This window comes from Dipodomys merriami, unplaced genomic scaffold (assembly GCF_024711535.1).
Source record: "Dipodomys merriami isolate MVZ:Mamm:240054 unplaced genomic scaffold, mDipMer1.0.p SCAF_3, whole genome shotgun sequence".
Classification (NCBI taxonomy): domain Eukaryota; kingdom Metazoa; phylum Chordata; class Mammalia; order Rodentia; family Heteromyidae; genus Dipodomys; species Dipodomys merriami.
The window spans coordinates 101,076,221-101,220,399 of record NW_027204492.1 but is presented as its reverse complement, the minus strand read 5'-3'; the positions used below and the strand labels follow the sequence as shown (position 1 = coordinate 101,220,399).

General features: G+C 39.6%; 1 protein-coding gene across 8 annotated transcripts; it reads left to right on the top strand.

Annotated features, from left to right (window-relative positions):
• The first annotated feature begins 35,787 nt into the window (after positions 1 to 35,787).
• Positions 35,788 to 124,053, top strand: Gk (glycerol kinase). Of its 8 annotated transcripts, none has more exons than XM_070040678.1 (22): positions 35,788 to 35,991; positions 50,688 to 50,761; positions 52,944 to 53,050; positions 63,317 to 63,394; positions 72,436 to 72,519; positions 76,403 to 76,479; positions 81,094 to 81,231; positions 83,526 to 83,635; positions 84,609 to 84,675; positions 85,642 to 85,659; positions 87,546 to 87,581; positions 88,491 to 88,558; positions 94,535 to 94,577; positions 95,022 to 95,102; positions 109,221 to 109,299; positions 110,547 to 110,643; positions 111,722 to 111,806; positions 112,261 to 112,381; positions 112,491 to 112,634; positions 115,738 to 115,818; positions 119,666 to 119,752; positions 121,467 to 124,053. In XM_070040678.1, the coding sequence occupies exons 1-22, from the start codon at positions 35,914 to 35,916 to the stop codon at positions 121,475 to 121,477; spliced, it is 1,764 nt and encodes a 587-aa protein (XP_069896779.1). In that variant the 5' UTR covers positions 35,788 to 35,913; the 3' UTR covers positions 121,478 to 124,053. The 8 variants fall into 8 exon arrangements, with proteins under 8 accessions (XP_069896779.1, XP_069896780.1, XP_069896785.1 ...); XM_070040680.1 differs by lacking the exon at positions 35,788 to 35,991 and adding an exon at positions 39,542 to 39,579; XM_070040679.1 differs by lacking the exon at positions 85,642 to 85,659 and having other exon boundaries at positions 35,789 to 35,991.
• Positions 124,054 to 144,179: the final 20,126 nt, after the last annotated feature.

The following is a 144,179-nucleotide window of genomic DNA, read 5'->3' as shown; positions in this document are numbered from 1 at the left end:
AAGATCAGTGATGACTAAGTAAAAGTAGATTCTCAGCCATGTACATTAGATGTCACTACATACTAAATGAGTACAATTCACATCACGTTCTGAACTTTGGATATTTCTTCTTCTATGATCAATGCAGGCAAGACTGATGGCCATATTACTGTATGCTTATTTCATATGCAATTGATAAAACACAGAAACCAAGAGGTGTCATTGCTATCAAAATCCTCACCATAGGGCTGGGAAGGTGGCTCAGTGGTAGAGTGCTTGCCTTACATGCATGAGACCCTGGGTTTGATTCCTCAGTACCACATAAGCAGAAAAAGCCAGAAGTGGCTCTGTGGCTCAAGTGGTAGAGCGCTTGCCTTGAGCTGAAGAGCTGAGGGACAGTGCCCAGGCCCAGAGTTCAGGCCCCACAACCTACCAAAAAAAAATCCACACTGTAGATAGTTGTGTTATCCTCATATATTCATATGGATCTAAGTGTGCCACATAGAAGTAGAGTTATTCCATGTGTGGTTGGATGCATTATATAACTCAAGGAGGTGCCATTTATATCTGCCTATGCATTGAATTTTTTTCCAGTCCTGAGGCTTGAACTCAGTACCTGAACACTGTCCCTGAGCCTTTTCTGCTCAAGGCTAGCACTCTACTACTTGAGCCACAGCTCTGCTTCCAACTCGTTTTGGTGCTTAATTGGAGATAAGAGTGTCATAGACTTTCCTGGCTGGGCTGGCTTCAAACCACAATCCTCAGATCTCAGCTTCCTAAGTAGCTAGGATTACAAGTATGAGATACCAGGACCTGGCAACCTTGATTTTTTTTTACCTTTATATTCTTCATGTGTAAGTAATTCATGGCCATGGAAATGTGAACATTACATGTATGGTTAGATGTGCTACATAAGTAATTTCTCCCACTCAGATCATAACACATACCATTCATGGATCATTCTGTAATTCTCATATGTTCATTGTCAAGAAAATTGATAGCCTTATGTAGGCAGATGTATTTCATACATATTTGGACATATTATAGGGGCCAGTTACTATTAAGACTCTTCCACAGATCTCTCAGGACCCTTCATTTAGTGTGAAAGATATGTGGTTTCTACATAATAGTAGATTTATTTCAATATATAATTGAATATACTGCCCAACTCAAATGGTGCTAATCACATTAGTCTACACCATGAGACTGTCTGAACTTGTCATATGCTAAAAGTAGAGTCAACTGATAGCCAACTTAAAATAGATTCCATGTACTGTTGAACACTCTTCATAATGTATCAGGAGACATTTAAATGACAATCTACTTACGGAGCTTTTGAAATACTTCATATATTTAATGGGGAAGTAAGTGATGGCCACATTGAATGTGATTCATTTGTGGATGACATTATACAATATAACTCATGGTTTGCAAATGATATCCTGTCCATGCTATGGTTTTGTGTAAAATCCTTGTGTGCTCAATATGGAGCAAATTATGAACATTTTAAAGTAGATTATTCCATCAATGATTTGGTTATTGTACAAATGATATGTATGCTACCATTTACTGCCTTTTCTCATTTATGGATATTTCTGGTGTCCCTCGTTCTTGCTGTGTAGGTATATAATGGCCATAATAAACTAGACTTATTCTGCATACTGATTATTACATTCCACACTCAATTAGTGTCATTGAACCTTGTGCCTTTCAGTACACTCTATATGCAACTATAAAGATAAATGTGACATAAATGTAACAATTAAATCCTTCCCTTCACATAACTAATGTAAAGCTAATTAAAAATATAGGTACGAGACACCAAAAAAACAGACTTATTCTATATGTAGCAAGGTATCTCCTTGAGTACTTACCATGTCTTCCTGTATTCAAGATGTGGTCACTGTGGAAGAAAGTGGTGGTCACATGAATCTACAATGATTTCACGGTGTCTTACATTTTCAAGAAATACCATTGGGAGCCAGGCACGGATGGCTCATGCTGGTAATTCTAGCTACCCAGGCGGCTGAGATTTGATGATGGTTCAAAGCCAGCCCAAGCAGGAAAGTCCATGAGACTCTTATCTCTAATAGACTACCCAGAAATGGCTGGAAGTGGCGCTGTGGCTCAAGTGGTAGAGCCCTAGCCTTGAAAACAGAGTTTCAGGGACAGCACCCAGGCCCTGAGTTCAAGCCCTAGAACCAACAAAAAGAAAATGTTGCTGGTATCAGAGTCCTCTTGAGTTCTCATATATTCAATTTATTCCATTCATAGCTGTTTATATATAATTCATTGGATGATAGTCCCATTACAGTTTATATGATGATCTCTTTGGACCCCACAACAAATTTTTTGTCAGTCTTGGGCCTGAGTTCAGGGCATGGACACTGAGTGAGCTTTTTGTTCAAGGCTACTCTACCACTTGAGCCACAGAACCACTTCTGGCTTTTTCTGTGTGTGTGTGGGGAATTGAACCCAGGGCTTCATTGCATGCTAGGCAAGCACTTTACCACTGAGCCACATTCCCAGCAACAATCTATCATTTGTCACTAGGCAGTGGTCACTAGGGTCAGGAATCTTCTGGTGTCATGTGAAAGCCAAACTTTAAATAGATAATTGCAAGTCTAGTATAACAAATGTGAGAAAGAAATACAAATGATATGGAAATGAGCAGTAGGAGGGAAATGACTTTGCACTTGAGACTTGAATGAGAAGCAATGTCCCAAGCTAAGGCAAAGGAGTAAAGAAACTAAGCAGGAATAACCACATGCTTACAGGCTCACAGTTGAAAGAAAGTACAGAATGAAAAAATGCCTGGAGGGCTGAAAGTATGGCTTACATGGTAAAAAGCCAGCATTGAATGGAAAAAAATAAAACTATCAAGAGCTCAAGGTCCTGAGTTCTGTGCACGAAGCAGATGTTTCTCCTTCCTTTACCTATTTCTCCTACTTTATCTGGTTTTGTTAAACAAAATCCTTGTTAAAGATCCCCAAGCTGAATGAACCCCTTTTTATTCCTTTTTCTCCAGTCACACTATGAGATAGATACTAGTCAGTCACATTATATTTTTTTAAATAGGAAAACTGAAGCACAGTTATACAACTGGTAAGTAATGAATCCAATACTTAAATGTAGGACATTCTGAAACCAGAACTTAAAGAATTCCTATCTGGTTAATTCGTCCTCAAACCATATAATTTTTGAGCAGAGAAGTTGATCTGCTCCATAAATGCTCATTTTGAAAAAAGAATGAAAATCTACTGAAGACAAACGTAAGACAGCGTATATAGGACCGGCATAATTTACTGTCATGTGTACCAATTAATGTACTCTGGTAGTTGAGATTTCATTCCATTCCAAGGAGATAAAATTTAAGATTTGAAAAACCATTATTGTAGCCTACACTCAGGTCTGTTCCCAATAAAATAGTCAAGAATGACTAAAGCAAGATCTCACACAACTGTTTTGTGATTTATGGGTTACTCAGAGGAAGTACAGTCCATACCCTGAAATAAATTGTTACAGAGATGAAAGAAGGTAGGTCCAAAGACTGGAAGTGTTTTTATGCTTTCTCCACCTGAGCTTTCAAGCACATCTTGAGACAGTATATCAAGATCTTTTTCAAAGCACCATTATGCAAATTAACAAATAAATCTTGAAAACTAAAACTAAACTAAATTAATATTTGGGGGAAAGAAAATCAATACAACAGTGACTGCATAGTTCAATTAGACTGACATAATTATTCAAGTTCTCACTTTTAGGATACTTTAGTTGCTTTACCAATTCAGTGTTGAATTGCTGAAAAACAAGGGAAACATATTCTCTACCCGAAAAAGATGCCGTTTACAAACACTAAAGTTTCTGGAATCACCATTTCTGCTAAGAAGGCTAAATTCTCTGTTGTGATCCAAAAGAAATAAGAAGTACAATAATTGAAATATATTCTCAGAGCTGACCTAGAAAATTACCATTTGTTTTCAAAAACTGTGTTTCTCTATCTCCAACTACCTATAAAATATATCATACTTGGAATATTAAAAATAATGGCCTGCCTCCAAGGTCCCTGGCATCAGGAGTAAAGCAACTGTGTTTCAAAGACTGGGACTCACAACTCAATCTACATATGCCTATTACCTACCCTTTGTTGCATTCTTTCTGTAAATGTTAACACATATAGGGAAGGAGACAGATTTAGCATGGCTCTCTGCTTAGTTTTGACTAAAACTCCAAATAAAATCATTTTCATATATATACATACATATAAAAATGTGTAACGTTTTATGCGTAATATGGAATATAGTCATTTTCTCTTGTGTTGGTTTGCTGTCGTTTTGTCTCATTTTTTTTAGATGGTAGAGAGTACCAGGGTTTAAACTCAGGGCCCTGTGCTTACTTGGCAGCCTGGCTACCACTTTGTGTCCTGCCCTCAAGCTTGTTTTTGCTTTCATTATGTTTTGCATTTATGTCTGGGCTGGGCTGGGCCGTGAGCCTTCTGATTCCCACATCGTGGAGATGACAGTGTGTCATTGTGCCAAGCTTTTATTTGTTGTGATGAGGTCTGACTAATATTTTGCCTATATGCAGATAATGGACTTTGATCAAATTCACCCCTTCTACTACTTTTTCTTAACCACTCTCCCTCATCTCTCATTCCTTTTTGTAACTTTTCAGTGGGTTTCATTGTTATTTTCATACATGTATAGTAACTTTGAAATGAAAAAATTCTTCTTCTGCTTTGTTTCTTCTCTCTTTAGACCTTCTCTCTCTAATACCAGCCTCAAACATATCAAATCTGGAAATTCACCCACTAGGCAAAATAAAGGGATGGGTAATGGTGATGATCAGAGAAAAGAGATGGATTATGTGGCACTGGTACACTGTGTGGGAAAGGCATGTAAGTATTTCATCCCATCTCTGGGATACAGACAGGAGCCTTAGTTTAAAAACAAGAATTGGTGCAGGAAATAAATAAATAAATACATAGTATGCATAAATGGTCCCAGTCACAGGTGTGGTCCAGTGGTCAGAGGTGTGGTTCTGTGGATCATTATCTCAAGATTGGTCAGGCTGAGCCTGGTCATGATAAGAAAGTCACTAATGCCTCAAGGTACTTTGGACTCTTGTCTCCGATGTTGTCAATCAGTACTGTCCTTGGAACCCAGGGTGGTTTGCAAGGTGGCTGCAGGAAAGAATAGGTCAGAGCAAACACATATAAAGTGGAGACTGGGATGGCAAATCTTTTAACTTTGTTCAGTTAACTCATCAGTCCAACCATGGAGTCGGTGCTTTTCAGTGAAAGTAGTTTAAGCACCTGGTACAAGAACATACATACCCCTTAGTTTGACTTACAATCAGAAGAAACAATTTTTAGAGCTGGCTGCTAGTGGCTCATGCCTGTAATTCTAGCTACTCAGAAGGCTGAGATCTGAGCATCATGGTTTAAAGCTAGACCAGGCTGACAAATCCAAGAAACTCTAATTTCCAGTTAGCCAGCAAAAGTCCACAAGTGGAGCTTGGCTCAGAGCTCTATCCTTGAGCAAAACATCTCAGGGACAGTACTCGATCCCTGAGTTCAAACCCCAGGACCTGCACACACACACACACAAAAAGGAAACATGTATTGCATTAATAAATGTCTTTATGAGGTCACAATTGTGTGATTGTATATAAGACAATCTAAATAAATTAATCATGTCTAAAATTGTCCTCTTTAGGCATAAAAACCCTCACTGAGAGCTGATTTTGCAGTTAGCATTCCTTCAGTTCAAATTCAGATTCAGATAGTTCAGATCAGAGAGATGATTTGTCCAAGGTCATTCAGTGAATAAATTATAGCTTTAGAACTGTAGCAGACTTGAGCCTGGTAGTACTCTCTTGAATCCCAGAACTCAGGAGTCTGAAGCAGGAAGATTATGACTTTGAGCTCAGCCTGGGTTTAGACTTAAATGTCAGGCAGGCTTGAGCCACATAACTTTACCTTTTAAAAAGGAATTTAAAACCTGTAACAGAGCAGGCAGAAATGGTTCCTTTTTCTTTTCTTCCATAATCCTTTCCTTAATCATTTAATACCCATCCTTTTGGTACTTCCCATGGTATTCTACATTCTAAAGTGCGCCTCTGTAATGCCCCCTCTTCTATAAATCAAAGGAATTGACCTATAGATAAGTCTCTGAAAAGAAAATGCTGAGACTGGCTGGATCCAGGAGGTCAAGGTCCCAGTTCCTGATGACTGTGGCAGAAGAGGAGAAAGAGAAAGCATTCGGGAAAGACTCTGATGACAAGAGGGTTTCTGGATCATATTTTAAGTGTAACCTCTTTGTGTCCCTAAAAGCCTTTCACATCTCTTACCTAAACCCCTACCTACATCCCTTCATAGTCCCTACACCCAAGATGGTGATTTTGAAATAGAAAAGTCTCTATTTTCCTTCAAGGTTGGGCTTGAATAAATCTATTTCCTTTCATTATTTTTTTTATCGGTCATGGAGCTTGAACTCTGGACCTGGGCTCTGTCCCTCAGCTCTTCAACTAAGGCAAGTGCTTTACTGCTTGAGCCACAGCACCACTTCCGGTTTTTCTAAAGGTTTATTGGAGATAAGTGTCTCATGGACTTTCCTGCCCAGGCTGGCTTTGAACCGTGATCCTCAGATCTCAGCCTCCTGAGTAGCTAGGATTACAGGCATGAGCCACTGGCTTAATTCTTTTTTGTTTTTTGGGGGTTTTTTTGTATCATCTTTACATAATTGTAAAAGGAGTTTCAAGATATCAGTTTGTAAATACAATGTATCTTGATCATTATCACCCCTTTCATCATTGTCTTACATTTTTCCCAACCCTTCTCAACCCCTCAAGTTATATGTTTCCATTTTTGCATATGTACATTGAATACTATGACTACATTCACCTCCCTTACCTCTCTCCAACTTTCTGGCCTTCCGTCCCCTTGACCTCACTCTGCTATAACACCTATTCCAGCTTCCTGGTATTCATTTTGTTAAACTGTAAGTTCGTTCTTTTTGCTTTTGTTTTTGTTTCCTTGCCAGTCCTGGGGCCTGAACTTGGGGCCTAGGCACTGTCCCTGAGCCTCTCTGTGCTCAAGGCTAGCGCCCTACCACTTGAGCCACAGCACCACTTTCAGCTTTTTTTCTGCGTATGTGGTGCTGAGGAATCGAACCCAGGGCCTTACGCATGCAAGGCAAGCACTCTACCACTGAGCCACTTCCCAGCCCCCACCTCTTAATTTCAAAGAACAAATGAGAAATTCAGTAAATATTGCCCAATAAAGAAAAAACTTAAAACCACACACACACACACACACACACACACACACACACACACACACACACACACACACACACACACACAGACCACACGCTAGTTCTTTATTAACTTTAAGGTCTGCAAGTCATAGCATGGGCCGAACTTTGAGTTCCCCTACAAAACACAAAATGAGAAAGATAGGGTTTTCATTTTCACATGCCTTTGAAGTATATTCTCTAAATGACCTTTCTGGAGATGTGGCTGAAACTAATAATCTTTTACTTTAAACAAATATTTAATGCTTGTAATAGAAATGTAAACAGAGTGATGATTTGTGATTTCTCAATATGTCATTCTTTACTGAAGGACATCTAGCTAGCTTTGCTGTACACTCAGGATAAACGTAGTACAAACAAAATTTTCAATAGTAAGAACAGTCAGGAAAAATAAACCATGTAATAATCCTTATTTGGAAAAGAAAAAAGCAGGGTACCATGAAATTTCTAATAAAAATTTTCCTCATAGCTCAGGAAATATGGCTATATACAATCATTGACATGAAGCTGTGGGAATGTGTGCTTTCTTTAGATTTTTTTTTCTTTTGTGCTGGTCCTGGGGCATTTCTTTTGCTCAAGTCTAGCACTCTACCAGTTGAGCCACAGCACCACTTCCAGCTTTTTCTGAGTATTGGAGATATAAGTCTCACAGACTTTCCTGCTTCAGGTAGCTTAGAAAGCATGATCATCAGATCTCAGCAGCTGAGTAGCTACAATTAAATTTCTTTGGATTTTAATGGATTAAAAACTTTACCAATGGCTCATGCCTGTAATCCTAGCTACTCAGGAGGCTGAAATCTGAGAACTGACATTCAAAGCCAGCCTGGGCAGGTTATCTCCAGTTAACCACCAAAAAGCCAAATGTGAGGTGTGGCTCAACTAGGAGAGTGCTAGCCTTGTGCACAAAAGCTCAGGGACAGTACCCAGGCCCTGAGTTCATGCCCTAGGTCTGGCGTGCACACACACACACACACACACACACACACACACACACACACACACACACACACACACACACACACTTTTCAGTCTTTCAGATAAAGTGATCTTTTACCTGAATTCCAAAGCTAATGGGCAAGTTCATATGTACTTTTGAGGAAAGAAATAAAAGTTAGATGTACAATTTAAGAAATTATATGTCAATGAAGATCCTGCCTTTCTTTGTTGTACATTTCACAACCTTTTCAGACTATGCCAACATATTTAAATAACATATGCAAAACACACAGGATACTTAGCTGTTAAGTTAGTGTGGTTTGAAGTGAGTATTGTTCCTTCCTGTCTTTCCTCCTGGTGAGTACAATGGGAAGATGAGGGAGAGGAGGGAGGGGTGACAAGAATGTGCTTATAAATCTGCTGGGGAAATGTCATGAATGCACTCACTATTCATCCCCCCCCCAACCTAACACCCACACCCACATTACATATGGAGCCCAATGCAGATGAAAGAAGCTCTTTATATTGCCTTGAATAATGACACAATAATTGTGTGTTTCTCAGCTGTCTTTCCTTGTATTTCCATGTCCAAAGCCATGGGTAATTTCCACTCCTTACCTACAACTCTTCCTCATCCCACATTTATACTGTCTTGATACCATTTCCTTGGGAACCAAACATTGTGAATACTGTAGCTTGGTTTCTGATACCCATCACATTTAAATGAGGTGAAAAGTATATACTGGGCTGGGAATGTGGCTTAGTGGCTGAGTGCTTGCCTAGCATGCATGAAACCCGTGTTCGATTCCTCATTACCACATAAACAGAAAAGGCCAGATGTGGCACTGTGGCTCAAGTGGTAGAGAGATAGCCTTGATCAAAAGAAGCTCAGGGACAGTGCCAGGCCCAGAGTTCAAGCCCCACGATTGGCAAAAAAAAGTGTATTACCCTGAAGAATAAATGTGTCAAGCAGCCAATATATATTTGCTGAGAACCTGCTTTGGGCAGCCACCTTTACTTAATGTCAGTTGGATGAGATACAAGAAGTGTCTTTTTAAACAGAAGTTAAGAAACTCCTTCTTTGCTGACATAACAATGAAGGATTATCTGGACAGTCACTTTAGCTTTGAAATTTCCTTCCTTCTAAGATACAACACAACAGAATTGTATTTGTAATTTACAAAGTAAATCTTCTGGAAATGGAAGTTCAAAAACCTACACTTAAGTTCTGGCTTAGTTCTCTAATAACTCAAACAAAGTCTCCAGGTAAGACAATATTGTTAATGATTATTTGCCCCTATTTTTATTCTGTTTAGCTCCATTTCATATGATTTTTTTCTGACTTCATTTTCAAATTCTAGCTTGTAAACTACTAATGCCATAAAACTGAGAGTGAAGATAAAGCTTGAAGAAAACTACAAAATTGTTCAGTAAAAATGTGCATGTGGGACCTTAGGAAAGAATGGATTCTATAAAACAGTATGATTTTGCTTAACAAAGGAAGTAATCTCTCTTATTCTCAAAATTAATATTTGCTCTTGAATTTTGCATTGGATTTGTATTTTTTTGTCAGTCATGGGGCCTGAACTCTGGGCCTGGGTGCTTATCCCTCAGTTCTTCAGCTCAGGGCTAGTGCTCTACCGCTTGAGCCACAGCCTCTCTTCCAGCTTTTTCTGCTTATGTGGTGCTGATGAATTAAACCCAGGGTCTCATGCATGCAAGGCAAGCACTCTTCCACTGAGCCACCTTCCCAGACCCTGGGTTTCTATTTTGAGCAAAAATGTATCCTACTTTCTTTCTTAAACCTCCAGATTAAAAGTTTGAGTTTGTGAGCCAGGTATTAGTGGCTTACACCTGTAATCCTAGCTACTCAGGAGGCTACAATTTGAGGATCATGATTCAAAGCTAGCCTGGGCGGAAAAGTTCATGAGACTCCAATTAACCACCAAAACACCAGAACCAGAACTGTGGCTCAAGTGGTAGAGTACTACTAGCAAGCTCATGGACAGTGACTAGATCCTGAGTTCAAACCCTGGCATAAAAACAGTTTGAGTATGTGTATCAGTATATATACCACATGTATAAAATTTAGATAAATACTGCAACTCTATGCATTCTGTCAACGAAGAATAATGAGAAGAGTGTAACAACAGGAATGGTAGAGCCATTCTCTCTAGGGAATGGTAGAAAATTCTCAAAAGACGTGTCAAGGAGAGAGCACTTGGCCTCCAAAAGAAGACTCCCATTTGTCTACAAATATGTTGGTGGATAAAGACCTCCACAAAAGGGGGAAACGATGATAATTACATCACATCTCAAAACAAACACAGGAGATAAAAGAATTAAGCAATTAATGGGCTGGGAAGGTGGCTCAGCAGCAGAGTGCTTGCCTCGCGTGCATGAGGCCCTGGGTTCGATTCCTCAGCACCACATAAACAGAAAAGGCCAAAGGTGGCACTGTTGCTCAAGTGGTAGAGCACTAGCTTTGAGCTGAATTGCTGAGAGACAGCACCCAGGCCCAGAGTTCAGCACTCCCCCCCCCCCAAAAAAAATAGCATAGCAAGTTTTCCTTAGTACTATTCTAGATTGAGGTACAACCACAGTGACATTATGAAAGTATCTTGGATCTCTCTAGATAAGTTACCAGCAGTCTAACCACTCTCATTTACATGGGAAGCATCCTCATATAGTCACGGAACTGACCATTATCCTTAGGTCCTGTTATAGGCAGAATAATTGACACCTCCTCTCAAATATCCATATTCTAAACACTGGAAACGGCAAGTTGTATGCTTAAATGGCTGCAGGAAAGTAAGGTTGTAAACTGCCTGGATATGTGGTACATGCCTTTAATCCTAGCACTTTGGAGGCTGGTGCAGAAGGATCTTTTGAGTGTCAGGCTAGAATGGGCTATCTAAGGAGACTCTGCTTCAGAGAAACAAGCATCTGGGCTGGGAATGTGGCTTAGAGGTAGGGTGCTTGCCTAGCATTCATGAAGCCCTCAGTACCATATAAACAGAAAAAGTGGGAAGTGGCACTGTGGCTCAAGTGGTTGAGTGCTAGCCTTAAGCAAAAGAAGCTCAGGGACAGTGCCCAGGCCCTAAGTTCAAGCCCCAGGACTGGCAAAAGAAACAAAAAGCATCTACAAAATGTCAAGTTTAATGCTGATAATTGGATAACTATGATAGGGAAATTATCTTGGCTCATCATGATCTTGAAAGTGAAAGACAATTCCAGTTATTTGTGAGGCAGAGATTGGGTGAGTGGAGGGGGTTAAGAATTTCAACCAATAGTTGAGCATAGTGGAGCATGCCTGACATTCCAGCTACTTGGGAAGCATAAAAACAAGGATTTCACTCCAGGCCAGCCTGGAGAGTAAACTCAGAACCTTATTTGAAAAATAAATAAAAGGAAATAATGGTTGGGAGCATAGCTCAAAGCACCTGCCTAGAAAGTATAGGATCTGGGCATCAAAAATAGTAGAAAACAGTGTCAAGTGGAACATGATATGAGAAAGAAAAGACTGATCATTGCTAACAAAAAGAATGCAAGCAACCTCTACAGCTGAATAAGACAAGCAAGCACAGGACCCTGAGTTCAATCCCCAGTAGTGCAAAAAATAGAAGAAAGGTTCTAAAGGCATAGCTCAAGAGGTAGAGTGCTTGCCTAATGTGTTCAAGAGACTTCTTCAATTCCCAGTACTGGAAATGAAGAAAAAGGCAAAATACCATTCAAAGTTTCTTGTGTCTTCATCTAGAGACCACACATGATAGACCAACACACACACACACACACACACACACACACACACACACACACACACACACACACACACACGAAACACACACTACAGTTTGTATGTTTGCTTTTCTAAAACTCACGTTGCAATTCTATTCCCACTCTAACATTAAGAAGTAGTATCTTAAATAGGTGATTAAGCCTTTATAAAAGGCTTGAGTTTGGCCCCTTCTTGCCCTCTCTTACCATCTTGCTTCAACTATGGGATTATGTAACTATAAGGCCCTTGGAAGATGCCAGCACTTTGATATTAGGTTTCCCAGCCTCCAGAAGTATGAGCCCAGGAATGTTTATTATTAATTTCCTAATCTTAAGTATTCTACTATAGTAGCCAAAATGGACTAAGACAGATATATGAACACATCAAAAGGAATTCATTCATAAGGATCAAGGGTTCAAAGCAAGCCTGGGCTACATAATGAGACTCCATCTCAAAAAAAGCCCATAAATCAATAAAGCAGTATTTAGAACACTGATACACATGGCGGATGGGACAGAAAGATTGTAAGTTCAAGATCACCGTGGGCTGGGAAAATAATGAGACCTAGTCTAAATAAATAAATAAATAAAATTTATTTTTAACAATTCTTTCGATCTTGCTCTTTATACGATAAAAACTTTGAAATTGGGGTCTGGGAAGGTGGCTCAGTGGTAGAGTGCCCAGGCCAGAGTCCAAGCCCCATGACTGACAAAAAAAAAAAAAAAAGATAGTTCCAGAAAAGTTGAGACTATTTAAAAGTTTGGCCATGTAAATCTAACCCAGTTATTTTCTTAAAAAAATAGTTTGATGGTGTACTTTTCCATTAAAAATTGAGAACAGGCTGGGATTATGGTTTAGTGGTAGAGTACTTGCCTAGCATGCATGAAGCCCACGGTTCGATTCCTCAGTACCACATAAGCAGAAAAAGCTGGAAATGGCACTGTGGCACAAGTGAGAGAGTGCTAGACTTTCACAAAAGAAGTTCAGGGACAGTGTCCAGACCATGAGTTCAAGCCCCAGGACTGGTAAAAAAGAGAAAGAGGAAAATGAGAGAAAGAAATAAGGAGGGAGGTAGAGACAAAAAGAAAGAAGGAAGGAAGGAAGGAAGGAGGGAAGGAAGGAAGAAAGGAAGGAAGGAAGGAAGGAAGGAAGGAAGAAAGGAAGGAAGGAAGGAAGGAAGAAAGAAAGGAAGAAAAGAAGGAAGGAAGGAAGGAAGGGAGGGAGGGAGGGAAATAAGAAATAAGGAGGGAGGTAGAGACAGAAAGAAAGAAGGAAGGAAGGAAGGAAGAAAGGAAGGAAGGAAGGAAGAAAGGAAGGAAGGAAGGAAGGGAGGGAGGGAGGGAGGGAGGGAGGGAGGGAAAGAGAAAGAAAGAAAAAGAAAGAAAGAAAGGAAAGAAAAGATAATTTAGAAGGGAAGACTGTGATCATATGTGGAGTATCACCATGAAATGTCTTTGTATAATTAATATATGCTAATAAAAAGAAGAGATAGATAACTCACTGAAATGCCAATTTTTTGCCAGTCTAAGGGCTTGAACTCAAGGCCTCGGCACTGTCCCTGAGCTGCTTTTTTGCTCAAGGCTGGCACTCTACCACTTGAGCCACATTGCCACTTCTGGCTTTTTCTGTTTATGTGGTACTGTGGAATCGAACCCACGGCTTTGTGCATGCTAGGCAAGCACTCTACCACTAAGCCACATTAGCCACCCAAATGCCAACTTTTTATATTATTCCTTATTATAATTTCCTTCATATTAATAAAAACTGAAGGATCACATGATACAGTAAAAAGCACACAACCTAGAATAATTATTTATTTACTCTCATGTTAATAAGCCAGGCTTTTGCTCTTTGGACTTTGGTTTCTTTAATTTGAATAACACTAGCCATGTATACTTTGAAGGTTACAAAGATATGTACAATGAAATATCCCAAATATATTACTTAGAAAAGACACCAAATTCAAGCCTGGCACCAGTGGCTCACACCTGTAATCCTAGCTACTAAGGAGGCTGAGATCTGAGGATTGCAGTTCAAAGCCAGCCCAAGCAGGAAAGTCCATGAGACTCTTATCTCCAATAAACCACTCAGAAAACCGGAAGTGGTGCAGTGGCTCAAGTGGTAGAGCAATAGCCTTGAGCTGAAGAGCTGAGGGACAGCATTTAGTCCCCAGAGTTCAAGCTCAATGACAGAAGAAGAAAGAAGAAGAAGAAGAAAGAAGAAGAAGAAGAAGAAGAAGAAGAAGAAGAAGAAGAAGAAGAAGAAGAAGAAGAAGAAGAAGAAGAAGAAGAAGAAGAAGAAGAAGAAGAAGAAGAAGAAGAAGACAGGAGAAGGAAGAAGAAAAGACACCAAATTCAATCTATTTTGAGACAGAGAGGGTCTCTATGAAGCTCTGATTCACCTCAGATCAGCCTGAATAACTCGGCTTCTTGAGTACTGGGACTAATGCTATTTGCCACCATACCTTAATCTACTTTAATCTACCACACACTTAATCTACTTTAATGCAGAAAATGAAATGTTATCCCCAGCATCTCTTCCAACAAGTATTCTGTCATTTAACTCTGTTAATTGGAAAGTAATTTACATTTTTTATTGGGGCTTAAATTCAGGGCCTGGGTGCTATCCTTCAGCCTTTTTGTACTCAAGGCCAGTGCTCTACCAATTGAGCCACAGCACCACTTCTGGCTATTTGAGGGTGGCTGGTTAGAGATAAGAGTCTCACAGGGACTTTTCTGCCTGGACTGGTTTTGAACTGCGATCCTCATATTTCAGCCTCCTGAGTAACTAAGATTACAGCTTGGGTCATAGGTGCCCAGCAATTTACATTTTAAGACACATTTGTACTTAATAATTGCAATTTCCCCCTCTTACTGAAGGTGGCAGTGCTGGTCTCCACAGAGACCAGGATTCCTGTAAACAGAACCTTATTGTTTGTTTGTTGTTGTTATTGTTTTGTTCTTTATTGGTTTTTGGTTGTTGTTCATGGAACTTGATCTCAGGGCCTGAGCACTGTCACGGAAGCTCTTTGTGCTCAAGGTTACTGCTCTAGCCCTTTGAGCCACAGTGCCACTTTCGGTTTTCTAGTGATTTATTGGAGATAAGAGTCTCACAGACTTTCCTGCCCAGGCTGGCTTTGAACCATGATCCTCAGATCTCAGCCTCCTGAGTAGTTAGGATTATAGGCATGAGGCCCAGCCCATAGCTGTTATTGTTTTAAACATCTTGAAATACAGCTCAGGCTGGCCTTGAACTCACTATCTTCCTGCTTCAGCCTTCTTGGTGCTGGGAGTACAGGTGTTCATCACTAAGCCCAGCTATTTCTTCAATTTTACAAAAAAAATCTTGCTTAAATGTTTTTTATGACACCAGTATATATATATATATATATGGATACCAATGGTATCAAGGTTAAAATATCAGGCAAGTCATTTATGAAACTCCTCCATGCTACTTCTTTATATTTATTTTCATGTAATGACATTCTTGTTATGACATACTATTGCTGCATCCACACTGGTTCTTTAAGTAGGTTAGAAGTCATCCTGATTCCTGCCTCTCTTTTTATTACCTATGTGATGGCAATGTCAGGCAATGAAAGCAGAAAAGTTAGTGGGAAGAGAATAAGACATTGGTATACCTACAAAATGTTGGACCTTATATAGCTTATTAAGCAGGATTAGCCTCTGCACAAAAGTGTAGCATTTTTCCCTTCAGCCCCTAACTTTTCTCTTGGAGATACTTCTTGACCCTTTGCCCAGTTTTCTATCAGAGGGAACTAGATTGGAGAGGCAGAATGTAGAGGAAAGAGCATTTCTTTGGCATAAGAACAACTATGTTGTCATCTTTACTATGCCACTCTGAATTTACCTTACTCTAATAATTTAAACCTAGAACTTTGTGTTTCCCATTTGTAAACTGAAATTAATAATGGCTAATTGAAAGTGGCCAGGAAATACAACAAATAGGAAAGTCTTTATGTAATTTATCCATTTAGAGTATCGATTTACCAAGAGTTAAACATGAATATCTAATGTATACCCACATAAAGCAACTTTTAAGTAACATCAGAGCATTTGCAAATGATGCCAGTTCTGATAAAAATGACATGTCCTTTATTCTTAGAATTCTAAATCTAAAAGATTGATTAGGTCTGGAAACATGGCTTAATGGTAGAGTGCTTGCCTAGCATGCATGAAGCCCTGGGTTCAATTCCTCAGTACCACATAAACAGAAAAAGCCTGAAGTGGTGCTGTGGCTGAAGTGGTAGAATGCTAGCCTTGAGCAGAAGAAACTCAGGGATGGTGCCAAAGCCCTGAGTTCAAGCCCCAAGACTGGCAAAAAAAAAAAATAAAATAAAATGAAAATGAAAAATAAAAGACAGATTAGAGTTCCCTTCTTTGGGTCTCCAGAACACCTTTGCTTAATTTTGTTTTACCTTTACCACGTTACTGGTTGTATCTCTCTCTATAAAGCAACCCAGAGTTTTCGTTTTTGACTTTTGTGTGTGTGTGTGTGAGTCCTGGGGCTTGAACTCAGGACCTGGTCGCTGTCCTTGAGCTTTTTTCCTCAACACTGGTACTCTACCACTTGAGTCACAGTGCCACTTTCAGCTTTTTGGTGGTTCCAATTGGAGAAAATCCTGATGGAGTTTCCTGTTCTGATTGGCTTTGAACTGTACCTCGTAGCTAAGATTACAGCCATAAGGCACACATACTCAGCAACAAGTCTTTTGAGAGCAGAAACTTCGAGAATTGCAGCCTTAGTAGACCCTGATAAAATACAGGATGCCTTTTGGATAGTAAATACCGAGCAAAAAAGGAAAGAAAAACATGGACCAAACAAGTACTAGGAAAATAGTGCAAAAAGATCCTGTGATGGGGCCTGAGACCAAAGGCCTGGAACAGAAAAAGAGCAGGATGTCTTTGGAGAGTGGAAATCCCTCTCATTGGCAGGGGTTAGAGTACACATGGGGAAGTTGTGGGAGATGAGGCTGGAAAGGTAAACAGCAGCTTACTCTGAATTCTGAAATGAGGAAGTTTAAAGAGTTCTCACACCAGCTTGGCCTAAATCAACTTCTTCCCCTAAGTGCTAGGAGTGAGCTCCTCCCCTATTTCTCCTGACTCACAGTCAGGGCACCACCTCCTCTCCTCCCTCAGTCTGTCAGGGGACTATCAGAATAAACCTCTACTTATGGTTTCCTTTTTTTGTCTCTTCCTTCTACTACCAGTTTACACTTCCTAATTCTTCAGACTTAGGACTGCTTTTACAAAACCCCTTTAAATAATTGAGATCAGCCATACAGACACGAGCCTATTTTGAATTTGATTTTTTTAAAAAAAGAGTTACCTAATTTGTCACATAATCCACATGTGATAAACTAAAAGAACAGGTAAGGTGAAATAGGATAATTTTGCAACTGAGTCATTCAGACAATAGCATAGTGAGGTCGAGTGGGGGGCATGGGTAACAAGTTTACAAGACAGAAGAAGCACTGTCACCTAGCAGGATCTGTTGTTTGTTTGCTGGCAGGCGCTAAGGACCTTTAATAACCTTGAATCTGGCCCAAGTTAATTCTGGTCAAAGCAAACCTTCAAGATGAGGACTCTGAAGTAGTTGTGCCCTCTTGGACTAGTGCTCACTGACAGGCTGCTACCTCAGCTCTGACCTTTGCTATGTTGGCCTGATATATGGTATCTATCTATATTGCTTCCCTGAGGTGCACTGCAATTTTCTTCCTTCCTTTGTCTGTTTCACTCAGGGTATGGTGTGGGGGAGGGGACTGGCCCCATGACCAACAGAAAAAGCAAGGAGGAGGAGGAGGAGGAGGAGGAGGAGGAGGAGGAGGAGGAGGAGGAGGAGGAGGAGGAGGAGGAGGAGGAGGAGGAGGAGGAGGAGGAGGAGGAGGAGGAGGAGGAGGAGGAGGGGGGGGAGAAGGAGGGGAAGGAGGGTACAGGAGGAGGAGGAGGAGGAGGAGGGGGGGGGAAGGAGGGGAAGGAGGGTACAGTCTTGACTGCATTACCTGGCTCACTCAGGGGCTATGCCATGCAACCTTTTTTTGCCAGTCCACTTGAACTCAGGGCACTGTCCCTGAGCTTCTTTTGCTCAAGGCTAGCACTCTACCACTTGAGCCACAGTGCCACTTCTGACTTTTTCTGTTTATGTGGTACTGAGGAATTGAACCCAGGGCTTCATGCATGTAGGCAAGCACTCTACCAGTAAGCCACATTCCCAGCCGATGTGACAGTTTTAAGCCTAAGCTTTAATGGGCTTACATGTTTTACACCTGCCCCTGCAGACTTTTGCCATCATTATGAAAACTGCCTCACTGGCCCAAAGAAGAGAAGATTACACATACACCTGAGCCACTCAACCCAATATACCAACTGCAGTGATCAGAAAAGGTCAGTTTTGCTGCTGGAGTCTGCAGAAGGAACATCCAACTGAACTCAGCCTAGAGCACAGAACCCTAGCCAAAGAACAGATGAACAAGATCTTCTGGCCTCTACAGTACTATCTGTTCTATGTCACTACAGTTGACCAGACAGGAATTCTTACTTAGCTATACGCTCTAGGCAAATGATTTGAACCAATCAAATCTTCTCTCTGAAGGTCTGTATTTGTGAACAGATTGAAATCGGTTAAGAATGGCCAATGCTGCCATGGAAGAATGAGGAATGACTTGGATCCTAGTGCAATGCACCAAATTGTTGAGAAAACCTGATTTCAGAGGGAACTAGGAAAACAGAATACATGTTGAAAGAGCTTAAGGAGTGTGAAAGACACAGAAAATGGGTAGACTTCGGTTCTCTAAGTTTTCTCAGAAGTAGCAAACATGAAGTCTATCTGAGATGTAGGTCATGTGTCTTAAAAGTTGTCTGGTCATCAAAAACTTCCTTTACAGCGGCACTGTGGCTCAAGTGGAAGAGTGTTTGCCTTGAGCTGAAGAGCTGAGGGACAGTGCCCAGACCCAGAGTTCAAGCAACACGACCAACAACAACATCAACATCAACAATAACAACAACAACAACAACCAACAACAAAAAGGCCTTTACCTCAGTCAGGCTTGTAATCCCAGCATTCCCTGGGCCACAGCAGAAATATCATATGTTCAAGGATTGCCTGGGCTACACAGCAACTTCAAGGCCAGCCTAAATAACTTACTAAGATCCTATCTCAAAGTAAAAACAAGAAAGTAAAGTTAGAGCTATATCTTTCTTAGTGGTAGAGCATGTGCAAAGCCTCCAGGTTCAATTCTCAGTACTTTAAAAACAAATATACTAAAACCTTTCTGCTTAGCCCAATTCCATAATTGCACCCGTGTATATGCATGAACATTGAAAAACTGATCTTGAATGGCTACTGTAAGGGTGAATGTTCTAGGATGGCCTCACTCACTTGTCTAGTAATTGTTACTCCAATGGTGTATATTACACTGGTGGTGCAGTGTTGATGACTTCTATCTCTTTGGGAGGTCTTGAACATCCTTGGACAGATTAACCTGGGCTTCTTCACATGATGGTTTGAGAATTCACAAAGAAGAAGCAAAGAAGGTCTAGACTCATTTAAGTAGATCTTTTTAGGTTTTTGCTCATACCAAATTTACTATTGTCTCTCTTTTTTTGCCAGTCATGAGGCTTGAACTCAGGGCCTCGGCACTGTCCCTGAGCTTCTTTTGCTCAAGGCTAACATTCTACCAAGTAAGCCACAGTGCCACTTCTGGCTGTTTATCTGGTACTAAGGAATGGAACCCAGGGCTTCATGCATGCTAGGCAAGTACTCTACCACTGAGCCACATTCCCAGCCCACTAATGTCTGTTTAATCAAAGCAAATCAGCTAGTTAAGCCTTGGCTTAACTAAGAGGGACTAAACAATGGCTCAGTATAACACATTTAAAACTTTACTGTTAGAATAAGCCACCAGCTACAGTGAACAAGTATGGAAGGGACTACTGCTCAAGAAATGAGTGGCTTTTTTGTTAACAGAGGAGGTCTAAGGAAACTACAAGCTCGCTTCGACTTTATCTTACATACTTCGGGGAAGTAGAATATTAAATAGTGGACGTATTATTTTAAAGTCATAGAAAGGGCTGAGGGATGTAGCTAAATGTTTGCACATTTAACTAGCATGGTTAAGCCCTGGTTTCCACTTCCAGCACAAAGAATGAATAAAAGGTTGGGAATGTGGCTTAGTGGTAGAGTGCTTGCCTAACATGCATGAAGCCCTGGGTTCGATTCCTCAGTACCACATAAACAGAGAAAGCTAGAAATGGTGCTGTGGCTTAAGTGGTAGAGTGGTAGCCTTGAGCAAAAGAAGCTCAGGAACAGTGCCCAGGCCCTGAATTGAAGCCCTAAGACTGACGAAAGAAAGCATGAATAAAAATAATAAAGCCTGGCAGGAATGTGGCTTAGCAGTAGAGTGCTGCCTAGCATGCATGAAGCCCTGGGTTCGATTCCTCAGCACCACATAAACAGAAAAAGCCAGAAGTTGCAATGTGGCTCAAGTGCTGGAGTGCTAGTCTTGAGCAAAAGAAGCTCAAGGACAGTGCCCAGGCCCTGAGTTCAAGCCCCAGGACTGGCAAAATAATAATAATAATAATAATAATAATAATAATAATAATAATAATAATAATAATAATAATAATAAAAAGAGGAGGAGAAGGAAGAAGAAGAAGAAGAAGAAGAAGAAGAAGAAGAAGAAGAAGAAGAAGAAGAAGAAGAAGAAGAAGAAGGAAGAAGAAGAAGAAGAAGAAGAAGAAGAAGAAGAAGAAGAAGAAGAAGAAGAAGAAGAAGAAGAAGAAGAAGAAGAAGAAAGCAGCCATGGAAATTCTGGTCTAAATAGTTTATTAAATAACAAGGTTGAAGATGTAGCTAAAAGGGTAGTGTGCTTGTATAGCATGTACATGGGCCCCAGCTTTGCTATACAGTACCACAAAAAATATTATAAAATATCCAATCATTACGCCATGCGCTGGTGGCTCATGCTTATAATCTCCCAGCTACGTGGGAGGCTAAGATCTAAGGATCACTATTCAAAGCCAGCCCAGGCAGGAAAGTCCATGACACTTTATTTTTCTGGTCTTTCAACTTGAACTCAGGGCCTGGGCACTGCCTCGAGCCTCTTGTGCCCAAAGCTAGACATCTACCACTTGAGCTACAGTGCCACTTCTGCCTTTTTCTGAGTAGTTTATTGGAGATAAGAGTCTCACGCACTTTTCTACCCAGTCTGCCTTCCAACCTCAATCCTCAGCTCTGCCTCTTGAGTAGCTAAGATAACAAGTAAGCATGAGCCACTGGCATCCAGCTCCACGAGACTCTGATCTGCAATTAACCACCAGAAAACCAAAAGTGGTACTGTGGATTAAAGTTGCAGAGCACTAGCCTTGAACAAAAGAACTCAGGGACACTACCCATGCCCCAGTTTCAAGCCCCACGACCAACAACAACAACAAAAAATCACACGAATAGCTTTAGACTTTTAGCTCTCATTGATTACATAATCTGTCTCTATTCTCTTTTTCTTTTTTTGTTGGTTGTGGGGCTTGAACTCTGAGCCTGGGTGCTGTCCCTCAGCTCTTCAGCTCAAGGCTAGTGCTCTACCACTTGAGCCACAGTACCACTTCTAGCTTCTGAGTGGTTTATTGGAGATAAGAGTCTCAAGGACTTTCCTGCCCAGGCTGGCTTGGAACCATGATCCTCAGATCTCAGCCTCCTGAGTAGCTAGGATTACAGGAGTGAGCCACCAGTGCCCAGCTCTGTCTTTATTCTTGCAAAAACATACAGTTATAGCAGAAATAACAAGGAGAAATATCAAGCAAATAAGAAGAAAAGTCTTTCCTAAATACAGCCCATATCACAAGATCTTATACTTGATAAAAGGCTCCCGACTAATAAACACAATTTCAGGAGAAAAACTTATTCTGCTCTAAAATGTTTCACCAAGGGATGCCACAAAGTGCACTAAGCCCTTGCTTGAAATAGAGCTTTTCCTTTAAGCATCAGAATCACATAGTGGTAAATTGAAAAGTTAAAAGTGCTCACTATAACCAGGCAGCAGTGGTTCATGCCTATAATGCTAGCTATTCAGGAAGTTGAGCTCTTGATGATCACAATTCAAAGCCACCCAGGTTAAAAGGCCTGTGAGACTCTTATCTCCAAGTAAATAGCAAAAAAGCCAGAAGGAGTGCTGTGCTTCAAGTGGTAGAGGGAGCCTTGAGCAGTAAAGCTAATGGGACAGCACCCATGCCCTGAGTTCGAGTTCCATAACCAACACACACACAAACACACACACCTGTGCAGGCATGTGTGTGTGTGTGTGTGTGTGTGTGTGTGTGTGTGTGTGTGTGTGTGTGTGTGCTCACTCTCCTATCCCTAAATTCACATGATAATATTCACATCAGCGTAAGAATGGCACACTAGTGATTTTCATCAGTTGAAACAATATGGGCTCTGTCCCCATAGAATATGTAGACATGCAAAATATCTGAACATTCACACTGTCAAAACTAAGCCTACTTTACAATGCTTGATAGGAGATGTACTCATTATCTTGCCCATGTAATTGTAACCCCTCTGTACAGTATGTTCACAATAAAAAATAAAAATAAAAATAAAGAAATGTACTCATTACCTTGCTCATGTAATTGTAACCCCTCTGTACAGTATTTTCACAATAAGAAAAAAAAACTAAGCCTACTTAATGGGCAGTAGTATCACATTATCCCATCCAGAAGAAGAGAATCAGGAGACAAGTCACAGCTTAGGGTTTCCATGTTGCATAAATACTAATTTACAAATAACAGTCATTTCCCCTTTAGTCAGGTTCCTCTTATGTTGCTTAACTTCAAACCAAAGATTGTGACATCACCTTCAATTCCTGGCAAAACTACAAAAGAGAAAATTTCCATTTGTTGACTATAGTGTCAATAATCAGCAATAAGAGGAAGGGACATAAGGAGGGAGAAAGTTAAAGTATGTTTGAAAATGTAAACGGAGAATGTGCTTGAAATTTTCCTAAATACCAGGGATTTGGGAATCAACTGTGTGTGGGGTGTGGGGGAAGGAAGAGTGCCAGTAATGGGGCTTGAGCTCAAGGACTTGTGCTCTTGTTTGGCTTTTTGTTGTTGGGGGGGCGGGGCTTGAACTGTGGGCCTGGGTGCTGTCCCTCAGTTCTTCAGTTCAAGGTGAGTGCTCAACCACTTGAGCTACCATGCCATTTCCAGTTTTCTGGTGGTTAATTGAAGATAAGAGTCTCACGGACTTTCCTGCCTGTGCTGGCTTTGAACCATGATCCTCCTATCACAGCCTCTTGAGTAGCTAGGATTACAGGTGTGAGCCACTGGCACCCGGCTTGCTTGGCTTTTTACCTCTCCCTTAACTTTGTCTCCAGACTGACACTTTATCACTGGAGCCACACTTTCACTGCCAGAATTTTTCTGGTTAATTGAAGGTAAGAGTCTCCTGATTTGTCCGCCAGGATGGCTTTGAATGTTGATCCTCAGATCTCAGCCTCCAGAGTTGGATTACAGGCATGAATCACTGGTGCCTGGCACAACCTACAGCACCGGATATTCCTAAGCAGCCTCCCTATCTAAGTACTAAGCAGGCTGAGCCTGCTCAGTTTCCTAGAGCCGATGAAGATCAAGCACGTTAAATGTAGTATGGCCAAAGGCCAACTGTTTGTTTTTTTAATTGTTATTAGAAAGGTGATGTACAGAGGGGTTACAGTTATGTAAGTCAAGTAAAAATACATTTCTTTTTGGACAATGTCACCCTTCCCCTCACTTTCTGCCAGTTTTCCCTCGCAACCCTCCCACACAAGTTGTATATGTCAGGGAGTACCACTGCTGCATTTGTTCACCCTTTGTCCCTCCATTTCTGTGTCCCCACAACAAGTGTTTTTGAGAGAAGAAAAGTAGTTCTATTCTGTTTCATGGTATGCTATCTAGTTGCTAATGTTGCTATTTTTGTTTCCTTTTCCTTTTGTCTTGTTTGTTTGTATTGAGGAGGGTAAGGGAAGGCACAGAAAAGGTGGAACAAGGGTGAACAAATACAACAGTGGTACTCACTAGATACTACGTGCAAAACGAACTGGATATCTTATGGGTAGGGATGGGAGGGAAAGAATGGGAGAGAACATCAGAGGGGGAGACATGGTTCAAAAAGAATTCTACTCAATGCTCATTACCTGATTCGTGTAACTGTAACCCCTCTGTATATCAACTCTACAATAACAATTAAAAAGATCTTTTTTAAAGCTTTTTTAGGGCTGGAAAGGTGGCTCAGTGGTTGAGTGCTTGTTTTGTGTACATGAGGCCCTGGGTTCCATTCCTCAGTACCACATTATACAGAAAAAGCCTTAAGTGGTGCTGTGGCTGAAGTGGTAGTGTGCTAGCCTTGAGCAAAAGAAGCTCAGGGACGCTGGGTGCTGGTGGCTCACGCCTGTAATCCTAGCTACTCAGGAGGCTGAGTTCTGAAGATTGCAGTTCAAAGCCAGCCCAGGCAGGAAAGGCCGTGAGACTCTTATCTCCAATTAACCACCAGAAAACTGGAAGTGGCGCTGTGGCTCAAGTCTTAGAGCACTCACCTTGAGGTGAAGTGCTGAGGAAAAGCACTCAGACCCAGTCTAAGCCCCACGACTGACAAAAAAAAAAAAAGAAGCTCAGGGATAGTACCCAGGCCCTGAGTTCAAGCCCTAGGATTGGCAAAAACAAACAAACAAACAAAATATTTTTTAATTGGCATACATTACATGTAGAAGGAGGATTAAGTTGTGACATTTCAATGCATGCATATAATATAGCCCAACTTACAAATATGTTAAATAGTCTTACCCTAAAAATTATTTACTGAGCTTAATTAAATATAATAACCAAGGTATTCTAATAAAATCAATATGCCGTGCGTGTTGTTATTATTTTTGTAGTTCTTGGTGCTAGTCCTGGCACTTGAACTGAGGGCCTGGGTGCTTTCCTTGACCTTTTGTGTTCAAGGCTAGTGTTCTACCACTTTGAACTACAGCGCCACATCTGGCTTTTTGGGTAGTTATTAGAAATAAGAGTCTCACTGACTTTCCTATGCAGGCTAGCTTTGAACTCAGATCTCAGCCTCTTGAGAAGCTAGGATTATTCTTTTTTTGTTTTTGATTTTGTCAGTCATGGGGCTGAACTCTGGGCCTGAGCACTGTCCCTCAGCTCTTCAGCTCAAGGTGAGCACTCTACCACATGAGGCCACTGCACCACTTCTGATGATTAATTAGAGATAAGGGTCTTACAGACTTTCCTCCCCGGGCTGGCTTTGAACCGTGATCCTCAGATCTCAGCCTCCTGAGTAGCTAGGATTACAGGCATGAGCCACAGGCACCGGGTTAAAACCAACATTCTTATAAGCAAGGAAATATAGCGGTGCAGATAATGTGGCCAACTAGGAGGTCCCATTTGTAGAACGGAACTGGTAGCAGGAGGAAAAGCATAGTGATTCCTTAACCAATGTAAAGAACACCTAGTAACATGAAGTCAAGTGAAAAGCATGAACAGGCCACAGAATGTTCAAATCTGTCAATACCATCTGTACAGTTTATTTTTTAGATGCATTCAAACATCACAGCAAAATGGAGTAGAACACTCTGAAATTTCCTATTTGCCCCCTGCCTTCCCATGCATACCCTACCCCGTTATCAACATCCTACCCCAGAATGGTTACAATCAATAAACCTATATTGACAAATCATTATCCAAAGTCCATAAGGTCACTGTTGGAGTTGTACATTTTGTGGGTTTGAGCAAACATATAATAACATGCATCCACTATTATTGTATGATGCTGAGGAGTTTTACTCCTTTAAATATCTCCTGAGGTCCACCTACTTATCACTCCCCTCCTCCTCCCCCCCCCACCGCCCAGCCTTGGACTCTATAGTTTTGCCTTTTGCCAAATATCACATAGTTGGAATCAGCTTTTTCAGGCTGACTTTTTGCACTTAGTAATATGTTTCCTCTATGTATTTTCATAGTTCAGTAGCTGATTTATTTTATTTTATTTTATTTTATTTTAATTGGCAGTCATGAGGCTTGAATTCAGGGCCTGGGCCCTGTCCCTGAGCTCCTTTTTGTTCAAGGCTAGCCCTCTACCACTTTAAGCCATAGCTCCAACTTCTGGGTTTTTGAGTGTTTGACTGGAGATAAGAGTCTCACCAGGACTTTTCTGCCTGTGCTGGCTTCAAACAGTGATCCTCACTGGACGTCAGTGGCACATGCCTGTAATCCTAGCTACTCAGAAGGCTGAGATCTGAGGATCACAGTTCAAAGCCAGCCCGGGCAGGAAAGTCCTTGAGACTCTTATCTCCAGTTAACCACCAGAAAACTGGAAGTGGTGCTGTGACTCAAGTGGTAGAATGCTCACCTTGAGCTGAAAAGCTGAGGGATAGCACCCAGGCCCAGAGTTCAAGCCCCATGGGGACCGACAAAAGAAAAAAACAACCAAACAACAACAACAAAAAAAAACCCAGTGATCTTCAGATCTCAGCCTCTGGAGTACCTAGGATTAAAAGTGTGAGCCACCAGCACCTGGCTGATTTCTTATATATAGCTAATATATTTTTGCACTGAATAATAGTAGGGTGTACTTACTGAAAGACATCTTGGTTGCTTCCAAATTTGGGAAATTATGGAGAAACCAACTTCCAAAGTGGTTGTACCATTTTGTATCCCCACCAGCAATGAATGACAGTGATTATTCTACATACTTTCTAACAATCTCTATTTCTCTAGAGTTTTTAATCCGTCAGCCAATAATGTTGAGAGATATTAGATGATAGAACCACATGATCAATGCTAGATAAACAGGCAACACCAAATAAATAACAAGGCAAAACTCAAAACCCAAAATTTTCTGACAACAAACGATATGTTTAGACATCTTTGTTAACACTTAGGATAAAAGGATGAAAAAGAATTCGATTTTGTGTGTAGTAGTTGTAATTGTGTTCTCAATGAGAAAACAGTGCACAGAAGATGTAAGAGAAAAGATCATTGAAAAAGTCACTGTTGAAGACTGGGAATGTGGCTTAGTGGTAGAGTGCTTGCCTAGCATGCATGAAGCCCTAGGTTCAATTCCTCAGTACCACATACACAGAAAAAGCCAGAAGTGGTGGTGTGGCTCAAGTGGTAGAGTGCTAGCCTAGCATGCATGAAGCCCTAGGTTCAATTCCTCAGTACCACATACACAGAAAAAGCCAGAAGTGGTGGTGTGGCTCAAGTGGTAGAGTGCTAGCCTTGAGCGAAAAGAAGCTCAGGGACAGTGCCTAGGCCCTGAGTTCAAGCCCCAGTACTGGGGGAAAAAAACAATGATTATTATTTCTCAAGATTCTATGGACTGCTTTGCCTCAGCTGTGATTCTTTGTTGTTGTTCTAGGTAGAATTGACTTACGCCATTCATTCAAGTGGATCACTTATTCAGCAACTGCAGTCAGCTGGGAGCTTGGCTGGGACTAAAACACCCAGGATGGAAATCATATATCTCAAAGTTGGACTTGGTAACTAGCGATCCTTAGTTCTTTTCCACATAGCCTCATTGACAGGTTAAATTGACTTTCTTGCCTCCGGACAGCTAGATTACAAGAGGGAAAACTTCACTTCTGTTGCTTTTTAATTATTTGACAGTACTGGGATTTGAACTCAGGGCCTCATGCTTACTTGGCAGGCACCATACCACTTGAGCCATTCACTCTGCCCTAGGCTCTTTAGTACAAGACACTTTAGGTCTCAGCTCCTGTCTTCTTTGTTACTAAATATCCCATTGTCTATACAAGCCAAGGTCATCATAGGAGGGCACAACAAAAAAGCATTATTACTAGAAGGCATGAGTCATATAATCTTATTCATTCACTCAATAATCACATATTATGGAACACTCAGGCCCTAAGGATGCCACAGTGATCAGAACAAAATTCCTGGTATCAAGGAGCCTCCCTGGTTGCATTTATGGGGATGGAGTAAAACAAGATAGCATAAATCTACACGGTCAACAAGTGTTCCAGGTGATTCTGCCATAAATTAAGGTTTGAGAACCTTCTTCCATAAGCCTTTACTTGATTCTTAGCAAACACCTAAGGCTTGGGTGAAAGGAACACTAACAACTTGTAAAAAAGACTTCTTAATGGCTTTGCCAGAGTTTTGTCCAACTCCAGCCCAACAGTCACAAAGCCTCACCTGGGAACAAGTTAGCAATGAAAATTCTCAGACCTCACCTAGAAAACAAGAAACTCTGGAGTTGAGGCTTATGTATTTTCTACAACTAAGCTACATCCAGCAACCTGGGTTTTAACAAGTTCTTGGAGCATTACAAATTGTTTTTGGTGTTTTGAGACAGTCTTGCTATGTAGTCCAGGCTGGCCTAGAACTCAAGATCCTCCTGCCTCAGCCCCCTGATTATAGACATGTACCACCATGACTAGTTTCTATGTGGTTGTGGCTGATATATTTAGTACTACTAAGTTATATCCATCAACCTGGGTTTTAACAAATTCATTAGGTATTTAAATTTTTTTGCCAATCCTGGTGCTTGAACTCAAGGCTTGGGCACTGTCCCTGAGTGTCTTATTTTGCTCAAGGCTAGCACTCTATCACTTGAGTCACAGCACCACTTCTGGCCTTTTCTGTTTATGTGGTACTGAGGAATCAAACCCAGAGCTTCATGCATGCTGGGCAAGTACTCTACCAGTAGGCCACATTCCCAGCCCTTAAATATTTTCTTTGATATTCTTTTCCCCAGTCCTGGAGCGTGAACTCAGAGCCTGGGAATTGTCCCTGAGCTTCTTTTGCTCAAGGATAGCACTTTATCACTTGAGCCACAGCACCACTTTTGGCTTTTTCTGTTTATGTGGTACTGAGGAATCCAATCCAGAGCTTCATGCATGCTAGGCAAGCACTCTTCCACTAAGACATTCCCAGCCCCTTTTTTGGTATTTTGAGACAGAGTCATGCTATATAGTCTAGGCTACCCTAGAACTCAAGACTCCTGCCTCAGCCTCCTGATTCTAGGCATTTACCACCACAGCCATCTTCCAGGTGGTTCTGATATAAGTAAATTTGAGAGCCAATGCCATATCCTCACTCAGTACACAAGCAACACTGCATAAAGCAATACACACTTTTAGATACTTTTTTTCAGTCCAGTCCTAGGGCTTGAACTCAGGGCCTAGGCACTGTCCCTGAGCTACTTTTGCTCAAGGCTAGCAATCTACCACTTGAGCCACAGCACCATTTTCAGCTTTTTCTGTTTCTGTGATACTGAGGAATCTAACCCAGGGCTTCATGCATGGTAGACAAGCACTGTACCACTAAGCCACATTCCCAGCCCTAGGTACTCACATTTAAATTATTAATATGCACACTAGTGGATATCCCAGTTTGTAAGTGATGGCAAGAGGCTTTAAATTCCTAATTTGTTTTCAATACCCAATGCTACCTTAATACAACACACTTAGTGTATCTACTTGAATCATCCCAGCTCCTTAAAATTAGGAAGGGTCTGGGCTCTTTACTATATCCAATTCCAGCACTAACTTATCCATATCAATATTAGAGTCAACATTAGAATAGCAGGAAAACATTAAGACAAGGCTAGCATTTCATACAGGCTGCACTACAAAAATAAAGTGTTACTTCTTAGGCAAATATGAGAGGATCTGAAATGTTACCAGGAAAAAAGAAAGATTCATTCAGGTGTCAGTGGCCCATGCCTGTAATCCTCGCTTCTCAGAGGCTGAGATCTGAGGATCAAAGTTTGAAGCCAGCCAGGGAAAGTCTTTGTGACTCTTATCTCCAATTATCCACCAAAAGCTGGAAGTGGAGTTGTGATTGCACATTAGCTTTGAGCAAGAAAGCCCAGGAATAGTGCCCTGGCCCTGATTTCAAGCTCTAGGACTGGCACACACACAAAAGTAAGATTCTCTAGGGAAATGTAGACTTTCTATTTATATAACTTCTGTGTACATTAAGCATGCGTGCGCGCACACACACACAAACACACACACACACACACACACACACACACACACACACACACACACACACACACACACACGAATGCTAAATAAAATACCCAGTGAGTCTTCAACTGAGGTTAGCATAGATTTCCTGCTGTACCAATCAGAAGTCATCCAAGTGAGCTTTAGTTGACTCAAGATTGTTAGGAAAATGGAGGGGCTGGGAATGTGGCTTAGTGGTAGAGTGCTTCCCTAGCATGAATGAAACCCTGGGTTCGATTCCTCTGAACTACATATACAGAAAAGGCCATAAATGTTGCTGTGGCTCAAGTGGTAGAGTGCTAGCCTTGAGCAAAATAAGCTGAAGGACAGAGTCCAGGCCCTGAGTTCAAGCCGAAGGACTAGCAAGTAAAAAAAGATTGTTAGGAAAATGGAGGAGAAAGGAAGGAAACAGGCTGGATTCTTCCACAGGTGAGGACTGTTTATTGAGATATGGCAGCCAGGGTACAGCCTTCCTGTGTGCTTGGAGACTGTGTAAGGAGATCAGACAGGAGTTGGGTTTTTATGAGCAAGGAGGCAGAGGTTAATGTAAAAGCCCTTATAGGTCTAGGGAGGTGGGGGCTTTTTGGTTGGGCTCACAATGGAATGTTTACAGCCAGCCTTAGGTAGATTGCCCTGACTGCAGCAGGCAATCTGCACATATCTTTGGTAGCTTGCTTGATGTCTGTATGCACCTGGGAAAACAGGATGGGGGTCAAGCCTTCATATTCCATCTTTGGACATAGAAAGAATGGGCCAAGAAGGGAGAGGAAAGTCCTTCATATAGGGTCTTTGGATACATAAAAAGAATAGGGATACAGGTTGACCCATTGCAACAAAGAGATGTACAAGACACTGTGTTGAAAAATACAATTTAGGAGGGGAGGTGTGGCGGGGGGGAGTGTAGTTGTGGAGGTGGGAGAGAAGGGATGGTAGGGGAAAAACAAAGGAGGAGGCAACAATGCTTGATAAGAAATGTATTCATTACCTTGCTCATGTAACTGTAACCTCTCTGTATGGTATTTTCACAATAAAAAAAAACTTACTCTTGTAACTGTAACCTCTCTGTATAGTATTTTCACAATAAAAAAAAAACTTATTAAAAAAAAAGAATGGACTGAGAGGGGACCAACGTGGAATTAGGAGAACAAAGCAGATATCCATCAAAGATACTTCAGTAATTTGCAAGAAGGACCTTGGTTTCAGCCTTCACTTCTGCTGTGTTGTGTTTGGTTGGGGCAGGGGGGCCGGGAGGGGAGGGAGGTTTAACTCAGGGTTTTGGTTTTTTCCTCTCATGGCTGGTGCTCTACCACTGACTTTTTGTTGGTAATTGGACATAAAAATCTCTCAAATTTGTCTTCCCAGGATGGGGTTTGAACATTGATCCTCACATTTCCACTTCTTGAGTACTTATGATTAGCAATTCCTCCTTCTTTTCTTTTCTTTCTCTTTTCTTTCTTTCTTTCTTTCTTTTTCTCTTCCTCCATTATAACAATAAACATTAATATAATAACATTAGAATAACTAGAATAAACATAATAAACAATAATATAATAACATAATATATATAATATAATGTAATAATAAATATTAACATACTTATTGGAGGATATTTCTACAATATTCATGAACTAAAACTAGAACTGACTTGGTGTTTGTACTTAGCATGAGAAACATTCATTTATTAAATAAGGTTCATTTTCATTTTTCTCTCTCCTTCCTCCTTCCTTCCCTCTCTGCCTTCCTTCTTTCCTCCTTCCCTTACTCCTTCCTGTTAGGTCTGCCCAGGAAAACAGCCCTCTCTCCCCTTCCTCTTTAATGCAATGTAATAAGCCTTTGAAATATTTGGTAATGGCCATGGGTGTGTACCTAGGCAGACCTAATGTTTCCCTCCCTCCCTCCCTCCCTTCCTTCCTTCCTTCCTTGACTTCTTTTTTTTTCTTTCTCTCTCTTTTTTCTAATTTTTGTCTGTCATGAGGCCCGAACTCAGGGCCTTGGCACTGTCCTCTGAGCTTTTTCCATCAAAGCTAGCACTCCATCACTTTGAGCCACAGCCCTACTTCTAGTTTTCTGGTGGTGAAGTGGAAATATCAGGGGGCTGGGAATGTGGCTTAGTGGTAGAGTGCTTGCCTAGCATGCATGAAACCCTGAGTTCAATAGAAAAATCCAGAAAAAGCTCAAATGGTAGAGTGCTAGCTTTGAGCAAAAAAAGCTCTTGGATAGTACCCAGGCCCTGGGTTCAAGCTCCAGGACTGGAAAAAAAAAAGAGTATAAAGGACTTTCCACTCAGGCTGGCTTTGAACCATGAACCTCAGATCTCAGTCTCCTATGTGCCTAGGATTACAGACATGAGCCACCAGCACCAGCTCTAAAACTGCATTTTTAAGGGGAAGAGGTCTACTAGGGTTTGAACTCCAGGACTCGCACTTTCTAGGCAAGCAACTTCACCACCTGAGCCACAGTTCCAACCCCAAACTGCATCTTTATTCCCTGATTAACTGTGCCACTTGGACAGTGGACATGGGCATTGTACCAATTAAGTCTCATGTTAACCCGACCACGTCAGTGTCAGTGACATTTTCCCTATTTTCCAAATGAGCAGAAGCAAACCATGGGAAGAATGAGTAAACTTAAGGTCACAAATATTACGTGTTAAATGGCAGAGCCAAGATCAGACCAAGATTCCTACATTTCCAGTCTAGTGTTTCTTCTAGTGCTTTGCCTTCCGATCTGACATGGGTGGTATGGACATTGAGGTGTACCAGCATCCTATCTTCTTCCTTTTCATCTGTTTTTATTTCTTATCTTTTTTTTTTTTTTGTCAATCATGGGGCTTGAACTCTGGGTCTGGGCGCTGTCCCTCAGCTCTTCAGCTCAAGGCTAAAGCTCTACCATTTGAGCCACAACCCCACTTCTGGCCTTTTCTGTTTATGTGGTACTGAGGAATCGAACCTAGGGCTTCATGCATGCTAGGCAAGCAATCTATCACTAAGTCACATTTCCAGCACATCATCTCTTTTTATTTTTAAATCCCTTCCGCTTCTGTTCATTCAGGCTGCTGTACACAGCACTAGATGTCAGAAAACTGAAATTCTATTCCTGGTTCTTCCACAAGAGTTTGGCTGGTCTCAAAACTATGTATCATATATTTCCTGTAACTCATTGTTACTTGCAACTCTGTCTCATTAGTAGCATGAAAAACGGAAAGAGTATCTATTATTCATTTTTACATTTAGTTTTTTTTACATTTAGTTTTCCACTGGGGATTTAAAAGGATGAGAAAGGGTACGCCAAAGACATTAATTCTAAAAGGAAAAGAAGCTGGGCACCTGTGGCTTATGCCTGTAATCCTCGCTACTCAGGAGTCTGAGAGCTGAGGATCGCAGTTCAAAGCCAGCCCTGGCAGGAACGTCTGAGTGACTCTTTTTTTCTTTGGTCTGTTATGGGGCTTGAACTCTGGGCCTGGGTGTTGTCCCTCAGCTCTTCAGCTCAAGGCTAGCACTCTACCACTTGAGCCACAGCACCACTTCCAGCTTTCTCTCCTTATGTGGTGCTGAGGAATCAAAGCCAGGGCTTTCTGCATGCAAGGCAAGCACTCTACCACTGAGCCACCTTCCCAGCACCTTGAGACTCTTATCTTCAATTAATTTGAAGTGGCACTGTGGCTCAAGTGGTAGAGCGCTCATTTGGAGCTGAAGATCTCAGGGACAGTGCCCAGGCTCAGAGTTCAAACCCCATGACCAACAAAAAAAAAAAAGGAAAAATAGATCTATTGATCTATTGTATATTAAGGTAATAGGAAGCCTTTGGAACAGAGTTAGGCTGACTAGCCTCATCCACATAGGATCCTTCCTGAATATTTAAATCATATTTCAGCTTTTCAGTTTTGTCTTGGTGAAAGGAGTGGGGATGTAGGATACACACTGTTGTAGGAATCACATGATCAATAAATTCAAGGATTTCTTTTGTACTTATTCTGAAATAAATGAATTCTGATCTCCACTGTGCTGCTAACAAATAATTTGCTGCCCTGTTAGAATCTGATACAAAAGTATGTCAAAGTTCAAACATGGTCAGGATTAAAAAAAAAATGTTTCTATGTGCTAAGTTCGGTTCGTTTGTTTTACTGACTTCTAGAACCAGGAAAATCTTTATTTATGTCATTCATCAATTAATGCCTTTCATAGTTTTTACAGGTAAGTTGGCCTAATTCCTTAATTTTGCCTACTATATATGTCTATCTGCCTCTCTTGTGCTTCCAGGAACTTCACTAGCACTGACTCATATCCCTTATCTTAAAGCAAGCCAATTTAGCCATAGTTACAGAATCAGTATCTCCACAAGCAGACCTTATTTTAAATACCAAGACCTGATAGGTACGTAGACTATGCCTTCCTAACAAATGTAGTAAAACTATGTATGTACTGTAAACAAAGAGTGGACAAAGTGAGGGCTGAGGTCTAAATTCCAAAACACTGTGAGATGTGGGAAAGTGATGACAAATTAAGAGTGGGAATAAGGAAATGTACTCATTATCTTACTCATGTACTATAACCCATCTGTACAGCATGTTTACAATAAAATTATTTTTTTTAAAAAAGAGGGAATAATGGAGTGCTTTGGAAAGTGGCAAGTAATGAAATACATTCAGTGAGTTTTTAATTAGCAATTAAAAATTATATGCTTTAGAATAACAACCCAGACTGCATAGCATGGAAATATATATGATGATTCCTGTATATGAACATATATTAACATGTTTATAGGCATTGAATATGAAATAAACTGGCACGCATACCTATACATTAAAAAGCCATAATTTTGAAAGCTATTTTGCCCTGTAGGTCTAAAGTTTACAAGCCTGCAGAACTCGTGACTGAAAAGGATCTTCACAAGGTAAATTCAAGGTCAAGGAAGAATCTCTTTTTTCTCTGCAGGTCACAGCAGTTAATAAAGCGAGCGGAAATTGCGTGAGGGGGTGGGGACACCCGAGGAAAGCCAAGCCCCGAGCTGGGGTGCGTCAGCCTGGGAGGTGCCTGACGCCTTCTGCCTGGTTGGTCAATTGAGGGATTTGGGGAGGTTGATTTTTTTTCCAGTGTTTTCCTTGAATGCTAAAGAACTTCCGCATACCTTGTCCCTGAAAAACCTGCAAAGGTGAGGGGTTCGCGTGTTACTTCAATTGGTCTCACCTGGGATCAGTCCCTGTAAAAGAGATTATTACTATTATTAACTGGGGCCTAACGCGGGGAGTTGGGCGGGGCGTGGGAAGCGCGGGAAGGCCGGGCTCGGGTGGCTTCACGCTGTCACTCACGTTGGGCTCTGCCAAACCTACCGGACAGAACAAACAGTTCTGCGTTTGGGGACTCACCCACAGGCGTGAGCCCCAGGGTGCGGGTGTACGGGACTTTTTTTTCCTAAGGGCCAGAGGCGCTTAAGGCTAATATGCAGATACAGCTCCACTGAGCCAGAGCCGCAGCCCAGCAAAGGCTTTCCGCACCCTAGCCTCCTCCACGTGACCTACTGCGCCGGGCACATCCTCCACTGCGCCCCAGACCCGCCCTCGTAGCGTCTCACCGCCCTCTGAATGTCCGAACTGTGGGCCTTTTCTTTTTTCCGCTTTTGCTTATTGGGCAGCCTGGAAGACAGCGCCCCCCCTCGCCACGCCCCCAAAGCCCTAGGGAACGCGGGAGGGGCGGGGTCTGGGCTGGAGGGGCGGGGTGAGAAGGCTCCGCGCGGGTAAAGGGGCTGCCTGAAACGCGGTCAGAGCCTTCAGCCTCCCCGCTCAGCCTCGCCCTCGTGTTTGACTGCTTGCAGTTTCCCAGCCGGCCACGGTCATCCAGGAGACCGGCCAAATTGTACATCGACCTAAAGGTGGTTTCATGGCAGCCGCGAAGAAAGCAGTTTTGGGGCCGTTGGTGGGGGCAGTGGACCAGGGTACCAGCTCGACACGTTTTTTGGTGAGCCTGGGTGACATATAAGGAGGCGCAGAGTCTGCACCGGGAGATCGGGTTCAGAAGGGCTGGCTGTCGTGTTCTCACCCCGCCCCTCTTACGGTCCCTGGCTGCTGGGTAAGGAAAGGAAGAAGGCCACAGAGGGATTTGCAATGCTAGGGCCACCCTGCCGGGGGTTGGGGCAATTTTGGCCTTCCAAGACCCCTGCAGCCCAGTTCAGCAGTCGCCGCAGCCTGGGTTGGGGAGGCAGACCACGTGCTAATGGAGAGGATTTTTGTTGTCCCCCGCCCCCCCAAACAGATTGGGGATTCTCCGAGCATCCACGCAGAGCGGTCCGCGTGCAGCAGGGGACAGGTGGTCACACTGACCGCTACCGCCGGCTTCCCCACAAGCGTTTGGCCTGTGAGACACAGGACGTCCTTGGATGGAGGGAAAGCTGTGTCACGGCTGTGGTAGCCCAACACAGCGTCCTTTTAAGCACTAGAAAGAACTAAGTCTTGGCGTGATGCTGCATTGTCATGCTCGCTCACAGAAACTGCAGAGGGGAGAAGGCTGAGGGGGTGGCAGAAATGACTTAGGAGCCCTGCTTCTTTTTTTCTCCTCCAGAATGATTCGTTTAGAAGAGTCGACAATCTCAGTTTGGGTACTTTGTCCTTTACAAATACTGTGCCTCTCCGTTTGTTTCCAAGCATACCGAGACAGGGGAATTATATGTCTGTTTTTATTTACCGTGCATGACAGTGGGGTTTTACTAGAAAACAGTGCCATTTAAGCAATTCGCTGCCGGTTACTTTTGTATAATTAGGAAACTTGTGCTTAAAGTGATAGATCATTGCGTTTATGATGTTTATTTAAGTCCAACACCTTAGAACCACCGTGTCATCCTGGTGTGGGCAGTAAGAGCATTTAAAAGTAGATTTAAATGAAGATTGGTAAAAGTTGATGGAAGTATTTAGTGATTATTTAGCTCCTTTTTCTTTATCTCACGTGTTTTTTTCCCCTTGTTTTACCTGTTTTGTGGTGCTGGGCAGGCACTCTACCACTGAACTATGAGCTTAGCCCACCTTTACAGTCTGTATGCATATATGTATTGCATATGTATTGTATTTTATTTTTGGTCGGTTGTGGGGCCTGAATTTAAGCCTGGGTGCTGTCCCTCAGCTCTATAGCTCAAGGCTAGCACTCTACCACTTGAGCCACAGTGCCACTTCTGGCTTTTTTTCTGTTTATGTGGTGCTGAGGAATCGAACCCAGGGCCTCATGCATGCAAAGCAAGCACTCTCCCACTGAGCCACCTTCCCAGCCCATATATATTGCATTTTATATGTTTAGCTGGCATTTGCCTAAAACTTCATTTGTGGTTTGATCCAGATACCTATCTTCCATGTCTAAACCGAGACACTTTCAGTACATTTATATACTTTCAGTACATTTATAGTTTTCATTTCAGTGATTTAATCCTGGTTTGAGCTGCCAAGACATAGTTCCACACATCTTAAATTGTTATAATTATTTTTGTTGGTCCTGGGGCTTGAACTCCAGGCCTGGGCTCTGTCCCAAAGCTTCTTTGCTCAAGGCTAGCACTCTACCCCTTGATCTACAGCACCACTTCTGTCTTTTTCTGAATAGATTATTGGAGATGCAAGTCTCAGGAACTTTCTTGCCCAAGCTGGCTTTGAACTGTGATCCTCATATCTCAGTAGCCTGAATAGCTAGGGTTACTGGCATGAGCCACTGGGCCTGGCTCTCAATTGTTTATGTTTTAATCCCTTAAGGTAGATTTCATTTTGCCTTATATTCATGTATCAGTGGTTATAAAGCAATCCTAAATTATAAGAAAGTCCACCCAACTGGATTTGTTTGGTACATAAAATATATTACCATTGTCATCGTCCCAACTGTGGTTGAATTTTTTTGAGATAGGGTCTTCATATGAACCATTCTGGCCTGGAACTTGCAGTATTGATCTAAATCTTGTGAGCCTCCTGATTACCAGGCATGAGCCATGTGCATTGATTTTTAAAACCATATTCAGGAACTGCCCACACAAATGGAGGAGCTGAGTAGACTGGAGAGTAGTATATAATAGGAGAGAATGATAGTAGCTGTTAATCTGGAAGACAAGCCCAGGGATAGCAGATCTTTTTATTCTTTTAAGTAAGGAAAGCTGATAGCAGCTCACAACTATAATAATATGTACTCAGGAAGCAGATGGGGATGATAGTACTTGGAAGCGACAATAAGTCCTTAGGGCAATCTCAACCAAGGAAAGCTCATGCAACCATGGTACATGCTTGTCACCTCAGCTATAAGAAGTATAAATAAGGCAGGTGCCGGTGGCTCACACCTGTAATCCTAGCTACTCAGGAGGCTGAGATCTGAGGATCGAGTTTCAAAGCCAGCCCAGGCAAGGAAGTCCATGAGACTCTTATCTCCAATTAACCACCAGAAGACCGGAAGTGGCACTGTGGCTCAAGTGGTAGAGCCCTCTGAGCTGAAGAGCTCAGAGACAGCTCCCAGGCCCAGAGTTCAAGCCCCACGACCAGATAAAAAAGTATAAATAAGAGATTTGTGGTTCATTCAAGCCAGCCTGAGCAAAAAGTGAGATCCTATTAGAAAAATAATGAAAACAAAAGGAGCTAGGGATGTGGCTCTCAAGTGATTGGCGAGCCAGAGGCCCTAAATTCAAACCCCAGTACTGCTAATTCTCTGGTAATTTAGAAGTTGGAATGAAAGCTTTCAGCTCTTAAGCTGTGGAAGCTAATTCATAAAGCACTGTGGGGGTCAAACCAAGAATGACGTTCTCAAGTTTTTATATCCTTTGCCCTATATAAAAGTAGGTAAAATAGTTTATAACTTTTTAGGAGCCACCTGAAAGTGCTTGCTTTTTCTTGTAGTTTCTTTATTATTGCTGTCTATTGTCCGGTAATCTTTATCCACTACAGGTTGCTCCTGGCCTCTCAGATTCTGGCAACTGAAGGCAATCACCTTTCTTGATAGAGAAGGAATTGCTCAGCTTCACAATGCCACAATCTTTTGTTTAAACACTGGATTCTGTTTGCTGGTCTGTAGGGCATGATCTCAGTGAGTAAGCTGAAGTTCTAGTTCAAAAGATTCCTATCGTACTGAGAATAGTGTGTAAAAAGTTATAAGTTGTCTGCTTCTTGAGAAACCACTATGAAATTGTGTCTTCATAAGTAGATAAAAGACTGACATCCTTGCAGGGTTCTGCTGGCTCAAGCCTGTAATCCTGGCTTCTCAAGAGGCTACATCTGGGAATAACATTTCTAAGGTGGGAAAGTCCTGGAGACTTTTTATGTTCAATTAATCAGAAAAAAAATCAAACTGGATCTGTGGCTCAAGTAGTAGAATGGCAGCTTGGACCAAACAAAATTAAGGAACAGCCTAGGCCCTTAGTTCAAGACCCAATACAGGCACAAACACCAAAAAGACTTTGAGATCCTTTGGGAAGTAGAAAAAAGTAGAAAAAAGCTTGGGAATTGTTTAGTGAGGGTTATTTTTGTTTTTGTTTTTGTTTTTTTGGCCTTTGGTTATAAGGAAAGAAGTTGCTACACCACTCTGCATGAAATGCAGGTAAGACATTTGCTGAATAAGTAATTCCATTGCAAGGTGATTGCTATCAAGAGATACACTTGTACCTTAGGAAAGGAAACAGTGTAAATAGGAAGCTTATGAAGGTAAAAGTAGTCACATGATTTCAGGAAATAATTCATTCAGTTTGCATATTTACCTTACACCAAGCCAATAACCTGTCCAAGCTTTTTGTCTCCCTTTTTCTCTGTTAGCAGTAATAGTTTCCTTTATAAGGAGAAAATGAATTACTCTTTCTTCTGAGGGGAATGCCTCCTCCCTTCCTATTTCCCAGTACTGTTCTGTCCCTAAGAGTAGTTTGACTGTCATCTATTAGTAGTTTTCCTCAGACCTTTTGCCACATTTCTATCCTTTCTAATACCACTGTTTTTTTTTGTTTTGTTTTGTTTTGTTTTGCTGGTCCTGTGGCTTGAACTCAGGGCCTGGGCACTGTTCCTGAGCCTCTTTGTGTTCAAGGCTAGCACTCTATCATTTGAGCCACAGTGCCATTTCTGGCCTATTCTAAATAGTTTATTGAAAAAAAAAAAGAGTCTCACAGACTTTCCTGCAGGACTGGCTTCAAATCATGATCCTTAGATCTCAGCCTTTTGAGTAGCTAGGATTACAGGCATGAGCCACCAGTGCCCAGCCTGATACCACTTTTTATACCATGATTATTGCTATTCATAGCTCTAATCACCTTTTCCCTGCATTATAATTGTATGTCTACTATATATGAGAGCCAGGACCTCCTTTTAGACCTATTTATGTCTTTGTAATTTCCTGGATATTGTGTTTATTCAGGCAACAGCTTTTTTTTTTTTTGTCGGTCATGGGGCTTGAACTCTGTGCCTGGGCCTTGTCCCTTAGCTCTTCAGCTCAAGGAGAGTGCTCTACCACTTGAGCCACAGTACCATTTCCCATTTTCTGATGGTTAATTGGAGATGAATCTCATGGACTTTGCTGCCCAGGCTGGCTTTGAAGCACGATCCTCAGATCTCAGACTCCTGAGTAGCTAGGATTACAGGCATGAGCCACCAATGCCTGGCGCTTTATACTTCTTTATCGATTAGATTGTTTCGTTAATAGGTCAACTGATTTTTAATTCTGGTTTTCTCTTACCTTGCCAAGAAAAATCAGAGAACCTCCTGACTTGAGTGTACATAACTAATTTCTTTGCTTTAAGTGGTAAAACTGCAATTTAGAGCACATTTTTTTCTTCACTGAGTTGTTAAGTTTCAGGACCCTATGCATGTGTTTTGTACTAGAGGAAAACGTCCAACTTGTCTGATAGGAAAGTGAACTGGGGTTGGCACATAATTACTCATACTGCAGAGTAGGAACTTCTTGGAAAGAGAATTAGTGTAACAGGTTTTAAGGAGGGGACATTCCTTTATGAAACAAAACTTTCAGCTTCAACTGTGAATTTCCTCCTTGTATTTAGTAACTTAATTTTCTTCCATTAAGTTGGGTGTTAACAATGAGGCTGGGTATATGTTGGGACTTGAAATGTGTCAGGTATTGTTTTGGGACTTGAAATGTGTCAGGTATTGTTTTGAGAGCTTTTTCAGCATTATTCCATTTAATGTGATGTAGATGGCATTAGTGCTATTGGTAGACTTTACTTTTTTACACAAATGATGAGACTGAGTGGGGACTGGGCCTAAGGTCAGAGTAACTGGTGGAACTGAAGTCTAGGTCTGTCCTCCTCTGAAACCAGTCCCCCTAAGTACTGCCTCTGGCTATTCAGCTGCCTGAAGTTCAGTGAAAAGAAGAGAAATTGTGGGAGGGATGTCTTCCAGCCTATCAAGAGTCAGCTCTGATTATGGGATTATGGTCACAAATGATTGTTTGCCAAGAAAAACAGACTTACAAATTGGTTTCAACCAGATAGGAAAAATGTTGCTTTGAATAAGTACTGCAGGTTATGATCACCTTATGACTCAGATTCAGTGGCTCTTGGGTAGGACTCAGGTGTGTCACCATGAATAATGGTTGCATAATCAGTTTGTTCCGACAACTAGTGTATATGAAGAATGAGCAGAATTGTAGTTCTGTGCTTGTGTTGGCAAGAAACACTGCCGTGGCCCTGGTTGTCTCATCATACTTAGAGATCTCATAAAGCTTATGGATAGATTTCCTCTTCTTCCTTCCTTTCTTGCTTTCTTTCATTTATTCAACACACATTTATTTAGCACCCATTATGGGTCAGGGAAAAAGGAGCAGCAAATTTGTTTTTGGGTTTTTTTTTTGTTTGTTTTTGCCAGTCCTGAGGCTTGAACTCAGGGCCTTGGCACTGCCCCTGAGCTTCTTTTGCTCAAGGCTAGTGCTCTACCACTTGAGCCACAGCTCCACTTCTGGCTTTGTCTGTGTATGTGGTACTGAGGAATTGAACCCAGGGCTTCATGCATGCTAGGCAAGCACTCTACCACTAAACCACATTCCCAGCCTATGGAACAGCAAATTTGGTCAAAACTCATTTGGCTCATAGGTAGAGTGAGGCCACTCTTCTGATAACTATAAAGTTGGGATCATTTTGTGGTTTATTTTCTCCCTACTATACTGGCTTGTTTTCTTGCCCATTTCATTTTTCAACATGGTATGAATACATTCTCATCAGAGAATTGCCATCTGCTCTTCATTTTATCATAAGCTTATAAGTTAAGAGCTTTCAATTTTGAGCTTGAGGGGCAGGGCAGTGTCTACTTCCCCACAATCATATACTGGGTACTTATTACATGACTCCCTCTCAGCATTAAGGAGCCCAGGGGACTCTGGGGTAATAACTTAAATTGGGAGACCTGGAGGGTCTGAGAAAATGTGGAGTTTACAACCATAACTATATTAGATGCATATGCTATTTAATACAACTTCTTTTTTGTAAGACAAAAACAGGCCATTTGCTATGTCTTCTTTTATGACTTGTTGAAAGATATAATTAAGCTGTTTCTGGTCCAACTGGCAATGCAATGAATTTGTGGGAAGTATTTTTATTCTTGGTCATGCATATTTTTATGTAGTATCATGGTGTTCTAAAGGCAGAGTTTACATTCCTGAATTATGTCTTATCTCATAGTGAATTTTAGTGTACCATAAAAGAGTTGGCCATTGGGGAAATCACATGGGTAGGGAAGTGAATGTGCATGTTTATCAGGGCCTGGCTAAATTAGTCATAAGATGAGTGAGACAAACTTACGGACATGTAGTAAGGAGAATATTTATATCTCTCCTTGACTCCTTATAAAACAGAATGCATACATTGAAATATTTCAGCAGTGTTTTAAAAACTTTTTTGCTTATTCCAGGGCTTGTACTCAGGGCCTAGGCACTGTCCCTGAGCCTTTTTGGGCTCAGTGCTAGAGCCCTACCACTTGAGCCACAGCACTGCTTCTGGCTTTTTCTGAGTAGTTTATTGAAGATAATTCTCACAGACTTTCCTGCCCTGAATGGCATGATCCGCAGATAGATCTCAAACTCCTGAGTAGCTAGGATTACAGGCATGAGCCACTAGCGCCCGCTTAAAACATTTTTGACTTGGGGTTTAATTTTCTTTTTACTATTCTTTTTTTTTTTTTTTGGCCATACTAGGTTTTGAACTCAGAGTTTCATGCTTATTAGGTAATTGCTCTACCACTTGAGCCATACCTCTGGTCCAGCCTCACTTTTCTATTCTGTACACATCATTCACATATGTCTAAAGCGTGCCTTGTCCAAAATGAAGCCATAAGAGAAAAGAGCTCCCTTCAGTGCAATTATTGTGGCAGCAGGATATCAGAGAAGCCAGCCTTGAGTCCTCTCATTGTGTTTGAGGACATTAGCACTAACTTGGAATTCAGAAAGTAAGGATCTTTTTTTTTTGGCCAGGCCTGGGGCCTGGGCTCTGTCCCTGAGCCTCTCTGTGCTCAAGGCTAGTGCTCTACCACTTGAGCCACAGCACCACTTCCGGCTTTTTCTGTTTTTGTGGTACTAAGGAATCAAATCCAGGGCTTCGTGCATGCTAGGCAAGCACTACCACTAAGCCACATTCCCAGCCCAGCAAGGATCTTATCTAATACCCTTCCTTCTCTCCCTCTGTCCCTCCCTCCCCCCTCTCTTTTTCTTCCTTCCTTCCTTCCTTCTTTCTTTCTTTCTTTCTTTCTTTCTTTCTTTCTTTTCTTTCTTTCTTTCTTTCTTTCTTTCTCTTTCTCTCTCTCCCTCTCTCTCTCCCTCCCTCCCTCCCCCCTCCCTCCCCCTCTCTCTCCCTCTCTCTCTCCCTCTTTCTCTCCCTCTCTCCCTCTCTCTCTCCCTCTCTTTCTTTCTTTCTTTCTTTCTTTCTTTCTTTCTTTCTTTCTTTCTTTCTTTCTTTCTTTCTTTCTTTCTTTCTTTCTTTCTTTCTTTCTTTCTTTTTTCTGTATTAGGGCTTAAAATCAGGGCCTGGGTACTGTCCTTTAGCTTTTTTTGCTCAAGGCTAGCATTCTACCACTTGAACCAAAGCTCCATTTCTGGCTTTTTAGCCATTAATTGGAAATAAGAGTCTCATAGAATTTTCTGTCTGGTCTGGCTTGGAACTGCCAGCCTCAAATCTCAGCTTCTGGAGTAGTTTGGATTATAGGCATGAGCCACCAGCATTCGGCTCCCTTTTTTCTAGTTAGCATGCATTAGTTGCATTAGTTGTATGCTAGAGTAGTTTCATTGTGACATTTAAATACATGTATACAATGTATCCCATTCAATCTGACCTTATCTACCAGTGTCCCTTAGCCCTTACTTCCCTTCTTAATAAATTTCAACAGGTTTTTTTTTCATACATGCCAACAAACTATGTAGACCATATTCATCATCTTTTTGCCAGTCCTGGGGCTTGAACTCAGGGCCAGGGCACTGTACCTGAGCTACCTTTACTCAAGGCTAGCACTCTACCACTTGAACCACAGGGCCATTTCTGGCTTTTTCTGTTTATGTGGTACTGAGGAATGGAACCCAGGGCTTCATGCATGCTAAGCAAGTACTTTACTATTGAGCCATATTCCCCAGGCTTCATCTTTATTAGACATTCTTGCCAGTCTCACTGGTAACTACCTCCCCAAAGAGGCTGTTTTGAAGGCTTATTTCAGTAAAATTCCAGGGATACCAACTAGATTAGAATTAGGGGCCTCACAGAGTAACTGCTCCTAGCAGTGGGTTCAGAATACATGATGGTTACATTTGGCCCAGCCTAGTCTCCTTCGAATCCTATTTTAGCAGCTGTAGCTACCAGTGTGCACCTTTGCTTGCCTCTACACCATATACATGTACCCTTGTCATTCGTGAACTCACTTCTGCCCTACTTACTCTTAGTTTAAAAGTTAACTTTCCTGAGAGTCCTTTTCACGCGTGCCTGTGTTAGATATCTTTTCTCCTCTTCATTGTCCTGTTAACTATTATATAAGATTTTTTTCTGCATCTGCTACATTTAATGGATTAAAAAAATCATGATTGGTATTAGTATGATTTTTGAGCTGAAAAGCACTGAGTTGACAGTCTGTAAACCTGGATCTTTGTTTGTCAGTATTGTCTGATCTCTTGCTTTTTGATTTACACATATGAGAATACTACTTATGTTAGGGCCCTGGGTTTCAGTTGGTGGTGTCATTTTGTTTTCATCTTTGTTAATCTCTTTTCTGGAAGAATTTAAATCTGGAAGCTGACCTGGTAAACTCTGTAGAAATTGGGTCCTGATCTCAGCTGGAGGTGTCTCTTCCTCTTTCTTAGCTTCTGAAGAGTCCTAAAGATGTAGGAAGCATGTTTTGAAAATGTTGGACCACAATATCTCAAGCATCTAGCTCATTTTGTCTTTTTTGTTTATTTCTTTTGGGACAGGCTCTCACTATGTACTCTAGGCTGGCCTTGAACTCACCGATCTCCTGCTTTAGCTTCCTGAGTGCTGTGATTACAGGTGCATTATAATACCCCGCTTGACAATGGCATTTAATATCTACTTGATAAAAATAACTAGCATTCTTGCTCTTGCTACTTGGTAATGTGGTTTTATGTGGGGTCAATTACCCTCTATTATAAAACCTTGTAGAAACATCATTAATGTTTGTTGTTGACAATGTTGAGAATCAAATCCAGAGCCTCAGGCCTATGAGAGAGGCCCTTCTATGAGCTACCATCCCAACCCCACTGGACTCTTTTGTGCTTTTGTCCATCTGTAGGTAGAATTCACGAGACTTAACATGCAGAAGACCTCAGTTTCATTGTTTAGGTGTACTCTAGAACTTTGCTCACCAATACAATAGCCACTAGCTATTTGAATGTGGCTAGTCCAGGAGTAGAGCCAGGACTAGAGGAATGGCTAAAGTGGTAGAGTGCCACAGGAAAAAGCAAACTGAGCAAGCACAGGCCCTGAGTTCAAACCACGGAAGGAAGTTAGGAAGGAAGGAAGGGAAGGAGGGAAGAAGGGAGGGAGGGAGGGAGGGAGGGAGGGAGGGAGGAAGGAAGGAAGGAAGGAAGGAAGGAAGGAAGGAAGGAAGGAAGGAAGGAATGAGAGGGAGAAAAAGGAGGGAGGGAGACAGAGAAGGAGGAGGTAGACTGTAATTGTACCAAATGGTACTACCAGCTGAAACCCATTGTTGTACTCCAAAAAATTGAGGTAGACTGTGTGTACATACTAGATTTCAAAAAGTTAATATTTTATAGGTGAAAGATCTCAAATGGGTGTATATATACAGGTACAATAATGATTGTTACATCATTATTTCTGGTATTGTTAAACATTTGTTCCACATATGACAAGAAAAAAGTAAATGATCTTATTAATGTTATATAATATTTAATCACTCGTTGAAATGATTATTTGTATTTGAATCAAATGTGTTATCAAACTTGATTTTTACCAGTTTCTTTTTATTAGCTTATAAAATTATATATTTGGCTTGTACCATATTTCTGTTGGACAGTGCTACAGATGGAAAGTTGTGAACTCTAAGCATATCATACCATATAAGCTGTCCCACAAACTTCGGAGTGGTACTTAGGCCAGATCTCAAATACCTAAAATTGGTAGCCATCTTCTCCTAAGTGTCAGAGCTCTAAGGAAACAAGGAGATCTAGGCCTCTCCATTCTGGTAGGTCCAAATACTATGTGATTGTATGCCTTCATGTTGTAAGTACAAATATAGAATTTTCCTGAATTCTTTTTCTTTTGTGTGCCTGTACCAAAGGCCTATGGATTCCTGTTGAGTATGAGGATCCTGAAGTTCGCCTTGTTAAAATAGGAAGTGATGGAAGAGGGACTTAACCTGTGCATATAGACTCACATGGGTTTACTATTGAGGTATTCGAGAATCTAGTTAGCAAGCAGGTATACTTCATTTCTTAACTCTTAGAGAACTGAAACCATGGGGAAATAGTAACACAATAATATAGCAATAGTAATATAAAATGATATAACTGGCCAGTGCTGGTGGCTCACACCTATAATCCTGGCTACTCAGAAAGCTGATTTGAGGATCGCAGTTCAGAGCCAGCCCAGGCAGGAAAGTCTGTGAGACTCTTATCTCCATTTAGCCTCTAGAAAACCGGAAGTGGTGCTGTGGTTCAAGTGGTAGAGTGCTTGCCATGAGCTTAAGAACTGAGGGACAGCACCCAGGCCCAGAGTTCAAGCCCCACGACCTACAAAAAAAATTGATATAACTGTATCAGAGTTTATCTGCCACCTGTTGCCGTTGCTTATTTTATTTGATAATGCTTCTCCTAATAAGTGCTGGTAGTGGACCATATGTTTTAGACCTTCAACAAGTATTTATTTGAGTACCAATTCAAAACACACTTCTGGAAATAAGACAGTACTTGAATGCTAAGTTGTCATCAGTGTATGACATGGTGTTCTGCCAGACACCTTTTTTGGGTGTGTGTATGCCAGCCGGTCCTAGGGCTTGAACTCAGGACATGGGTGTTGTCTCTTAAGTATTTTTGCTGGTGCTCTACCACTTGAGCCACAGCTTTACTTACTTGGAATTTTTGGTGGTTAACTGGAGATAAGAGTCTCCTGGATTTCTTGCCTGGGCTGGCTTTTAGTCACAATCCTCAAATGTTAGCCTCCTGAGTAACTAGGATTGTAGGCACCAGACATCTATCTACCCAGCTCTGCCAGGTACTTATAATTCATGTGTCAACTTTGCGTTGTAAGATAAATACTTTATCTTCTCAGAGGATGTCAGAATTTTTCCTTTTGGTTTCATTATTTTTTTTTGCCAGTCCCGGGACTTGAACTCAAGGCTAGCACTCTACCACTTGAGCCACAACACCACTTCTGGCTTTTTCTGTGTATGTAGTACTGAGGAATTAAACCCAGGGCTGCATGCATGCTAGTCAAGCACTCTACCACTGAGCCACATCCCAGCCTCTCATTATTTTTTATTTTATTTAGGAAAGGAAATATGTATAGTGAGGACAAAAGAAAGGCAACATTTCAGTGTTTTCTATTCTTGGTTTGCGTTCAAAGTGATTTTTTCCTCATATGAAATCTAGGCATGGAAATACTTTCTCAACTAATTGGAAATGACATTACTGCTATAATTACAATGATTTGGAGAGTTAATTTTAACTAAAATAGGCATTGGCACTAAAGTGTAGATACTATCTCATATATAGAAATTGTTGCTAATTTAAAAAAAAGTATTAGTAGAATTTAAAATATGGGACATTGTATAGCACTTAACTAATTTTCTAGTTTTCATCCTTTGATTTTGAGTTTTACATTGAGGGTCAGCCTTTGTGACAAAGGTTTCACAGAGAGGGCCTGGAGAGAGCTGGATGGGGCCTGTGTACCTCTCTCCCTGCTGACAGGGCTCTATTTTCCTTTTATAAGAGCTAGAAGCATCACTGGATTTCCCTTCAAAGGAATGCACACACTGTGCATCCCTGCCTGAGCATCATATGACCCTGTCTGTGCATCTAAGATGAATGGAAAATGGAACCTCTGCCATCACCATTAGTATAATGTCAGCTTTCTTTGTTATTCCTGTTCCGGAAATGTACTGCTAATTGCTTGAGTATTTGCCTGCAACTAGACAGTCTGTTTGGTTTATTTAGAAATAAGGATTTAGCCGGGTGCTGGTGGCTCACTCCTGTAATCCTAGCTACTTGAGAGGCTGAGATCAGCTCAAAGCCAGCCAGGGCAGAAAAGTCCCCTTGAGAATCTTTTTTTTTTTCTCCGTCGTAGGGCTTGAACTCAGGGCCTGGACGCTGTCCCTCAGCTCTTCAGCTCAAGACAAGCGCTCTACCACTTGAGCCATAGTGCCACTTCCAGTTTTCTGGTGGTTAATTGGAGATAAGAGTCTCACACACTTTCCTGCCCCAGATGGCTTTGAACCTCAATCCTCAGAAAGCCTCAGATCTCAGCCTCCTGAGTAGCTAGGATTACAGGTGTGAGCTCTAGGCACCCAACCCCATGAGAATCTTATCTTCAATTAACCACTCAAAAACCAGAACTGGCACTGTGGTTCAAGTGGTAGAGTGCTAGCCTTGAGCACAAAGGCTCAGGGACAGGGTTTAGGCCCTGAGTTCAAGCCCCACAACTGGAAAAAAAAGAAGGATTTTCCTCTTAATGTGCATAAGTTTGTTTTTATTTAAAAATAAATTGAGTTGGGCGCCAGTGGCTCACGCCAGTAATCCTAGCGACTCAGGAGGCTGAGATCTGAGGTTCATGGTTCAAAGCCAGCCCAGGCTGGAAAGTCCGTGAAACTCTTATCTCCAATAAACCACCAGAAAACCGGAAGTGGCGCTGTGGCTCAAGTGGTAGAGTGCTCGCCTTGAGCTGAAGAGCTGAGGGACAGCGCGCAGGCCCAGAGTTCAAGTCCCATGACTGACAAAAAGTTGTTTGCACTGGTGGCTCAGACCTGTAATCCTAGCTACTCAGAACCCTGAGATCTGAGGATTGCTGTTCAAAGCCAGCCAGGGCAGGAAAATTTGTGAGACTATTTTTTTGTCAGTTTTGGAGCCTGACCTCTAGGACTGGGCACTGTCCCTCAGCTCTTCAGCTCAAGGCTAGTGCTCTACCACTTGAGTCACAGCTCCACTTCCAGCTTTTTACCTACTGTTTTATGTGGAGGTGAGGAATTGAACCCAGGGCCTCATGCATGTAAGGCACTCACTCCACCATTGAGCCACCTTCCCAGCCCCCTGTGAGACTCTTGTCTCCAATTCACCACCAGAAAAATGGAAGTGGAGCTGTGGCTCAAAGTGGTTGAATGCTAGCTTTGAGCAAAGGAGCTCAGGGACAGCACCCATGCCCTGAGTTCATGTTCTACTACCTGCAAAAGAAGATGATTGATGTAAGCAAAAATAATTTCTCAGCTGGGTGCCAGTGGCTCACGCCTGTAATCCTAGCTACTCAGGAGGCTGAGATCTGAGGATCATGGTTCAAAGCCAGCCAGGACAGAAAAGTCTGTGAAACTCTTACATCCAATAAACCACTAGAAAACTGGAAGTGGCACTGTGGCCTAAGCGGTAGAGAGCTCGCCTTGAGCTGAAGAGCGTAAAGACAGCATCCAGGCCCAGAGTTCAAGCCCCACAACTGACAAAAAAATAAAAAATAATAATTTCTCCTTTTTTTTGAGCCTTTTTGCTCAAGGCTAGCACTCTGGCACTTGAGCCACAGCTCCAGGTCTTTGCTTTTTTTGAGTAGGTAATTGTTAGTAAGAGTTCTTATGAACCTTTCTGTCTAGGCTGGTCTTGTATAGCAATAGCAATGGTCAGATCTCTGCCTCCTCATAGCTAGGATTACAGGTTAGAGCCACCCTGTGCCTAGCATTTTGTTTTTATTGTTTGAGATTAAAGTCTGAAATCTGTCTCCCCAGTGATGTGATGGTAGGTATGCGCCACAGTCATGGGGCTTTTTGCCTGGGTGCTGTCCTTCAGCTCTTCAGCTCAAGGCTAGTGTTCTTCCACTTGAATCACAGCACCACTTCCAGTTTTTTGGTGGTTTATGGGACATGAGTCTCATGGGCTTTCCTGCCAGGGCTGGCTTTGAACCATGATCCTCAGATCTCAGCCTCCTGAGTAGCTAGGATTACAGGCGTGAGCCACTAGCGCCACTCTACCTACATTTTAAATGTAATATTAAATGTGTTTTCCCCCTCTCCCAGGTTTTCAATTCAAAAACAGCTGAACTTCTTAGTCATCATCAAGTGGAAATAAAACAGGAATTCCCAAGAGAAGGGTATGTTGCCTAATTTAATATGTAAAGACACGTCAGGCTTATTGATTCATTTTACCCACATGCTCTGTGGATTTGTGAAGTAAATTTGGCCACTCTCTTGAGAAGACTTGAGGGACTCGGACTGGTCAAGAAAAGAAGCAATAACTCAGTAGTTCAGCAAAAATATGTGGGTAATTGATGACTTGAGAATTCAGTAACAGAACAGGATAGTAATGGATAAAGGATCGCAAAAGAATATTAAGTATCCAAAGTTCTTTGTTAACTTTGAAGTCATTAATATTTGCATCCCCATTATTGCCAAAGTGATGTTTTACTCGAGTCTAAATTTTTTAAATGAAAGGATTTATTGAAGAAATTTACATATCTAATACAAAAATAACCATCCCTTTTGAGAATAGTGTTCATGTGTAGTAATAGCAATTAAATACGATTTTGAGCATATTGGTTTAAAATTTAAAGATATTTCTGATAAAACACCTTGAAAACTATATGGTACTTTTGTATAAAAATTAAACACACACCTGCAGCAGCAGAAATTTATCCCAAAGAAATTGAATAGAGATAGTCATTGAAAGGCTTTCATATGAATGTTTATAGCTATTTTACTTATAATAGCTCCAAACTGAAAACCACTCATGTCTATCATTATGGAACAGGTTATAGGGGAATACTATTCAGCATTTTTAAAAAGTGAGTGGATACAGTATGAATAAATCTCATTGCTTTGATAGATAATGGAAAACGTACACAGCAGTACATACTCTGTGGCTCCATTTATCTGAAATTTAAGAATAGAGTAAGCTAATCTAGAACAGTAGAAATCAATAAAGTGATTTCCTACGGCATTTGTGACTGACCTGAAAGGAACATGAAAAAGCCTTCTGGATTGATAGAAATACTCTTCTAAGTTCTAAGTTGTTTGTTGGATAGGTGTATTCATATGATTCATTATCTTTTCATGAAAACAGTTCTCTTGAGTTTTTGTTGTTGTTGTTGGTTGTGGGGCTTGAAATCTGGGCCAACTCTTCAGCTCAAGGCTAGCTCTACCACTTGAGCCACAGTACCACTTCTAGTTTTCTGGTGGTTTATTGGAGATGAATCTCACGAACTTTCCTGCCTGGGCTGGCTTTGAACCATGATCCTCAGATCTCAGCCTCCTGAGTAGCTAGGATTACAGGCATGAGACACTGGTGCCTGACTTTAGTTCTCTGATTTTTAATTGTTTTTTTTAATTGTCTTTTCTTTTTTTGGTACTGGAGAATGAACCCAGGACATTGGACTTGCTAGGTAATGGCTTTGCCATTGAGCTACATCCCAGCCTAGTTCTCTGATTTTTAAATAGAGTCCCTATAAGCTTTTTATATGTTAGTAGCATTCAAATGACATCATAGGCCTGAGTCCTCTATTTAGAACAAGGATAACTAAGACTTGTGTGGATTAGAAATAGGAGATTGGGGTTTGAAAAGAGAATTTAGTGATAGAACTTATTAAGGAAAAGGAAACATTTAGCCAGGCTTGAGGAAGACAGGGAAGAAAGACACTTGAATTTTCATTGCGGTTTCCAGATCTTTGAGTAGAATTTTTTAGTTTGGGTTGCTTCTACTTTTGGGTTTCCTTAAATCAGTTTAATTCTCCAAGACAGCTCGTCTCATTTATTATTAGCCTTTATGCTTCTGAGTTGCTAATACCTTACCAAAATTGCTCTGAGACTCAGTCTGAAAATTTAGATCAATCACTTACCTAGAGAAATAGTTATTAGAAGGAGGTTAAAATGTTTCCTAAATTTTAATAAAACATTTAAAAAAGGCTTTTATTGACATATATTAGTTATACAGGGAGGGTTTTTTGTGACATTTCCATACATATATACAATGTACCCTATCAAATTCATCTCCACCTCTCCTTTATCATCCTTCCTTTTTTTATATGGGTCCTGGGGCTTGAACTCAGGGCCTGGGCACTGTTCCTTAGCATTTGTCCTCAAGGCTAGTACTGTACCACTTGAACTACAGCTCTACTTTAACCAAATTCTTCCTAATTCACCTTCTTTGTTAGACTACCCTTTCCTGCTGGTATCTACCATCCTTCCAAGAGAGCCTATATAAGTGAAAATTTCTATAGAATTAAGTTACTTTTGTATTGATTTCTTGTAGACTAATGCTATACATTCTTTTGTTCAAAGATGGGTAGAACAAGACCCAAAGGAAATTCTTCAGTCTGTCTATGAGTGTATAGAGAAAACATGCGAGAAACTTGGACAGCTCAATATCGATATTTCCAACATAAAAGGTATTTTTAAGAGCCTATCTTTTGCTTATCTGGTATGACTCTCCATCACATTCACTAATTTATTCTTTCAGTTCATAACCAAGTGCTTAGTCCATGCCAGCCATTTTAGTCCATGCCAGCCATTGCTGAGAGAACTTAAGGAATCAATAGTGAACACGAATAGGTCTCTGTTCTTATGAATATTTAATCTTGATGAGGGTGAGACGAGCTAAAATGTGACAAATACAAGCTAATTTCAGATACTCACAAGTTCCATGCGGAAATCATTTTAAAAAACTGAATGGAGTGCTTAGAGGCAGTTACTTCACATTCAGTGGTCTGGAAATGCCTCTCTCAGGAGATGACATTTGCTGAGATTTAAAGGCCAAAAGGCATCAGCTAGGCAGCTATGGAGGGGAAGAGATGGAAGAAAAGGAAGCAGCACAGGCAACAGCCCTGATTTGAGAATATAAATTGGGTCAGTTTTGGATCAGAAAGAAGGGCAGCATGTCAAAAGTTTAGTAAAAGAAGGTTAAGGTGCAAGTGGGAGTGGGTACAAAGTTTTCAACAGGAGCTGAAATTGGAGAAGTAGATAGGTGTAGGGGCTTGTCAGCTATGATTATGCGTTTGGCTGTTAGTATCACAGGGAGCCATGAGAAGGTTCTAAGCCAGGCAGCAGAACTTGACTTGCAGTTTAAGTAGAACTCCCTAACTGCTAAGTTGAAAATGGACTGTAATGGCCTAAGTGTGGACACTGGGAGACCAGTGGCTACTGTGGAAGCCCCTACCAACAATTGCATGAAGGAGGGGAAGAAGTACCACTGCTCATGGTAATAGATCAGTGAGGTGAGAAGAGATGCCCTCTATTTTTTACTGGCACTGGAATAGATGAGGATGCCTTAATTAAGGGAAGAATTGGAATGAGGTAGGGGAAGGGAGTTTGAAATCCAAATGCTACAATTGTAAACTTTCCTCAAAATACTTACTTGAAAGTATACAATTGTTACAGAGCTCTCTATATTCTTAGTAGTTTTAATGGGGGTATTTATGTACATTTTTTTTTCATCATTTAAATGGGAAGATAAAATATTCCAGTCACCCAATATTGATATAACAGAATAAAGACTGCCTAGAGAGGCAGCTGCTCTCTCTTTATAGCTTATTGTTATAGCTTGTTTTCATTATTATTTGAAACAGTGGGTCACTGTGATTCATATTGTCATAGCTATATGACTTACCAGAGACTTCCTTGTATTTGTATAAGTAAAAATGTATTTAAGCTTAAACAGAAACTTTCATATAATCAATATTTCATTTCAGCAAATCCACAGAAGAAGGAATAGTAATAATAAGAATCCACTGATCACAAATAAATGGAAAATCAGCAATAATGTAGTTATTTCTGTTATTACAGATTTTTTAAGATTTTTATTAGCATGCATTAATTGTATAACTTTTCCATTGTGACATCTCTATGCATGCGTACCATGTACTCACTCACGATCATTCTCACTATCACTCTCTCATCCCAATTTCACCCTTTTAAAGCAATTTCAGCAGATTTCATTATTCTGCTTTCATATATGCATATAAAGTACTTTGAACATATTCACCATTACTTACCCTCTCCATTCTGTTCTCCCAACCCCAGCTGATACTGCCTCCTCATAGAGCCTGTTTTACTTTCCTGTCATTCCTTTTTTGGCATATATTGTACAAAAGCATTTCACCACACTTTCTCACATATGCATATAATACCCCCCCCCATTGTTCTCTCCTTGTTTCCCCACAATCCTTATCCTTCAGGAACTATTAGTGAGATTCCTTATGCTATCTTCATACATAGTTACATTTTAATATTATTTACCCCCATTTATTATTACAGATTTTTAAAAAAGAAAACACCTAGGAACAGTTTGTCAATTTATTGATTGTTGTGGTGATCATGGGGTCAAACTCAGGGTTTCATACTCTTGCTTAGCTTTTTTCTCTCAAGACTAATGGTCTACCACTTGAATTTCACCTCCACTTTCAGCCTTTTGGTAGTTAGCTGGATGTAAGAGTCTTTCAAGTTTGTCTTCTAAGGCTGACTAAAAACAATGATCTTTAAATCTCAGTCTCCTGAATAGCTAGGATTACAATCATGAGTCCTTGGCTCCCATCCTCTTTTGTTAATTCTTAATATCATATGCATATTAATCCTGCCTTTCAAACTTCTTTTAGTATTGCAGTTACTAAAATTTAGAAGACTTGTATACCCCATTTCTTTGAGCTATTGTCTTTCTGGACCTACTTGGGCACCATATTTTTTTTTCATTTTTTATTATCACACATTAGCTATACAAGGGAGGAAAATTCATTGTGGCATTTCAACACATGTATATGAGGTATTCTAATCAATCTCTTCCTATTTCTCCAATGTGTCTGTCTCTCCGTGTGTGTGTGTGTGTGTGTGTGTGTGTGTGTGTGTGTGTGTGTGTGTGTGTGTGTGTGTGTGTGTGTGTGTGTGTGTGTGTGTGTGTGTGTGTGTGTGTGATCTGTGAGGAGGACATACAACTCCTACCTAAGTGACTTCTTTTTGGTTTGCACTAACTGGTTGCCAAGAATTCACACATAGCTCTCTTTAGGTTGGCCAGTATAAAACCCATATGTGAGCCAAAGTGACCAAGTACCTCTTTTTCTACAGCTACCAGCCTATGGCCAAGGGTGAAAACATCTTACAAGTCCTTCTGTACCAGGCCAGTTGCACTAATTTTTCCTCAGTAATTTATTAAATTTGCATTGCCAATTTCCTAAATAGAATGCTAGATCCCAAACAGTTAAAGCTGTAAAGGATCTTCCCATCATCTGAAGTAACTAACTCTCTTTAGGAGTTGTAATGAGGGAAGGAGACTTACTGCAGGTCATAAAACTGTTTACTGGCAGAGCTGTTCAAGTACAGTTCCTGAATTCTTAGACCTGTGCCTCCTTTTTTTTTTTTTTGAGACACACTGATGATAATATCCGAAAGTATTTTAGTTTATAATTCCTACATTTCAAATATTTCCTTTGCTAATTGAAAAGTAGTATCATTTACACTCTTACCTGATATTCATTAATAGTTTTTGACATCCTTAGGGTTATATTTCTGTAACAAATTCCTGATTCATTGGTTTTTGTTGGTTTCATCTGTTAAAAGTTCCTTGATTTCAGATCACCAGGAGCAATGCTTCTAAAATTAAAACACACCAGGCATCAGTGGCTCAAGTCTATAATCCTGGCTCTATAATTTTCACTTTGCTGTGTACTTTTAAGGTTTTTCTTTTTTCTAAAATGTGTTTTCACTGTGATCAATGGACTTATGTCAATACTAGGGATCAAACCGAGTGCCCTTAGCATGCTAAGTGCCTTACCCACTGAGCTCTGTGCCCAGTCTAATTTTCTTTCTTTCCTTTTTTTGGGTGGGGGTGGGGAAGTGGGCTGGTCCTAGGATTTTAACAACACTGGGCCTGGGGCATTGTCCCTGAGCTTTTGTGCTTAAAGCTAGAGTTCTACAACTTGAGCTACAGCTCCACTTCCAGCTTTTTGGGGAGTTTTGTTTTGTTGTTGTTGTTGTTGTTGTTTTTGTAGTTTAGTGGAGATAGGAGTCTCATGGACTTTCCTGCTTGGGCTAAAGTGGAACCAGAATCCTCTCAGCCTCCTCAGTAGCTAAGAATACAGGCATGAGCCACCAGCACCCAGCCCTTATTTTTATTTTTAAAAGGATTCACATAATGCTACCAACACAATAATTATTAGTGTCTTACAAGTCTTCTTTTTTTTGTGTCATTTGTAGGGCTTGAACTCAGGGCCTGGGTGCTGTTCCTGTGCATTTGTGCTCAAGGCTAGTGCTCTACCACTTGAGCCACAGCACCACTTCTGCTTTTTCAGTGGTTAATTGGAGAAAAAAGTGTCATGGAGACTTTTCTGCCCTGGCTGGCTTTGAACCATGATCTTCAGATCTCAGCCTCCAGAGTAGCTAGGATATCGATAGGTATGAGCCATTGGCACCTAGCCAGTTCTATGTATATTATTTTTTAACTGTTGTAATAATTTTTGTGAGATTTTTATTTAATTTGAGTCAGAGTCTGGCTTTGTAGCCCAAGACTGGCCTTGAACTCAGTAATCTTCCTGCCTCAGTCTCCTGAGTACTGGGATCTCAATGTGTGCTGCTGTGCCTAGCTGATTATAACCTTTTTTTTTTAAGTCCATTTTGGGGTTTGAACTCAGGGCCTGCTCAAGGCTAGCACTCTACCACTTTGAGCCACCATACCACTTCTAGCTTTTGAATGGTTATTTGGAAATAAGAGTGGACTTTGCTACCCAAGCTGGCTAGAACCATGATCCTCAGATCTCAGCCTCTGGAGTAGCTAGGGTTACAAGTGTGAATCACTGGCACCCAGCTGATTATAAGCTTTTACAAGCACTTTTAACAAAATTTAACCAGAGGTTTTAGATGTTAGTTTTTACTAGTTTAATTTTATTACTGAATATGTAGGTACAGTATGGGCTTGGTAGCTACAAGAACAATTTGTAATGGTGTTGGTGGCTTATGCCTGTAATCCTAGCTCAGGAGGTTGAAATCTGTGGATTGAGGTTCAAAACCCAGCTGAACATAGTGAGACTTATCCCTATAACCAGCAAAAATTCAGAAGTAGGGGTATAGCTCAAGTGGTAGATCCTCATCCTTGAGGGAAAAAAGCCAAGAGATTGAGAGTTGCTGAGTTTAGGTCCCAGTACTGGTATACACAGAAAAGCAACAATTCATATTGATTGTGAAATCTGTTAATGAAAGACTATGGACAATGAAATGTGTGTTTTTTATACATTTAACATTCATATGCCTCTAAATGAATGAACCAGAGAGGAGAATTTGAAAACCCAAAAATATTATTTTGTTTATTTATTTATTTATTTTTGTTTTTTTTGGGTCGTGGGGCCTGAACTCTGGGCCTGGGCGGTGTCCCTCAGCTCTTCAGCTCAAGGCTAGCGCTCTACCACTTGAGCCACAGCGCCACTTCCGGCTTTTTTCTTTTTGCTTATGTGGTGCTGAGGAATCGAACCCAGGGCCTCAGGCATGCAAGGCAAGCGCTCTACCACTGAGCCACCTTCCCAGCCCTATTTTGTTTATTTTTATTTTTAAAATTATTATGAAGGTGATGTGCAGAGGGGTTACAGGTATATAAGTCAGATAATGAGTATATTTCTTTTTGGACAATGTCACTCCTTCCCTCACTCTCTGTTTTTCCCTCCCAGCCCTACCCACAAGTTGTATAGTTCATTTTCAACATAGTGTCTAGTGAGTACCACAGCTGCATTTGTTCACCTTTGTCCCTCCATTGCTGTGCCCTCTTGACCCTCCCAAAGATAGATAAATAAATGAACAAATAAGGCAGAAAGTAAAACAAAAACAATAATAAAGAAAACACCTCTTGTTTCCATTTTCTGCGGTTCGTTTTGATAAATGTTTTATATGATCAGAGGCTCATAGGCATTGTGCCTTTTTTTTCCCTAAGAATATCCTCCTTTGGTCTCATTCTGTGTGGATGCCTAGAGTGAATGTTAATTTTAGAAAGGGATTAAAATTAAGAGTCAAGGGCTGGGAAGGTGGCTCAGGGGTAAGAGTGCTTGCCTTGCATGCATGAGGCCCTGAGTTCGATTCCTCAGCACCACATAAGCAGAGAAAGCTGGAAGTGATACTGTGGCTCAAGTGGTAGAGCGCTAGTCTTGAGCTGAAGAGCTGAGGGACAGTGTCCAGGCCCAGACTTCAGGCCCCATGACTGACAAAAAAATAAATAAAAAATTAAGAGTCATGAAAGGCACATGTACTGTAATTAACAGGTTTGCTTTAAAAGCATACAGGATTTTAGGGTGCAATGACAAGAGGCTAGAACATTGGAAAAGCTCAGAGGCATTGCATAAAACTTGGTTGTGCTGAAGGTACTAAAATGTGTTTGTTATTGGAAGAAAATCCTGAGAAGCTACTTTAATGGACTTTGATTGTCTGCAAGAATAGCAATTTCACTTGACATGAAGGAATGGAATTAAAATAGAGGAGAAAGAAGGAGTGGTCAGGGAACAACCAATGGCCAAAGGATCAGATGAAAGTAACTGTAGATTAGAGTCTGGATACAAGCCAGAAGGAGCCAATAAAAAGTAGCATGACAGGCATTTAATTCAAGGATTATAGGTAAGAAAGCAGCTAACTGATTTGCTGGAAAACTAGTGAAAAGTGGAGAGTTTAATTGATCATGAATTCATTATGTTTTCACATTAAAGTTGTTACTAAGAAAAGTATCATTTTCATAATACTATACTGTAGCAACCCATTGCCCAGGTCCTGCTCTTATACTTGTAGAGCTTCTGGAGAATTCCTTTGTGTTCTGCTTAGCTCAGTCTCATTCTCTGCAACTCTGACTCCACTCTCCTCAGTAATAATGACAATGTCATCAGCAATAAGTAGCATTTTTGATGCATATGATATATATTGGCTCATCATTGTAAGGGTGGGAACTTTAGTTTTTTGTTTTTGTGCTGTTAATGTAGCTTGAACTCAGGCTTTCATGTTCTACTTTCTTGGTCATGCTAGCATAAGCAAGAAGTAGTCCTCCAGCATTTTGCTGATTCATTAGACATGGATTCTCACTGACTTTTCTGCTTGGGCTGCTTTGGTCTCAGATTCCCAAATAGCAAGGATTACAGGCATGAGCCACTGACACCCAGCTAACAAAGGTGATACCTTTTTTCTGCCAGTCCTGGGGCTTGAACTCAGGGCCTAGGTGCTTTCCCTGAGTTTCTTTTTTCTAACGGCTAGCATTCTACCACTTGAGCCACAGCTCTACTTCCAGCTATTTAATTGGAAATAAGAGTCTCAAAGACTTTCCTGCTCAGGTTAGCTCTGAACCACAATCTTCAGGTCTCAACCTCCTGAGCAACTAGGTTTATAGGCAAGAGCCTCTGGTGCCTCTCAAAAAGTTATACTTTTTTTTTGCGTATTTACATTTTTTTTATTGTGAAAATACCATACAGTGGGGTTACAATTACATGGGCAAGGTAATGAGTACATTTCTTATCAAGCATTGTTACCTCCTCCTTTGTTTCCCCTTCCCATCCCTTCCCATCTCTTCCCATCTCCCCTACTTTTTTTTGTAAAGTGAGAACTCTCTTTTGCCAGTCCTGGGGCTTGAATTCAGGGCCTAGGCATATTCCTGAGTTTGTTTGGCTTAGGGCTAGCACCGTACCACTTGAGCCACAGCGCCACTTCTGGATTTTTCTGTGTATGTGGTACTGAGGAATTGAACCCAGAGCTTCATGCATGCTGGCAAGCACTCTACCACTAAACCACATTCCCAGCTCAAGTGAGAACTTTTCATTCTCTTCATTTTATAAGAGAAGAAACTATTAAACAGGAGACCCAGAATTGTAATTTGGACCTCAGCTATTTAGGCTTTGTAGCATTAGCCATACAGAATTGTTCCCATTATTATTATTATACACTTTTTGTGACAATCTTTGTTATAAACAGAATGGCCTGCAGCTTGTTACGTAGGCCAAATTGGCCTCAAACTTAAATTTTCCTGAGTGCTATCATTACAGCTACCACCTAGATTTCAATTCTACTTTTTCGCGGCCCTATCTGTTTGAGCATATAATGTCACCTATGACTTTACAGAGAAAGTGGATGCTCATGGCCTCTAATTTTTCCATTTCCAATCTCTGTACTTACTGTGTGGATTTCCTCCCTCCTTTCCTTCACCAGAAGGGAAGCAATCTACTTCTGTCATTATATATCAGGACCATGTCTCTTTATGTCCACCCTCACCTATCTTATCTTTATTTCTTTTTCCAACTTTTTTTTTTTTTTTTTGGTGTTCGTCATTACAAATAACCAAGAATCCCTTCAATTTACCCTATTTCTCTAAGTTAATTTACAGCACTTTATTCCCCTGAACTTCTTGGGAGCAGTATTTCAATTGTTTTTGAACACCTTTTCACTGGAAAGTGTTAAATTATATATATATATATATATATATATATATATATATATATATTTGCATTGCATGAGTAGTAGTGGAGCAAGGGAGATCTGATAGTTCCCTTTGTTCTGGGCCAGTCAGAGCATTGCCATAATATTATTCCATTCATTTTTTTTTTTTTTTGCCAGGCCTGGGGTTTGAACTCAAGGCCTGGGCAACATCCCTGAGCTGCTTCTGCTCAAGGCTAGCATTCTTCCACTTTAGCCACAGTGCCACTTCTGGCTTTTCTGTTTATGTGGTACTGAGGAATTGAAACCAGGGCTTCCATTCTGAGGGAAGAGTTTAAATGTGTGGACAGATCATTGCATATTCTTAGAATTGTTGAAGGGACTTTATGCTATACCATATTGAAACAGAAGCAGTTGAACAAAATTGAAAAATTTGAAGGACAAGTCTTCAAGTTTAGGTACTGAAATATAAAAGGAGGATTAACCTTATTTTTATATTTCCAAAAAAATGACTGTGAAGTATAGGTGGTAGCTGTAAGGAAAAGGATTTTTGAGGACCTAGGGATCATCAAATTCAAGTCATCACATATGCTAGACAATTGCTGTACCATTGAGTTATATAACCTAGCCCTAGGATTTGTCTTTGGCTGTAGTGCTTTTTGGCCCAAAGCCTAGTAATTGCTTGCTTACTCTGCTGTCATTCTACAACTTAAACCATGACTCTAGCCCTGCTTTTTGCTGATTATTTTTAGAGAGAGAATCTCAGAGATTTTTCTGGTTAGCTTCAAATTGGGGTTCTCCAGGTCCTAGACTCCTGAACTTTTCCTGGCTGCTTCATTCTCCTCCACCTAATCCTCCGTCCCTCCATCTCCTCCTCTTCCTCCTCTACACATCTTCTTCCTCTTCTTCCTTCTTCTGTCCCAGTAGAGATCTGCTTTGAGAAACTGGAAGTGTTGTCTTGGTGGTCATTTGACAGAATTCTCAAGGAGACTTAGTTTGGGCTGTTGAAGTCAGGGTCTTACTATGTAGACCATGCTTGTCTTGAAATCAAGATCCTCATGCCCAGATTCTCAAGGAGATTTGAGCATCAAAAGTGTTGATTAGCTGGGTGCCGGTCACTCAGTCCTATAATCCTAGCTACTCTGGAGGCTGAGATTTGAGGATCAAGGTTCATAGCCAGCCAAGTGGTGCTGTGGCTCACGTGGGATGGATGTACACTAGCATCACCTAGGGAGTTTTAAGAACCAGTACTGGTGTTCTGATCCCACCCCATGTCAGCTAATTTGAAATGTTTTGACCAGGGTTTGGGCATTGGTATTTTAGAACGTTTGAGAATCTTGACTTAGCGGATCCCTGCTGATCTGAAAAATATGGTACCAATCAATATTTTTACTCATTATAACATTATAGTCCCTGAGTTACATGTAGGTTGGGCCCATGACATACTGTATGTATGCCTGATTTAAACTTTCATATATTGTGACATATTAAAATATAGGAATAAGCTGGGTGCCTGTGGCTCATGCCGGTAACCCTTGCTACTCAGGATGCTGAGATCTGAGGATCATGGTTCAAAGCCAGCCTGGGCAGGAAAGTCCATGAGACGTTTTATCTCCAATTAACCACCCAGAAGCTGTAAGTGGAACTAAGGCTCAAGTGGTAGACTGCTAACGTTGAACAAAAACACTTAGGGACATCACCTAGTCACTGAGTTCAAGTCTCAGGACACACACACACACACATACACACACACACACACACACACACACATACACACACACACACACACACACACACACGAGTAAAACTGAATTTGCAAATAACCAGGAGGTTGCTCAGCATGTAAGTTTTTTTTTTCTATGGTTATTTTTGTAAAATGTAGAACATACTTTGTATGAACATATGCACAGCCATAGGAAGGAAAATTTCTTGTAGCAATTAGTAAACAAATGAATAAGGTGATTGTTGGTCTGCTCACAATAGTAAATTGAATATTGTGAACTTGGAAAGTTATTGTATTCCTTAAGGCAACCTTGGAGCTTTTCCTTTAGATATTAATCTGGTTTCATATCATTGTGTGCTGGTGGTGAAGTGGGAGGAGTATGTAGAAGTAAAAACAAATCTGATATCATGTGTTCACTTCTCTCAGGGATGCTCCAAGAAAATAAACTACAAATGCTTTTGTATTTCCCTCCAAAATTGGTGTTTAAATGACCTATTCCCTTGAAGTAGTTTTCTGCTTGTTTTAATTTTCTACTTTCTTGTGTTTAATTTTCTCTTTAAAGCTATTGGTGTTAGCAACCAGAGGGAAACCACCGTAGTCTGGGACAAATTAACTGGAGAACCTCTCTACAATGCTGTGGGTAAGCTATCATGAACAGGGCACCAGTACAAGGCCTTTTTCCACCTGACACATGTGGTCACGCTAAGGTGTCTAGCTAAAAACAGCATGTATTCATGTTTTCTATAATCTGATGGAAAGGGCCAAAGAGTCTAAGCAAGTAGCTGTTACAAATTTTATTTTCGATCACATTTATTCACATATTAAATTAACTATCTCCTACACTCACTATTTACTATTATTTGTACTATATATATGGGTGAATGTTGCCAGAACTGTTTTGTAGTCCTTGTGCTTTTGACATCTAAAAGATCTCATTTCCTCCTGCCCTCACAGAAATTCAGAGTAACAAATGCTCACTGTTATCTATTTGTAAAGTATTTCCATGCTTCCTCTTTCCATTCAATAATTCAATTACTGGACCTCTTGGGTTATAAAAATGAAATACAAGTCTCTCATTTGCTTCTGTTATAAATGTGGCTGTTTCAGCAGGCATTAAAAGAAATTCAAAGATGTCATAATTTGGGGTATGACATCTCAGATATAAATGACCATAGGTTATTTTACAGCATCATTTTGAACATATGATGCTTGATGAGCACTAAAAGAAATTGCCACTTCCTATAAGGAAAATTGTGTTGTTTAAAAAAAATCTGTCATAAATAGGAAATCACAATGTTTATTAATCAAATTCTAGGTTGTGGTAGGGGGATAGGAAATGAAGGTAGAACTTGTCAGATAGGAGAATTTTTTTTTGACATGGGATTTCCTTTTATTGCTTACATTGGTGTCAGATACCTGGGCTCAAGTAATCCTTTTGCTTACTTCAGCTTCCCAAGTGCTGGGACAATGGTCATGCCACTTCCCAGCCATAGTGAATTGATTGAGTTAATTTTACTATATGTTTAATTCAGTAATACATATATATATATATATATATACACATATACACATTCATATCCATACACATATATAGATATATGTATGTGTTTGTATATATAATATATATGTATTTATACTTGTATTGGGATTGCAGGTGTATACTACAACATGAGGATTGTTACTTTACTGTGTGAAAGAAAATAAGTGAGCTTGATGCTAGGTCTCATGCCTGTCATCCTCGCTATTTAGAGGGGTGAGATCTGAGGATCTAGGTTCAAAGCCAGCTTGGGCAGATACATCTGAGAGACTCATGTTTAATTAACCAGTAAAAAGCTGGAAGTGGAGATGTGGCTCAAGTGGTAGAGCACCAGCTTTGAGTGAAAAAGCCTAGCAGGACCACAAGACCTGAGTTCAAAATCTATTACTGTCATAAAAAATGATTTAAAATGAAATAGAAAATAAGTGAACAATGTGCATTGTAAAAATATTTGAATTCATTGGAGTAGTTATTAAAAAGATAAGGTATTTTACTGTTACTGTCTTATAAGAAAACATGTTTTTCAAGCATTGCAATCATGTATCTTTTTCAAGCCATGTAGAATGTTATTGTAAAGGTGATGAACAGAGATAACCACATATCTTTAAAAAAAAAACTTTAGTTAACATTTTTTTCCTATAATTTTAGTGACCAGGAAAATAACTACAAATTTATCTTCAACTTTTACTACTTAATAATTCTCTATTAAACATATAGATGTATACATTTTAACATAGCTTCAGTAATCAACTTTGTGGACAGTGAATATGTCTCTTACATTAGCCAAAATTTTTCTACGAAAGAATTTTAAAATGTTAAACAAGCTGGGCACCAGTGGCTCACGCCTGTAATCCTAGCTACTCAGGAAGCTGAGATCTGAGGATCACGGTTCAAAGCCAGCCCTGGCAGGAAAATCCACGAGACTCTTTATCTCCAATAAACCACTAGAAAACTGGAAGTGGTGCTGTGGCTCAAGTGGTAGAGTACTCGCCTTGAGCTGAAGAGCACAGGAACAGCGCCAAAGCCCAGAGTTCAAGTCCCATGACCGACAAAAAAAAAAGTTAAACAATTTAACCAGGATTGAGTGCCATATTTCCCTTTTTACATGTGAAAATATCCTTCACTTTAAGTTTGTATTTTTCTGCAAGCAAATATCTTACTACACACATTGCATAGAAATACATGTTTTTAAACTTCAGTTTGACATTCTTATGACCATTTAACTGTGAATATAAGTAAGGCAAATTATTACAATTAATGATTACTACTAGGAGAATATTTTTGGAAGTTATTATTAGCTTACTTTTCAATTATATGGGTTTTGTTGTATTTAGGGTAAAGAACATTGCAGCACTCCTTCATTAGTGATGATGTCTACAAGATTAATTTGTTTTTGTTTCAGGCCATTGGGACATACAGAGAAAGATCAGATAGCTCAGGGAGGGAGGGATAGAGATGGAGGCAGGAGGAAAAAGAGAAGGAGAAGCAGGAAAAGAGAAGACAGGCAGGCAGGTATGGCCAAAAACCTTACTGTGTTCAAGTCATGATCCAAACAAATATCCTTCCGAGAATTATTCTATTTGCTGTGTTTAAACACAAGTTTCTAGAGGTCATTTTAAATCTACTCAGTCCATGTAGGATATGAGAGTCAAAAAGCTAATCCAGTAGCCTATAGGTAGCTGGTACTTAGGGGAGGTATCACCAGGGTGAACTGCTTTATGGAGGAACTGGAACTTATATCAAGGGTGACTGAGTTCTGCTTGTGATTTGACAAAGTTAAGCCTCTGTTTAAAAGTGGATGATTAAGTAGCATACAGTTATAAGAATCCACAACAGGGTTTTACTTTAATCCTTCCCCTAGCAAATTGAAAAGATGGAAGCCAGAAAGTTGCCTTTCTTTTCTTTTCTGCTTTTCTTTTTCTTTCTTTACTTTTTTTTTTCTTTTTTGGTAGGTCATAAAGCTTGAACTCAGGGTCAGGACACTGTCCCGAACTCCTTTTTGCTCAAGGCTAGTATTCTACCACTTCCCAGAAAGTTCCTTTTAAAATTTCTACTTTGAATTGTAAAAATGAAACTTTGGACTTTGACTACTCATTCTAAAGTAATGTAACTAGATTAGTCAAAGTTATACTTGCAGTGAAAAAATTAGTAAATAATTTACCTGAAAATCTTTCTGTGATGTGCTTACTCTTAACTTATTTTGCTTCTCTTCTATCTGTGTCCTTCTGTACCTATCCTAATGAAGAGCCTTTTTTTTTCTATATTGGCCATGTTTGATTTGAGAACCTTTTAATGTATTTTGATATTATTCTAGGTATTAAAGAATATAAATTATGTTAGGGTTTTATTTTGTTTTGTTTTGTTTGGTTATGGGGCTTGAACTCTGGGCCTGAGTGCTCTCCCTGAGCTCTTCAGCTCAAGGCGAGTGCCCTACCACTTGAGCCACAGTGCCACTTCTGGTTTTCTGGTGGTTTATTAGAGATAAGCGTTTCACAGACTTTCCTGCCCTGGCTGGTTTATAGTCTCACAGACTTTCCTGCCCTGGCTGGCTTTGAACTGTGATCCTCAGATCTCAGCCTCCTAAGTAGCTAGGACTACAGGTGTGAGCCACCGGTGCCCGGCTTGTTAGTTATTTTTATAAAGCACTTTGTAGTCTAGTTTTAGAGAGAGACTAACAAGAAATTAGGGAATAGTTAATCATTGTCTGCTGCTAAATTGTATAGGACAGCTTAGTGGTAGAGTGCTTGCCGAGCATGCATGAAGCTCTGGGTTCAAATCCTCAGTATCACATAAACAGAAAAAGCCAGAAATGGCGCTGTGGCTCAAGTGGTAGAGTACTAGACTTGAGTAAAAGAAGCTCAGGGACGGTTCCCAGGCCCTGAGTTCAAGCCCCAAGACTGGCAAAGAATAAAAATAAAAATAAATTGAATAGGAATTAAAACAAGCCCATGTCAGTATGGATTTTAAGTTTGTGGCATACTTTTCATGGTATAGGTCATACTTCATTTGGGCCTTGATGCATGTGTTAAGTCCAATTAATGGAGGGAAGAATTAAGCAATAGTGTACATAAGCTATAAAGGTGAAAACATATACACATTTCACAGAAGAGTAAAGAGATGGATTACATTTGAGTATAAGGTTGACTCCCTGTTAGTAGAACCAAGGGCTACTATTCCTGTGGTATCATGTTATCTATTTTACCCAGATTATTTAATTTCAGTGATCCTCTAAATAGGCTTTGCTGGCCTTATTTTATAAATTAACTATAGAAAAGCACTGTAGCTTAATTCAATGTTGTATAGCATAAAGCCACAGTTTGAACATAAACAGTCTCCAACCCTAAAGTATGTGCTCCTATTTGGATATACAGGATTGCTGATTATATAGAAAGCATTTCACAATAGTGTAGACTTGATACAACTGGCAGCTTGGGATGAAAGTCATGATAAAGGAAAGTTTATCATTGTACATTGGTGGAATGTATTTCAAACATACCACTCTGCTGAAAGCATCTATGAAAATGAATTCACTGTATAAATTCATGTAAATTTAGCCACCAAAAGTTTAGGTTACCTTTCTATGTTCGAGGTTCTGTAGTGAACCCTAGCCATATAGTGATTAAGCAGGCTGGGTACTTTCAAATGTACCCTAATGTATCCTAAGGATAGGATTTAGGAAGCTGGAAGGAGAAAGTGGAATTGAACTGAATGGAAGAGAACACAAGTAGTTAAGAAGACAAGGCACTAAATAATTACAAAGAATAGATTGTACATCTAACTTTAAGAAAGACACTAAAATGTCATTATCTGCATGTAGGATGTAGGTCTTCTATTGAAGCTATCACAATAATATTAAGATGGGCGCTGGTGGTTCACACCTGTAATCCTAGCTACGCAGGAGGCTGAGATCAGTGGATTGTGGTTCAAAGCCAGCTCAGGCAGGAACATCTGTGAGACTCTTAATCTCCAATAAGCCATGAGAAAACCGGAAGTGACACTCTGGCTCAGGTAGAGAGCTAGCCTTGAGCTGAAGAGCTGAGGGACAGCGCCCAGGCCCATAGTTCAAGCCCCACAACCAACAAAAAAAAATAAAGTTTTAGCAGCCTTTTCCTACAGCAACATCAGACATGATTAATAGAAAAATTTGGTGTTGGTACAGGAGCTTGACCTCAGGAATTGGGCATTTTCTTTTAGTTCTTTTTTCACTCAAGACTGGCAATCTACCACTTGAGCAACATTTTCACTTCTAACATTTTGCTTGTTATTCACAGATAAGAGTCTCATAGACTTTTTGAAGATATTTGCCTTCTGAGTAGCTAGTATGGCAGGCATGAGCTAGTATTTATACTTTTTATTCCCTCAGTATTAGTTCAGACTAAGAACACAAAGACTATAGACTAAGTGGTTTCTACCATAGGAATGTATTTACTACAGTTCTAGAAGCTAGAAGTTTGAGGTCAATCAAGGTGTCAGCAGATTCAGTATCAGTTTGCAGATGACTGTCATATTCATATGACAGAGAGTAGAGTGTAAGAAATCAATCTCCTTCCTGTCTCTTTTTAGGAGCAATAATCCCATTCATGAGGGTATCTCTCAAAATCTTCATTTCCTCATACCTTCGAATTTGGTGTTAGGATTGGGGGGAATGAATTTTGAGGCAATCCAGAACATTCACTTCATAGCTCTCTTTGTATGCTTTCTTCCTTCTTTTTTTTCCTTCTTGTAACAGTCTCTTGGCTTTCCTTGCCTTCATTTTCCTCTGTTTTTACTTATTGAATTACATAACTGATGAGTAATAATACTACATGAGCAAATGAGAGGAGCTCTTTTTAGTCTTATTTTTAGATTTTTTTTTTTTTTTGGTCAGTTGTGGGACCTGACTCTGTGTCTGGGCACTATCCCTCAGCTCTTCAGCACAAGGCTAGCGCTCTACCACTTGAACCACAGTGCCACTTCTGGCTTTTTCTGCTTATGTGGTGCTGAGGAATTGAACCCAGGGCCTCATGTATGCAAGGCAAGCGCTCTACCACTGAGCCACTTTCCCAGCCCATATTTTTAGATTTTTCTTATGTGTATATGGGCATTTTTATGGCTCAGGTATACTTGGTAAGGAATAAATTCACACATTCCCAGTATAGTAATAAAGAAACCAAGATAGGAGGATTTGAAGACCTCATTGGTGGCCATGGCATGGGTTTAATGGAGAAGCTGAATACTGAGAAATGCTAAATTCTTAGAAAGGCTGTTGGTACTTGCAACAAAGGCATGCTTGTTTATTGTTTTCTGACAGATAGCATTATAAGCATAGGGAAAAGTTCCAATAGTCCATGGATATACAGATGGCCTTTTTTAGAAGTTACTTGTTAATTTTGAGACTAATAAGGTAAACTGTAATGTGGTATCTAAAATGGCAGAAAGTCACTTGATATCACTGTTTCTCCTATGCCATGATACAAAGCTTTACTAAGATGATGTCATTAGTGGATTTGGAGAGAGCTTTAGAGCCCTGGATCTGAAACAGACCCTTGGCTTCTCTCACTTTCTTCAGTTATCCTTGTCTCCCTGCTACTTTTCTCTTCTCCTTTTAGCATTAATTATTTTGGCAAATAATCTTTGCTAAAGAGCCCCCCCCCCACACACACCATTTATAGCTCATTCCTTTCAAAACTAACCCTTCTAAGTAATTACTGTAATTTATTGTTACTAAGAGGTTTGGTTTTAAACTACAAACAACTCTACTTTTGTAGAGTAAGGGAAAGCTTAAATAAGTGACATTTAGACAGGTGTTAGTGCCTCAAGCCTAGCTTCTCATGAGGTGAAATCTGAGGATCAAGGTTCAAAGCCAGCCAAGGCAGGAAAGTCCATGGGCCACATTTTTTTTTGGTTGGTTGTGGGTCTTGAACTCTGGGCCTGGCACTGTCCCTCAGCTCTTCTGGCCAAGGTTTGTGCTCTACCACTTAAGCCATGGTGCCACTTCCGGTTTTCTGGTGGTTTATTTGGAGGTAAGATACTCATGGACATTCCTGCCCTGGCTGGCTTTGAGCCGAGATCCTCAGATCTCAGCCTCCTGAGTATCTAGGATTATAGGCCTGAGTAACCAAAGCCTTGCCATGGGCCTCCTATCTCCAAATAATAACCAAAAAAAAAAAAAACCCAGAAGGAGAGCTCTGGTCCAAGTGGTAGAGCACCAGGCTTGAGGACAAAAGCACAGGGACAGCACCCAAGCCCAGAGTTAAAGCCACAGGATCAGAAAAAAAAAGGCCACATGTAGTGTGTCCACACCCTTTTTTCATTAATGCTACTGTAACCAACCTAGGCAGGATGCTCACTTTTCCCATTATTGGCTGTGTTAGATGACTCAGTTGACTGTGTCCATGGCAGTCAATTCAAACCCTCATTCTGATTGCTTTCAGTAGAACATAATCTATGAATTAACATAAAATACCATCCATAACTGGGACTAATATACAGTGAGGCAAAATTACTGGTTCAAGATTTCTGATATACTAAAGAAAGTAATCCACAACAAAACCATTTCTTTGTCTTAACTTTTTTCTTATGTAAAGTGCATTACAAATGCTTTTCCCAAGCAGTTTGTTGGATTTAAAAGTTCCCTGTAACACAACTACGCAGTTACACTTTTAGATATTGACCATCTCTGTCCTTTCAAAAACCATGTTTAACTGTGGGGCAGGGATTATATACCTATGTTAGCATCTTTGGAAAGACCTGAAAATAGCTTGAGCTCATTTGTTTTATTTATTATTATTTTTTTCTGTTTGTAGAACTGAGGTTTGTTTCAAAGAATCAAGAAAGAAACCCATACATGAGAAACCGCGAAAGTCCCTAAGCAAGTTGGCCTTTCACAATAACAGTGTGTAGTGTTTGTTTTTAAATTTTTCTTTGAAAAGGAGCAGAATTTTTTTTGAGAGAGTCTAGCTACGCATAACCAAGGTTGGACAGGGATTTCATCCTCCTGCCTTAGTCTGCCAAGTGCTGGGATTATAAGCACATCCCAGTAGAAGGAAGTTATTATTACTTTTGTGTAATATAGGCTATTCATAGTTATGTAACATTGTTATTTTTTTCTTTTATTACACATTTCTGTGTTTTGGTGCTAGTCGTGGGCTTGAACTCAGGGCCTATGTGCTGTCCTTGAGCTTTGTTTGTTCATTTGTTTTTGTTTTTGCTCAAGGCTAGCATTCTACCACTTGAACCACACCTCCATTTTTGTCCTTTTTTGTGTGTTGTTAATTAGAGCTGGCATCGAGCTTCGATCGTCAGAACTCAGCCTCCTGAGTAGCTAGGATAACAGGCTTGAGCTACTGATACCCTGATATAGATCTTTTGAAAAGTCTTATAGCTCTGGAATCCTGGGTAAAGATGTACGGTTATATTTTGCAATAACTTAATAATACTGGGTAGTTTATATTTAAACTTAACTGATATTTTACATTTGAGTCTTCTAATCACTTAATATCTCTTTTATACCATTTAATTCTAATTTACTTGGTCTAGATAAAGGATATAACTTCTAGAAGCAAGGATGTATTGTGTTCTGAATTCCCAGGCATCTATTTTCCTCTTTTTGCCCTAATCACTTTGGGAATTAGCAATTCCCTGTTTGCTCTAAACATATGCTATTCCTTTCTGGGGAGGTGGCCTTTACTTCCAGTTGCCCTACTGGGAAAGTGATTTCTTGGGACTGTGCTTGCCCAAAATACCCCTTTCATTTCCTACAGCAGATGGCTATAACACAGATGGTAACATGTTCCTTATTCCTTTCTAACATCCCACTGTGTGCTCCCTAAATACATGATGATTCCAATCCAGTCCATGATGCATCATTTCAGTTCACTTGTTTTTCTAACTAGGATGCATTTTCATTGTCATTCATCCTGAATCAGAAACATCCAAAAAGGAGTACTATTGGAACTAGACATTCAGACTGGACTTTTCTTCATTCCCTTTCCACTCCATGTCTCTTTGTTTTCCTTTTCTACACTCAAATGTGTAGAAAAACGTTCATTCTGATGAACTTAACCCAAGTGGTCTGCTCCCTCCTATGTGGTCAGTAAGAGTACACTGATCTTGAACCTGGCCATCTCTAGCATGAATTGCCATTATTTCTTCTAATGCTCCAGCTGCTCCAGTTTCTCCTGATTCTTCAGTTCCAGTTGCCGTTGTTCCCTCTGGCTCTTCAGTTCCAGCTGCTGGTACTTCCTCAGGTATTGGTGCTCTGGCTGTTGCTCACTTCCCAACCTTCCAACTCAGACATGTTGGGGAAAATTGACTGCTGCTGCCAGATCTGGTTCTGTCACTTCTTTTGATTGTTCTCAGAAATTAGCTACACAGGGGGCTTAGTTTTCCAGCTTGGGCTCTTCTCTTTGGTGTTTGGTCTTCTGCAAATCTAATGTTGCCATCTTAGCTTCTTTAATGAGTTCTCTAATGTTTTTGTTCTTAATTTCATTAATTGGGAGCATTGGTGAATTGCTTGGTAGTATGTCAACCACTGACATCTTTCTCTTTGGCAGTTTTACTAATTCAGTCCATGTATTCTAATTCCCTTAAAGTCTTTGGCTGTTAAAACAACATAAATATCATGAGACTGTTTAGCCCAGCCTCCTTTCATATTTAGAAAATCCAGGCCAAAAAGAAGATTTGCTTAGTCACAAAGCTTGTTAGTAGAAAAGCCAAATGTAGAACTTTGGGTTCATGAGTCTACCTCCAGTGTTTGAGCCTTTGCAATAAGGATCATTAAACTCCTCAGTGAATGTCCAAGCTATTAAAATAGGAGAAACACTAGTGTTAGAAAGCTAATGTTATTTTTTTTAAGTCCAATGGGCCGGGTGCCAGTGGCTCACACCTGTTATCCTAGCTACTCAGAAGGCTGAGATCTGAGTATGGTTCAAAGCCAGCCCAATCAGGAAAGTCCATGAGACTCTTATCTCCATTCAGCCACTCAGAAAACCAGAAGTGGCACTGTGGTTCAAGTGGTAGAGTGCTTGCCTTGAGCTGAATTGCTGAGAGACAGCACCCAGGCCCAGAGTTCAAGCCCCATGACGAACAAAAACAAAACAAAACAAAATGTCCAATGGCTGAGCTTTCATGGTTCATATCTGTAATCCTAGCTGTTCATGAGGCTGGGATGTGAGGATCATGGTTCAAAGCTAGCCCAGGCAGTAAAGTCCATGAGAGTCTTACCTTGAATTAACTACTGAAAAAGCTGGAAATTGCACTGTGGCTCAAAGTGGTAGAACACTATCCCTGAGCACAAAAAGGTCAGGGACAATGCCCCAGCCCTGAGTTTAAACACCAGGATGAGCACAAAATAATGCCCAAGGTAGTAGCTTTCAAATTTATTTATCTATGTTCCTTGGCAAGAGATACATTTTATATTATGATATAGCAAACCCACATAAGGAAAACTGAAGTACCACAAGTTACTAGTAATCTTAACAAATGCAGAAAATTCTGATATTTATCATTCAAATCCTATTTTTATTTCAATATATTAATAGTATGGGGGGTTTCATTGAAATTTATCCTGTTTCAATTTTTGAAGTAGGTAATCAAAATGCACTAAATTGATTTCTGAATGCATAGCTGTTAATAGTTAAAAATACTGAGGATTGATATGTACTTGTTAAAACTCTACTTTTTTCACTCTTTCCAATTACTCCTGTTAATTCAATAACACCTGGTAAGGTTGCTTGATTGTGAGGAAGATCCACTTTTGTCACAGTTATACAGTGCCACCACTGTGTAAAAAGCAGACTTCCCTGGTTACCTGGCAACAGAAAATCCTGCTGCCTCCATGGTAATGTCACTGTTGGCTTGAATCAATCATAGTGTGAAATGCTAGAATACTCAATTCCAACTAAATGAGGTGAAAAAAAATGGTTCTTTTGCTAGGGGAACCAGCCATCTAAGGGTAACTTTGTTTAAGTGCCATTTGATTCTGAACTCAGATAATGTTACTTGGATACCCCACAAGTCTTGTCTTTTCTGGGATAGCTCCTAATGTGGCAGATTCAGATCTCCCTTCATAAGATAGCAGTCCCATGTTAGACACTCCCATACATGGACTGAACGAAATCTAGCTTGAGCTGTTTGATAAACCACTGAAGTCTGAACCAAACACTGGGTCTAGACCCAATACTGGCAATCAAGATAGCGTCAAATCTCAGACAAGACATATGGCCACAGGTGAAGGAGAGCTGACTTCCGAAAGAGAATGTGTGATACTGCTCCTGGATGAAGGAAGAAGGGAGGCTGGTCAGAAAACTGCAGATTTAATCTATAGGCCACCTATTTTCATGTTTTGTTTTTCCTCCTATTTTCGTGGTTTTGATGGCTCTTTTTATTGCAGCTTGTTTTTGTTCATTTGGGTTTATTTTGGTTGGTCATGGGGTTTGAACTCAGGGCCCAGGGCACTGTCCCTGAGCTTTTTAACCTCAAGGCTAGTGTTCTACCACATTGAGCCACAGCACCACTTTTCTGTTGGTTAATTTGAGATAAGAGTCTCACAGGGACTTTTCTGCCCAGGCTGGCTTTGAACCATGATCATCAGATCTCAGCCTCCTGAGTAGGTAGGATTACATTTGTGAACCCCCAGCAGCACCTGGCTAATATAGCAGCTTTTTATATCTGCCATATCCTGAAATCCCCAATTTAAATCTCATGGGAAGTAGCCACAGTCAAAATTAAGCATAGGTTCCTCAAGAGAAATGACAGCTTAAGTAATTAGAAAAAAATGATTAAAATTCACTATAAGAAATGAATGATTTTAAATGAAGAAAACCGAATAATACAGGTAAAGCAAAAATCAAACAAAGCAACATCTGTGTCAGATGTATGTCATGGTCAAGCTACTTTTATCTTCTGTGGAGTCCTTTAAATAGATTATGGGCCTGAATGTTTTCAGAAGGCATCTGAGTATAGTCAGTGTCCTAAACATAACCAAGGAGGATGGGCTCTGAGGATCACAGTTCAAAGCCAACCTGGGCAGGAAAGTTCATGAGATTCTTATCTCCAATTAACCACCAGAAAGCCAGAAGTGGAGCTGTGGGTCAAGTAGTACAGTGTTAGCCTTGAGCAAAAGCAGCTCAGGGACAGCACCCTGGCCTTGAGTTCAGGCCCCAGGACCAACACACACATACACACACACACACACACACACACACACACACACACACACACACACACACACACAGCACCCTGGCCTTGAGTTCAGGCCCCAGGACCCCCCCCCCCCACACACACACACTAAGGTTTAGTGAACAACGTAAGTTCACTTTGACAAATAAAGCCCCCCCACACACACACACACTAAGGTTTAGTGAACAACGTAAGTTCACTTTGACAAATAAAGCCCAGCTAATTCCATTGGTTACCTCTCAAAATTGGGTATTGTACTATTTAGTGGTTTCTTTTGCCCAAGCCTTCTGTCATGAAACAAAACAATTTCTACTTGGGGATTAGAAAATGAATGCTAACTATTATAGTAAAGATCATTTTGATCTGTTAGAACAGGTTTTTCTCCATACAGTCCAGAATAGGAAAGTGTGACATTTACATTTTTAAATGATATCAGATCTAGTATAGTTTGAAGTTTTTAAATGTAAATACGCAATTTCTACATTAATGATGGATTTTTTTTTCTTTAGTAACAAGATCAGGTCTCTGCTATCTTCGTCAAAGATTGTTTCCAAGTTATACACTTTACATTGAGCTGTTTAAATTTTCTTCTCCCAACCAGCCTGCCTTCCTCTTAAGTCTTTGGTTCACTCATGTGTGTTTAGATAAATACATATTTCAAACATTTTTGTAAGGTTTTTCCATAAGAAGAATATGAAATGAAAGCTATAAGGTTTGTATTGTTCTCATAATTTGGTCTGTAATTTTGCATAGAACCTTTAAATTTTCCCTCATAAATTTGTTCTTTTCTAACAATTTTTCCCACTCATTTCTAATTTCTAATTTCTCTCTTAAGAGCTATAGCATTTTAATTGTGTATGGAAACTAATCAATCTCTTATCGTTGACAGTGATTTCATTAAGTTTTTATTGTTATGACTTTTTTTCATATGTGTTATATTTTGATCTATAGTGTGGCTTGATCTAAGAACCCAGTCTACTGTTGAGAATCTTAGTAAAAGAATTCCAGGAAATAATAACTTTGTCAAGGTAAGAGATCACTTCAATAATATATTGTCAAAATTTTATTTTTAAAAATCCAATGTTAACAGATTTCACAAACAAACCTCCTATTGGGCCTTACATCTAATGGTAAAGTAGTTGTGTAATAGATTTATAGAATATAAACTGAGGCCCAGGTTGATGGATTGACAGGAATGGTAATTCAAGCATTCTTTCAGTATTTATTCCTATTGTGTCCTGTTGCCCAGCGAAGAAAGTTCTGGGTGCCTTGAGGTTTTATGCATCTGGATTTGGGAAGAGGGAGAAAAAGTAGAAGATAATCTAGTCCTTTACTGAAGACTTCTACTTCGTATAAGCAAAAATATTTTTTAAAAATTCTTGGGCTGGGAATGTGGCTTAGTGGTAGAGTACTTGCCTAGCATGCATGAAGCCCTGGGTTCAATTCCTCAGTACCACATGAACAGAAAAAGCCATAAGTGGTGCTGTAGCTCAAGTGGTAGAGTGCTAGCCTTGAACTAGCACTGAGCCTTGAGTTCAGGGACAGTGCCCAGGCCCTGAGTTCAAGTCCCAGGATTGAAAAAAGAATTCCTAATTTTCAGCCTTCATATATATCCTTCTCTTCATAGCAATGAAGGAAGAATTTCTAAACATCAAAGCCAAGTTCTAGAATTCAAAAAGAACTTTTCATGTCCTGTATTTTTTGTTGATATGTTTATTTGCTTGGCTTTTGGTTTTTGGATTATTCTCTTTCATTTGCTAATAAGATGCTTATATCATTTTCCTTTGGTCCTTGGATCTGAAAACCAGTGTGCAAATCCCATTAATAATAACTGTCCAGCCAACTATTCTTTGCCCTTCTCCCTGTCTAAACAGTTTCAGCTTTACCTTGAATGAACCCTTGCCTGTTTTCCTGATCCATTCTTTTTGTCACACTGCCTGACCTCTCATGGTCACATCCAGCTGAACTGGGCTTCTGGAGACACATGTTTTTTTTCCCAGTGATACTTAAGGCAACATTTTTTTGCCAGTCCTGGGGCTTGAACTCAGCCTGGGCACTGTCCCTGAGCTTCTCTGTGCTCAAGACTAGGACTCTACCACTTGAGCCACAGCGCCACTTCCAGGTTTTTATGTTTATATGGTGCTGAGGAATTAAACCCAGGTCCTCATGCATGTAAGGCAAGCACTCTACCACTGAGCCGCCTTCCCAGCCTAAAAGGCAACTTTTAAACTTTCTACCCATATCATAAAAATCAAGTAATAAAGCTGGGCACCAGTGGTTCACGCCTGTAATCCTAGCTACTCAGGAGGCTGAGCTCTGAGGATCGCAGTTCAAAGCCAGCTTGGGCAGGAAAGTCCACGAGACTCTTATCTCCAATAAACCACCAGAAAACAAAGTGGCACTGTGGCTCAAGTGGTAGAGTGCTCACCTTGAGCTGAAGAGCTGAGGGACAGCTCCCAGGCCCAGAGTTCAAGCCCCACGACCGGGGGGAAATAAATCAAGTAATATGTACTACCTCACTGCCAGGTTTGTGGGATCTTCAAAAATCATCCTATGAGATAATTCTTGGTCTTCCAAGTCAAATAATATTTCCATAAGAAGATGTTGCAGATGCTGGAGGGGATGTGGACAGAAAGGAACCTTACTGCATTGTTGGTGGGAATGTAAACTTGTTCAGCCACTTTGGAAAGCAGTATGGAGGTTCCTCAAAAGACTCCACATAGAACTCCCCTATGACCCAGCAATCCCACTTTGGGGCATTTACCCAAATGTTTACAAACAAGACCACACTAAAGCTACCAGCACAACAATGTTTATTGCAGCATTATTTACCATAGCTAAGATATGGAACCAACCCAGATGCCCCTCAGTAGATGAATGGATCAAGAAAATGTGATATATATGCACAATGAAATTCTATGCCTCCATCAGAAAGAATGACATTGCCCCATTTGGTAGAAAATGGAAAGACTTGGAAAAAATTATATTAAGTGAAGTAAGCCAGGCCCAAAGAAACATAGGTCCCATGGTTTCCCTTATTTGCAATATCTAGTATATGTATGAGTCAAGGGGAAAAGGTCAGATAATGTGATGTCAGGAAAATGAACCCTTAGATATGTATTTTAATTTTTTTTCTTTCATGCATGTGTTTCTAACGCATTTATAAGATTATATCTTTGTTGCTTTGTATGTCCCTTCCCCACAGTATAACCCCTGCTTTCACTATATTTGATGTCAGTATAACTTGTGGAGGAGATGGGGAAAAACCAGTTGTTTAAGGATACAGGTGGACCTGTTGCAACAATGAGAAGTACAAGTTGTCATGTCCAAAACGAGCTTTACAACGTCGGTGCGGGTGGGGGGGGGGGAAGGAGAAGGATTGGGATTGGGGGGGGAGGGGGTAGGCTGGGAAGGGATGTGAAGGGTAAACCAAAGGAGGAGGCTGCAATGCTTGGTAAGAAATGTATGCATTATCCTGCCCATGTAATTGTAACCCCTCTGTACAGTATGTTCACAAATAAAATTAAATTAAATTAAAAAAAAGATGTTGCATTAAGTAATGGGTTTTGTTGTGGTGGTGTGGTTGTTTTGCCACTCCTAGAGTGTGGACTCAAGGCCTAGACACTGTCCCTGAGCTTCTTTATTTGAGGCTAGTGCTCTACTACTTGAACCACATCTCCATTTCTACCTTTTTTTTTTTTGTCGGTCATGGGCCTTGAACTCTGGGCCTGAACACTGTCCCTCAGCTCTTCAGCTCAAGGTGAGCACTCTACCACTTGAACCACTGCACCACTTCCAGTTTCTGAGTGGTTTATTGGAGATAAGAGTCTCAGGGACTTTCCTGCCTCGCTGGATTTGAACGGATTTGAACCGTGATCCTCAGTTCTCAGCTTCCTGAGTAGCTAGGATTATAGGCATGAGCTACCAGCACCTGGCCAATTTCTAGCTTTTTGTTAGTTAATTTGAGATAAAAGTCTCATGGACTTTCTAGGTTGGCTTTGAACCATGATCCCTAGATCTCAGGCTCCTGAGTAGTTAGGATTACAGGAGTGAGCCACTGGCACCTGGCTGCATTGATTTTTTTTTTAAGTTCTAGGAATTTTATTTTATTTTTTATTGTGAAAATACTGTACAGAGGGGTTACAATTACATGGGCAAGATAATGAGTACATTTCTTATCAAGCATTGTAGCCTCCTCCTTTGTTTCCCCTTCCCATCCCTTTCCATCCTCCCCCCGCCCCCCTACCCAATCCTCCTCCCCCCCCCCCCCCCGCACCAAAGTTGTAAAGTTCATTTTCAACATAACGACTTGTACATCTCATTGTTGCAATGGGTCCACCTGTATCCCCATTTAAACAGTTTGTTTTTTCCCTTCCCCTCCACAAATTATACCGATATCAAATACAGTGAAAGCAGGCGTTATACCGTGGGGGAGGGACATACAAAGCAACAAAGAAATAACCTTATAAATGTATTAGAAACAATTGCATGAAAGAAAAAAAACCATTTGAATACATACTTTAGGGTTCATTTCCCTAACATCAACTTATCTGACCTTTTCTGCTTGACTCAGACATATACTAGTTATTGCAAATAAGGGAAACCATGGGACCTATGTTTCTTTGGGCCTGACTTACTTCACTTAATATAATTTTTTCCAAGTCTTTCTATTAAGATTCTTAATTTACAGATTGCTATAAATAAAGGCCAACTTTTATATTTAAATTTTTATTTAATGCCTTAACAAGTGAAGTTGGATCTGACTCTTGTCAAGGAAGATTGATAAGTACATGTGTTTCATTTTTACCCTTTAGTCTTTATTCAGTCCTTGCTCCTGTTCATTGTATTTGGTGACTTTAGTCAGTGGACTATTTATGTAGAATAATTTTGTTTTGCTTTATTCTGGAATGTCTATGTTCTACTTTACTTTTCACTCTTTATATTACTGTGTTATTTGAATATTATATATGTGTATAAACACAAAAATGTTATTGTTAAAAAATCATGTGTTTGAAAACACCTTTTTTTTTGCCAGTCCTGGGGCTTGAATTTAGGGCCTGGGAACTGTCCCTGAGCTTCTTTTTTTGCTCAAGGCTAGCACTCTACCACTTGTGCCACAGTGCCACTTCTGGCTTTTTCTGTGCATGTGGTATTGAGGAATTGAATCCAGGGCTTCATGCATGCTAGGCGAGCACTCTACCACTAGGCCACCTTCCCAGCCCTGAAAACAACCTTCTCATTATGGTCATTAGATATATACTCTGGTTTTCAGTAGTGTACTACTTTGATGACATAAAATATAATCTTCAGACTTTAGGGTTAGGTTCTATTTATACTGGTAATTTATTGCAAAACACCATCTACAGTAACACTATCTAATTACAGGATGTTGTGTCACTTAATTTTCTCTTTACTTTGCTTGCTACGTGGATGCTCTTTGAACTGCAAACATAATTGTTCTGATCTTTGTTTCTTGACCATGCTTTCCTGTGCCATCATGAGATAGGAAAAGTGTTTTCATTCCTAGTTCTAGTGATTATGCTTTAGGACATTTAACTATTTTCTGATTTCTTGAGTTCTTTGACATGGAGGTTTTTGTTTAGAACTGTTATAAATTTATTTTGCTGAATTTCCTGTTTTAGTCCAAGACAGGACTTCCACTTAGCACTTACTTCAGTGCAGTGAAACTTCGTTGGCTCCTTGACAATGTGAAAAAAGTGCAAAAGGCTGTGGAAGAAAATAGAGCTCTTTTTGGAACCATTGATTCATGGCTTATTTGGGTATGTTTAAATACAATGTATATATGGAAAAGTTGTCGAGTTTTTTTTAGAATGACTTGCCTATCATTTTCTACCAACATTTTGAACTTTCAGTTAGCATTGTTATTGAAAAAAAACACTCAAGGAGTAGCAGAATATTTCAGCTTTCATTTGTGAAGCATGTTGTCTGCTTCCTCTTTTTTCTCTTGCCTTTCTTGCTTTGAACTTGGAGGATAATGACCAAAGACATAAATCTAATATATTTAGAATAAGTAACTGAGTCTTTCTCTCACCTGTCATATGCTTTTTTTTTCCTTCCAAGGAATTCCTCAGAAAACAATCTATTTAACATGACAAAATACATAAGGTACTTTTTTCATTCACTTTCAACATTTCATACCTGTCTTTTGTGTAATCAAGCCATAATAGAAAACTAAATAAGAGTGGAAATTTTTTAAAGTAAGGTAACAAGGAGTTTATTTAACAAAGAGACAGTAAAGGCTGCTCAGAAGAGTACTGAGAAGCAGCAGGACTCAGAAACTGGTTGTTCCAGAAATTTCTTTTATATAGTCTCTTTTTGCTTAAGCTGAACAGAAATTTTAGACATTTCCAAGATATATCTTAAAAGTACATTTCCCTTGTGGTTTGTTCTCCCACTTCATTCTCCATTATTTTCATCATGAGTGTTTTCCAGTGTTCTTAAGAGTAGAGGAAATAGTCTAATGAGCATCTCTAACAATAAGCCAGCTGCAACAATTATCGACCTACGGGCCAATCTTTTTTCAAGAATTGTATATACCTATTCTTTCTCTCCACAGATGAATTTTTTCCCTAGTATTGGGGGTTTAAATCCAAGGCCTCGAGCACTTACTTGCTTAACTTGGCTTGCTTGGCCCACAGTCTACCATTTGAGTCATGCCTCCCCCCTAGCTTTTTACTCTTTATTTTAAAGTTAAGTCTCCAAGATAACCAGACTGGCGTTAAATGGTGATCCTCCAGCTGTTAGCCTCCTGAGTAGCTGGGATTATAGGTGTGAACCATTGGTACCTAGCCTCTGACAGATCATTTTAACACAAACCCAAGCATATCATTGCATTTTTAAGTAGTATGTGAACATTTTTCGACACTTGAGGAAACACAAGTGAATATTGTCTTGTTTCTCATTTGCCAGATCCACAAAGCAGGTCTTTCAGAATCATTTCCTGGATGAAATGCCTTATCCATCCCCTCCCTGTGCTTAGAACAGGGCAGTTGTGCTTTGTGCTCCAAAGGACCAGCTGTTTATTATGTGCCAGTCATAGTTGAATGAGTAGCTATTACAACTGCCTTCAACCAGAGAGACAGGATGTGGGAACTGTGAGCTGGAGACTGAAGGGAGTCATTTTTCTACCTTCATTCCTTTTATAAATACGGGCACCACTGAATGTACTTCCTGGTTGTAGGTGTTAATATGGAATTTTAAATTCTTCACGATATATGTGAATTGTTATTAGGAAAGAAAAAAATTGAGAATACATGTCTCTAAAGCCCTTAGGTAGGCAAACTTTTCCATTTATTTCACATAGTCAAATTGAGTAAGACTGAATTTTCCAAAGATAAGATAAAAACAAAACTGATTTCTTTCCGTTTGTTTAACCACCCACTAACTAAGATTACACTAACTCTGTGGCCACAAGCCCCATGTGTCTATGGATACTTGAAATACAGTCACTTTGAACTATGATGCACTATGACTATAAAGTACATAGACTGTACCAAAAGAAGGCCAATTGTTTGGTAATTTTTAATATCGGTTAAATATTCAAATTATATTTGGAAAGCTGGCCACTATTGGTTCACACATGTAATCTTAGCTGCTCAGGAGGCTGAGATCTGAGAGTTAAGGTTTAAAGACAGCCTGTATAGAAAAGTCCTGGAGATTGATATTTTCAATTAACCAACAAATTGCCTGAACTGGAGGTCTGACTCAAGCAGTAGATAGCCAGCCATGAGGGGAAAAAGCCAAGCAAGGGCATAAGGCCTTGAGTTCAAGCCCCAATACTGGCACAAAAATTATATTGAGTTTAATAAAATAGTGTTATTAAAATTAATTTCACCTGCTTCTTTCTGTGTTTTTAAAATCATGGCTACAATGCTTATAATTATGGATGTAGCTCACATTTTATTTCTATTAAACATTGCTGAAAACTAGAAAACTCAGTAACTGGAATGTTGTGCTTTTTGTGCTCTGCTGCTGATTGTGGCCCTTAACAATAGCAATGTAAATTAAATTGCAAATATTACAAATTTAATCTTGTCTGTTATATTCTGTCTAGAGTCTGACAGGAGGAGTTAATGGCGGTGTCCACTGTACTGACGTAACGAATGCAAGTAGGACAATGCTTTTCAACATTCATTCTTTAGAATGGGATAAAGAGCTCTGCGAGTAAGTTGTGTATTACACTAAGTATAGCTTTCCCAGTGTGTTACTTATTTATAACCCAAGCTTCACTATTATCACTTTAGTGGATCACCACAATTTAACTATTGACAACTGCAATATGAAAGTGTATGTTATACTCTTTTTTTTTTTTTTTTTTTTTGTCGGTCATGGGGCTTAAACTCTGGGCCTGGGCGCGGTCCCTCAGCTCTTCAGCTCAAGGCTAGCGCTCTCTCACTTGAGACACAGTGCCTCTTCCAACTTTTTCCGCTTATGTGGTGCTGAGTTATCGAACCCAGGGCCTTATGCATGCAAGGCAAGCACTCTACCACTGAGTTACCTTCCCAGTCCCTGTTATATTCTTTTTTAAGGGAGACTTACTACTGCATATAATAAACAGGTGCAACTAATTATTCTGAATACATTAAGAGTCCTTTAGAAAAGTACTTTGGTTTCTTAGTGTACTTTTAATTTTTATTGAATTGATTACACAAAGGTAGAGTGTTAAGTGCCCAAATATAGGGCTGGGTAGTGGCTCAAGCGGTAGATTGCTTGCCTAGAAACCCCTAGTACTGCCAAAAAAATCACTTGGGTGCCAGTGCCTTATAATCTTAGCAACTCAGAAGGCTGAGATCAGAGGGTCAGGGCTCAAAACCAACCTAGGCAGGAAAGTCTATGAGATTCTTACCTCCAAATAAACTGCAAAAAGCTGGCAGTTAAGCTATGGCTTTAGTGGTAGAGTGCCAGCCTTAAACAAAAAGGCTCAGGGACAGCTCCTGGGCCCTGAATTAAATCCCTAGGACTGGCATACACAAAAACATTTTAAACATATAACTATAGTCTGATGGTTTATATACCTATTACTTTAACTATGTTTCAATGCATTTTCTAATTATTTATATTTTTCCTTTGAGTGCATATAAAATTTTCTAGGTGTTTATTCAAATGGTGTTATATACCCAAACATGATATTTTTCAGATTTTTTGGAATTCCAATGGAAATTCTTCCAAATGTCCGGAGTTCTTCTGAGATCTATGGCTTAATGGTAAAAATATTAAAAGGGGGAAGGGGAGACTTAAAAAATTACTATTAAAAATTCAATAGTCAATTTTACTGTGTTTTATAGTTTGGGATATGGACCTTTTCTGTGAATGTTGGTACTATGTAAAAAGTTGTTTAAATAGTCTTATAACTAAAAATAGTACAAATTGTCTTCATAAACTTATAAACCTTAATTGATTTTTCTTAGGATAACCTAACTTCAAACAGTGGTGTGGGAATGTTTGAGCCAGTTTATTATTTTCAATCAAAATAACTAGTAGCTACGATAATCTGCTTTTAATTTTGAGCAGGTACTATTCATAGATTATTCAAGTTCTTTTTCTTAAAGAATGTTTCCTAATGGCTCTTGTTATCCTGAGAAAGATCTAGCCAAGAAACTGAAATTAAAGAGTCTGTTTCTGAATTGAGATTGCTAATTAAACTGATTTCCATAATATTTTTATTATTGCTTGCATTGAAACCTCACAAAAAGTAGTTTCAGCACAAAGTATGTTGCATCATTGAGAATCTGTGGTCAGACATATGTAATGAGAACCTCTAGGAGAATTGGAATTTGTATTTGAGTATGAAAGTGGAGAATTTGTGATAAAAATTGATAAGTTTAAGACAACTTACCAGAAGATTAGAAAGAAATTCCTTTATAGAGTTCATTAGAATAGAGTTGAAGCCCAAGTGCTCTGGATGAACCTTGAGATTTCACTGTTTAATTTTTAATAAAGCTTTTTTAAGGCGACATGGAATTTCTTAAGGCAGGGGTCGCCACCACAGTATCTATAATAAAAGTGCTTCGACACCTTCACACTTACCACAAACTGAGTTGTCTCAGAGAAAAGAAACTATTCTTGAGAAATAGTTTCAGTGATTGAAAGAAAACAGTTAACTGGCCTAGTTTTCTCTTGCATTTAAAATGTTATGCTTCTGTCCCCCTTTTTCCTCTTGCTGACTATAGAAAATCTCTCATAGCCTGGTGAGTAGGTTACCCACCAATTATGCTGCCCATTCATTTGGAAAAGATACAGTGCATTTCCATTTATTTTTAGACAAGCAGAAGTTCATTTACCAAACAGACTTACCTAGAATTTCCATTATCCTCCAAAATATAAGCTCAGTTTAGTTTGTTTTTTTTTAAAAAAATTAATCCTATTCATTTCTCAAGACCAAGAGTAATGCTTCCCAAAATAAAAGAGCTAGGTTCCTGGAATGAGTGATGATGATGTTACCTATTACAAAGTACAGTTATAATGTACTTTGAGCTTTAGAATAATAGGGAATTTAGATATCATTTAAAAATATTCAAAACATTTATCTTAAATGTTATCTTCATCGATTTTTCAGACTAGTTAGTTGGAAATGCACTGTCACTTTTTCTGCATGCTTCATCAGAGGATGCTCCAGGAATCCTCCAGAAGCCTCCCCACCCCCACTTGAAGAAAAAAGGAGCGCTTCATGTGCCTGAAGTAGATTCTGCTAGGTTTCATAATTTCAAAAGTATAAGCAGACGTACAGCATTTAAATAAGTCAAGATGAAGCCTCTAGGTTCCCTATCGTTTCACTTTAAGTCCTTTAAGCAATTTATTTAGCCTTTGCAATCTAGGTTTAGGTTTTTGAAGAAAATATATAGTAAATAAAAACAGCAGGTCTTGGGCTATGGGTGTCATTTAGTGATAGAGAACTTGCATAGTAGTTGTACAAGTCCTTGTGTTAGATCTCTAGCACTGGGAAAAGAAAATAACTTGAAATATAGCAGTTCTTAAAGAAATAAAATAATTCCAGCTATTTAGAGGGGATTTAAAAAAAAAATTTTGTAAATGTTTCTCACATATATGTTATTAGTTCCTCAGCATCATAGATACATGAGGAAGATTCGATTCTTCCCTTCACTTTGATAGCCAGGGTACTAAAGGGCTCCCAGTAGCCATTAGCACCCAGGGCCATTTGCTCATGAACAACAGGCAAAGGAGTCACTCCAAAGCCTTTATTTGGTGCTCTTTCTGGCATATCACCCTTAATTAAGGGATCCCTTTTATTATTTCCCCTAATGTTTTGATATCAGCAAAAATAGCTTTGTGTTCTTTTTTTTAAATTTAATTTTAGTGGTCCTAAGGATCAAACTCAGATCCTCTCGTATGCTAGGCAATACCTGTACCATTGAGATACATCCCCCAACCCTATTATGTTTTTATTTTACCTAAGTGATAACCTGCCAACAATCATTCACTTAAAACTCATGTTTCTTTCAAGAATGTTGACCACATTGATCCAAATAAAACCGCATTATTCATGCCACATTTCAACTGTTGCCTGCCTAGATTTGAAGAGTGATGTTTACTATGAGCAGAAAAATCTAATGACTGAACACTTTTCTTTCTTCCTTAAGAGCAGTTTAAGTAAAAAGAACTGTCAATAAAAAATGGCTTTCTCAAAAACAATTATGTTCCATGCTCATTCCATAGCTATCCTAAAGCATATGCTAGACAAGTCATAATAATAGCAGCAGTAATGGGCTTCAGTAATCACCTAGCCAGGTACTCATTTTGTAAATAAGTAAGTTGTAGTCTAGAGAAATTTCAGCAGCCTGCTTGTGGCCTAACACTAACTAACTAGGAATAGAGCTGATGTCTCCTGATTCCCAGTCCATGTTTTATGTTCATTTTCCAATACCACGTCTCTTCTTGTTATTCTAGAAATATTTCTAGTGTCTTGTCTCTGTACCACTCATAGAGTTGAAACACTTGCTTTGTCTTGTCGCCCACATCCTCTGGCACGTTGCTCTTCATGTTCATTCCTATTGAGTTCTATTTGTAGAGCCAAAAATTTTTGACTGTTTCTAATTTCTTTTTTAAACTTTATTAGAAAGCTGGGGCTTTGGAAGGTGTGCCAATATCTGGGGTAAGTTTAATCACTAAACACCAAGTTGTTAGCTCCCCATTCCCACCCTGTTATATTGTCAGTTTCCTCCTCTATCTTAGTCAGTATGTCCTTTGTTTTTGTTGTTGTTGTTGTTGTTTGGTTGGTCGTGAGGCTTGAACTTGGCCTGGGCACTATCGCTGAGCTCTTCAGCTCAAGGCAAGTGCTCTACCACTTGAGCCACAGTGCCACTTCTGGTTTCCTAGTGTTTAATTGGAGATAAGAGTCTCACAGACTTTCCTGCCCAGACTGGCTTTTAATCATGATCCTCAGATCTCAGGCACCTGAGTAGTTAGGATTACAGGCGTGAGCCACCTGCGCCCGGCAGTAAGCCCCTTCTTAAACTAAGGAGAAACAAGTAAGATCAGCAAAATTGGTCAGTTATTATTTTTATTATTTTTTTTGTCGGTCATGGGGCTTGAACTCTGGGCCTGGGCGCGGTCCCTCAGCTCTTCAGCTAGCACTCTTCAAGGCTAGCACTCTACCACTTGAGCTACAGCACTACTTCTGGTTTCCTGGTGGTTTATTGGAGATAAGAGTCTCATGGACATTCCTGTCTGGGCTGGCTTTGAACCTTGATCCTCAGATCTCAGCCTCCTGAGTAGCTAGGATTACAGGTGTGAGCCACCGGCACCTAGCCAGTTCTTATTTTTATGTGACATGGATGAGCCATTGGAAATTTTGGCAAAATTAATTTTGATTCTCCTTTCCCATGACTATTATCTTGTAGGGTTATTACAAATGAGAAAAATTGGCTAAATGGTGGAAAGAGAAATGAAAAACATTCCACTCCTTGATAGATAACACGAAAAAGTAAACCTTCTGGCTCTTCTAAAAAAGAAAATTAGAAATAGTGTTATAATGTTTTTTTATTGTCATTTATACTTTCAGTGTTTGGGAGACCAATCTGCTGCTTTAGTAGGACAAATGTGTTTCCAGGATGGACAAGCTAAAAACACGTGAGTTCAAGATATATACATTAAAAATACTGTTGTTTTAAGTGTTTGTTTTCCCATTGGTGTTTTGGAGGAGAAAGCTTTCTGACTTTCTATTAGTATCTTTATTTTTAAATTTTTAAAAATTTCCTTCAAATAAAATATGTTATACCATATAACATCCCAATTTGTAAAGACTTCACTTTATTGAAGTATATTACCTTTTTTATCACAGGAAATAAATTTCAGTTCTGAATATTCTTGCCTTTATTGAAGGGAAAGAGGAGGTACTATGTAACCCAGACTGGCCTTGAATTTATAATCTTTCTGCCTCAGCCTCTTGAGGGTCAGGCATGTTCCAACTCTGTTTTGTCCCCACAAGGCCCTATTCTTGCTGCTTTTTTAGGACAATGAGATTGGTGGGGGAAGAGAGAAAGCTGGGAGGAGATGAAGAAGGACCATAATGTGAAATAATAATTTTCACCCAGGTGCCAGTGGCTCACTCCTGTCAGCCTAGCTACTCAGGAGGCTGAGATCTGAGGTTCGTGGTTTGGAGCCAGCCTGGGCAGGAAAGTCTATGAGACTCTTATCTCCAATAAACTACTAAGACAAAGCAAGAAGTGATGCTATGCCTCAAGGTATGGTGCCAGCCTTGAGCACAAAGAAGCTCAGGGACAATGCTCAGACCCTGAGTTCAAACCCCAGGACCAGGCAGAAATAATATTAATAATAATATAATTTTCAGTATATTATTCTTTTTGTTGTTGTTGTTGGTCGTGGGGCTTGAACTTTGGGCCTGGGTGCTGTCCCTCAGCTCTTCAGCTCAAGGCTAGCTCTCTACCACTAGAGCCTAGTACCACTTCCAGTTTTCTGAGTGGTTTATTGGAGATAAAAAGTCTCACAGACTTTCCTGCCAGGACTGGCTTTGAACTGTGATCCTCAGATCGCAGCCTTCTGAGTAGCTAATTACAGGTGTGAGCCACCAGCACTCAGCTCAGTATATTCTTGCCCAAGGTTTTTTTAAACACTAATCATGAAGTCATATTTTTGTAGATATTTTCCTGATGCTGTGCTTTCTCCTCTTTCTCCTCTGACAAGAAGCAGAAAGAATAAAAGAAGTAGAGATTTGACATGTCATCATCTCCTTACTACCCACCCATGTAGAATCTGGAACAAGCCCTCTAACAGTAGTAAGACAATGAATCCCGCCTTAGGATGAGAATACTAATGCGCAGAGCCTTTAAGTGGTTGTTTAAATTGGTAGCCTTGAGTCAAAGGCAGAGGTGGAACCCACTGTCTCTGATTTTTGTGATCTTTCTGTTGTAACCTCAACTATACTATTTGAAGGTAATCTTTGAACATTAAAATGCCTGCCAGTTACATGATTTGAAGAAAAGAAACTTAACCTCAAACTGAAACTTGTAACACATATGCAGACAGTGGTTATTGTTTTATATATAATGTTTCATGCTTTAAATTTCTTATATTATTTAATCTATATAAATCCTAATATATGGGAACACAATTATTCCTCTTCTATAGGAATAATTAAGAAACTGATATTTAGAGAGGATAGTTAATTTATTCATTGTCATAAAGCTACTAAGTGTGTGATGTGATTATTCTCTATCCATCTTCCCTATCTCCCTCTTCTTGAAATAGGCTTCATTATTCTATTTTAAAATATGCAAATTAAGCATATGCAAGGTGTGATATTTGTATCCCAGTCCTTCACATTCCTTTACTATGACTCTTAATCTCTGTGCTTTATAGCCCTGTGTAGATAAGCTTTCCACAGACCAGACAAGAGATTCTATATTTGATGTTTCTTTTAATGAGGATTTCCTAACTCATCAGATTTGACAAGTATAATGGAATATGTAATTGTTCTAGAATAAATATTCTTGTTGTTCAGCAGATCTTATGTAGGAGTATGACATTATTTATGTCTAAAGTTTGTTGCAGGGAGAGGGAATGACAAATTTTTTTTACAGGTTATAGTAACCTGGGTTTTTTATGAATCAAAGTGCACTTGAGTCAGCAGGAGTATGAAAACATATTCTTTGAATCCAGGTTCCAGGCAACTGAATCAGGAGGCAGAAAAAGTAGGTTATTTTATATCCCTTCCTTCTCTGCCAGGAACACTAATGCTAGTAAATCAGATGCTATCTCTTAATGTCAAGTGCCTAGTCCAGTATATAGAACATGATAGGGAGTCAATAAAATTGCCAAAATTTCCTTCTCTCTCTCTCTCTCTCTGTCTCTCTGTCTGTCTGTCTGAGACTCTCTCCATCTTCCACTTGACCATTATCAGCCAAGTCCTTAAATGATTAATAGAAATTAAGAGTGCTTGTTTGAATACTTCAGTGGCCACTGCAGGTTGGAAGAGAAAAGTAGCCAATTGTAAGATCTTGATCTCACATTTCTGTCCCTGAGAGGAAGGAACATAGACAGTTAATTGGGCATCAGTCAGAATTTTTGTGCCAATAGGAAACTTTGAAGTAGTGTTTTGGAGTTTAAAAGTTAGGACCTTTTTGTTTTGGTTGGTCGTGGGGCTTGAAGTTTGCGCCTAGGCACTGTTCCTGTGCTCTTCATTTCAAGGCTAGCACTCTACCACTTGAGCCACAGTGCCACTTCCAGTTTTCTAATGGTTAGTTGGAAGTTAGAGTCTCATGGCCTTTCCTGGGCTGGCTTTGAACTGCGATGCTCAGATCTCAGCCGCCTGAGTTGTTAGGATTACAGGGGTGAGCTACAGGCACCCGGCCTCGCCCTAACTTTTACTTCTTCAAAATGTACCAAAGCCAGATATATGGCTGGCATGTTTAAACACAGTAACTGGCTGAGAAAGATTATGGTAGACCACATAAATATTGAAAGATACATATGGCTAGGAAGACAGAATAATGCAATATGAATATGATTGCCTACATCCTGCTCCAATAGCTAGGCTCTAAACATAGAGAACAAGTCTGTTTGTATGTTGATAAATTCATTATGTACTACCTTATGCATTCACTTTTCTTTAGTTCCTTGAGCCTTCTCATCCATTTTGTGTTTTCCATCTTGAATATAGCGTTTAAGTGTAGTTACTAAATTGGTACAGATTAGATTTCTTCTGTAAAAGGCATGAAATAATAAACTTTAGTTTTCATATGTATTTACAAAGATGAACTTGAAATATACAACTTGGTGGTAATAGTTTACTACCTATACCTAGTATCATTTGACAAGTGTCTTTTTATGCAGGATGCCAGTAGCTTACACCTATAATTGTAGCTACTCAGGAGGCTGATATCTGAGGATCTGGGTTCAAAAATAACCCAGGCAGGAAAAGTCTATGAGACTCTTACCTCCAGAATCACATAAAGCCGAACATAGAGCTATGACTTAACCTTGAGCAAAAAGAGCCCCAGGACAGAGCACAGGCACCAAGTTCAAGCCCCAGTAGTGACACAAAGAAAAAAAGTAGGGCTGGGAAGGTGGCTCAGTGGTAGAGTGCTTGCCTTGCATGCCTGAGGCCCTGGGTTCGATTCCTCAGCACCACATAAGCAAAAAGAAAAAAAGCCGGAAGTGGCACTGTGGCTCAAGTGGTAGAGCGCTAGCCTTGAGGTGAAGAGCTGAGGGAAAGGCGCCCAGGCCCAGAGTTCAGGCCCCAGGACCGGACACACCCCCCCCCAAAAAAAGAAAAAAAGTATATTTTAGGTTAAGAGTATGTTGGGATTTCTCCCCACATTTTTATGAGCATCAATTAGTTACACAAAGACATTTGATTTTAACATGTCCGTATATGCATACAGTGTGCTCTGCCTGATCAGTCCCCGCCCTTCCCCCCCCCCCCCCCGCTTTGGTCACTCTCACTTATTTCCCTTTACCCCTGACAAGTGTCTTTACAAACTTAGCTATTTATTAGTCACATGCTCCCTAAATGTGGCATGTGTTCATCCAACAAGCCAATAATCTATTTTGGTGGAAAGAGATGGAATAGCTTCATCTAATCCTTATTTATAATAATAGTGCCTAATGAAAATGTTTATGCAAAAATCACATCTGCTTCATATTCATTGTGCAAGGAAAATGCAGCTGATAAGATCCATATACTGATAGTGATTTCTTTCCGGGATCCTTCTTGCCATCACTTCAATTGAGCACGGTCCCATCTCCCTCCTGCTGGAATGTCACCAAGCATAGTGAGACCAGCAAGGCGTGTGGAGAGGAAAGCTCAAACCCAGGCAGAGTCAGCCATAACCATAGCCACCTTGTTATTCCCACTCAATTTCAAAACGTTTCTCTGTGATCCTTATTGCTATCATTTGGGGCCACTTATCTCCATGCCATATGTCAAAACTATCCATTAATGTCCAAATGCCAGGCTTGTTGCAGAGTCCAAAGCTTATACTGATAAGGCTGCCACCAAGTAAATCCACTTCTTCTATACCAGACATATTACATTCTGGCTCTAAGAGCCCACTACTGTTATAACACCTTATCCAACAGAGAGCATAAGGAAGCTAGGCCTAAATAGCTTTTCTGTTGTCTTTTGTGTTGATGGTAGGGCTTGAATTAACGGCCTTGCACTTTCACTGGGCTCTCTTGCTCACAGCTGGCACTCTATTATTTCAGCCGCATCTCCAGTCCAGCCTTTTGCTGGTTAATTGGAGATGGAATCTGGAGGACTTTTCTGCTTAGGATGGCTTCAACCTGTAATCTTCCAGGTCTCGGCCTCCTGAGCTAGGATTACACACATGAGCCACCCATACCTGGCTTAATAGCTTTTCTTTCTATGCTACTTTTCTCCACCTTTCCAGCTATACTCTCATACTCTGTGCACCCTGCCAGAAAACTGGAATTTTTCAGTCTATGACCATATTCATGATGGAGCTAAGCTGTCATACATTCACACTGGTGAATGGCTGCCAGTCATGATACTTTTATTCCATGGTAGTGATATAACTGTAACATAATTGTTACAATTCAGTAGTATCTTATAAACAGCCCTGGGCTATCACTAACTAAATGTTTAATGCTATAGATGCATTTTCTCCATTAAGATTACTCTAGCTGGACATCTGTAATCCAAACTATACAGGAATTTGAGATCAGAAAATTACAGTTTGAAGCCATGTTGGCAGTAAAGGCTACAAGATTTTATCTCTAAAACAGCCAGCAAAAATCCAGGATGGAGGCATGACCCAAGTAGTCAAGTGCCAGCCAAGCAAATGCAAGGCCCTGGTTCAAATTCTACTACTGCCAAAAAAGATTGTTCTAGAACTAGAGATAAGGATTTGTAGCTCAGTGGTTGAGCTTTTGCTTTGCATGATTGTCCTCACACATTTTCTTCTAGATTAATCTTTGAAATGTTTTTACATACAGAGTATATGATGTTTGTTAGCTTTCAATATGACTTATTGTACTACATTTCACTTTTAGATCATATGTAGTATTAAGGCTTCATCATTTGCTTTTTATTTTAAGTAAGTTTTTTATTGTGAAAATACTGTACAGGGGGGTTACAATCACATGAGCAAGGTAATGAGTACATTTCTTATCAAGCATTGTAGCCCCCTCCTTTGTTTCCCCCTATAATCCCTTTCCTACCATCTCCACAACTACATTCACCGCCCTCCTCCTCCCCTCCCCCCCTAAACTGTAAAGTTCATTTTTCGACATAGCATCTTGTTTATCTCATTGTTGCAATGGGTCCACCTGTATCCCTATTTAAACAATTTGCTTTTTCCCTTCCGCTCCCCAAATTATACCAACATCAAATACAGTGAAATCGGGTTATACTGTGGGGGAGGGACATACAAAGCAACAAAAAATCACATGGTACCTTATAAATACACAAGAAACAATAGCAAGAAAGAAAAAAACACTTGTGTCCTTATCTTGGAGTTCATTTTGCTTAATGTCACCTTATCTGACCTTTTCTGCTTGTCTCAGATATATACTAGTTGTTGCAATAACATTATTATACTTTTTATTTTTTTCTTCTATCTATAGGTATGGAACAGGATGTTTCTTGTTATGTAACACAGGCCATAAGGTTGGTTTTTTTTTCATCTAAATTAGAAGATTGAAAGTCTTTAACATCATATAATGCTTGTAAATAATTTTCCATTAAGTGATTTTTCAGTCTTAAGATTTTAATCTTTGCTATCACTTAATTTGGAGCTCAATAAAAAGTGGTGAAAATTATGAAGTTCCATTGATTGCAAAAAGACCCATTTTATGTCCGAATTTTATGTGCACTTTTAGCATTGGTGGAGACTCTAGACTATGGTCTTTTCAGATTCTTAATGAAAATGTAATTTAGAACAAGGAGTACTTTTTTGCATAGCTCAAGTTTGTAATACTAACAATTTTGAGATTTATTTTAAAAGATTATTAGTGTTTCATTGATTGAATTGCTTTGTGCATGTGAAGTTTTAAATAGTAAAAAGCTCTCTTTTAATTTTCTCCACACTGAAATCATTTTTGTTTCCTACAGTGTGTATTTTCTGAGCACGGCCTTCTGACCACTGTGGCTTACAAACTTGGCAGGGACAAACCAGTTTATTATGCATTGGAAGTAAGTTCTTTTGGATGAATGATTGTCATATCATTCAAACATTCAAAGTTAATGAAAATTACAGTGTTTTCTAACAATCTTTTCTGATAAATCTTACTATGTAAAACAAAAAAAATCTATTTTTCTTCGTCACTGATAAGAATGGAAAATACCTAGAACTGAGCTAAGGGGGTCAGGATTCCCAGGAGACCTTGATTGTAATGTCTTCTCAGCTACTATGCCAATGAATGTGTCGCCTTAGGAATATTAACTAACTCTACAATCTAAAGTTTTCTATCCCTAAAGTTTAATGAATGGATTGGCTTTTTCTCTTATATTTCTTCAACCAAAATGCCCCAGTGTTCCAAAGAGAACAAAAAGGGCACAGTAAGGATAAGCAACTTTTCTTCAGTCTTCTCCCCAATAAAATCAATTTTATGTAACATTTTAATGTGGGAATGAAAGCAATGGCCTCATTAATCACTGGAGTCATTGTTTCAAACTTGTTTGTAAAATTGTGGTGGGAGTATGTCAGCCTAAGTCTATCAGATGTGGTAAGTGTGTATGACATTTGAAATGTTCATGTATAAAGTCCAAATAAGCAGTATTCTAGTAAAATCAGATAAATTTCTTTTTTAAAATAAGTTTTAGGAGGGACTTATTTAATATAACAGGATAAAGTAGAGAAAGAACAAAAAGATACATTTCTTGCTCCCCATTTAAGAAATGGGAGTTAGACTCTTTAGATACATTTTACTATTATTATTATTACTACTACCACTACTAATGTAGTTGTACAAAGAGGTTTCAGTTCCATAAGTCAGGTTATAGGTACAATGCATCTTGATCAATGTCACCTCTTCCATTATTCTCTCCCATTTCCCCCCTCCTATTCCTACCTTCAAATTACCATTCAAATTTACATAATGTAAATTAATTAATGTGCTCATCCTACCAGATACATTTCTTTTTATTTTTGGAGGAGAAAAAAGAAAAGCCTTGTTTCTACCAGATATACTTCTTTTTCTTTTCTATTTCTTTCTTTTTTTCCAGTCCTGGGGCTTGAATTCAGGGCCTGGGCACTGTCCCTGAGCTTCTTTTGCTCAAGGCTAGCACTCTACCACTTGAGCCATAGCACTATTTCAAATTTTTTCTGTTTATGTGGAACTGAGGAATCAAACCCAGGGCTTCATGCATGCTAGCAAGCACTCTACCACTAAGCCACATTCCCAGCTCTTCTACCAGATATATTTTTCATGAGTATTTCTATACAATCAATTTTGAAATGACTACTTTTGATGAGCAAGTATATAATTGATCTGAAACTTACTGAGTGAGGCACATTTCCTAGTGTGCCAGATAATTATGACAAAATTTAGATTTCTAGATTTAGTTGTTTGTCCTCGAGAATAAAGAATATTAATTTTAGGATTTTTTTTCTTTCTGTTTTTCTACTCCCACTCCCTGAACACTACTAACCTCCAGGTCCTATTTATTTGGAAAAAAAAATTGTGAAATACTTGATTTATGTTCTAAAGCTATCTTAACATTTCTCAGAAACCAACATCTTATATACCTTATATACTCTTTTTCCCCACTACAGATCCTGTTTAACTCACCACTATAGCACTAGGCCCGATAGGCACTTCATGTTACCAGTAATAGTAGTCGTTGTGGTAGTCACACTAGCACAAAAAAGGCTGGGCAAGTCTCTCAGGAATATAGCAACTCTGTCTACTGCTGTAGCAGTACAGTAGTAGTAGTAATAGTAGTAAGAAGCTCTTTTTTTCTCATGGAAGACACTGCTTTAGACCTGGAAAAAGCCCCAGGAAGAGGAACAGAGGTCACCTGATCTTCTCTTTTTGTTTTTGGTCAGCTGTGGGGCTTGAACTTTGGGCCTGGGAGCTATCCTTCAGCTCTTCAGCTCAAGGCTAGTGCTCTACCACTTGAGCCACAGCGCCACTTCTGGTTTTCTGGTGGTTTATTGAGATAAGAGTTTCATGGACTTTCCTGCCTGGGCTGGCTTTGAACTGTGATCCTAAGATCTCAGCCTCCTGCAGTAGCTAGGATTACAGGTGTGAGCCACCAGCACTCAGCTTGATCTTCACTTTATACCTAATATGAAAACTTTATCTTCTCTCCTTTACTGATAGCCGTCCATCTTCTGTTTGAAGACAGACTCCAAACATCTGGTACTGCTTGTTTGTTGTTGTTGAAGACAGTGCCTTAATATATTGCACAGGCTAGCCTTGAACTTGCCATGGAGACTAGGCTGGCCTTGAACTCATGATCTTCTTGCTTCAGCTTCTCAAGGGCTGGGATTGTAGGCATGCATCACCATGCTTGCTAATATGTTTTCTTAATTCCCATTTATTGAACTCAGCTAATATTTGTATATATGTGTGTGTGGTCCTGGATATGAAGATCAGGGCTTTGCACAGGATAAGCAAGTACTGTACCACTTGAGCTACACCTCTAGCTCTGCAAAGTGTTTCTTAATAACACACGAGCAATGGATTCAGTATTCAAACATTAAGAGGAAACCACCATTTGTTTGTCTGGGGCTTCCTCTTCTATGACAAACTGCCCTAGTGCACTAATCTTGTTCACATGCTTTCTAGATGCTTGGTAGTTCTGAGTTTCTTTGTTAAATGTATTCAATACATCCATGTCTTCTGAAACAGAATATGATATTCTCTAAATAGGTTAATTTGTACTCAGTCATGTGATTTGTCCTCCTCTTAACATAAGCACTGCTTGTGCTACTCTAGCCTGCGGGTTCATTAATTTAGTCTAATTTACCCCTTCATACTATTGGCCCCAGGAGCATATACTAAAATATCTTGCCTTCTTGCCCATGAATCCTTGTCAGGCCAAGTTTGCTCTGCTTTGTATCTGGGTACAAGAGTTTGTTAATGTAATTCATATTTTTGTTTCTTCCTGTTCAATTTCAAGATAGTGATTTAATCTAGCTCATTCTCCTTCTGATTTGAAAGTAGCATGGTAGAATACTATTTTTTTCAATATGGTGGATTTCTTTCTTTTGAAATCTTTTTAGTTCCTTGCTCTGTTATGCTTCGCATTGCATCTCATTTGGTGATTTAATAAGCATATACTTACTCATTTCAATTTATATCATCATCGTAGATTCCTAAGATTTTTTTGAGGGGCCCTTAGATGCTATGACTACAACAGTGTACTTAATTACATTTCTTCTCTCAAGCATCAAAGTCTTGATGCTAAGGCTACCCCTTCCTACTATTTCCTTACTTCAAAATCTGCATGTCTTTTCCTCCAGTTTTTGAATCTACTGTTGTTTCACTGCTTCTCACATATGTCTTATTGCTCACTTAGTGGGCTCAGCATACACCACATTAACATGTTAATAGTAGTAGGTAGGATTTTTTTCTTTGCATGTGTGGGTTTTTTTTTAAATTTTATTTTATTTTATTTTTGAACATATTGTACAGAGGGGTTACAATTGCATGGGCAGGATAATGCGTACATTTCTTACCAAGCATTGCAGCCTCCTCCTTTGTTTACCCTTCACATCACTTCCCAGCCTCCCCCCTCCCCCCCCAATCCCCATCCTTCTCCTTCCCCCCTTCCCCCCCCCCCCCCCGCACCAACATTGTAAAGATCATTTTGGACATGACAACTTGTACTTCTCATTGTTGCAACAGGTCCACCTGTATCCTTAAACAACTGGTTTTTCCCCATCTTGTGGGTTTTTTTTTATTGTAATTAACAAACATCAGAAGATATTTTAAGGGGCCAGGAATGTGGCTTAGTGGCTGAGTGCTTGCCTAGCATACATGAAACCCTGGGTTCTAGTCCTCAGTACCACATAAACAGAAAAAGCTGTAAATAGTGCTGTGGCTCAAGCGGTAGAATGCTAGCCTTGAGCAAAAAGAAGCTCAGGGACAGTGCCCAGGCGCTGAGTTCAATCCCCAGGATTGGCAAAAAAAAATTATATTAAAAAAAAGATTTTAAGGAAGTGGTGCTGTGGCTCAAGTGGTACAGTGCTCGCCTTGAGCTGAAGAGCTGAGGGACAGCGCCCAAGCCCAGAGTTCAAGGTCCATGACCAAAAAAAAAAAAGATTTTAAGAAATTTAAACCAAGTCAGAAAGGAAGGTAGGGAAGAACGCTACATTGATAAAACTTTCTTTTTAGTAAATTCATACTAATTCCCTCTTTAAAATAAATACTTACAGAAATGTATGCATTATCCTGCCCATGTAATTGTAGCCCCTCTGTACAGTATGTTCTCAAATAAAATAAAATAAAATTAAAAAAAATAAATACTTACAAAGCATATATTTAATCATCATACCTTTAATTTGAAAGATTGTTGTTCATCTTGGAAGTCTCATGTATATATTTTACCATGTACTCTCTTTAAATTCTGAAACTAACTTCCTATCTTTAGTCTTTCTATTCTTTTTCATTCTCCTTCTGGTTTGAGAGTAACATGGTGTAATACTAATGTTTCAATTTGGTGGATTTCTGTCTTTTGCATAGTTAAGTTTTATGCTTTTGTTGTGCCAGTCCTGGGGCTTAAACTCAGGGCCTAGGAGGTGTTCCTGAGCTTTTGTACTCAAGGCTAGCACTCTATTACTTGAGCCACTGTTCCACTCCTGACTTTTTCTGAGTAGTTTATTGGAGATAAGTCTCATAGACTTTCCTGCCTCAGGTGGCTTTGAACTGTGATCACTGGATTGCAGCTTCCTGAGTAGCAGGATTACAGACGAGAGCCACCAGTACCTGGCTATGTTTTATGCTTGCTAGACCATCTCTCTACCACTTGAACCATGCCCACAGCCTAACTTGATAGTTTACTAATAATGTTTAATTTTCTTTTTTTTATATAAGAAATCTTTATTGAGCACCAGCTGTGTACTAGCCACTGTTCTGGATATTAGAAATCCAAGTGGGAACAAAACAAATTTAAAAAACAAAAGTCTCTGCCCTCCTTTTTTCTCTAGTGAAGACACAGGCAATAAATGAAGTAAACTGGTAAAATACAATTATTGCTACATAGTGATCCATACTCCTAGGAAAGCTGATTGTCTTATAGTCATGGTGACATGTTTCCACCAGAATTATTTTTAAACCTGCTTAATCCATCAATGACAGTTCTATAATCTTGGCGTGAAATAAACCTAAAGCTAAGTTTTAAACTTGATGAATGACCCTTTGCTTCAATGAACATGACTCGTGCCTTGTGCATTCTTACTACTTTGGCCACACTCCCCACCCTTTTTGCTTTAGTTATTTATTCAGAGAATGTCTTATATGTTTTTTCAGCTGGGCTGAACTCTGATCTTCCCATTGATATCACCCATGTATCTGGGATGACAAGTGCTTTCCATGCCCAGGTTTACTATTTAAGATGACTTCTCTGTCTTGTTTCCTGAGCTGGCCTTGAAGCACTGATCTCCCAATCCCCATCTTCGCAGGAGTTAGGATTACAGATGTAAGCCACCATGCTCTGCTAGCATGTTTTATTTCCAATCTCCCCACCATAAGCACTTCACTTTACCCATAACAATTCTACCAGCAGTCATGATATTTTGTATGAAGTTTTTGTTCCTACTTTTTTTTCCTTCAACATATAATAGTAGTAGTTTTTTTTTTTTTTGCCAGTCCTGGGGCTTGAACTCAGGGCCTGGACACTGTCCCTGAGCTTCATTTGCTCAAAGCTAGCACTCTTAGCACTTGACCCACAGTGACACTTCTGGCTTTTTCTGTGTATGTGGTGCTGAGGAATCAAACCCAGGGCGTCATGCATGCAAGGCAAGCATTCTACCACTAGGCCACATTCCCAGCCCCTAATAGTAGTAATTGTTTTGCAGTCAACAGTAAATCATATTTATTGATGTCTTGTATCATTCTCTTTCCTAGATTCAGTATAGTTTCTTCTTCTTTCTTTATTGTAGGAGTGTATTGGGGATTGGGTCTCATGGCCTCATACTTGCTAGATTAGTGTAATACCACTTAGCTGGACTCATGCTTCCAGCCCTCATTTCGTTTTTAAGTTTGCTTTTGAAAATCAGTATGTAGCCTAGGCTAGACTCAGACTTCCGATCTTTCTTGCCTCAGTCTCCCGAGTGCTAGGATTGCAGATGTGTACCACCACTCCTAGTCTCAGTATTATTTCCTTGGTCCCATGTGTTTTATAGTCCCACTCACATTGTTTTCTTGTTGAGAGCCATCTTTTTATAACTCTTTTAGTTTTTATGTAAAATAATAAACTTAATCATTTTAGGGGTTTTGGGGGGGTGTTCAGTTGTGGGGCCTGAACTCTGGGCCTGGGCACTATCCCTCAGCTCTTCAGCTCAAGGCTAGTGCTCTACCACTTGAGCCACAGCACCACTTCCGGCTTTTTTCTTTTTGCTTATGTGGTGCTGAGGAATCGAACCCAGGGCCTCATGCATGCAAGGCAAGCGCTCTACCATTGAGCCACCTTCCCAGTCCCAGGTTTTTTTTTTAAATTTGCCATCACATTTGGAATGAAATCCTACATCACTCTAGCTATTTTTTGCCAGTCCTGGGGCTTGAATTCAGGCACTGGACACTGTCCCTAAGCTTCTTTTTGCTTAACACTCTACCATTTGAGCCACAGTGCCACTTCTGACTTTTTCTGTTTATATGGTACTGAGGAACTGAACCCAGGGCTTCATGCATGCTAGGCAAGCACTCTACCACTGAGCCACATTCCCAGCCCCTGCTATTTTATGAGACAAGGTCTTGTCATTACAGCACAGAAACTTGCTGTGTTTTCTAGGCAGGTCTCCAATTCTTAATTTTCTTAGCTCTGTTTACCAAGTGCTGGAATCACAGATATGCACTCCTATGCCTAGCCCCTTTCTGACCATTTTTATGCAAATGACATCTTTGCTATCAGTCTAAATGTGATTCCTTTGTAGGTGATCTGATATAAGTAGAATCTTTTAACATTATCTCTATCATTGATGCTCTTTTGCTTTACTATGATGTGTCTGGGTTTGGATTTATTTTTGTTTATCCTGCTAGGTACTTGGATCCAAGTTTGTCTACAGATCTGGAAAATTCTCAGCAATTATCTCTTCACTATTGTTCCTCTACCATTCCTTCCACCCTCTTCTGGAATTGCTATCGGATGAATATTGGAACATTTGAGCCCATCCTCATGTCTTTTAACTGCTCTTTTTAACTTGTTTTGATCTCTTTGTTTCTCTTTGCTGCATTCCTGGTGAGTTTTTTTAGTGTCTACCTTCCATTTCCAAATTCTTTCTTTAAAATAAACAAAAACACATTGAACCCTTGTTTGTGCTCTGAACTATAGGACACACATCAGAGGATGCATTAAACATCACAGTGCCACTGCCTTGTGCCCAAGGCAGGAAATAGAACACTACCAACACTGAAAAACCTCTCAATTTTGCCCCCCCCCCATCAGTCTCCTCTGGCTCCCCTGACTAATTATCCCTCTTCTTTTTTATTTATAGTTCCAGCATTTATCATCATAACAGTTTATGTATTTAAGACCCAAAAGATAATGAGAGGGGAGCACAGAGAAAAAAAACACATGTGTATGTATAGCTGAGTCATGTCTTTTCTTGTGTTTTCGTGCTGGTCCTGGAACTTGAACTCAGGACTTCATGCTCTCACTTGAAGGCTGGTATTCTACCACTTGAGCCACACCTTCATTTCTAGCTTTTTACTGGTTAATTAAAGAGAAGAGTGTCCTGAACTTTTCTGCCCTTCCTGGCTTTAAACTGTGGTCCTCAGATCTCAACCTTCTGAGTAGCTAGGCTTACATCTGTGATGCATAAGCACTTGACATTTGTCTTCTTGGATTAACTTCTTTTTTTCACCCAGTATTATGTTAATGAGATTTGTCCATGTTGTTACCTAGATCTGTTTCTTCATTTATTCTCATTACCACAGTTTAGTGTTTATTCAACTGTTGATGATATTTGAGTTGTTTTTGGCATTTGGCTATAATGAAAATTGCTGCTGTGGACATTTTGTATATGTCTTCTGATATGCATATGTATACCTTTATGTAGGAATAAAATTTCTAGGCTATGGTTTGTGTGCATCTTCACTTTCACTAGATTGTGCAAACATAGTTTTTTTTTTTTTTTGCCATTCTTGGGGCTTGAACTCAGGGTCTGCACTGTCCCTGAGCTTCTTTTGCTTAAGGCTAACAGTCTACCACTTGAGACACATCACCACTTCTGGCTTTTTCTGTTTAGGTAGTACTGAGGAATCAAAACCAGGGCTTCATGCATGCTAGGCAAGCACTTTACCACTAAGCCACACTCCCAGCTCTGTGTAAACAATTTTTTCATAATAAATGTAGACATCTTTATCCAATGACAGCATGTGTGAACACTAATTACTCACCTGTATCTACAATAGAGTTTATCGCACCTATTATGCTATTGTTTTCCAGTACTAGAGCTTGAAGACAAGGCCTCATACTTTCTCAACTTTTTTACTCAAAGCTGGTACCTTACCTCCTGAACCACACCTGCAGCCTGGCTTTTTGCTGGTTTATTGGAGATGGACTCTCAGACATTTCTGCCTGATCTGGCTTTGAACTACAACCTTGTGGGATTCGGCCTCTTGAGTAACTAGAATTATAGGTGTGAGCCACTGGCACCCAGCGCCACCCATTATTATTATTATTATTATTATTATTATTATTATTGGAGCCTGTCCTGGGGCTTGAACTCTGGGCCTGAGCTTTTTTGCTCAAGGCAAGGGCTCTACCACTTGGACCACAGCTCCATTTCTGGCTTTTTAAAATTATATATAAGACTCCCTTAGACTTTCCCACCTGACTGACTTTAAACTGAGATCATCAGATCTCAGCCTCTTGAGTAGCTAGGATTATAGGTGCAAGCCACCATGGCCCAACTATTTTATTTTATTTAAGATTTTCATTGAAAGGATTTTATTGGTTTATTTTTCACATCCACATAATTTTTTATATTTCTCTTCTTTTGATTCATGTTTGTTCTGCAATAGGGTCTTGCTATATAACCAGACTGTTCTCAAACTTGAGATATTCCTACTTCAACCTCCTGAGTGCTAGGATGATAGGTAAATACGGCTATTTTTGTTTATAATTTAGTGGAAGTTATGCTTCTGGCTATCTCTTTGAATAAAGTCTATCAGGCTGAAATGAATTCTATTCCATGTGTTAAGTTTTATTGACTGATTTCTCACTGTAGATTTGGTCATATATTTTGAAATGTTCACTTCTAGCTTTAGCTTCCCTCTGTTAAGCCATAGTAACAAGTAGGACAATTGTTTTTCCACATCCCTATATAAGTGGGAGAGCGCCACCTAGCCCCTAACTTCAAGTATTGAGCCTATTTCTATTTTTTTTGGGGGGGGGCGGGGGGTTGTGGGGCTTGAACTCAGGACCTGGGCCATGTCCCTCTGCTCTTTTGCTCAAGGCTGGTGTTCTACCACCTTGAGCCTCAGCTCTACTTCTGTTTTTTTTTTTTTCTGGTAGTTATTTGGAGATAAGAGTCTCACACACTTTCCTGTCCAGGTTGGCTTTGAAGCAAGATCCTCAGATCTCAGCTTCCTGAGCAGCTAGGATTACAGGAGTGAGCCACCAGCACCTGATTTTCCCTATCTTTTATTAAAAATGCGTTTCCTTATTACAGTTTCATTCATGTACATAATGAACTGTGATCATATTAACCCTCATTTCCTCTCGTCCCCTCCTTCCTCTGGCTAGTCTTTTTTCTTTCTTGCCAAATAGTCCCCCCCACCACCTTCTTCTTCCTTCTTCCTTCTCCTTCTTCTTCTTTCTTCCTCCTCCTTCTCCACCTCCTCCTCCTTCTTCTTCCTTCTCCTCCTCCTCCTTCTTCTTCCTTCTTCCTCCTTCTCCTCTTCCTCCTCCTTCTCCTCCTCTTTCTCCTCCTTCTTCATTTGGCCAGTCCTGGGGCTTGAACTCAGGGCCTGTTCACTGTCCCTGAGTTTCCTTTGCTCAAGTCTAGCACTTTACCACTTGAGCCATAGCTCCAGTTCTGGCTTTTTCTGTTATGTGGTACTGAGGAATCAAACCCAGAACTTCATGCATGTAAGGCAAGCACTCTACCACTAGGCCACCTTCCCAGCCCAAATAGTCCCTCTTTTACTTTCATATCTTAAAAAAATATTCCCTGTGTGCATATGGCAATTTGGATACTTTTCCTCTGGAGGAACCAATTCTTGGCCACTGCTCCAATTAGAGAAAAACAACCCCAAAGCTATCATGCCTATAGCTTCAGTCGTTCTGCCTGTTGTGCATTTTCATGTCTGTCTCATAGATATGATTCTGTCTTCAAGTCAACTAGTAGCACTTGAGTTTTCCTTCCCCTTATATTTTGCTTGTTATTCTCTGTATTTAGAAAAAAACAGAATTTTTGAAGTACAACTTACCATCTGTGTTGGTGTAAACATCTACATCCTTTTCATCACTGAGAAACTCTTTTTCTCCCCTAACTAGCCCCCCTGATCTTCTCCACCTGCGGCAAGATCATTCTGGGCTTGGAATTTTCACATTTCTGAATTCTCACTTTTATTATCTGTCAGAAGGAACTGGGGCACGTAATCCTTAAGCTGTTCTTTACCTTTAAGCTCATATTAAGCTGCTTAAACTTATCTTACACTTTGTAATTGGAAATTGTTTCTCCCTGCGAAGGAGACAGCAGTGAAATAGAGCAGTTACTGGCTCTGACTTCCTGCTGTCACCTGTTGATAGTTCAATGTCTTCCTGAGGCTGTGCTTTTCCTTTTCCTTGTTCCTCTTCTTTTTCTAAGTAGCGTTTATAAAACAGAACTCCTTTAGGGAGACTTGAGTATGATTAGGAAGTACGATGAAGGCTTTCTGGAGCCAGGATATTTGTCTGTCTTGTTTACCATTGTATTCCAGCAAGCTAGAATAGTATACAATACCAAATCCTATGGAATGCTATTTCTATCTTTTATCATTTTTTAATTTTATTTTATTTTTATTTTTTGTCGGTTGTGGGGCTTGAACTTTAGGCCTGGCACTGTCCCTAAGCTCTTCAGCTCAAGGCTAGCACTCTACCACTTGAGCCACAGTGCTACTTCCGGTTTTCTGGTGGTTTATTGGAGATAAAGAGTCTAAATGAACTTTCCTGCCTGGCCTTGCTTTGAACCATGATCTTCAGATCTCAGCCTCTTGAGTAGCTAGGAGTACAGGTGTGAGCTACCAGCCCATGCAGAATAATCCATTAGACTCTTCTGGATTTTGGGTGGCTAATTAGAAATAACACTGTGGCTCTAGTGGTAGAGCACTAGCCTTGAGCAAAGAAACGCTCAGGGACAACACCTAGGCCCCGACTGAGTTCAAGCCCTAGATCTAGTACAAAAAATGCTTATGGAGTTTAACTTTGGTATTTGTACTCTTAATACATACAAATTAGATATAGAATCCATTTGCCTGCCCTGATATTATATCACTTCTACTTGATTATTTTTAAGCCAGTCTTCTCCAGAGCCAATTTCTTAGCTTTTTATTTTCCAGGTTACATATCTACTTTAAAAATATTTTCCTCGCCGGGCGCTGGTGGCTCATGCCTATAATCCTAGCTACTCAGTAGGCTGAGATCTGAGGATCGCGGTTCAAAGCCAGCCCGGGCAGGAGAAACCATGAGACTCCTATCTCAAATAAACCACCAGAAAACCGGAAGTGGCGCTGTAGCTCAAGTGGTAGAGCGCTCGCCTTGAGCTGAAGAGCTGAAGGACAGCGCCCAGGCCCAGAGTTCAAGCCCCACAACCAACAAAAAAAAAAAAAATGTTTTCCTCTTACCTTGTTGTTATTCTTCATTGTACCTTCTCAATTATCTTGTGTCTTCCTGAGAATACAGCTGGACTAGAGGTGACTCAGATTTGTAGATGTTGCATTCAAGAATTGAATCCTTCTGTTTAGGATATAACTTGGTAATTTTAATTGATGACAAGCAAAGAGACACTTTTTGGGGGGGGGAGGTCTGGTCGTGGGACCTGAACTCTGGGCCTGGGCGCTGTCCCTCAGCTCTTCAGCTCAAGGCTAGCACTCTACCACTTGAGCCATAGCGCCACTTCCGGCTTTTTTTTCTTTTTGCTTATGTGGTGCTGAGGAATCGAACCCAGGGCCTCATGCATGCAAGGCAAGCGCTCTACCATTGAGCCACCTTCCCAGCCCAGCAAATGGACACTTTTTAACCTATTTATTTATTTATATTTATTTATTTATTTATTTATTATTTATTTTTGTCTTTCTGTTGTGGGGCTTGAACTCTGAGCTCAAGACTAGTGCTCTACTACTTGAGCCACAGCTCCACTCCAGCTTTTTCTGCTTATGTAGTGCTGAGGAATCGAACCCAGGGCCTCGTGCATGCAAGGCAAGCACTCTACCACTGAGCCACCTTCCCAGCCCCCTTAACCTAACTTTTTAGGATTCTTGTCCTGCTCTTTTTCCTTCATCTTTGAAGCACTATATTATCTCCTGCTTCTGAATTCAGAAGACCACATGTCTTGTGTGAATTTGGAAGCTTCTAACATTTTTAGTAATTTCCCTTTTGTTGTGAAAATCCTGGAGCTTGAACTCTGTCCTTGAACATTTCTGCTCAAGGCTAGTGTTCTACCACTTGAGCCACATCACCACTTCCAGCTTTCTAGTGGTTAATTAGAGATGAGTCTCATGGACTTTCCTGCCCATGTGGCTTTGAACCGCAATCCTCATATCTGAGCCTCCTGAGTAGCTAGGATTATAAGCATGAGCCACCAGTGTCTGGCTCCATTTCAGTAATTTCTTTGAGGGCTAAACCATACTGCATGTTAGATGCTGATAAACATAGGTACTTCTTTCAAATAAGTGCTTGTATCTTTTTTTTTTAGTGATATTTGAATTAAACTCAGGGTTTTATACTTGCTAAGTAAGTAGTCTTAGCTTGCCTGATACTTTTTAGCACTTAAAGTTAATGAAGTTAGCCAGGCACCAGTGGCTCATGCCTATCGTCCTTGCTACTCAAGGGACTGAAATATCTTGAAGCCAATTTGAAGCCAGCCCGGGCAGGAAAGTCCTTGAGAACTCTTATCTCCAATAAACCACCAAAAGAAAAGCCAGAAGTAAAGGTTTAGTTCAAATGGTAGAGTGCTAGTCTTGAGCAAAAAAAGCTTACGGACAGTATCCAGTCCCTAAGTTCAAGCCCCAGGAGTGGCGATGATGATGATGATGATAATGATAAAATTTACATTCAGTAAGGACTCTACATTTATTCTCATATGGAGCCTTGCAGTAATTTGTTTAGGTTAATACTGTAATTTGATTAGGTTAATCATTTTATAAGTAAAGAACTAGAAAGTCCCAGTAATTTGCTTCGGATCACATAGCAACTAAGTGCTAGAACTAGGACTCAAAACCCAGTTTATATGACTCTGAATTATATATTTTTTTCATCCTTATTGCTCCCCCACTCTCTCCAATTAATTCCTTGATGATTTAATGAAAAATTACTTAGGAGCTAGCATCTTAGGCATTTTTCGCTTGGTTTTCTATATTACTAGATATGGAAAATGGGCTTAAAGAAATATATGGGTAAGACAGAAATGTATGTTGGATGGAATTATACCTCAATAGCTTAGCAACAGATAAAAAATGTTCAAAAGATAGATATCCACCTCAGGGGATCTATGCAAGGATATACTGAAAGACTTAATTATTTTACTTATCCTGAGGAAACTTTAATTTTTTTGTCAGTCCTGGGTCTTGAGGTTGGAGTCTAGGAGCTGTCCCTGAACTCTTTTTTTCAAGGTTAGCACTCTACCACTTTGAGACATAGCTCCACTTCCAGTTTTCTGGTGGTTAATTGGAGATAAGAGTCTCAGAGTTTTTTCTGCCCAAATTGGCTTTGAAGTGCCATCCTTAGATTTCAGCCTCCTGCTTACAGTCATAAGCCACCATTGCCTAGCCTGTGGAAACTTATATATGACCTAGGTAAAACTGGGTTCATGTTAGAAGCCACAGTTTAGCAGATGTATAGGAGCCCCCAAAGTTTAAATGTTTGAATGTGGTAGTATCATGCAGTACACTCTTTGCAGTGGTAACAATATTCTACCTCAAACTCCTTTTTTTTCTTTAGGGTTCTGTAGCTATCGCTGGTGCTGTTATTCGCTGGCTAAGAGACAATCTTGGAATCATTAAGAGCTCAGAGGAAATTGGTGAGTGTTCTTACAAAGGGCTAGAAAATCTGTGAACAGTGGAGAGGTTTTCATATTTTTATTGCTGCAATCTGTAAATGTTTATGCTATGCTATGAATGTGATCCATAAATAATGACCCTTGTTATATGTTTGACTTATACAAAAAAGAACTATTTATAGCCAGGTGCTGGTAGCTCACACCTATAATCTTAGCTATTCAGGACGCTGAGATCTGAGGATCACAGTTCAAAGCCAGCCTGGGCAGGAAAGTCCAGAGAATCTTACCTCCAACTAACCATTAGAAAACTGGAAGTGACACCGTGGCTCAAGTGGTAGAGTGCTAGCCTTGAGCTGAAGAGTGTAAGGACAGAGCCCAGGCCCAGGATTCAAGCCCCATGACCGACCAAAAACAAAACACTATTTTGTGGTGGCTCATTCCTGTAAATCCTAGCTACACAGGAGGGTGAGATCTGAGCATCCCAGTTCAAAGCCAGCCTGGCAGCAAAGTCTGTAAGACTCTTTATCTCCAATAAACTACTAAAATGTTAGAAATGTGGTTCATGTGGCAGAACACTAGCCTTGACCACAAAAGTTCAGGGACAGTGCCCAGGCCCTGAGTTCAAGCCCAGGACCAGCATGTGTGCACACATGTGCGTGTGCATGTGCACACACACACACACACACACACACACATACAAAATGAAGATTTATTGCACAATAAATTGGCATAATTAGTGGTAATTATTAATAAATTGGTAACACAGGGCATAAAAATAAGCCAATTACAAAATTGGAAATGAGATTGCCTGAATCTGTAGATTACATTTAATTGATGAGAGAGAGCTTTAAAATTAGAGAACATTAAAACTGTGGTACCTAAAATTTAAGTATTAATCTGACTATATTCTGTCTATGGATAATTAATTTGAACTCACCTACTCATTCTTTCATCTACTTATTTAACATTCCTTGGAGATAGAGCAATCAGAAATACATTTTTGATCTGGCACACATACACAAGAGGCCACTTCATCTCTTAGTCAACAGCCTTATAAATAATGGAAATGAACTAAAATACTATAAGTAACTGAATGTATTACCTTAATTTCTTTGAGCTTGGTTATGTTTTAGGGGTGTTTGATGTAGAGGAAACTTCCTTGTTGCTTTGTTAGTGTATTACTGTAATTAGGAACATTTTACTCTACTAATTTGGAAAAGAGTTATAATTAAGATATTGATGTGATTTCTTTATTTTTTTATTATTAGAAAAACTTGCTAAAGAAGTTGGCACTTCTTATGGCTGCTACTTTGTTCCAGCATTTTCAGGATTATATGCACCTTACTGGGAACCCAGTGCAAGAGGGTAAGTATGTATAATTAATAGTATTTTATGGAATTTTTCAAAATAGCTAGAAGAGAGGATTCTAAATGTTCCCAATACAAAGAAATTGTAAGTGCTTCAAGTGGTAAATACACTTATTTGATTCTTAGATGTGATATATACATATGGAAATACCACATCATACCCCTAAATATGTACAAATATTATGTCTCAATTAAAAAGTGTATGATGGCACATTCCTAGCTACTCAGGAAGCTGAGATCTGAGAATCATGGTTTGAAACTAGCTCGCAAAAGAGACTCTGATTTCCAATTAATCATTAAAAAGCCGAAAGTGAAGATATGGCTCAAGTGGTAGAGTCCTAGCCTTGATAAAAAATAAGAGCTAAGGAGCCAGACAGCAGTGGCTCATACCTGTAATCCTAGCTATTCAGGAAGCTGAGATCTGAGGATTGAGGTTCAAAGCCAGCCTGACCAAGAAAGTCTGTGAGATTCCTATCCCCAGTTTAGTCACAGAAAAAACTGGAAGTGGCAATGTGGCTCAAGTAGTAGAGTGCTAGCCTTGAGCAAATGGAGCTCAGGGACAGTGCCCAGGACCAAAGTTCAAGCTTCAGGATTGGCTAAATAAGTAAGTAAATAAATAAATAAACTTAAAAAAGAACAACGAAAGAAGTAGTGTTAACAATATGGTATACTTTTAGAAATCTATGGATTTCCTGAAGTAATCAGTCGCTAATTGGTTAGTAGCTTCTTATCTATTTTCAAATGATTTTAAAGTGCTAAGAAAACCTTTTGTGTTTAAAGACAGTAGGTTTAGAAACTGTACATTCTAAGAAGTTATAAATCAGCAGAGAGTGACCTCTAGCATATTTATGGCCATATTGCTATCCTTTGTCTGTACCATGCAAATGAATTCCAAGTTGGTTTTGTATTACTGTCATCTGTTCAAATGGATTGTGAACTTATGTGAATGCAGGATTGTGGACTATTAGGATGGGATTTTCTGAATCATCTATACTTTTCTGTCTGTTAGATTAACCATTTCCATATTCCAGATATTTATACCACTCTAATCTGAAAATGTTTATATGTAATTTTAGGATAATCTGTGGACTCACCCAGTTCACCAATAAATGTCACATTGCTTTTGCTGCCTTGGAAGCTGTTTGTTTCCAAACCCGAGAGGTAATGACTATAAGACAGTTTACTTACACTCAATTAACTTTTACCACCCCTACATTATATAGTTAATGCTTGAAATTTTGTTAAATGCTGACAGTGAACTTACTTAAAACATGATGCCTATATAAATGCTCATCTAAATATACAAGTATCCTTCCCCCCTTTCTAGCCCCTATTATCTGCCAGGCACTGGGCGTTGAATGGTTAGGAAGAGTGTGAGTGGCACATAGTAGGGCAAAGGAAACACAACAGACAGGCATCAAGGGAGGAAAGCAAGATGGAATTGTTTGGCTTACTGAAACTCAGGGAGAGTTTAGTGATATAATGCCAGAAAAGGGTAGATATGATCAGATCAATTTAACTGTGGATGTTGGGGAAATATTAGTGATTTTATATAAAACATTGCCATTTTTCAGAGATGTACTTTCATGATGCTAATTGCACTGGTTTATTTAAGATTTTGGATGCCATGAATCGTGACTGTGGAATTCCATTGAGCCATCTGCAGGTAGACGGAGGCATGACCAGCAACAAAATTCTTATGCAGCTTCAGGCAGATATTCTGTATATTCCAGTAGGTTAGTAAGCCTTTCGTTCCTTTGAACTCTGGAAATGTTTCTTTTCAGAAGAAGTCATGCTTGAGGTATATGCAGTCACGGAATTGTTAACATAGCCTTCTCCCCTCAGTGAAACCCTCTATGCCTGAAACAACTGCCCTGGGAGCTGCTATGGCAGCAGGCGCTGCAGAAGGAGTTGGTGTTTGGAGTCTCGAACCTGAGGATTTGTCAGCTGTCACAATGGAGCGGTTTGAACCACAGATCAATGAAGAGGGTACATTGCAACTTTTAATAGAATTCTGTGAAAATGACAGTATAAGGGAGTTTGCCTTTCTGCTTTTAAGTTAAAGCCCAACATAAAAGAGCAAATGCGACCATTTCAGATTTGGCTGCTAAACACTGGGTTATACTAAGTGTCAGTGAGAGAAATAAATACTTCCTTGTTTTTAAAAATCTGAACTTAGGCTGGGAAGGTGACTCAGTGCTAGAGTACTTTCCTTGCATGCATGAGGCCCTGGGTTCAATTCCTCAGCACCACATAAGCAAAAAGAAAAAAGCCGGAAGTGGCGCTGTGGCTCAAGTGGTATAGCGCTAGCCTTGAGCTGAAGAGCTGAGGGACAGCGCCCAGGCCCAGAGTTCAGGCCCCACAACTGACAAATGAATAAGTAAATAAATAATCTGAAATGACCTGTTTAAACCATTCACTTCTATACTGCTTAAGAGAGTTATTCTGCAACATTGCCAACTATACCTTGTTAGACTACTGGGTTTTGGTTTTTGTTGTTGTTGTTGTTTTGAGAGGGGACTCCACTTCCAGCTTTTGATCTCACTGACTTTCCTGCCCTGGCTGGCTTCAAGAGCCCCAAATCTCAGCTTTCTATAAAGATAGGATTACAGGCCGGAGCCATTGAATTTGGCCTCCTAATTTTTTAGACACCTAGGCACAAAAGCATCAGAAGACTTTGAGCTATTGAAAAATGTAAGTTTTCAAATGCAGTTTTTGTTTTATTTCCTAGAAGACTAGGCCATTGTTTCCTAAAGTCATTTGGTCTTTTTCATATACGTGCGCAAATACATTATACTACTAATAATTAGAGTCAACAGCATCCCATATATCATGATATAGATTTGTGTTTCAAAATCTGACATAGTCTCTAACTTTTTATATTTATCTTATCTATGTATTTTAAGACTGCTTTAGCATAAATTAGTTGTACAAGGGGATGTTTTCATTGTGACATTTCCATATAGGCATAATACATTTTTATATTTTGACAATAGTGGATAAAATGAAAACAAATTTCCTACTTCCATGAGGCAAACCAAGTTTTTTGTGTGTGCTCATTCTAGGGTTTGAACTCGGGGCCTGGACACTGTCCTTGAGCTTTTTTTGTTCAAGGCTAACGCTCTACCTCTTGAGCCATAGCTCTCCTTCCAGCTTTTTGGTGGTTAATTGGAAATGAGAGTCTCACAAACTTTCTTTCACAGTCTTCAGATTTCTGCCTCTTGAGTTGCTAGGATTCTAGGCAAGAGCCGCCTGTGCCCAGCTTGTTTTGTTTTGTACCAGCACTAGGGCTTTAACTCATGGCCTCTTGCTCTCACTTGGCTTTTTCATAGCTGGCACTCATAGGCATGCCTCCAGTTTCACAAACTAATTTTGTAATGGACAAGTCATGTTCAGAGTAGGTTCTTTAGCCAGTTTTTAAAGCAAGGACATGTAGTGTAAAGGTTTTGGATTTTTTGTCAGTCAGTCATGGGGCTTGAAATCAGGGCCTGGGCACTGTCCCTGAGCTTTTTTGCTTAAGGCTAGCACTCTACCACTTGAACCACAGTGCTACTTCCTTGGATTTTTTTAAATGTTTACTGAGGAGAACTATCTTTGCCATGGCTGAAGGTCGTCAACTGAAGATGGCCAATTAATGTTGGCTGTCATGATTTTTTTCACCAGTCCCTTCCCACTCTTTCACCACACCAATAGGTACCTAGATAGATTTCATTCTTTCAGCTAATAATTTGTTTAGAGCTAATTATAGGCCAGAGATTATAACTGACACAGGGTTACAGGCATGCATAAGACGAAATCCTTGCCCTTCTGGAGACTCAAATATATTGGGAGAAGTAGACAAAATCATAAAAGTTCACTATAGAAGGTAGCAACATCCTGCGATTTGTGTGAAGTACTGTGGGAAGAGGGAGGGAGAGCTAGAAATGGGATGTTGAAAACTTCTTGAGTTGAATGATCCATGAACCTATGGAGAAATATGAGAAAAGGGTAGCCCTGTGTATGGTTCAATAGCCATAGGAGGAATAACTTTATCACTGCTTTTTTTTTAGTTAGTCTTCATGCTGAATTTTTTATTCTTTTCCATTGTGTGCTAGTGCTGAGGCTTGAACTCAGGGTCTGGGTGCTGATTCTTAGCTTTTTTGCTCAAGGCTGATCCTCTACCACTTGAACCACACCTCTACTTCTGGTTATCTGATCAGCAGAGTCTCATGGACTTTCCTTGACTCATGGACTTTTCCTTGGCTTTGAGCCATGATCCTCAGATCTCAGCTTCCTAAGTAGCTAAGATTACAGACATGAGCCACCAGTGCCCTACTGAAATTTCTTGCACCTAAAGAAATCCTACTTTAAAGAATAAGAGATGCCTCACAGAAATGCAGTTTTAACCTTGTGAGAAGTCAGTATTTGCTAAACCTTTTGAGTGGATACCAAGATTAATTCACTTTATAGTTTTTCTACAGTATAGCATGCCCCTTTCCTCATGTCAAATCTCCTGACTCCCTTTCAAAATCAGACCAAGCAAATCAAATGGGAATCCCTTTTGAGCTCATCAGCACTTGCTTGTGATTTGCCCTGTCTCATAGGAAGTAGTCTGTCTCAATCTCTCTTTACCAGTTCCATGCTGAACAGACAGTCCCATGCTGAGCTTGGTCTCACACCTCCCTCCAACTTTCAAGCAAGCATCTCTACCAGGCCCTGCTAGTCACCAGCAGCCATGTGCTTCCAGACCTGAATTTCAGTAAAGTGCTATCAAGAGCACAATAATGGGCAGGAGATGGCTGGTGGCTCATGCCTACCTACTCAGGAGGCTGAGATCTAAGAATTGCAATTCAAAGCCAGCCCAGGCAAGAAAGTCTGTAAGACTCTTAACCTTCAATTAACCACCAGAAAACTAGAAGTGGCACTGTGGCTCCAAGTGGTAGAGTGCTAACCTTGAGCACAAATCGCTCATATGTACAAAGAGCTCAGGGATATCACCCGCGCCCTGAGTTCAAGTCCCACGATGACAAAAAACTGCTGAGTAATGATAAATATGATACTTAGAACATCTTGGCCAACCTCCTCATCTATTTTTTCTAACTTTTAATTCTAGAAAGTGAAATTCGTTACTCTACATGGAAGAAAGCTGTGATGAAGTCAATTGGTTGGGTTACAACTCAATCTCCAGAAAGTGGTAAAATGTTTTTTTATTGGTTATTATTGCCATTTTTCCTAGTATATGAAATAGTTAGATAAACTGGCATTTATACTTAGCCAGGCTGTTCAGAAGCAAATATTTATCCCTTGTCCAAAGTTTCTAAAGTTCTAAACATAAAATGAAAATTAGCAAATTAAATACACATACTTTGACTCTATCACAAAATTATCTTTGCTTATTGATTGATTCCTGGCACTTCATTTGATAACTGAATTTTCCAAAAGTAAAATTATTTCTAGTTTCTTTTCAATGAAAAAAATCAACTAGAATCTTTTTTTTCTTTGCTCTTCATATGTTACCTTTTTGGGAGGCTATATTTATGACCTGAATAAATCAAAAGCTCTATTAATTCTAGAATGTATTTTTGTTACTTCCTAGTCGGGGTCTAGGTACTCTGAGAGTGCACATATTGGTTATTCCCTTGGAATTAGAGAAGGAATATACCAAACACAGTAGATCAGAAGTAGAATAAAAGATTATGATACTGTTTTACACAAAAAGGAGAAAATTTTATTTTTCAATCATTTAGGCCAGAAGATATTTAGCTTAAGTATAGTTTAAGCATTCTTAAGATCCTTATAAGTGGCATAAATTAATATTTTTTGCTTAATCAAAGATTTGGAACACAATGAATGGTACAATGGCCAATAACATTGAAATATGTTCTAATGGATAAATGTTTCTAAATGATATATTTTCTGGCTTCCAACTCCAAAGTGAGTATAGAACCACTTTTTTTTGTGTGCCCATTCTGAGACTTGAACTCAGCGCCTGAGTTTTATTCCTTAGTTTTTGTGCCCAAGACTAATGTTCTGACACTTGAGCCATAGTTCTACTTCTGGTTTTTTGGTGATTAATCGGAGATAAGAGTCTCACAGACTTTTCTGCTCAGGCTGGCTTTAAACTATTATCCTTAGATCTCAGCTTCCTGAGTTGCTAGGATTCCAGGATGAGCCACCAGTTTCCAGCTCTTAGTCTAGATTTGTTTTTAAAAAGTTAATCATAATAGATGACTCAAAACCCACCAAATCAACATTTTGAAAATTGATTTAAATGCAGTAGAGAATTATCAAATAATTATAGAGTATATATAATGTATATTATGTATATATATTACATGTGATGTGTATTTATAAAACTGGAAAAAATAGCTTCATTAAATTGATAAACTAATAAGAGATCCTGAATATAGATAATCCTCAGATCTTTTCAAACCAGAAGTCATGATAAGGACATCAAAAATAGGGCTGGGAAGGTGGCTCAGTGGTAGAGCACTTGCCTTGCATGCTCGAGGCCCTGGGTTCGATTGCTCAGAACCACATAAGCAAAAAGAAAAAAGCCGGAAGTGGCGCTGTGGCTCAAGTGGTAGAGCACTAGCCTTGAGCTGAAGAGCTGAGGGACAGCGCCCAGGCCCAGAGTTCAGGCCCCACGACCGGACCCAAGAAAAAAAAATAGTTATTCTAATTTATAGCTGATGGCTTTCTCTCAGATATCCAGGACATTGATTCCTCTTTTCTCAAGTATTATCTCTACAAATAGGGTAAAAAGAAAACCTTGATTTTTTTTGTACCAGTCCTGGGGCTTCAACTCAGGGCTTGGGAGCTATTCCTACACTTTTTGTTTTGCTTCAGTCTAGTGCTCTACCACTTGAGCTACAGCTATACTTTCAGCTTTTGGTGGTAAATTTGTTATAGGATTACAGGCATCAGCACTGGTGCCAGGCTAACATCCCTCTTTTGTAATGGTTCGTTTTTTGGCTGTGGTAGGATTCTTTTTAATTTTATTATTAAACTAGTTGTACAACCATTACAATTCATATGAGTACAGTGCATCTTGATCAGTGTCGCTCCTTTCATCATTCTCTCCCATTTCCCACCTCCCATCCCTAACCTCAAATTATATAGTTCAGGTTTTTTTTTTTGTTTTTTTTTTTTTTTTTTGCTGGTCCTGGAGCTTGAACTCAGGGTCTGTGCTCTGTCTCTGAGCCTCTCTGTGCTCAAGGCTAGCACTCAACCTTTTGAACCATAGCACCACTTCTGACTTTTTCTGTTTATGTGTTACTGAGGAATCAAGCCCAGGGCTTCATGCATGCTAGGCAAGCACTCTATCCCTAAGCCACAATCGCAGCCCAAGATAACATTTCTTTTCTTTTTTGCCAGTCCTGGGGCTTGAACTCAGGGCCTGGGCACTGTCCCTGAGCTTCTTTTGCTCAAGTCTAGCACTCTCCTACTTGAGCCACTGTGCCACTTCCAGCTTTTTCTGTTTATGTGGTACTGAGGAATCAAACCCAGGGCTTCATGCATGCTAGGCAAGCATTCTATCACTGAGCCATTCCCAGCCCAAGATAACATTTCTTATATGAGCATTTGGGTATGATTAATTTTTAAGTGACTAATCATGATGAGCAAGTATGCAATTGATTGAAGCCTTACTGAGCTCATTTTTATTAGCTTACCTTAGTTGTACAAGGCAATTTTCACAGTGACATTTCAATGCATATGTATGATATCCCTATCAACCCCATTTCCTTCATTACTCAAGTTGTGTGCCAGTAGCTCATGCCTGTAATACTAGCTACTCAGCAAGCTGCTATCTGAGCATGGCAGTTCAATCTAGCCTGGAAAGGGAAAGGCTGTGAGACTCTTCTAACTACCAAAAAAAAAGCTGGAAGTGGAGCTGTGGTTCAGGTGATAGAGTGTTAGCCTTGAGCAAAAATGTGGACAGATCCCAGGCTCTGAGTTCAAGCCCTAGAACAGGAGCACACACACAAAAAAATCACATTTTCATTAGGTTTAATAGTTTTATTTTCATAAACTCACATATATATATATATAAATACATAGATATACTGTTCCCCCTCTCACAGATACCCACTCCCCAAGAGAAATTGTTTTACTCTCCTGTCATTCATTTTTAGTGTATATTAATTGCACTGAGGGATTTCACCATGGTACTTCACACATGCATATATTTCATTTTAATCAGAATAACCCCCTCTATTGCTTTGTCTTCGCTGTCCCCCAGGTCTCTATTGCTTGATAACTTTCAGTGAGATTCTGTAGGTCACGTATCCAGACAATCGATAGATATAAATATAGATATATTCAATCATGGGGCTTGAACTCTGGGCCTGGGCACTGTCCTTGAGCTCTTCAACTCAAGGCAAGTGCTCTACCACTTGAGCCATAGTTCTACTTCTGCTTTTCTGGTGATTTATTGGAGATAAGAGTCTCACAGACTTTCCTGCCCAGGCTGGCTTTGAACTGCGATCTTCACATCTCAGCCTCATAAGTAGCTAGGATTACAGGTGTGAGCCACTGGCGCCTGACTCAAATTGTATTTTTTAAAGTAAGTATTTTTTAAAATAAAGCTAATTAATGGTTTTGGTTAAATAGGGTTTCAAATTCATGTCCAGTGGGCTAATAAAATTTTTCTTTAGTAACTAAATGACCTATAATTTGAATTTGGGGTGAATTTTGGGTAGCTATTTTGGGGGACAAAAGTCAAGAGAGCCCAAACAACAGCCTCCCAAAAAGTTCTCCATAGTCTCTTTTTGTTTTAGCCAGTGGAAGGCTAATATTGGTCTATATGTATTATGTTCTTGACTATTTGTGGCATGCTTTCTGTATTGTTAACATTCATAAACCTTGATATTGATTATATTTTTGATTTGAAGTAATAACTCTTTGCTAGCTTTTATGAATATGCTATTTTATAACTGATTTTGTTTTGCTATCATGTGATTCTTAACATAAATATTATAATTATGTGTCTCTCTTTTGGTTTGCTTGACTGGAATTCCCTCCTACTTGGATGACCACAGGTGACCCTAGTATCTTCTGTAGTCTACCCTTGGGCTTTTTTATAGTGAGTAGCATGGTAATGTTAATCGGAGCAAGGTACATCTCAGGTTAGTTACTCTTTAAATTAGACAATTTTTACTAGTTAGCTTTTAATGTATTGTTGTAACCCAAGAAAGTTTTCAGTGTTTTTCATTCGTCCTGTTTAGGAACCTGGAAAATCAGTTAAAGCTGTAATTCTATGAGTTATCCACTTATCTTTTGGGACAGATTGAAAGAAGCATTGTGACTTAGCTTAAACTTTTCTTATATTTAGTAGATGATTTCTTTTGGAGTTATATTCTGTCAGCTGCAGTAATATGCAAAAAACAGAAAAGACAAATGTTAATGCTTAAATGAAAGGACTTTCCTAGTGAGTGATAAAAGTGAAAGTGTAATTTTAACATCAATTATGGTGTTCAAATATATGTAAATTGCTGTATTTTTTGAAATTTTTGTAATCTAGTTGAAATAGTTTTATTCTAGAAAATGTTTCAGCCTGTAACACTGTAAAACTTGGGATGATTTAGTTATTTAAGTGAGATGAAATCTTTAAGTTATTGCTTAAATAAATTGCAATAAAACCAGAATTGTTATATTTGCATATTAGCCTCTATTGAAAATGGCTCTTCGAATCATGAAATATATGACATAATCTGTTATAAATATAGTAGCCATTGATGATAGGTTAACTTCTCTTCATATTACTAGCTTATTCCATTTGTTTCCATGAAAGTGAAACTTGTTTTTTAAGTTTTCATGATTTACAGAAAGAGTTAACTAATATGACTTATTTAATAAGATAACTGACTTGGATTTAAAATGTAATATTTAAACTTCATTGAAATGAGAGGGAACGTCTGTTTGTAGAATTCTAACAAGCATTTATTTAGCTTGGTTTATCAATTCAGTGCTATATATAAATATGAAATGAAAATTATGTCAGCAGAACATTAAATTATCTTAAGTAAAGAATAATTGTGAGTTACTTGCATGAGAATTGAAAACTAGATTATATTAACTTTGTCTCCATTCTTCACGTCCAGACATACTCAGGATAGATTCTTTTCTAATCATATACTTCTGTGCTAGCAATACCTTATTTTGGTATTAGTGTTAATATGCTAAGGGTTTCTATACTCCGATCTGTATGGAATTAGCAGATGTCTTCTTTCTGTTTCTCAAGAATGTTGGATAAAAGACTAACCATTCCCATGAGAACTGAAATTTGAATTTATAAATATATATGTGTGTATGTGTGTATATACATATATATACACTGTTTTGTAAAATGGTCTATTACATTTTCATTATCCTGAATATTTCCGGTTGCCTAATGATGGTCTAAAAAGTAGGAAAGCTGAAAGTTTCTCATTGATTTTGTTGCTGTGGTTACTTCCTTTTTGCTACTGTGATAACCAGGAAAGTCCCCCATCTCTGTGCAAATGGAGACATGTAGCACCTCTCTAAGCTAAAAGAGATGTTAAATAGCCAGATTATAAGGCTTCTAAAATGCATGGTCACTGTGTTTAGGCATTTTCTTTGGTGATCTATGGTGAGATCCAAGAACAGGGAGAATTGTTTGCCTTGGCAAACAATTAGCAACAGTGGTATTATTGGCTAATTTTTTAATTGCTCTCATGATTTATTGCATCTTAACTGTGAGGCATTATTTAAAAATCATGGACTTTCTAGCTAATCAATTACTGAATAACCTTCATTGCTTGAGCTCATGAATTTCATGTATGCCTTATTGACTTATATGGTTTTTGTCCTCCATTTTAGGTCTCCCATAAATAAGGCCACCTCCTGTATTCCCAAGATGCAAGCTTTTGACCTAATGAGAGAATGCAACAATTCTATCTCTTGATATGATCACACTATTCACACACTTCGATTTGATTTCTAAGCCACTAGCTGCATGATTCTCCAAGGAGACCTGTGGCTTGAAATAAAGAAAATGCAGCAGAACAAATGCCACAGAAACATTCAGTGTATTTTTTAACATGGACAACTAAGTTGGGCCAGCCACCTTGGTGGCTGACTCCTCCATGTTAATAATGTCCTACCCCACTCCCTGTAAGATCAAGGAAGAATTCATATCCTGTCCATTGGAGCCTTGCATCAAGCATGTTCAGATGCTAAGGGACCAGGATTTGATTCTCTGCACTACACATGCCTGATGAAGGGACTATTACTAACCTGCTAATGATGAGTTGCTTTTCATTTGTTTTTAACAGATCCCTAAAAGTCTCTTTCACATATTAGAAGATCCGAATATCTTAACTGTTGAGCTGGAAACTTGCAGTAAATTATTAAGATGAGAATTTAGGCCACAGGCACTGGGAGCTCACACCTCTAATCCTAACAATGCAAGGAGTTTGAAATTTGAGGATCAAGGTTGGAAATCATTGGGGGCAGACAAATCCCAAATCAGTGACACTCTTATCTCCAAGTAACCAGCAAAGAGGAGCTGGAAGTGGAAGTGTGACTCAAAGAGGGAACATACCAGTCTTGGATGAAAAAGCTAAGTGAGAATGAAAGGCCCTTCATTCAAGCCCCAGTAGCTACACACACACACACACACACACACACACACACACACACACACACACACACACACACACACACACACACACACACACACACACACACACACACACACACACACACACACACACACACACACACACGAGAATTTATGATTCTCATAACTTGGATATTTTTCTGAAAACGTAGTTGCCAAAAGTGAAATTGATCCTTTAGACATTTTAAATTGCACAACTAATTATCATTACTTTCTGTCTAGATCTTATAGGGAAGCACACTCTTTATTCTTTTCCATTTCTTCTTTTTATATTTTTTACTTTGGATGTATAACATACACAATTATATATTTTATATACTGAGAGTAGCCCATTTATAAATCAAGAGCACATTATATTTAGTAGGTTATAACAGGGCTGGTCTAAAGTGGACTACTACTATGTATATAAATATTTGGGGGGAAAACAGCTGTATACATTTTTGGGCAACGGTTGTGCATATTAGTAACCAGGATAAATTTTTGTTAAAAAGCTAACATTTAAACTTTAAACTTTATGTATCTGTTCTATGTCAATAAAAGCAAATGTACTTTATTATGATTTCTACTATATTCCTTACACTTTTGGTTTTTATTAAATTGTCTTAGCTGCTTGTATGCTTTAAAAAGAAAAATACTGAGGAATACTATAGTCAAATGTATCTTCAAATATGAGTACTAGTCCAAACATAAATTTTCCTTTGGATTTTTTTCCATATTTGAGATTCTTTGACAGACTTGGGAATGTAAAAAAGTTAAAAAGCTAAGTAGAAAAAAAATAGAAATAAAGCCATGATTATCTTTCAATCTAAATATTATTGTTAACAAATGGTATTTTTTAATCTGTGATAATAGAGGTTTGCTATTAGAAATGCCTTCCAGTGAAACCAAGAGTTTCACAAAATATGTTTTATGTTATAGGTTCACCTAATCTAGCACCTTAACATCAATTTATAAAGTACATGAAAACAAATTTGTTATATAATAGGCAAATATTGCTTCCTAATTATTTTTTTCTATCAATGCTGAATGACAAAATATTTATATGTTAATAGAAAAAAGTTTGTTTTGTTGGGAATTAATGGTAGGTTACATTTTACTGTTCTGGTTGTATTCTTTCTAAATTATTGAATTTGCTGGGATTTATTGATATAGCTGCCACTCGAATGACATAAATGTAGAAAGGTACTGTGAAAATATCACTTTGTGGCAGGGATGCTTTTAAATATAGTTATGTTTCTACAGAGATAAGATGAGTTAATTGTAAATAATTGTGCAAATCACTGTTCAGATAAATTTACAATTACATTAATTTTTCTATAAATTGGAAGATTTATAAATGTTTGGAATTGTACACATTGATATTTAATGATAAATTTACTTAAAATAAATTGACCTCTTATTTTTATTTGCATTTCTCATTTACAGACTAGAACTTAGATCAAAATTTAATTACCAAACACGTTTCAGCAAACATGAAAGTCAGCTTCTAACAATTGAGCAGGCACACTGAAGAATTAGCTAACAGCTGAAGAAGTGGCTTCTGGAATAATCATTCAGTTAGAACAGATTAAACATTTCCAGAAAAGTCTGGTGCAATCAACAGTCATTATCAGAAGACTCTCATCTGGCTTACCTTCTGGTTTCATTCTGTGCTTCAGCCTCTCTCCTCCTGGATTTAGTCAATGGCGTTTAGTCCACCATTGTTTGCTCAGTTTGACAGCTAACATATCAATCTTTTGTTTTCTAACTAATCAGTAAAATAAATAATGTATATTTGCTTCTCTACTGGTATCTTAGAAGGTTTTTAAAAGTGTGCGCATGCGCGCACGTGCCGCGTGTGTGTGCGCACGTGCCGCGTGTGTGTGCGCACGTGCCGCGTGTACCTACCATGGGGCTTAAATTCAGGCTGGGGTGCTGTCCCTGGGCCTTTTTTTAATGATCAAGGCTAATGCTCCATGGCTGACCCCGAAAAAACCAAACGTAAAAGGCCCTGAGTTCAAGACCCACGATTGTAACTCATGGGTCTTGAACTCAGGGCCTAAGCGCTGTCACTGAGCTTTACAAGGATAGTGTACTACCAGCTTGAGCCACAGCGCTGCTTCTGATCTGCCAGCGGAAAGATGGCTATAAGAATTTCACTGAGCCGGGCGCCATTCAAAGCCGGACTGGGCACGGAAGTCTGGGAGACTCTTATATCCACTTAACCACTAGAAAACCGGAAGTGGCACTGTGGCTCAGTTGGCAGAGCGCTCGTCTTGAGCTGAAGAGTTGAGGGAAGGTGCCCAGGTCCAGAGTTCAAGCCCCACAACCGCCAAAAAAAGAAAAAGAGAATTGGTGGTTAATTGGGGATAATTGGCCGGTTGAGCGGGAAGATACCAGGCGTGAGCCACCGGCACCCGACTGCAGAGCTAACATTTTTTAAACTCCAATTCTGAAGTTCTTGTACATGAATGTCCATACCAGTATTATGCATAGATGCTTATGAACTCCTAGGAATGGAAACAAGAGCTTTTTTGTTTTACTTTTTGTGTTTTTTTCTCTTCTGTTTTTTTCCCCTATTTGTTGCTATTTTTGATTTCTGTACCTTTTGTGTGTAAGTTGATCTGACTTGGGAAAGGGAAGGGGAAGCATAGAAACAGTGGGACAAAGGGTAAACCAATTCAGCAGTGATACTCACTACACACTATGTCAAAATGAACTACACAACTTGTGGGGGGAGGGGAGTCAGGAGGGAAAAACTGGGAGCAAATGAGGGAAGAGGTGACACTGTTCAAAAAGAAATGTTTTCACTACCTGACTTACATAGCTGTAACCCCTCTGTGCATCACCTTTAAAGTAAAATTTTTGAAGCAAAACAATGTGCAAAACATTACAACCAGCAAGAGGAAACAACCCAAATAGCTATTGGTGAGTGGAAAACCCCTAAGTTGTTTATCCATTCAAGGAAGTATTATGCAGTTATAAAAATGAGAAAAGTGGGCGCTGGTGGCTCACTCCTGTAATTCTAGCTACTCAGGAGGCTGAGATCTGAGGATCGCGGTTCAAAGCCAGTCCGGGCAGGAAAGACTGTGAGACTCCTATCTCCAATAAACCACTAGAAAACTGGAAGTGGATCTGTGGCTCAAGTGGTAGAGCACTAGCCTTGAGCTGAAGAGCTGAAGGACAGTGCCCAGGCCCAGAGATCAAGACCCACGACTGACAAAAAAAAAAAAAAAAAAAAGAAAAGGTGAAAAGGAAAAGAAAAAATGAAGTACTGATACGCTGCAACATGGATTAACTTTGAAAATATTAAACAAAGTGAAAGAAGCCATGCACAAAGTGCCATATGCTGTTTGATTCTGATTCTATGAAATGTCCATAAAACAAGAAATCATTTCTTGGTGACCAGAACCTGGAGGAGTGAGAACTAGGAAATGACTGTCAAGAGGCATAGGTGTTCAGGACTTTTCTGAAATTAGACATGATAGTTACACAACTTTAAATATACCAAAAAGCGCTGACATGGGCATATGAATTATGTCAATATAAATGTAAGTTAGGGCCAGGGGCTGGTGACTCACTCTTGTAATCCTAGCTACTCAGGAGGCTGAGATCTGAGGATGGCAGGTCCAAGCCAGCCCGGGCAGGAAAGTCACTCTTTTTTTTTTTTTTTTTTATGAGACTCTTATCTCCAATAAGCCACCAGAAAACTGGAGGTGGTGCTGTGGCTCAAGTGACAGACTGTTAGCCTTGAGCACAAAGAGGCTCAGGAACAGAACCCAGGTCCTGAGTTCAAACCCCAGAACCTCCCCCCCCACACACACACCTAATTTAAAATTTCAAAGGCTGTGAGCTAGTGAGCCAAAAGCCAGATTTATCTCCACAGGCTTGTTCAAAACAAAATTATTGTTTTGAATTTGCTTTTATGAAAAATAAGCATAAATGTTTAGTCCCTTATGACCTGTGAGTTTGTGAACCCTGAAATGAGTTTTATTTACTTCATGAAAAGCAAAAGTCAGTAAATTAAACCTTTTCAGGGTAATGCTCTGTTGGTAGAGAGGTTTTTATTATAAAGGTGAAATACAGAAGGGTTACAGTTACATAGGTAAATAGTACATTTTTTTGGACAATGTCACTCCTTTCCTCCCAGTTTTTCCCTCCCATCCGTACCCACAAGTTATATAGTCCATTTTCAACATAGTGTCTAGTAAGTGCCACTACTATATTGTTCACCTTTTGTCCCTCCATTTCTGTGCCCCCTATCCTCCCAAAGACAGATAAACAAGATAAAGGAAAGTAAACAACAGCAATGAGGAAAACACCTTATTTCCATTTCCTGGAGTTCATTTTGATAAATATTATAAGATCAGATGCACATAGGCATTTTTATTTTCTTTTGTGCTAGTACTGGGGCTTGGCCTTGGGACCTACGTACTGTCCCCTGGCTTAGGGTGAGTACTCAACTGCGTGATCCACATCTCCACTTCCAGCTTTTTGCCGATTAATTGAAGGTAAGAGTCTCATGGACTTTTCCTGCCTGGGCTGGCTTCAAACCTGCAGCATCAGATCTCAGCCTCCTAAGTAAGTAACTATATAGGCATGAGCCACGGGCACCTGGCAGGTTTCAAGAGTTTAACCTCAGGAATACGAAAAATACTTTAGTCACTAAAGCACAAAGGATTGTGATGAAGCAAAGCTGTCCCATCTGTCCACCTTCCAGGGGGTTTATGGTCTGACACTAAAGGATGTAGCTCACTGGTCTCCATCTCATACCACTACCATAAAAAAAAAAGAAAAGAAAAATACCTTTGGTAAATGAAGTGGCCGTTTTTTGAAAGTATTAACCACAAGATATTAGCCTAGTTACCAGTAACTTAAGTGGAGCCCTTTAACTATATTTTTTAAATTTTTTCTTAAAGATTTTGCTTCATATGTTCATCTTCCTACCGTCAATTGAAACCTTCAGCCTTTAATTAATTGCCCACTAAATCTCCTTCCTTTTCTACAAAGCTTCTAAGATGAAACAATAGTCCTGTTTGTAATCTGCTACTTCAATTAATTATGAATCTAATTCAAATGGCAGCAAATATTTTCCAGTTCACACTACATAGCTGCTTTCTCAGCTGCTAGAGAAGCTCTTTGTAAAGTATTTCTGTTCAATTTGTTTTTTAAATATGTTTTAATAGTAATAATACTCAGAAAAATAGCAAATAAAGATTAAAACATACAGAAAATCCCTCATAGTCCTAAAATAATTCTTGTGATTATCATTTTGATACCCCTCACATTTCAAAAAGATACTTCATATATCTTCAATATCTATATACTTTATGTAAAATTTTAACTGCAAAACTATATTAGGTATTGTGTATGTGGGCATACAGGAAAGCTAGAAGTATAAACATTTACCAAAATAAATCTCCTTCTGTATAACTAATATAAGCTAATGAATACGCTGAAGATACCAAGTTTAGGATGGTGTTTACCTTTCGATGGACGTGTGGAATCATACTGAAGCCTGAAATATTTAACAATTTGAGAGCCCGATCTTCTGAAAGAATTGTTTTAATCACCTCATACAAAGTATCAGTATATAGAAGAAATAAATATGTTAGAAATTATTTCCTTAACCATTCGCTTGTTATGAATTGAGTTAGAAAAGATGAAAAAACAAAGACCCATTTGGTTTCTACATAGAACGTTCCATAAATTGTACTAGCTTCCCACCTGTAAGCTCACTACATTTATAATTACATGTTAGAGCCAGAAGAAATTTCTGGATAGGAAAGTCTTAACTTTACCCAGGGTCAGGGGAAAAGCAGTTAGGACATCATCTTTGGTCTTTTTAAAGTCAATTTAGTGGGGGGTTTTTCTGTTTCTTGTTTGTTTGTTTGTTTGATCATTGGGCTTGAACTCTGGGCCTGACGCCTCCCCTGAGCTCTTTAGCTCAAACTCTGGGCCTGAACGCTGTCCCTGAGCTCTTCAGCTCAAGGCAAGCACTCTACCATTTGAGCCACAGCACCACTTCTGGTTTTCTAGTAGTTTATTGGCGATAAGAGTCTCATGGACTTTCCTGCCTGGCCTGGCCTTGAACCGTGATCCTCGGATCTCAGCCTCCTGAGTAGCTAACTAGGATTATAGGCGTGAGCCACTGGCACCCAGCAAAAGTCAGTTTAGTTTTTAATTATTTTTAAATAGTTATACAAAGGGGTATTGAATGAGCATGTCAGTTCATGAGTAAGATGCATCTTGACCAGTGTCACCCCTTCCAGCATTCTCTATCATACTGGAATTCAAGTTAGCCACAGCCTGTTGCATGCCACATTCTAGTCCATTACAGGTCAGTGGAAGCAGTAAATAATGAGATGGAATTTGTTTTCTTCTGAACATGTTTTAAAGGCCCCCAAAAGAACTGGAATTGTGGTTCAAGTGGTAGAAGGCCAGCTGAAAGCACAGAGTATGAGGTCCTGAGTTCAATCCCCAGTACTGGCACACATTAAAAAACGGCCCAGAAAGACATGGGTAAAATAAAATGGAAGGGTAATAAAATTAAAGAATGAAATAACAACTTCTAACTGAAGGGGAAATTAGGCTTCAAAACAGACCAATTGCCCAATTTTACCTATGCTGGGTTTCTTTTTTTCCCATTAGCTATCTAACCAATTTTAAAGGAAGAGACATAATGACTAAGTTGTTGGAGTTCTTCCATGACTTTCACTAATTATATATTCTGCTTTCAGACAGAATTCCCTAATTCCATATGTTAAATATATGTGTGCATATGTGTGCCTCATAAAGAGACACCTAACCCACAAAACAGTACACATTCTGTTCAGTACTCATATAAGAGAGATTCGATTAAATCTGTAGCTTGAGAGTAATAAGATCAGATCTACTTTCCTCACTGGGTTATATAATGGGATAATAAACATTACTGGAGGGAACATCACTGACAGATGTTCCCTGGATTTGTTTACCACATCTGGCTTCCTTCTCTCTCAGTGTCATGTATGCCATGCTCCACCAGGGCAGGTCTGATCACACTCAGGTCTTCATAGACTCTGGAGCCTGCTGCTCCTTAGGATTGCCTTCTACTTACCTCCAATGATTGTTCAGCTCTGTGAGCTGCACTGTGTAACTATATGGGCCTCCCCACCAAAGGATTACTCTCCTTTATGGAAAGAAAACCCTTCCTCCATTCTCAGGCTCAGATTCTTTGCTTGAGCGACTAAGGGTTTAAGTGAAGGTACAGTGTGAAGCAGTAAGTGTTAACCTGTTTCTTCCATTTGTTCGTGATAGAAAGAACTTCAAATGTTTGTTTTAAAAAAAAAATTGAGTTTTGTTTCAGACACCTTAATGGCCATGTTAAATTATAACACAGATACTGGGCCATTTCTGATGAGATATGTGAAATGTCTGGCCACAATTTATTGAAGAATGTACCACATAAAAATTATCTTACGTTTTCCAAGCCATCATATGATGTAGTAAGCTGTTACCAAGCTAGTTTAAGGCCATGTAGAAACCATTCAGAAATGGTTTCTCATAAGAAACAAAATCAGCCACTTGGTGGCACTGCTGACCAATGATCAGGCTTCTCTGTCTTTTTTTTTTTTTTTTTTTTTTTCCACTTTGGTAATCACAGTTAAACCAAAGCACTACAAGTGATCTTGCCAGATAGACAGGGTGCTTTCACGCGACTCATAAAAAAACGAAGACTTGGGTGAGGCTGCTTAGGATTCATTGTAGACAAGTGTGGAAATCTCACAATGAACCCCACATACACACACACACACACACACACACACATAGCTATATATGAATTTTGTTTATTTTTTGGTGATTTTTTTTTTTTTTTTTTTTGGTCCTGGGGCTTGAACTCAGGGCCTTGGCACAGTCCCTGAGCTTTTTGCTCAAGGCTAACAAGCTACAACTTTGAGTCACAGCTCCACTTCCATATGATTTTTTTAAAGGCTTTGCTAGTGCCATAAGTCCACTTACACTTCCCTACATCTTTGATTTGCCTTAGATTTCAAAGCTCAAAATACAAGTCAAGATTACAGATCTCATCATAAGTTATAATTTAACATTTCATTAGTAAAATAACTTTGATCACATACACATTGCTAAATGTATTCAACCACAATATATTCTTACAGCCTTTTTAATTTTATAATCATTTTTTGTGCTGGTGCTGGGGCTTGAATTCAGAGCCTGATCGTTTGTGCTCAAGACTAGTCATCTATCATTTGAGCAACAACTCCGCTTCCAGGTTTTGGGTGGTTTTCAGAGATAGTCTCATGGACTTTGCTGCCCTGACTAGCTTCAAACTGTGATCCATAGATCACAGCCTATGGAGTTGCTAGGATTTACAGGCATGAGCCCGGTGCCCAGCTTTTAAAACCACTTTTAAATGCCGGTCACTGTGGTTCAATGTCTTTCATTTTAGCTACTCAGAACACAAAGATCAGTAACAGCATTGTAGTTTAATAGATAAAAATTTCAGGGGGGTCAGAGATGGGAAGGGGAAACAAAGGAGGAGGCAACAATACTTGATAAGAAATATACTCATTATCTTGCCCATGTAATTGTAACCCCTTTGTACAGTATTTTCACAATAAAATAAAATTTCAAGACATTCCATCTCAGCCTATAGCTGGGTGTGATGATACACACCTGTCATCTCATCTATGATGAGATCTATGATAGGAAGTATACAGAGGATTGTAATTCAGGCCAGTGTGGAATAAAGCAGGACCTTTAAAAAAAATAAACAGGGGCTGGGAAGGTGGCTCAGTGGTAGAGTGCTTGCTTTGCATGCATGAGGCCCTGGGTTCAATTCCTCAGTACCACATAAGCAGAAAAAGCTAGAAGTGGTGGTGTGGCTCAAGTGGTAGAGCACTAGCCTTGAGCTGAAGAGCTGAGGGACATCGCCCAGGCCCAGAGTTCAGGCCTCATGACCCATAAAAATAACTAACTAACTAACTAAATAAATAAATAAATAAACAGTAAACCGGATGCAAATGGCTTACACCTGTAATGCTAACAACTCAGGGCTAACAGCAGAAGGAACGCAGTTTGAGGTCAGCCTGGGAAGAAAAGTTCTTGAGACTGTATTTCAAAAATAATCCACAGGGCTGGGAAGATGGCTTAATGGTAGAGTGCTTGCCTAGAATACCTGAAACCCTGGGTTTGATTCCTCAGTACCACATAAACAGAAAAAGCTTGAAGTGGTGCTGTGGCTCAAGTGGTAGAATGCTAGCCTTGAGCAAAAGCAACTCAGGACAGTGCCCAGGCCCTGAGTTCAAGTTCAAGCCCAAGCCCTGGTTGGAAGTGTGGCTTAAATGACAGAGTGCCAGCCTAGAAAACTTGAAGCTCAAAGTTCAAACAATAGTTCTGCACAAATAATAATAAGCAGCAGCACCAGAATAAAACAGGGCTGGAAGCATGGTTCAAATGGCAGAGTGCTTGTCCAGCAAGTGTGAAGCCCTGAATTCAAATCCTGTACCAACAAAACCAAACTCACACCAATACTAATCTCTGTTCATAAGTGATTGTTGAAATGATATAATAATCAATTCTAAGGCAAATTGTGTCCCTATTGAAGTACCAATATGAGCCAGACCAATTTTCACTCTACCCTGTATTATTGTCCTTGCCTTTTACCTGGATGGTTATAGGAAATCATAACAATCCAGAGATATGACCAATGAAGAGAAAAACTTGTCAATTATACCTTATGCTTGTAGCATTATTATGGTCTCAACAATAGACAAATCATTTTTTAACTCTTCTTGTCATTAGCCTTTTATAAATCAACCTCTATAAGTATGAAGAAGTTTTTCTTGCTATTATTGCTAGTATTGGGTTTGAATTTAGGGCCTCAAGTTTGCCCTACTTGCTTGCTTGGCTAGCTGGCATTCTACCACTTGAACCATGCCTCCAACTCAGTTTCTTTTGCTAGCTATTTTTAAGATGAATTCTCACAGTCTTTTCTGCTATGCTGGCTTCGAACCATGATCCTCTTGATCAGCCTCCTGAGTGGCTATGATACAACATTGAACACCAATGAGCAGCTAAGAAATATTTCTCCAGAGCTACAAGACATAAGCATTTTCATCATATGTTCTTAGCACCATAAGCACCAATATATCCAAATATAATAAAACCTAACTAATTTGTAAAAGGGAGAGTAATTTGTAGAGGATTTTGTTTTTGTTTTTGTTTTGGTCCATCGTGGGGCTTGAACTCTGGGCATGGCCCTGAGGTCTTCAGCTCAAGGCTAGCACTCTACCACTTGAGCCACAGCGCCGCTTTTGGTTTTCTAGTGGTTAACTGGAGATAAGAGTCTCACAGACTTTCCTGCCCAGGCTGGCTTTGAACCACAATCCTCATATCTCAGCATCCTGAGTAGCTAGGATTACAGGCATAAGCCACTGGCGCCCAGCTATGATAGATTTTTAGTAAAAAAAAATGTACTCATGCAATTGTATAGGTCGAAAGGTATACTTGAAAAAAAAAATCACAAAAAACTCATAGGGACAATTAACAAACAAACCAACAAACAAAAAACAGTTAATTTCTTGTGTGTGGTTTTGTTGTTGTTGTTTGCTCATCCTGGGGCTTGAACTCAAGGCCTGTGCACTGTCCCTAAGCCTCTTTGTGCTCAAGACTAGTGCTCTACTACTTGAGCCACAGTACTATTTCCAGCTTTTTTGAGTAGTTTATTGGAAATAAGAGTTTCATGGGGACTTTTTGCCCAAGCTTGCTTCAAACCATGATCCTCAGATCTTAGCCTTCAAAGTATCTAGGATTATAGGCGTGAGGCACCAGTGCCCCACTCAGATTTAATTTCTTTAATCATGAAACTTATTTAACAAACAATTTTAATATCCTAATTAAGACATTTTAAAATAAAGTATGTTTTTATGTCAGTATCAGGGCTTGAGCTCCAGGCCTTTTGCTTTCAGCTTTTTTGCTCACCATTGGTGCTCTACCACTTGAGCCATGCCTCCAGTTCCAACTTTTTGCCAGATAATTGGAGGAAAGAGTCTCAGATTTTTCTGTCTGGGCTGATTCTAATCCATGATCCTCAGAGTTTAGCTTCCTAAATAGCAAGGAGTATAGGCCTGAGCCAATTGACTTGGCGTAAAGTGTATTTGAAGTTGAACTTTTTAATTTAAAACAAAATAAAAATTTGGAGTGAGCTAGTGTTGCAAAAATTACAAACTATTTTTTGGCATTGAATAAACCAAACTAATGCTTAAGAGAAGTAATGACAGTTCTCCTTGCATTATACTATTAGTAAGAATTTAGTTGTATATGAATAGATGGATAGATGTGAAAATACACACACACACACACACACACACACGCATACCATCTAGGTGTAGGCAGAAAGATTGTCTTGCTCACAAACTATTTTTGGAGCTCCCTTGTAGAAAGTCATCAAAAAGGTTTTTATCCAAACTTGAAAGAAAGTGAATGGCCTTAGGGTTATACTATTTCTTCCTCTGTTGTCAGGATTCTAGGTTAAGGAATAATGAGTTTTGTTTCTAAATATTCTTTTACAGAGATTTCAGTGCCCCCTTAAGGGAAGGATGGGAGAAAGAAAGGAGCAAATGTTCTTACCAAGCTTGAATCATTGGTGTATCCAAATGAACTTGACCATGGTAGCTGTTATCTTTAAAGCTTTTTATGAAATCAAAAGAATCAAATCAAAATGTTTAGCACAAAATATGTGTTTGCTATGGTAAAAATTTACTTTGATTATTAAGACATTTTATGTAAATTTAAATCTCAGAATATAAAATTTCAATGAAGGAGAGTTGCAGATTGGGCTAAATAGTGAGCTATGTTTATCAGTTATCTATTGCTCCGTAACAAGCCAGCCCAAAACTTAGTCACTTAAAACAACTACGTTGTTCTTTTGCTGGTACTGGGGCTTGAGCACAGGGCCTTGTGATCTCACTTGGCTTTCTCTGCTCAAGGTTGGCACTCTACCACTTATGCCATGCCTCCACTTCCAGTATTTGGTGGTTACTTGGAACTAAGAGTCTCATAGACTCGTCTACCATGTTTAGCTTTGAACCATGATCCGTCGATCTCAGCCTTCTGAGTATCTAGGATTACAGGCATGAGACACCAGCATCCAGCAACAACCATGTTATTTGAGGCAATTCTGTAGATCACTGACCTGTTCTGGTCGAAATGGAGGCAGTTCTGTTGGACTCAGTTGAGTCACTCCTGGGCCTACAGTCCCAGTTGTTCTCATTCACACATCTGACAGGTAGCGGAGACAGTCAACCTCAGCTGACTGAGTTATTTACATGTGGCCTACCCAGCTCCCATATCTTGCCATAGTGGCTGGGTTCCAAGAGGGAAAAAGTGGAAATTGTAAAGCCTTTGCTTTAGCTTGTGGGAAGTTCCACATTGCAACTTGTACTGCTTTATTGTAGTCAAACCAAAGCATAGTGCCAGCCTAGATTGGAGGGAAGGGAAACTAGACTCCATGCTTCCCTTATCCTGGAGTCAGTAGCCATATCAATCCATCACACTAAATGGGTTATTCAGGCCAACCTCTTCATTGAAAATGTCAAAATAATACCTTATAAAAGTACTGAGGGGCTTCAAAGACAGTAGTGGACTCTCAGGGCAATTTGAAATTTTTGGATGATAGCCTATAATCAGAGCTATTGGACCATCAAAAAATTGACTTGAAACTTAGGATTCAGATGCAGAAGTCCAGGATCTGGATGCATTCAAAGTACAGGAGATTAAAACAGATCAAAACAGATACTCAGCTGGGTGCTGGTGGCTTATGTCTGTAATCGTAGCTATTCAAGAGGCTGAGATCTGAGGATCGCAGTTTGAAGCCAGACTGGGCAGGAAAGTCTGTGAGACTATTTCCAATAAATTACCAAAAAAGCCAGAAATGGAGCTGTGGCTCAAGTGGTTGAGCACTAGCTTTGAGTGAAAGAAGTTCAGGGACAGCGCCCAGGCCCTGGTTTCAAGCCCGTGGAAAGGCAAAAAAAAAAATAAAAAGTTTGCCACATACACCCTTATGCAAATGTTCACTCCAAGTCCTGAATTGGCCTCAGGCAATTTGGACCCAGGGCACTACAAAGTACCTGACTTAACCACATTCCCACAGCCACTCTATCCCAGGACTTTGGAAATGACCAGAAATAATCTCTCAAAGGCAATGGCTACCATGAAGTCAGCTACGCAAGGGAAATAAGACATCATGAAAAAGAACCAGATGATATAACAACACAGAAAATTTAACACTCTCAGATGGTGCCTGACAATTCTCAAGAAATAAAGGTCAGGGGTTGGTAATATGGCTTAGTGGTAGAGTGCTTGTCTGGCATGCATGAAGCCCTGGGTTCGATACTTCAGTATACATAAACAGAAAAAGCCAGAAGTGGCTCTGGGCGAAGACAGTGCCCAGGCACTGAGTTCAAGCCCCACGACTGGCAAAAAAATGAAACCAAAAGGAAAATTTTTGACATCCTTTGAGAAGATAAAGTATTTATCTTACAACTCAAAGGTTGACACATGAATTATAAGTACCTGGCAGAGCTGGGTAGATGCTTGTGCCTATAAACCTAGTTACTCAAGAGGCTAAGATTTGAGGATTGTGGTTCAAAGCCAGCCTAGCTAACCACCACAAGAGCCAAGGAAGTAAAGCTGTGGCTCAAGTGGTAGAGCTCCAGCAAAAATATTGGAGACAACACCATGTCTTGAGTTCAAGCCCTAGGATTGGCATACACACACCCAAAAAAGGTGCCTGGCAGAACATCATGTCATACACTGATGACAACTTAGCATTCAAGTTGTGTTTAGGATATCAACTCTCCTTGTCCTGTCTTATTTCCGGAAGTATGCTTTGAATTGGTGCTCAATAAATACTTGTAGAAGGTCTAAAATATATGGTCAATTACCAGCACTTATTAGGGGAAACACTATCAAAAAAGCAATGGCAACATGTGGCAGATAAACTCTAACAGAGTTACATCATTTTTTTAATTGGTCGTGGGGTTTGAACTCTGGGTCTGAGCACTGTTCCTCAGCTCTTCAGCTCACGGCAAGCATTGTACCACTTCAGCCACAGTGCCACTTCTGGTTTTCTGGTGGTTAATTGGAGATAAAGATAAGAGTCTCATGGACTTTTTTTGCCTGGGCTGGCTTTGAACCTCAATCCTCAAATCTCAGCCTTCTGAATAGCTAGGACTACCAGTGTGAGCCACCGGCGCCTGGACAGTTATATCATTTTATATTATTATTACTATATTGTTGTATTACTATTGTCTCCATGCTTGCAATTCTCACAGAGTTAAAAAATGAGGTATACCTGCTTGCTAACTAGATTCTCTAATAGTAAACCCATGCATGCGTCTATGCAAAGAAGAAGAAGGAGAAGGAATAGGAGAAGGAGAAGAAGGAGAGGAGAAGGAGACATGGATTTTTTCCCAGAAACCAGGGGTTAAGTACTACATGTGTATGTGTGGAAGGAAGGAAGGAAGGAAGGAAGAAAGGAAAGAGGGAGGGAGGGTATTTTAAGCTGAAAGAGAAACTATTTTGGCGGCTTGAGGACGGCATTTTAGAATGTTACTTTATGAATGATGAACTTCTTTGTAGCTTCGATAGTGATTTTCCATCGTGTGTGTAGTGATCCATCACTGGAGTCTGGCTTGAAACAAGGCCTCCTAGCCATTCAATCTCCTAAAAGTTGCCCCAGGAGTCACTTTTCTGTTTCCTCTTTCTATTTAAAGGCTGAGGCAAAATGAGGAAAGCTCATTGAAAATGATAAGAAAAGAACTCAGAGTACAATCTTGGATATAGTTCCTTCATATAATGCTCAGCCTATTACAAACTCCATAATGCTAATTTTCTCCTAATATGGCCACGGTGGTATAACTAAAGAATGCAATGGAACTTTACACACGTCTGTACCACTATTGATAGTGCTGTCCTAGTGAATTAAGGGAAAACATACTCTTCACTTGTACTGTATATACTCCTGCATTATTTGACCTTTTAAGAAAATGCTTCATAAAGAATTGTAACACCATGCCGGGAGCCAGTGGCTCAAGCCTGTAATCCTAGCTACTCAGGAGGCAGAGATCTAAGGACTGCGCTTCAAAGCCAGCCCAGGCAAGAAAGTCCATGAGACTCTTATCTCCAATTAACCACCAGAAAATGGGAAGTGGCACTGTGGCTCAAGTGGTAGAGCACTAGCCTTGAGCTGAAGAGCTGAAGGACAGTTCCCAGGCCCAGAGTTCAAGCCCCATAACCGCCAAAAGAAAAAAAAAAACAGAATTGTAACACCATTAACAACAGCACAAAATTGAAATCAAGTCACAACTTGCAAGAATCCTGAAGAAAAGAAAACACATTTTAAACACCACAGGGAAACAATGAAGGGAGTAATTAAAATCTTGGATGGTCTCACTGGATTTAACACATAATAATTTCTTTGAGGCCTTGATGGACTTGTTTAACTTGTTTGCATCATTCCTTCATCAAGAAAATAAAGACAATAGTAGTCCTTACTCTTCAGGTTGTGAGGGCTAAATACAAATTAATTATAACAGGGTGATTACAGAGCAACTGCTCAATAAATATCAATTAGCATTATTGAATAAGTAGAAAAGTGAAGAATTACAGTGGGTTTTTTTCTCTTTCCCTTCAGATCCTTCTGGTCCATATGCCTGTTTCAAAGTGTCGATATCCAGATCGATCATACAAGAAACATAAAGAGGACCAAGGTATTTTCATAGATTCTGACTGATAGTGGTTTTGTTATAGTTTTGTAGGTAGTCTGTAATTTTAATTTTCACTTTTTAAAATTTAAGTCCTTGTGTCAGTTGATTAATGATGGATGAATACAAACTTCATGATTATGTATGTATTCATTACAGTTGTGGGGGCCAGTGCTCCACAAACCCATAGGAATATTGCCAGTCTTTGCAGTACTCCTTTAAATACTTTTGCTTATGTTTTATTGGTCAAGTCAAGTCACATCAGCAATTGGTCAGTTCTGTAAAGATGAAGTATGGACTCAAGCACAATCCTATTCTGATCTGGAAAATAAAAAATGAAGAATATTGGAAACATTGATAGTAGCAGTCATATGACCTATCTTAGTTCTTTGCTTATGAACAGATAATCTCTCGTATTTGTAGTCTCTTTACTTTGGTTAGCTTTAAATTTTATTGAATGAAATGAATGTATAAGTGCATGGTCAAATTTTACAACTGTTTCATGAATATTTATGGGAGTTTATTACCAATATTCAGTTTATAAGAATATATACATACATGTATATACTGATAGAAATATAAATGTGTGCATATATTGAAATATCTATGAGAATATTATAAATATATATGTATATTACATCCACTTTGTATTTATTATGCTAAGCTTAAAAATGTTTTCTGGGTCTGAGAATGTGGCTTAGCAGTAGAGTGCTTGCCTAGCATGCACAAAGCCCTGGGTTCAATTCTCAGCACCACATAAACAGAAAAACCAAAGTGGCTATGTGGCTCAAATGGTAGAAAGCTACTTTTGAACAAAAGGAAACTCAGGGACAGGGCTCAGGACCTGAGTTCAAGACCCAAGGCTGGCAAAAAAAAAAGCAACAAAAAAAACCCATGTTTTCTGTCTATTTGATTTGTGCAGGAGTGAGAGAAAATGAAAATTTCTTTTTAATCTAAAAAAGAAGATAGAAAGAGAAAGAACCCTGTGAAACAAAGACCACTAGCCAATATGAAGGGAGATTGTTGCCATGAGGAAAACAAGTCTCTGTTGCAAGGTCTTAAATTAGCACAATGCTACATATATGTATGTGTTGGTCAGTTTTTCATCACTATTGCAAATACTGGAGATAAATTAACTTATATAGAGAAATGGTTTTCAAGGTTTGGGAAGTTTTAGTTTATAAACAGTAGGCCATATTGCTTTTGGGCCTTTGGCAAAATAGCATATCATTATGGGAGTTCATCATAGAGCAGAACCACTTAATTCATGAATTCATGGCTAGGAAGGAAGACTGGGGGTGGGGGTGAGATCCCACAGTCCCCTTCAAGGGCATGCTGCAACGATTCAAAGACCTCTCAATGGGCCCCACCTTCATCTTACTGAATACTGCAATGCTGTGGACCAAGCATTTAACCCTTAGATTGCAACTTATAACAACATGCCAAGGACATATGTGGAATTTCTTGCAAGACACATGGGATTGACAATGCCTGTAAAATATTGCATGTACTTGCAAAGGAAGAGCCAGAAGTTCAACTTTAAGGAAATATGACTAAGAGGTTGAATATAAAGTATTAACCCTGTTGTTTATAAAATATCACCTAGGTGAGGTGATTGTCAAGCAATAATAATATTTATATATCTGTTACAATAGATCCAGCATGGTGTTTTTTGATTTGTTTTGTTTTGCTTTTGCCAGTCCAGGGGTTTGAACTTGGGCCCTGGGCCCGGTCCCTGAGCCTCTTCATGCTCAAGGCCAGAGCTCTACCACTTGAGGCACAGCACCACTTCTGGCCTTTTTTAATTTCTTATTGGAGGTAAGAGTCTCATGGACTTTTTTTTTTGCCTGGGCTAGCTTTGAACCATGATCCTCAGATCTCAGCTTCCTGAGTAGCTTGGATTACAGGTGTGAGTCATCAGTGCCTGGCTCTAGCAAAGTTGTTTTATATGATTTCTTTTTGTTTTGTTTTGTTTTTTTTCCAGTCCTGAGGATTAAACTGAGGGTCTGGGTGATGTTGTTGAGCTCTTTTACGCGAGGTTAGTCCTCTACAAGTTGAGCTCCACTTCTGGCTTTTTGCTGGTTAATTGGAATTAAGAATCTCACAGACTGTCCTGTCCCAGCTGGCTTGGAATCATGATCCTCAGCTCTCAGCTTCCTGAGTAGCTAGGATTACAGGCATGAGCCACTGGTACCGGGTCATATTTAGTATGTTTATTATATACTATTTCACTGATTTTCATCACTTCCCTTTAAATTAATTAGTAATACTTCCACTTTGACTAGACAATTTATTGAGCTATTATAATGTGTTTTTTGTTCCTGCTTTGTTTTTTTCTTTACTGCTTTGAGAACATTTTTCCCCCTTAGGAACAGGAAAAAGACTTAACTGTGAATGAGAAAAGAAGACAAAGAAGGAGGGAAAGGTAAGATTCTGTTCACTACAGAGTCTTAGGTAGGAAACTATCAAGCTCTGATGGGTAAGCAGGAATGGAAAAGGTATAGATGGCAGAATATTGCACAAAGAAACCAATCCTCAGACTAGAACTTCCCCCAAGGACAGACAATCTCCTTGAATCCCCTGAAGGCAGGTCAGAGAGATTGAGTGATTTTGCCCAAGGAAAAAGACTAAATGAGTGACAGAACCGAGAATCAAATCCAAGCTTGTCAGTTTCCAAAGTTAAAACTTTCAACCACTCGTAGCATCATTAATTCTCTGCTGCTCATGACAAATCAGTTTCCTGACATATGCATTTCTGGGGCCAAAAGGTGAGTGAGGTACATATTCAGAAATGTTACCCCCAAATAGTGAGACAATATATTTTCATGAACAATGCAGCTCTCTGCCTTGAAATCCTACTAGGTGAGTTTTGATTTCACATGCTAGTCTATGACACTTTCCCTCTAGAATGACAGCCATTTCTGCTCAGTAAAGTGGCCATGATAAAAATTTTCATATGTTTACTTTCAGCTTTTTATTTTCTACTTCAGTAACTTGTACCATTAATATTTATTGATTCAGAAAGCTTACATGATCCTACTTGAGTAGGTGACCCTAAATTAGCAAATCCGTGTCCTATCAACCACAGATTTATTCATTCCACGAGTAATCTTTTTCTTTAAAATCACTGACTCTCTAGGGGGATTTTAGAGCTGCTTTTCATGGCCATTGCTTCTCAGTTAACTGGTCAAATAGCTGTAACAGCCTTTGAAAGTTCTGTGTGTTTGATAAATGTCTAAAACTTTTATTTAGAGATAAGAATAAAAAGTGATCTTTCCTCTGTGAATAATAAAAAACATATCAAAGAGGAGAGAATCTCTTGATATCCTTGAGATAGTGTGTGATGCAATTGATAACATAGTTTAATGAATGCATTTTTTGCCACTCCTGAGACTTGAACTTAGGGCCTAGACTCTGTCTCTGAGCTCCTTTTGCTCAAGGCTAGCACTCTACCAACTGAGCCACAGCACCATTTTCAGCTTTTTCTATTATTTAACTGGAGATGAGAGTCTCACAGACTTTCCTACCCAGGCTGGCTTTGAATTGTAATCCTGAGATCTCAGCCTTCTGGCAACTGGCTATGAATTCTTTTTTTTTTTTAATTGGTCATGAGGCTTGAACACTGAGCCTGGGCACTGTCCCTCAGCTCTTCAGCTCAAGGCTAGTGCTCTAGCGTTTGAGCCACATCATCACGTCTGGTTTTCTAGTGATTTATTAGAGATAAGAGTCTCATGGACTTTTTTGTCAGGGCTGGCTTTGAACTGTGATCCTCAGATCTCAGCCTCCTGAGTAGCTAGGATTACAGGTGTGAGCCACAAGCACTGGCTTATAAATTCATTTTGTATTTACCTTTCCTGGCAACAGGTAAATACAGAAATAATGGACAAATAACAGATAAAAGAATTTGCGGTGGTGCACACCTTTAACTCTAGGACCTAAGAGGCAGAAGCAGGAGGATTATAAAAGCAAGGATAGCTAGTGTGTTTAAGACCAGACTGGGCTATATATAGTCTGTCTCAAGTAAAATGAGAGGGGGGGAGGGAGAAAGAGGGTGGAAGGAAGGAAGGAAGGAAGGAAGGAAGGAAGGAAGGAAGGAAAGAAGGAAGAAAGGGAGGGAAGGAGGGAGGGAGGAAGGGAGAGAAAAGGAAGGAGGGAGGGAGAGAGTAACAATCTAAAATGTCTCTATAATTATCATAAAGAAAACAGATAAAAGAAAAGTTGTCTCCTATAAATTTAACTCTCCTTTGGAGTACTAGGAAATTGGAACCAAAGGCCAAAGAGAAACATTGTGTTGTAAAATTTGTATCTCTTGTGCCTCTGCCTTCATCACAGGAGGAGTACACCTTGGTCAGCCCTGTGTGTTAAGGATGATGAGGGACACCTGGAGCAGATCCTGATCCACATCCCAAAAGCAGAGACAGAGATAATGGGTGGGGAGAGGGAGGGGCTCAGTATTCACTTGCATCTGTAGAATCTAATCTAATAGGGAGTTCTAAACTTACTTTGAAAATTCAAAAGAATAAGTATGGAAAAAGACATTCTTCTTTTTTTTTTTTTTTTTTGCTGTGCACAATGCCCAAAGGTGTGTAAGGTGTAAGTCAAAGGAGGGAAGACGTGTTGGTAGTCAGTCACCGTTTCCTTTCAATTTCCTTTTGATGCCATTCAGCATCTTTGTGCTGCCTTGTGGTTAGCATTCAGCCCTGTTCACATTGTTAAACAGTGATAAATAGGTCCAGATGCTTTCCTTTAAAAGGATGTTTTAGTTAATGTTCCTTGAGGAGAAGCAATAGTAACCAATGTTGCCCATTTGTCTGGTCATTCTGGGATCCAGATGGCTTCATCAGAGCTTGAGGAAGTAGGAATGTTTTATTAAGTTGGAGGATTAAATGTGTGTTGAGCCACTTGTACTTTAGAAGAACCTTTTTTTTCCCCGGTCCTGGGGCTTAAACTTAGGGCCTGGGCACTGTCCCTGAGCTTCTTTTGCACAAGGCTAGCACTCTACCACTTGAGCCACAGTGCCACTTCTAGCTTTTACTGTTTATGTGGCACTGAGGAATGGAACCCTGGACTTCATGTATGCTAGGGAAGCACTCTACCACTAAGACACATTCCTAGCCCCCAGGAGAACTTTTAAGCTAAAGCCCACAGCATTTTTGATCAAATTTGCATGAAGTGTGGCAATGTAGTCAAGTGCTTTCTGTTATACTGGAATGAGATCTATAACCAACAATTTATGGAACTGTCTCTGTCTTCTAGCAGAAAAGCACTTTGGATTATTACCAACTGAACCTGCTAAGGAAGTAGTTTCAAGTCAAAGCATTAAGATACACAATGTACATCTTGGAGGTCATTAATTAAATGTCCTCAGCAGTGTACACATCAAGGTTGAAATTAGATGATGGAAGAATGTTGTTGAAACTTCCCTATGAAGGGCTGGGAATGTGGCCTAGTGGTAGAATGCTTGCCTAGCATGCATGAGGCCCCAGGTTCTATTCCTCAGTACCACATAAACAGAAAATGTTGGAAGAGGCGCTGTGGCTCTAAGTGGTAGAGAGCTAGCCTTGAGCAAAAGAAGCTCAGTGACAGTGCCCAGGCCCTGAATTCAAGCCTCAGGACTGGCAAAAATAATAATAAATTTACCTATGAAAAGTTCTGGGCTGGGAAGGTGGCTCAGTGGTAGAATGCTTGCCTTGCATGCATGAGGCCCTCGGTTCCATTCCTCAGCATCACATAAGCAGAAAAAGCTAGAAGTGGCACTGTGGCTGAAGTGGTAGAGCACTCGCCTTGAGATGAAGAGCTGAGGGACAGTGCCCAGGCCCAGAGTTCAAGCCCCACAACTGACCAAAAAAGAAAAAAAAAGGAAAGTCTGGCCCAAGTTAACAAAACTGCTCAGCAAGTGAAGGACATACCTGTAGCAACATTATAAGAGTTGGGAGGCCTAGGCTGGCCTCTGTGGTTCTTTTGTTAGAGAGGGTAAACTTGTAATGTTTCAAGTGGAAAGCTTGTCCACTGCCCAAGTGTATTGTGTTTATATCAGTCATAATCTCTGTCTAGTAGAAAACAAACTATATTGCTTATGGTAAAATGGAAAAAAATATGTCTCAGTATATATGGGGGGTGGGTGTAAGCACACCTGTGTATATGATAAGGAAATAGAGATCTTCT

Bases quoted from the DNA above. Each gene is read 5' to 3' on its own strand.
- Gk (XM_070040678.1), top strand. From the start codon at position 35,914: ATGGCAGCCGCGAAGAAAGCAGTTTTGGGGCCGTTGGTGGGGGCAGTG. The intron at 87,582-88,490 runs GTAAGTTTAATC...TTATACTTTCAG, and splicing joins AAGGTGTGCCAATATCTGGG to TGTTTGGGAGACCAATCTGC. The intron at 109,300-110,546 runs GTGAGTGTTCTT...TTTTATTATTAG, and splicing joins TAAGAGCTCAGAGGAAATTG to AAAAACTTGCTAAAGAAGTT.